The following is a 144,179-nucleotide window of genomic DNA, read 5'->3' on the forward strand; positions in this document are numbered from 1 at the left end:
TATTTTAAGTTAAAGAGAAATCTTTGTTTTAGCATTGATAATTAGGTAATTTAAATTGCCTAAATGCACCCCCTCCCCCAAAAAAGGAAAAGGCTTTTTACAGGTCTAGAAAATAATACTTTAAACTATTTAAAATTTGCTTCCAAAACCTTCACAGAGTTTTCAAGCTTCCATAAAATTCCAAGACATTCTAGAACAGACCAGATGACTGAAAAGGTTATTGAGATAAAACTATCTCATAACTTACAACATAACACACATATATATTATTTTTATTCTTTTAGAAAGTCAAGGCATATGAAATGATTGGCAGGAGTTCTTTATCAGAACAGATTCTCTTAGAACTAGAAATGAATGCCTTTCTCCACACACAACTTCTAGCTGCATAAAAGTATCCATGGAAACCCTTACCTGTTAGAAGTCCTAATATGCATATACAAGGTTATTTTATTTATTTCTTTTTACATTTATTTCAACAAAAACGTGAATAGAATGGAAAGCACTGAACTACTGAAAAACTCCAAGCCTTTGCATAACACTTTTAGACAAATGCTCATTATATTTTTATAGTTTCAATTTGGCACAAGTCCAAGTGACTTTTCAGAATATGTTCATCAATAAATATAACACGGATTATTAGATATCCTAGTATACTTACGGAAACAAATTTATAATTTTATTTCTTCACTTAGGAGTCACAATTGTTATGCCTCCAGTTTAAATAATATTTCATTATCTTTAACATATAGAAACTATGTCAAATTAAATAAAAACATATAGAAAAAAAAAGGCCGGTCCCTTTTTTTTTTTTTTTTAAAGATTTTATTTGACAGAGAGAGACGGCAAGAGAGGGAACACAAGCATAGGAGTCAGAGAGGGAGCAGGCTTCCCGCAGAGCAGGGAGGGGGCTTGATCCCAAGGTCCTGAGCCAAAGGCAGAAGCTTAACGACGGAGCCACCCAGACACCCTGTCTGGTCCCTCTCTAAAGCCTCCTAAAGGACAGTCTGTATCAGGCTCCAGTGGGGAATTAAAGGCAGGAGCTACAGAGCTGATGACTCCAGAAAAGCCAATGCCATGGTATTTATTCAAAAAAACTCTGCAGTTGTTAAGTTCACAGAATGAAAGAACCATGGAAATAAATGGAATCCACACAAATGCGAAAAGCAAAGGCTATTTATTTAGTCTTGCAATAGCCAAGGAGTCAGTCACTCTCACTTACATTTTGGCAGAGAGAAAAGGCAGGCAGAGGATTGGGAAAGCTTTCTAAGGGGGGGGAGGGAGGGGGAAGGCTTTGGGTGTGCCCTGATTGGAGGCTGCTGGTGTGGGAAAGCCAGAGGCCAGCTAACATAGGGCATCCTGTGAGATTGATTAGGGGAGCATATTTGGCTTTCTCCAGTTGGTCCTAAACTGGACACAGGGACAAATATTACAGAAGCTGTCAGTTATTAATCAAATCCTGACCATTGGGAGTCAAATGGTATAGGAATTATGGTCTGGCTTCCTGGACTGGTTGCTGCAGATCCGGGGTCAGAGTTCTATTTTTATAGATGGTCTAGCTGTGGTTTGTTTGTAGATTCAGGTTTTCAGAACCAAAGGCTAGTTAGTGATTTCACAAGCTAACAAAAAGCTGAGGTCTAAGTTAGAAAAGTGAAGTGAGGGATGCCTGGGTGACTCAGTCAGTTAGGCATTTGCCTTCAGCTCAGGTCATGATCCTAGAACCCTGGGAACAAGGCCCACAGTGGGCTCCTTGCTCATGGGGAGCTTGCTTCTCCCCTGCCTGCCCCTCCCCCTGCTGGTGCTTGCTCTCTCCGTCTCTCTCTCAAGAAATTAAAATATATATATATCTTTATTTAAAAAAAAAAAAAAGTTAAGTGAGCATAGGGAAATGAGCAATAGAGTGAAAGGCAGCAGAAAGAAGATAAAGTGGAAAGAACAAAGTGTGAATGTAGAGATGGGGCAAGATAAAAACCAAAACCAAACCGGTTAACAGGTTTCTCTGTGTGAGTCACTCTTCTCAAAGGCAGAATTCCTATGTGCAGCTATAGACTTAACACAGCAGGCCCATACGTTTCAAAGGAATTAAGAAATATTCCATTAAAAGGAAGCACCAAATACACAGGACAAAGAATTGAGTGAAAAATGAAAGCCCTTTAATATTTTGGCTGATATGTTTCAACATTGTGAGCCACTGTTTGTATAGTAATGCTCTTCTTTCAAAACTAGCTTAAATTATGTTTTTCAGGTTAGCCTTGGAGATCAAAATGTCTTTATTCAAGGGCATGTGGGCAAGGGAACAAGCACATCTATCACGGAGCATTCAATAGTCCTTTACTGTCTCATGCATCAGATCTTCTGCCCAAACTTCCCACAGATTGCTCCGGTCCTGCAGATCTGTATCATTCTCTGTTCCGAAGCCCATCTGTGCTGTGTTGGCAGCCGAGAATTTGCATACCGTAATCTCTCTCTGGTGTTATGTTCTTAACCCTCCACCCCCATTTAAAGACTAACATAGGTTTATTAATTTTACTTTGGCATGTGAAAAGTTGCCATGTTACAAGCAATTCTGGAGGGGTAGGAAATTGAACATTGTGAGGGGCCTCCAGTCAAAGGCTATGGTCCAGTATGACCCCAGCAACCTTTAGTAGAGAGAAAAGCGGCAGCACACTGTAACGACTCAGCTTTGTTGGGCACTCAGAGGAGCAGAAAATAATGATTTTCATTATCGTTTCATTTAGAAAGCACTCTTTACTGTTTTCAAGACTTTTGAGGAAAACCTAGGTCTGCTTTATAAATGTTACATGAGTCGCCTAGACAGGAAAATAACAGAGAAAATTTGCAGTGAGATATGCTCTTTGGTCAATCATTCACAACGTGATTTTTTTTCCCCTTCATTTACTCAATATTGGCAATTAGTAATGCTGTTTTTAACTTATAAAATACAGGTCTTGAATTTCAGGATAATACATGGCTCAAGGGGGCCCATTATATTTTTATAATTTCTATTTGGCATAAGACCAAATGACTTTTTAAAATACGTTCACTGACAGATAGGAGGATTATCAGATATCCTATTCTATTTATGGAAACAAACTCATGATTTTATTTTTTAGCTTGTGAGGCACAGTTGATACACATCCAATTTAAGCACTATTTCATCATTTTTCCATCTATGGGTCTCAGAGATTTTGAACACATAGTTTCAGTCTTGCTGTGCATTTTGCATACAATTCCTGATCAAGCCTATGAGTGTGGGTGAATATTCATTCTGACCAGTAGGTTTGTATTGAAAGTGGCCTGGCTCACAGAGTGCCTGAATTGCCCATTGCATACATTCACTAGCTATCCGTCTCCCTGCAAAGCCTTACCTCATAACCAGATTTTTATTCGGATTTCTTGATTATCATATGTGCTAAATACCAACAAGGTTTTGACTGGGGGCTATCCTTGCCTTTGTCATGTACTTTATTGTGGAATGCCAAGGAAAACTCTGTCCTTTCAAATTTCTGGTCACTGGATAGCATCATGTTCAGACAGAGCAGCCTAAAACCATAATTCAGGCCCTCTCTGAGAAATGGCTACCTAACTACCTCTCCCAGCCACTCAGACTTCAAGGCTAGGAAAGCCAGCCTCGCTTGAATTTGTAAGTGATTTTCAACCAGTCATAAATGTGGCTTCATAACTTCCCTTAGGCAGGGGACAGAGGTGGCCCCCAGCTTGGGTTGTCTGTTCATCCTGATCACACTCATTCTTTACTCATTACCGTTTACGCATTAACCTACTATAGATTATTAACATAGTATTTGTATCTATGGGGATGTCAAGGACATGTCCAAGAGAATGAGTGGAATTGGCATGCATCCTATATACATCATAAAGATAAGATTCATACAGACAAGAATTAAATGTGAATCATAATTCTTATCTTACTGATTTAATGAGATAATAAATGTAATGTAAGGTAAAGATATGTAATGTATATAAATTATCTGGCAGAGAACCAATAATGAGTCCTGTTAGCTCTCTACCCCTTTATATAGGAAAAAAGGCCTCCTGAAATGTTTTTATTACCATATGCACATTCTTTTTAAGATTCTGTAACTACATTGTTCATATATATTTGATTTTTGTTATTCACTCTAGTTATGACCTACAAAGTTTCTGTGAACATTTAAATAATGAACCTTTATTCTTAGGGGAAATGCAAGGTTAGGTCCCTGAAGGTCTATTCACAATATTTTTAACAATTGATCAAAACATAACCTTATTTCGTATGTATTTCTGCTTCAAAACTCCTCGTTTAATATATATTATCTGTTCATTAACATTGAACTCACAACCACAGCACTCTAAATTATGCCTGAATACAGCTTACCTAACACATGTATTTTCCTTGTAGGTATGTTACAGTCTTGTGCTTAGGAACACTAGACAGTACTTCCATATGCTTGAGGGGCATTTTAAATAATGAAATTACTAAAAAAAAAAAAAAAAAAAAAAGGAAAAAATACAAAAAAGTAACACTAAATAGACTGCAAAAGGGTTGCTTGTTTATGGTATGAGAACTGCAATAAAGAGGCAGAGAGTAGCCTTTTCGACTCTGCTGGGAACATGTGCATTGGACCACTCAAGTTTTTTACCATTCTGCACATGTCTGTAAATGACTGCAAACACCATCCATGCATACTGATTTTGTGGTTACAAAGTTTAGTGAGTAGGAATATTCACAAAGGCAGAATCCACAAATACTGTTATTTATAAAAACATGGATACGTATTGTAAGACAAGCAAGTTTTCCTTTTGCTGTTGAATAACATGAATATTATTGTTAAACAAAAGTGTCGGGGTGCCTGGAGGGCTCGGTTGGTTAAATATCTGACTCTAGATTTCAGCTCAGGTCATGATCTCAGGGCTGTGAGATCAAGCCCTAGGTGGGCTTCTCTCCCTTTCCCTTTGCCCCTCCCCACCCACTGTTTCATTCTCTCTCTCTCTAAAATAAATAAATATTTAAAAACAAAACAAAGAATGTTTATACTGAATGTCCACATTTTCATGATGGTATGCTTCTTTATGCCATTTTCTAGTGAGACTCTGATTTTCAGGAGAGCTAAAAGTATGCCATCAATGAAGCTACACAGGGCCCTATGCTAAGAAGGGCCCCATACTTGGATTAATGCTCAGCCGTCACCATCTTTAAATCCTGAGTATTTTTTAACATGGGCCTCCACATTTTCATTTTCCACTGGGTCTTGCATATTATCTATCCAGTCTTGCCTATGAAAGTCCGTGAAGGCCATTTTTACTTTTCTGTTTTCCAGTAGAGCCATGACAGCCTATGATGGCTACAGCATCAGGAAAAGGGGGCTCTGGGATCCAGAGACAATGAGAGAATTCACAGATAAGAGACAGTTGGGGAAAGGAATTCTTTATATCTGATTTGAATTGCTGAGCTCACTACTAAGCTGCATGTATATGGAATTAACTAGAATGAGCATAGCAAATGTTTTCAAGTGAGCTAATTTACAATACCAACCACTATCTAGGTTCCAGACTTGCTCCTGGGTAATACACATGAAAAGTCAACCAGAAGCATTGCATTCTTTGAAAACTAAAGTCATTTTGGAACCACAGCTTACAGAAGTTAGGTTGAAACTCACTGTTTGAATCTAACCGGGTTAACTGCTAAGACAAAACAAATATTCTTCCGAAGATTTCAGTAGGACCCATATTCTCATAACACAACAATGAAAATATGGAGGCTATAGTAGAAAATTACTTAACATATAAAAAAAATTTAACAATTTTCAGGGATTCTGATACTATAAAATTTAAATCATTCGATAACAAATATTTGCCAAATGCCTAGTCCACCAAGTCCCAAGTCCACCAAGAAATGCGTACATTTTATTCAGATTTACCATTTTTCTCAGTTTACTTGTTACTCTTTGAAAGTTGGTACAACTTTCCTAAATATCTAACTTTGTCTGAGAAATTCTGCCCTTAGAATCAAGTTCTAAACCTGTTAGCCTTGTCAGTGTTCAAGATATAGATCTACTTTTTAATTTGTAGCAGGATGCTGTACAAAAAGGCAGATGGCCTCAATTCCAAGACTGATCAAGTATGTTGCTTGCTTGTACTTCTTGGAGAAAAGTTCCTTGAGTTACACTTCATGCCACTGAAGTCAAAATGATTTGATGTACTACTTTACAACTGTATTTCTTCCTCATCTCCTTCTCCTACTCTTCAGACTCCACCCAAACAGGTACATACAGGTATTTAATAAATGTAGTGCCTTTGGTTTATTAGCAGCTTTTTTTTTTTTTAAAGATTTTTATTTATTTACTTGATAGACAGAGAGAGATCACAAGTAGGCAGAAAGGCAGGCAGAGAGAGAGGGAAGCAGGCTCCCTGCTGAGCAGAGAGCCCGATGTGGGGCTCGATCCCAGGACCCTGAGATCATGACCTGAGCTGAAGGCAGAGGCCTAAACCACTAAGCCACCCAGGCGCACCCTTATTAGCAGCTTCTTGGCCCGATACAAGCTAGTCTTCTTTTCTGTGCCTCCATCATAGTCTTCTTTTCTGTGCCTCTATCTCTGACATATCATCAGAGGTATAATGTCCTTCGACCCATTTTCTTTTAATCAACATCATTGCTTTTTCCTTTCTGTATCAACAAGTCTATTTCATCTTCTCTCATTTTTCTGCACTTTACTTCTTTCATTAGTTTTCCTTTTTCTATTTTCTAATTATGTTCAGAGGCTCAATTTTTGTAGTTCTTCACAGGCAATGAAATCACAGCTTTCCTATTAGAACTTGAATTGTCTACCAGGTTTATGCATTCAGTAAATACTGAGAACCTAGTACATGCCAGATATTGTTGGAGGACTTCTGTATATCAGTGTGTGAAACAAAGACCATGGAGCTTATCGTCTTGGAATCTTTGTGGTTTTCTTGGCTATTTAACTGATGGCCTCACCATGAAAAAGTGAGATATTTTTCTTCATATTATTTAATTCCAAGATTTTGTTTTTCTGGATGTTTGAGGTTGCAAAATGACATTGATATGATGAAAAGAAGACATCTCAAACTAAAGTTTTTAATAATGAAAACGTAATCTTTGTCTTATTGTAAAAATTCTAAACCTTTGCAAAGATTTTATTGGACTCAGATGTCTTTATGATAGAAATAGTTGTTTAAACGTTTTATCTTCTTTATGCAAATAAATGGAACACAGCAATGAGTCCAAAAAGTACTAATAACTCCTCAATATCAATTTACCTCTCTTAGATTTTCCTTCTCATTTGAAGGTAATTATATTGACCACTTGGATGAAAGTTAACTTATTTACAGAAGATTACTTCCTGCTGTGTTGAGTGTTTCTATTATTAGGAATTGCATTTTGTAGAAAAGTGTACAATATATGTACACTTGTAGAGAAGTGTAGGTAATATATGAGGCATAGGGACTTAATTTTGTTGTAAATTTTTTATTAGGTGAAACAATTATAAAAAAAAAAAGACACTCTAGGGGCACCTGGGTGGCTCAGTGGGTTAAGCCACTGCCTTCGGCTCAGGTCATGATCTCAGAGTCCTGGGATCGAGCCCCGCATTGGGCTCTCTGCTCAGCAGGGAGCCTGCTTCCTCCTCTCTCTCTGCCTGCCTCTCTGCCTGCTTGTGATCTCTCTCTGTCAAATAAATAAATAAAATCTTATAAAAAAAAAAGATCATGCAGTATTTGTTTAAAAAAAAAAAAGACACTCTAGTCATACAAAAGTAAAACCATAAAGTATCAGCAAAACCAAAATCTTCTGTAAAATTTTCATCCAACTGTTACAGATGAAAGTATTTTGTTAAAATATTTTGTTAGTTGATTATCTGAACTTCAAACATTACCCATACAATGAATTGATGTTATCTTAATTAAGATGCATGAGTGTTTAAGATTTTCTAGAATATCTAGCATCTCAGGCCATCAACATGATAAGTTCTGCAAGACTAGGCTCAATTTTAGTGAATTTTAATTGACACAAACCATGTGAGAAACCTGAATGCCACACTGCAGAGCAAATACTGTATTAGTGATCAATACAAAAAAATCACTACATTCTTTTTAAATTCCAAATTTTCTGTTCCATAAAATTATATTTGGTAATAGATTTCCAGTATCTTTCCATCAAATGACTCATACTGATAAAGAAGATATTATTCTGCATACAAAAAGTACATAGTATTTCCTTTAAACCAGAAGATAAACACCAAGTACAAGAATGTTAAACAAAAGATATTAAGAAACAAACAAAATGAAATAGATAGCTCCAGCTTTAAACTTATGCTTCAAGGCAGTAGTGGCCAAGTTTTAAAGTAAGAGCCAGCTGGGGTGTAACAGGAAAGAAAAATAAAATTCTGAAGTGTGAAAGACCTAGAATTCCCTCTGAGAAGAGCCAATGCTTTCCTAGACTCTTTTGTACAATTCTGCTAAATAGAATGTCCTCAAATAGCTTACATATTGATCAGGAAAAGTAGAACAGAGTCTACTAAGTTTTGATTTTCATAATTACTATAGTGAACTGAGGAGTTGGAAGGGGTTTACTAAATCAGAAGTGTATACGTTGGCTCAGATTGGCTTCTGGTTCACAGGACTGTTAGAATTCAATTTAATTTTAGTATAGCCCTAGAATCTCACACGCTTACTAGAGTCCAAGAAGGGGATGAAAGTTTTGACCTTCAGAATCACTGACAAAGCCCAGAGAGCCCCAGGTATAAGGTTAGTCCAGGCATGACTAATCACCTGAAAATGCTTTTACACATAAACACCATGAACTTGAGTGTTCTCATCATTCTCTTTTCAGTGTTCCCACTACAAAATTTCAGAGAGAGACTTCTCACAATGAGATGAGAAGTAACAAGAAAATGCTAATATGGGCAAATACCTAAGGAATCCTATCTGAAAAGATTGGTCATAGAGGGTAAGCTTCCATGGAGGTCTGATTAGACTAGAACAGCTAAAGTGGGTTGAATAGGACGGTGAAGATTACCAAGGGTTAAAATAAACTGAAAATGGATGTGTAAGAAAAAGCTTGTCTTTCAAAAGTGCTTCAGATTGGATCAGTAGTCAATTTTTCTTTTAGGGAAGTGTACGCTGGGAGAAATACAAGACTTAAATAAATGGAGATATATGCAATGTTCATATGTTGTTAAACTCCATATTTTTAAAATGTCAGTTCTCTGCAAACTCATCTATAGATTCAATGTGATTCCAGTTGAAGTCTCAGCAGTCTTTTTTTATTGCTGTAAATATGGCAAAATAATTCAAAATTTCCTATGGAAATCCAAAGGGCCTAGAATAGTTAAACCATTTCTGAAAATAAAAATTGGAGGACTCACTAATTTTAAGACTCGTTATGAACTTACAGTATTTAAGACAATGTGATATTGATGTCAAGGTAGACAAATAGGTCAATGGAAAATAATATATATATGAATATGTATGAAAAACTGATTTGACAAAGGTGGGTAGACAATTCAGTGGAGAAATTCTTTCGACAAATGGTGTGAGAGTAATTGGATATCCATATGCCAAAAAAAGAACTTTGAATTAACTTTGCAGCATTCGGATAAGTTAACTGAAAATTGATCACAGTCCTAAATGTAAAACCTAAAGTTATAAAGTTTATAGCAGAAAACCTAGTAAAATAATCTCTATGAATTTGTGAAGAGTCCTTAAGCAGAGTTCTTAGCTACAACACCGGAAGTACAGCACATAAAACAACACACTGATAAACTGGACCTTATCAAAATCAAAACTGCTTTTTGAGAGACACTGAAGAGAAAATGTACAGACTAAGAGATGATATCTTCAAGCCATATATTTAATAAAAGACCTGTACCCATTATATATTTTGAACTCTCAAAACTCAATAAAAAAACAACCATATGAAAATTTGGGCAAACAATCTGAAAATACACTTCCAAAAATAAAATCTATGGATAGTAAATAAACGCAAGAAAATAAGGTTAACATCATTTTTATTTAAAAAAATGAAAAGTTAAAACCATAATAAGATATCACAAAATTATCAAAGGGATGCTTAAAAAAAGAAGGGATGCTTAATTTCAAAAAGACTGTTGATAGCAGGTCTTGGCACGGAAGTGGAGGAACTGCAGCTCTCCCAAAATGCTCATGGGAATGCAAAATGGTACTTTCAACATTAAAATTATCTTGAAAATTTCAACATATGTAGGCCTATTATATGAACTAACCACTTCACTTCTAGGTATTTATCTAAGAGAAATGAAAGTATAGGTCTATTCAGAAACTTGTACCTGAATATTCATACCAACTTTATTTGAAAACAGGTCAAATTTCCATTCCATTCAGGAAGTGGATAAATAAATTATATAATATCCATACAAGATAATATTATTCAGCAACAAAAAGAATGACTTATTTATATTCAAATAACAGGGATGAATCTGAAAACAATTATGTAATGTGAAAGAAGTCAGCCCTAAAATTCATATAGTATGATTCTACCTACAGAAAACTCTAGAAAATGCTAACTAACCCACAATGACAAAAATGCACATTAATGGTTACTGTTCATGCAAAGACAGATGGGAAGGAGAGAATACAAAAGGGTACAAGGGAGTTGTGGAGGTGATGGATATGTACATTTTCTTGATTTTGGTAATAGTTTTCCAGGTATATACATATGTCTAAATGTATGACATCATATATTTTAAATGTACACAGTTTGTTTTATGTCACTTACAGTCAATATAGTTTAAAACAAAATCTGTGGTCTTTCAGTTTCTGATCTTTAAAATAAAAGAGTGGGGTTAGATTATCTTTAAAGACTGAAATTCTGCAAGTCTGTCAGTTAAACAAGAAGGCCAAATATAAGGCTCAAAAGGTAGAAGACTTTGCAGTTCTCTTGCTGCCTTGTTGAAGTCCTAGGGTAAGACCTAACTTTACTGAGTAATGCATCTGTTTTCTCCTAAAGAGAATGGATATTAGTCCTGAGTTCTTCTCTTTTGTTTTTCATCCTTACACTTCTAATGGGAGTGGTGAGCTGTTCCTGACTATATAGAAAGAAGCTGGAAGGAAACAGCAGAGTGCTGCGTTTTCTCAGCGACAATGACATCGGCAGCAGCAGCATGTGTGAAACTCTAAGATCCTGGGACACACAATAGTAAAGGTAGTAGTGTATATATGATCAATTAATTTATGATCAGTTTAATATCTGCAAATTAGTTGACATGATATGATATACCCATAGGAAAATGAGGCTAAAATTCATATGATCACCTTAATAGTGAAGAAAAAAAATTTGATGAAAGTCAATATACATTTATGATAAAAACTCTAGACAAAATGGGTATAAAGTCTCAATATAATAAATATATTGAGATAAAATAAATACATCTCAATATAATAAATACATCTCAATATAATAAAGGCCACATATGACAAGCCCATAGCTAACTTCACAGCAGAAGAGACAGAAGACCCAAAATGTTTCCTTTGACCTAGGGCATTCTACACTACTTCACACTCAGTTGTGAAAAGCTAAAAGCTTCCTCCCTAGGATTAAGAACAAGACACTTCTATTCAACATAGTATTGGAAATCTGGCCAGAGCAATTAGACTAAATAAATAAATAAATAAATATTTGGGGAAAAAATAAGTTGTGCAAATTGGAAAAGAAGAAGGAAACTCTCACTATTTGCAGATGGCAAATATATATGACTACATAAAAAACTGCTATTACTAACAAATTTGGTAAAGTTGCAGGATACAAAATCAATGCACAAAAATCTGTTGTGTAAAAAAAAAAATCTGTTGTGTTTCTATACATTAAAAATAGAATAGAATACTTAGGAATACATTTAGCCAAGTGGATAAAAGACCTGTATATTGAAAACTATAAGACATTAATGAAAGAAATTTTTAAAAACATACAAATAAATGGAGAGATGTTCTGTGCTCATGAATTTAAAAAAAAAATCAATATTGCTAAAATGTCTATACTACCCAAAGCAATCTACAGGTTTAAAGCAATCCCTATAAAAATCCCAATGACATTTTTCAAAGAAATAGAATAATTCTAAATTTGTATGAAACCACACACCAAAAAAACAAAACAAAACAAAACAAAAAGCCAAGGCAATCTTGAGAAAGAACAAAGCTGGAGGCATCACAGTCCTTGATTTCAAATTCTATTATAAAACTATAGTAATTAAAATAGTACAGTATTGGCATAAAAACAAATAGATCAGTGGAACAGAATAGAGATCTCAGAAATAAACCCATGTATATGTGATCACTTAATTTATGAGAAAAGAGGCAATATTATATAATGAGGAAAGGATAGTCCATCCCTTCAAAAAATGTTGCTGAGAAAACTGGAACATGCAAAAGAATGAAACTAGACTACCAACTCACACCACAATTAGCTCAAAATGGATTAAAGACTTGAATGTAAGACTCAAAGCCACAAAATTCCTAGAAGAAATCAAAGGCAGTAAGCTCCTTGACATGAGTCATAGCAATGATTTTTTTTAACCCGATGCTAGCAGCAAAGACAATAAAAGCAAAAATAAACAAGACAATATCAAACTAAAAAGTTTCTGCAGAACAAATAAAACCATCAACAAAATGAAAAGGCAGCTTACTTATGGGAGAAAATATTTGCAAATCATGTATCTGATAAGGGATTAATATCTGAAATATATAAGGAATTCATATAACTCAACAGCAAAAAAAAAAAAGTAATCAAAAAATGGACAGAGGACCTAAATAGATATTTTTCCACAGAAGACATAAAAATGGGTAAAAAGCCCATGAAAAGATGCTCAACATTGTTAATTATCAGGGAAATGCAAACTAAACCACAATGTGATACTACGTTACACATGTTAGAAAGGCTATTAACCAGAAGATAAAATATAACAAGTGTTACCAAGTGTGGATAAAAGGTACCCTCATGCACTGATGGGAACATAAACCGGTATAGCTACTAACCTCAAAAAAAATTGAAAAATAAGGCTACCATATGATCCAGCAATTCTTCTAGGTATTTATCCAAAGAACACAAAAACACTAATTCAAAAAGATATATGCACCCCTGTTGTTCATTGTATTTATTTATAATAGCCAAGATATGGAAACATAAATTGGTGGATGAATGTGTAAAGATGTGATACACACAGACAGAATGAAATGAATGTTCTCTGCCATAAAAAGAGAATGAAATCTTGCCATTTGAGACAACATGTACAGACATTGATGGATTGATACTAAGGGAAATAAGTCAGAGGAAGGCAAACACTGTATGATTTCACATATATATAGAATCTAAAAAAACAAATGAACAAAAAAACAAAACTCACAGATTCAGAGAACAGCAAGGTAGTTACTGATGTAAAGGGAAGGCATAGGGGGACCAAAATGGGTTAAGGAAGTCAAGAATACAAACTTCCAATATTAAAATACATAAGTCATGGGGATGTAATATACCTCACAGTGATCAAAGTCAGTAATACTGTAGTGCATATGTCATAGTTGCCAACAGAATAAATACTAGAAGTTCTCATTGCAAAAAAAAATTATAATTTTGGATAGTGACAGATGGTAAATAGACTTACTGTGGTGATCATCTCACAGTAAATACAAACATTGAATCATTATGTTATACACCTGAAAGATGTATAATAGGCCAATTATAGCTCAATAAAAAATAAGCTTCAGTATAAGGAAGCATGCTTTAATGCCCCCCAAAAGACTCAAACTTTTTAAAATTTTACATAATCTTTTTTTTCTAATCATAGAAGAATCTTTTAGAGACTAATGCATCTCACAGTATAAGAAGTTTTACTTATTTCTTTTAAGTTTCGTTAACATCAAAATAGATGCTTTTATTTTAAAATAAATGCAGGACTTTCAGTTTTGATCTGACATGAAAAGTACTTAAAAGCAGTCCCTATTGTGCCTACAATAAGAAAAAGCTAAAGAAACTAAAAACTATTAACTTTTCTTTGACCCACTAGAGAACTAAGGATGCAGAGTAAATCACCACCCTGAAATCTGGAGAAACAAGTGAACTGAGAAAATTGCAGCTGAAATCTGCTTGTTTGGAGAACAGCTGGAGTCAAAACTAGTAGAAACACGTAAATGATAATTCTGATAAATTTCCAGAGACTGAGTATGGTTTAACTTGAAAATAAGAAACTTCTGGGGGCCACAGTCTTACAGGAGAGTCTCCACACTTTCTTCAGCTTCACCTACAGAAGGTCTATGAGGTTATCACAGCCAAGATTTAAGAAAGGGCCTTCTGGCTTTCAGGGATGGGAAAAAATGAATCATCATGGAGAATGCTCTGGATGTATTTCAGAACAAAGGAAAGACTTTACCAGAGAGAATGCAATTTCTTCACCTCCAGCTCCCTCCAACTTCTGTCTCACCTATGGTTAGGATTTCTGTCTAATAGGGTCAGGTCTTCAATGAAATAGATGGGGAACCAACAGCCAGGGAAGAAGGCAGAGGGAGAGGGGGAAAAAGAGCTACAGTGTGGGAGAAACACTCGTACAAGTCAAAGCCCAAGACTCAGGCTAAAACACTTATGTTTAATTGAATGATTATAAAACACTTGTCTCCTCACACCTCACCAAGACAGCAGACTAGTAATAGGGGATTGTACCGCAAGATATACTCTCTTTGAGGAGGAGTCATTGGGAAGCCTAAAGCCAAAAGAAGAGAACCAAAGATGTCAGAGGAAGTTGGAGCCTCTGACACCTAGAGCTATAACAAACATTAACCACAGCCCAACTCTTAGTCACATTAACAGAAAGGTTCATACTAAAGATCTCTTTATCTCAGTTTCTATTACTTGATACAACATGTTTGACTTTCAAAAACTAATTACAAGGCATGCTAAATGAAAAAAAAAAGTCTAAAGAGAAAAGCAATTATCAGAATCAGACTCAGAGATGACAGAGACATTGAAATTATAAGACAGAAGATTTAAAATAACCATGACAAATATATTAAACATTCTCATGGAAAAAGTAGAGAATGTGCAAGATTACCTGGATAACGTAGGCAGAGATGGAAACTCAGAGACAGAATCAAAAGAAAATGTTAGACACGAAAAAGAGAAATGGAGAATATCTTTGAAGGGGTCATAAACGGACTTGACATAATTAACATAAGATTAAATGAGCTTGGAAAAGGTCCATAGAAACTTATCTGCAAACTGAAATGCAAAGAGAAAAAAAGATGGTAAAAAGAAACCCCCCAAAACAGAACACTCAGGAACTTTGGACAATACCAAAATGTGTAAGAAACTGCTAACCTGTCTTATAAAGTGCCTGGAACATTTCACATTGTCAGCCAGTGATGAGAATTCCTGTTGCTTTGTACCCTCACCAATAATTGTCAGGGCTTTTGGATTTTAGGTATTCTTATAAGTATACTATAATACAGTGGTAACTTCTTGTTGTTTTATTTGCAAGATGTTCCTTATCAAACCCAGTTTGTTAAGAGCTTTTAACATGGATGAGTATTAATTCTGTTTAATTGTTTTTCAGTGTCAGTTGATATTATCATGTGATTTTCTTTATCCTATTAATATGGCCAACTGCAATTTAAATGTTTGACTATCTTTATACACCTTAAATAAATCTCACTTTGTTATGGTGTTTAATTCTTAGTATATATTATATACTAATATATATTGCCAATTTTTTATTATACATTATTGATTATTGTTCACTAGATGTGTTTGTATTTTGTTAAGGATTTTTTTCAGTTACATTTATGAGAGATATTGGTTTATAGTTTTCCTTTCCTGTAATGTCTTTATTTCATTTTATTATTAGTGTAATGCTGACCTCAATAAATGAATCAGGAAGTGTTCCCTCTGTTACTCTACTCTGGAAGAGTTTCTGAAGCATTGGTACTATTTCTTTCTGAAATTTCTGGTAGAATTTTCCAGGGAAACTATTTAGATTTTGTGAGGCATATGAAAACACTCTGTATCATCTTTGCAAATAAAACTAAAATATTGGGACATCCAAAGTTCATTGAGAATACAGATTCAGGATGTCAGCCCATAAAACTATCTATGTACTTATTATTTGTATGTATGTGTGCAGTGATATGTAGAATCATATTCACATATTTAAAGATAATTATTTCAGGGTTGAGTATTTGCATATTTTTAAACTCTCCTTTTTTGTTGCATTATAAAGAACATGTGTATGTTTATTTAAAAAAAAAACAATGTTGCATTAAAATAGTGAAGGGTAGCTGCTAATTGCTAATTTGGAGGAACCATGTGCTGAAGTGTATTAAACTCTTGGTTTATAACTCACCATGTAACAGACTCTTGGGAATGATTACTACTATTATTTTGTTGCAAGTACTTTATGTTCTGACCCTTGCTAACCTCTCCAGTCAATTTATCACATTTTGCCACTTCAAAACTGATGCTTTAGTATACCATACCAAAGACACCAAATGTGGTGATTAAGCATTTCAACTATCTGCTCAATGTGCTTGGGATTATAGCTCAGCTCTGCTACTATGAGCCCGCAGGCAAGTTCTTTAACCTCTTGAGGCCTCCGACTCTTATTGGCACAATGGAAAAATTAATGCTATCTGCCTTATAGGGTTATTTAACCTCTTGAGGCCTCCGACTCTTATTGGCACAATGGAAAAATTAATGCTATCTGCCTTATAGGGTTATTTAGAGGAATGAGGACCGAATGAGACTCCACATCTAACAGAATGCAGCTACCACCACTGCTACCTCCATGGCTGCTCCTCCTGCAAAAAGTGCACCACCTTACCACCTCCCTCATCTTTATTTTTGAAGCCCTCTCTGCTGAGAATATGCATGTTTTCATCTTCCCAGTCCCAAGTTAGTCACTTGGCCAGCAGTATGTTGGTAAACATTTAAGAACAGAATCTAAGAAAAATTAAAAAACCCTCTGATTTTTAAAGATAGCCAACTCCCATGTGATAAATACTTTCATCGTGGTTGATTTCAAGTTACCAATACGGCATCATTAGGGTAAAGCTGGGAAAAGAAGCAGTAGTGCCATTATGCAGTATTTCTACCATTCATATTCCTAGGTATAAATAACCTCAAGAGTACAGAAAGTAGAAAAACATAGTGCAGTATTTAGGAAGTTATGAGTTTTGAATATTGCCTTTGTATATAATGTACTTAATTATCACCTTATATAATTAACAAAACCTGTGTTTAAGAACCTGTTTGAAAAATTTCTAAAAATAAATAAATAAATAATCAGCTCTCATAAGCCAGGACTACTCAGCTCTAATATACTGCTGGAGCCACTAATTTTGACTTTCTAATTGATTTTCACCTTACAATCTGAGTTCAGACTTTACTGTCTCTAGATAGCATTTATGACTTCACTGAATGCAAAAACCCTTAGTACAAAATACCTATGGCTTGTAATAATTTTCTGCCCAGACCATAAAATTAAAATTAGGATTGTTCTTGGAATTTGCTTACACTTTTCTCCCTCAAATCCCATTCTAAATTTTACACATTTTTTCCAGGGTAGTTAGCATATTTTATTTTGCTTTTCTTTCTTTTTTTTTTTTTTTAACCAAGATAAAGCTGGGTATAGTTTCTCTAAGTCAGCAGAATGGAATAATAATCAGACCTTTGACTTGAATGGATTTGTAGCAATAGCTAAAGAATCACAGGGATGACATCACTTTGGGATGGAATAATTTATATGGCATAACCATGTAAGCACATATGGTTATAGGTATAGTAGATGAATATGAATTGAGCTACCATAGTAAGAATTCTTTTTTTTTTTTTTTAAGATTTCATTTGTTTATTTGACAGAGATCACAAGTAGGCAGAGAGGGAAGACAGAGAGAGAGGGAGAAGCAGACTCCCTGCTGAGCAGAGAGCCCATTGTGGGGCTCACTCCCAGGACTGTGGCCAAAGGCAGAGGCTTTAACCCGATGAGCCACCCAGGTGCCCCAAGAATTCATTTTTTTTTTTACCTAAGGCTACTCAAAGGCCCAGAACTCATTGATTAAAGAAGAAACTGGGTCCTTTTGAGGGTAAGCCTATGAAAAACAAATCTTTAATAAGGCTGGCTGACAGTGAATTTTAGGAAGAAAAAATTGAAATATTTTAGAGTTACTAGTTATTGGCTTTGATACATTTGAATTCTTTATTTTTTATTCAAGTATAATAAAACTACAGTGTTATATTAGTTTCAAATATACAACATATTTCAAATGAAAATATATTTACATAAAATATATAAAAATTAAAATGATTAGAAACTACATCTACAGATTTCAGAAAATAACAACCTATTAGAAAGGGCGAACCAATTTTAGAATGGAGTATGTCCTTGATAAAATACTTTACGTTTTTCAAACAACCCTCAGTCCATGTCATCTAAATCTGGCATCTCGTATTGGTCTTTCTATTCCAAAATGTCTTAGTATTGGAGGAATGGTGGCAAAATTTTATTGACATCCACAGCTCCAAACAGCTACCTCACATTTCTGTAACCCTCCCTCTACTGGCTATTGAGGCCTAGGAAGTTATAGCTCCCAGCTGTTGCTAACCCCTGGATACTGACTGCGCTATCTTGTGTTGACTTCCCTGAACTCCACTCACATCTTCATAAGTCTTCTCAAGTTACCTAAACTTGGTTTGCCATCTCTTCCCTTCAGGGAGCTGATGACTACATTTTGTCAGGTGTTAAAAAAATATATTAATGATATATTACGCTTGTAAAATTAATTGGGGGAAATAGTGTTCAATATGAGAAATGAGATTATTATTTTTTTTATTTTTTTATTTTTTATAAACATATATTTTTATCCCCAGGGGTACAGGTCTGTGAATCGCCAGGTTTACACACTTCACAGCACTCACCAAAGCACCTACTCTCCCCAATGTCCATAACCCCACCCCCCTTCTCCTAACCCCCCTCCTCCCAGCAACCCTCAGTTTGTTTTGTGAGATTAAGAGTCACTTATGGTTTGTCTCCCTCCCAATCCCATCTTGTTTCATTGATTCTTCTCCTACCCACTTAAGCCCCCATGTAGCATCACCACTTCCTCATATCAGGGAGATCATATGTCCACAATAGCCAAACTATGGAAAGAACCTAGATGTCCATCAACAGATGAATGGATAAAGAAGATGTGGTATATATACACAATGGAATACTATGCAGCCATCAAAAGAAATGAAATCTTGCCATTTGCGACAACATGGATGGAACTAGAGCGTATCATGCTTAGCGAAATAAGTCAAGCGGAGAAATGAGATTATAAGCTCAACATTTTTTTCCATTTTATGTTCTTTTTATAATTTGATTTTTTTGAAAAAAACAGAATAGAAGGAAAGAAATTAAATGCACCTGAAAGCTTTTATCATTTACTTTCTCACCCATAAAACGTTTTGCTTCTTACCATTTGTTTTAATGTTTACTAAGCTTGGGAAAAAAGATGATAGTTGTTTTGATTTACATTTCTTTGATCATTGGTGAGATTCAACAGTTTGTATCACGTAAGATTTCTTTGGTTTCAAGAAGCAGATTGTGTCTACCTTAAATGAAGAGGGGACAATTTGAAGGAAACTGGATAGCCCATGGGATATGAGATAGAAAAGCAATATGCATTCAGTAGAAACTGTATTATGAATCTTTATCTTTTCCCAAGCTAGTGAAAATGTGGTAGGATACTCTCTCATGGTGCTGGAGAGCAGCCGTGAACCATAGCTTGCAGCTGGCCACACAATCAGGAAGGTAAACAAGGGTACACTGACAACTATTCTGTACCTATACAACCATTCTGTTTTCACTTTCAGTATTCAATAAATTATATGAGATTTTCAACACGTTATTATAGAACAGGCTTTGTGTTTGATTATTCAAGCAACTGCGGCAAATGTGAGTGTTCTGTGCATGTTTAAGGTAGGGTAGGCAAGGCTACAATGTTCAATACGTTAGGTGCATTAAATGCATTTTTGACTTAAAAATATTTCAACTTACAGTGGGTTTATCAGGATGTAACCTCATCTAAACTGAGAAAAATCTGTATTTTCATCTGTATGTTTCCACTAAGGACAAGGACTCTTGGGCAAGAGTTTGGTTGGAGGAGCATAGGTCACATGATACACGGAGGTGAGGCGTGCATGGTTCACTGTTGTTGGTGTCAAAAGAATCATATCTAGTGAGGGATACTGTTCCACAGTGAAAAGATGTGAGGGATGAAAAGACAATAGCAATTACTTCAGTTTTTCCTGTTTTTCACCATTTGGGTTATTTCTTTTGGAAATCGCTTATACAAGTTCTTGGACAATTTTTCTTTCTTTCATTCTTTCTTTCTTTCTTTCTTTTTTTTTTTAAGATTTTGTTTATTTATTTGACAGAAAGAGAGCTCACAACTAGGCAGAGAGAGAGAGAAGGAAGCGGGCTCCCTTCTGAGCAGAGAGCCCGATGTGGGACTCGATCTGAGGACCCTGAGATCATGACCTGAGCCGAAGGCAGAGGCTTAACCACTGAGCCACCCCGGCGCCCTTGGACTATTTTTCTTTTGGAATGTTGGATGTGGTTATGAGTGGTTAAGGTTTTTGTATCTTAAAATTAATAGTCTGGTATGTTTGTCGCAAATATTTTTTCCTATTGTGTCAATTTCTTTTAACTTAGCTTTTCATGTCTTTAACAAAGAATGTTTATCTACTGCTAAACACTCTTTGTTTTTCAATTTTTAAGTGTTTGTCCTAACTAGAATTAATTTTGGTTTTAATATAAAATAGGGATTTTATTTTTTACTAAATGGTAAGCTATCTCATTACCACTTATGAAATAATTTCTCACTGGTGTGAACTGTCACTTTTGATATATTAAATTTTATATTTACTTAGATTTGTTTATGAAAATTGTTTCAAATATGACTTTTTTTTTAAAGATTTTATTTATTTATTAGAGAGAGAGAGAGCATGAGAGGAGAGAGGTCAGCGGGAGAAGCAGACTCCCTACCGAGAAGGGAGCCCAATGTGGGACTCAATCCTATGACTCCAGGATCATGACCTGAGCCGAAGGCAGTAGCTCAACCAACTGAGCCACCCAGGCACCCTCAAATATGCCTTTTAGATTATGGCTTTTTTTTTTTAAGATTTTATTTATTTATTTGTCAGAGAGAGAGGGAGAGAGAGCGAACACAGGCGGACAGAATGGCAGGCAGAGGCAGAGGGAGAAGCAGACTCCCTGCCGAGCAAGGAGCCCGATGTGGGACTCGATCCCAGGATGCTGGGATCATGACCTGAGCCGAAGGCAGCTGCTTAACCAACTGAGCCACCCAGGCGTCCCTGATTATGGCTTTTTTAAAAAATGAGTTCCACAAAGCTTTATAATCTATTTTAAATATGTAACAGAAAAACTCCCCTCCTTTTACTCTCCTTTTATAAAATTTCCCCGGCTATTGTAATTTTTTCAGATGAACCTGAGTATCATTTGCTCAAGTTCTCCAAAATCTTACTTGGTTTTGCTAAATGTTATCAATTTGAAGAGAATAAAAATATAATATAGAGTCTTTCCATGCAGAAACATTGTTTTTCTATCTAAAAACATTGTTTCACAGAAAACTTTTGTATTTTCTTTGTAAACTTTCATACCTAATGTTGTTTATTACTAAAAAATATATTTATTGATTTTACAAATAAGTTTTCCATTACATTTCCAAAAAAGGTCATTATGATAGGTAGATTTTTTTCAACTCAATAATACTCTTTTATTAGTTGAAGTAGGTTTTAGTCATTCCCTTATTTTTCAAATATATTCTTTCTTGAATCAGTTGGTTAGAGAATCATCTATTTGATTGTTTTCCAATATATTTTTGTAGAGTTTAATGTACCAGTGCCATAATCTCCATCCTGAACCTCCTTTCTCTCATGATCTCTCATTTGTTGTCTCTGCCTCCATAGTGTATGTGTATTTTTTTAATTAGCCCTGATAAGATTTATTTCACTCTTTTATTTTTGTTTTATTAAAAAAAGTCTTTGGAGGGGGTGCGCCTGGGTGACTCATTGGGTTAAATCCTCTGCCTTCAGTTCAGGTCATGATCTTGGGTCCTGGGATCGAGCCCCGCATCGGGATCTCTGCTCAGCAGGAAGCCTGCTTCTCCCCCCACCTCTCTGATTCCCTCTTTGCCTGCTTGTGATCTCTGTCAAATAAATAAATAAAACTTAAAAAAAAGTCTTTGGATTTATTATGAATTCTCTTTCTTTGCTTTCCATTCATCAATTTCTGTTTTTATCTTTAGTTTCTTTATTCTACTGTATCATTGTATTAATGATATGTGCTAAATCTTTGAGTTTGTTTTCTAAATCACTCATTTTTATCCTCTTTAATATTTTTGTAAGACATTTAAATCTATGAATTTTCATTGAAGTAAATAACCCACTCTTTTTTTAATTTTTTAATTTTTTTTTTTACTGTTTCCTATGTGTTGTGATATGCTTAATACCATATAACATATGGCCAACATAGTTCTAAGATACTTTGTATTTTTATAGTGGCTGTTCTATTAGTGAATTTCAATACCAGGATGTTTCCAGGCATTGTTTCCTTTTCATTCCCTCTACCTTATATTAAATGAGGTATTTAATCTCAGCTCTTATTCCAACTCACTATTTTTTCAACTTTTGTTTTTTTTCACATTATGTTTTGATTACTTCTTGATGATACTGATGATTGGTATTTTGATAATCTCAGATATTTGTCATTAAACACGAATATGAAAGCTAAAGGCCGAAAATGTAGTCCTTATGTTTAAATTTCAAATCTAGAAAAAACTTCACAAGCTTTTCAGTGGTTAAAGAAAGAAGTTTTTCTTTCCTATTTTCTCATTAAGAAGATAGGGTTTTTGGTGTTTAACCTATGATTCTTATTTTTCTCCTCATGCAACATGATATCCAAGCCTGAATATTTAGTAGACTTTGACAACTTATAGTTGATTCCTAAATATACTTACTCCATGATTTTTCCTTAGGCAATTTTGAAAGTATTATGTTAATTTTCACTTAACTGGTAAAAAAAAATAAGATATATGAGTCACTGACAGATACACTCTTAATTTTCTGAGTTTACATGCATAAATAGAAAAAGAAGAACTTTATTAAAAAGTATGGAAAACATTACCTATTTCTATGTTAGAGTCACAATAATTAAAAATGTTTTATCATTTTTAATTATAAATAAGTGAATTTGCTTCTAGTTCTTTGTCTTGTCAATATTTTATGGCATTATCAAACCTGGTCACTTTTTAGGACATTGTTTATACGTTACCGACATTCTCCTTATCATGAACTTGAGAACAGAAAAAGCCAAATAGTGAATTGCATAATCTCACCGTTTTTGTTAACTTAATGTTAAAGCAAATAGATACATCATTCACAACTTTCCATGGATTGAGTTGACACTCTCAAAATAACATATATAAATTTACTGAATATATGCACTTCAAAATTTCAGTGATTCCAAGTGCAGTAAAGTAACTAATTGGGGGAAAAAAAAAGCCTTTAAATGGTTAAAGAGATTCAAGTATTTGTGAGGAATGCTAGATTCTGCTCTGGCTATGTATTTTATTAGCCACAGGTGGTAACTTCTGTTGAAAATTCATGAGGTTGTTTCTGATTTTTTTTTTTCTTGGAAGCTTGTAAGATTTCTGTTCATGCCCTTTAAATAATTAATGTGGAGAGGGTCTTTTATTTGTGTGCAAGAATATTTTCTCCTGCCTTGAGGGCCAGGAATGAAACACTGATTGTTTTAAAGATTTGGTTAAAAAATAATTTAAGTACATATATCTTATATGTATTATTTTAGCTTTGCAGTTTACATAATTAGCATATTATATGATCATGTAAATTGTCCATCAACTTCCTTTGAATTCTAGAAATAAATTTTTAAAATATCTAAAATTCAAAGAGCAGTTTTATTATTGAATTTATACTTTTATCCATTTGACAATCAAAAAACCTAATAATTGGTAGGTGTTTAAGATATCCTTGTGAGATAAGCCAGCATATTCCATGTTAACAAATTTCATGAGTATTAATTTAACTTGCTCATTACTATCAAAAATAATGATAGATGTCAGTACCTTAGATATTTTGTTTCATTTGCCTGCTCTATACTGGAAAACATACACATAATTTAATTCAACTTCATCTTACTTATTAGAATATAATAAATAAAAATATAAATATAAATAGCCCAGATAGCCCAATAAAAAATATAATAGCCCAGATAATAATCAGAATTAGCCCAAGGTTTATGGTCAGGTTTCTACTCTATTTCAAAGTTCTTATTCAAGATGAAGCTTATTATCATTACATTCTTACCAAGTTTTTATTTCTTTCCTTGAACTTAAATACATCAAAAAGGCTCATTTTCAGATTCAGAAAATCCCTTCAGAGATCACCTCTAGGATCAACAACAGATGTCTAAACATATAACATTTCCATGTATATTAACCATAGTTTGTCTGATCATTTTTGGGGAATTTTCAAGTTTTTTCTTCCTTAATTCAACTATAGTAGTGAGTGTTCTGTTGATTAAATGCATTCAGATGGATTTTGATAAATTTAAACGTTTTTTTTTTACCAAAAATATTAAGTTACTGGATTTTATTAAGAGTCTCTGCTTCCTGAACCAACTAGTTCCACACATTTATAGCACCGAGTAACTTCATAGAACTTAGCACAGCTTGTATTTATATAATTACTTAGTAATTATTTAATTGATGCATGCATATTCCAGTAGACCAAGGGCCACATGACAAGAGAGACTTTTGTTTTAATGCCCACTATTGCATATCTAGCATGTAGGGCTATGCCTAGATTCTAGTTGTCATTTGATAAACATCTGCTGAATCAGCGAATGAATCCCGTGTGTTATTTTTTTTAAAGGTTTTTAATTTATTTATTAGAAAGCAAGAAAGAGCCTGAGCAGCGTGAGGGGCAGTGGGAGCAAGAGAAGAAGATTCCCCAGTGAGCATGAAGCCTGATGTAGGGCTCCATCCTAAGACTCTTCAGATCATGATCTGAGCCAAAGGCAGATGCCTGGCTGACTCAGCCACCCAGGTCCCCCTCCCTTGTGTTCCTGTTCTTCCAAACTAACATTTACAGAGTTAATATGTATTATCCCTATACATTTTGACATACTCTTTCCCCATATTTTGGTACTCAATGTTTCAGGCAGTATCCCCTTTTTCTGAAGCACTCTTTTGATCTAGTTATGATGTTGAAAATTAATCTGAATTTCCCACCTTGCAATGCACCAGAAAATGTTTCCCAGCAAGATTTTATGAATCTCATAGAAAGGGTATAAATACATGCCTTTGCCTTACATTTTAAGTGAAATTTTAGATACTGATTTCTTAATTACATACTCTCAAAATGTTCTGCATTTCTATGGAAAAATTTCCAGCAATAAACAGAAGAGTTTTTTTTTTTTTTGGCTGCTTCTGTAATATGTAATTAAGAGTTAATAAATTAGATGTGTAGTTATGTCAAATAGATTATCACTAAAAGGGACTACACATTTCATGTAGAATTTAAATGCATGTTTCATAATGGGATTTAAAAAATCAGACAGCCACTTTTTTCATAGTGCTAATATAAACATGAAAGAATTATTTGTATTTAAATTTTTAAAATTGTATTTTGGTTTTCCTGATTTTAAGGTTAGGTGATTAAAATGGACTTGTATAAAAATTAGAATTTTAGTTTGTGGAAAATATAGTCTTAGATAGTGGGCTATAACAAAACTTTTAATTTAATGTATAAAGTTTTTATAAAATTTGAAAATATTTGATCTTTTAGTTTGTCAAGCTATTTGGAAGCACTTTACTTCCATATTGGTTAAAAATCACCAGAATGGAAAAAGATTCTTCAGTTACGTCCCAGAAAGCCTTCTGAAAAGAAGTCTTCGAACTTTTAAGTATATTCTAATTTTAGAGAAGCACTAAACTCAATTAGTTCAAGGATCTCTCTTCCATTTGACTTTGAGGAATCATATTCTCTGTGAAGAGTGACAAATTGGGTCCCTTCACTGATTTTTATATTGGAAAAAAAAGGCAAAATATAATGTTGCTCTTCAAATATGCAGGAATGACTACCCTATTTTCCTTTATGAGAATTATGTCTGTGATTGTCACTATTGTTTGACAAATCATTAATTTTGAAAAACTGTTTGGCTGCCTTTGAAAAATATGGAATCCCAAATGGACCACTGAAGTGTCCTAAGAAGATCAACCATTTGGTATTAAGTACTTCTGAGATGGGTCCAGTTGGGGATGACATGTAAGGTGCATATTCCATGTCAACTTCAATTGACTGCTGGTGAGTAGCTTTCTAGTTTACAACACCAAAGATTTTGAAGCTGTATCAAACTATCTTTATCTGTGATTGGTAAATATGAGGGTGAGGGCCTTCAAAATTACACAAAAATAAAGGCAGAAAGAGAGCTATTCAGAAATTGCTGAAAGAAATTTCAGGATTGAGGATATTTAACATGGAAGCAACAATCAGACGCCTACCTAACCAGCACCTTAGATAGGGAGCCCCAGAATCTCCTCTGGGTATTCTTTAAGACACTGAAGTTTGAGAATTCACTCCTCTACTTAAACATGGCCATATATTTGCTTAGAGAGTTGTTCTATAACTTGACTCCACACTGCAGTCATCTAGGGAGCTTTAAAAATCTCTTGATACCTGGGTTCCATTCCAGATTGTATAAATCATCATATCCAGGCCTGCAGCTCAGGCACTGGTATTTTTTAAAAACACTCTGAGGTGCAGTCAGGATTGAGAGTCATTAGAAATTTCATGTAATGGTAAAACCAGATGGTAATGAGCATATCTACTCTCTCGTCTCTCCCAAGTTCCCATTGGAATGTAGAAAATTATTTTAAAAAATGATTTTGAGGTAGTACACTAGATCTGGAAAAGAAGTGACATCAGAGTTGTCTAAGCATTATAAGATATTTTATAAGACAAAACAGATGTAACTAATTAGTGATGAAATCTAAGCAGTAGAAACCACAGTGCTAGATACAAGAGAGCTTCAAGTTCAGATTCAAGCAATACAATGATAAAAGAATTACACTCTTAACAAACGGTATGGCTGGGTCCTTCCCAGTTCCTGTTCATTACATCCAGGGGCTATGAAAAGAGACTTGAAGAAAAGACCAGAGTTATGACTATTACCACATCTGTACTAAACATACAAGAGAGGAGAATGGAGGGGATTGGGCAGGATAGAGAAAGGCACTTTTGCTTAGAAGTGAAATTGACTAAAACTTGCCACCCTTCAGTGCAAAGGATGTTCAATGCTCTCCTTACTATGCCAAATACAGGGCACCATGCTCCTCCCTCATATGGGAACCTGCCTCTCCGAACCTCTTGACATACACAAAAACTAAGGCATCCCTTTCCTAAATAGTCATTGGGAGAAAGGGGCCCATACAATTACCAGAATTGCACTTAAGAAAACTTCAGGCATACCTCATATTGTAGATTTAGTTTCAGACCACTACAAGCAAATATTACAATAGAGTCAAAGGAATTTTTTGGTTTTCCAATGGATATGAAATTTATGTCTACATGATACTGTAGTGTATCAAGTGTGCAATAACATCTCATCTAAAAAAGTATATGCCTTAATTTTAAAATATTTTATTGCTAAAAAATGCTAACCATCATCTGAGTTTTCAGTGAGTCATCATCTTTTGGTTCTTGCTTCAATGTTGATGCTGGTTATTGATCAGGGTGGTACTTGCTGAAGGCTGGCTGGCTGTGGCAATTTCTTAAAATAAGTCAACAGTGCAGTTTGCCATGTCAGTTGACTCTTCCTTTCATGAAGAAATTATCTGTAGCATGCATTGCTGTTTGATAGCATGTATCCACAGAACTTCTTTCAAACTGGAGTCAGTCCTCTCAAACCCTGACACTGCTTTATCAACTAGGCTGATGTAATATTCTAAATCCTTTGTTGTAATTTCAACAATCTTCACAGCATCTTCACCAGGAATAGATTCCATGGCAAGAAACCATTTTCTTTGCTCATCCTTAAGAAGCAACCCCTCATCCATTCAAGTTTGATCATGAGATTGTAGCAATTCAGTCATACCTTTAGGCTCCCCTTCTAATTCTAGTTCTTAATTCTCTTTGTTATTTATACTACATCTATAGTTACTTCCTCCCCTGAAGTCTGGAACCCCTGAAAGTTATGAGGGCTGGAATCAACTTCTTCCCAACTCCTGTTCATGTTGATATTTTAACTTCTTCCCATGAATTGTGATTATTCTTTTCTTTTTTTTTAAATTTTATTTACTTAAGAGAGAGAGAGAGGGAGAGAGAGAATGGAGGAAGGGGCAGAGGAAGAAGCAGACTCCTTGCTGAGCAGGGAGCCCAATGTGGGGCTCAATCCCTGAATCCTGGGATCATGACCTGAGCCACAGGCAGACGCTTAACCGCCTGAGCCACCCAGGCACCCAAATCATTATTATTCTTAATGGTATCTAGAATGGTGACTCTTTCCAGAGGTTCAATTTACTTTGCCCAGATCCATCAAAGGAATCACAATTTATAGCAGCTATAGTTTTAAAAAATTTCTAAATTAGAAAACTTGAAAGTCAAAATTACTCCTCAAATCATGGGGTGCAAAATGGATGTTACATTAACAGTCTTGGAAATAACATGACTCTTGTTGTTCATGTCCATCAGAGCTCTTGCGTAACCAGGCTCATTGTCGATGAGCAGTCATATCTTGAAGGAAATATTTTTTTTTTCTGAACAGGAGGTTTCAACATGGTTTGGTAAACCATGTTGTAAACAGATGTGCTGTCACCCAGGCTTTGTTTTTCATTTCTAGAACATAAGCAGAGTAGATTTAGTGTAATTCTTAAGGGCCCTAGGATTTTTAGAATGGTAAGTACTGGCTTCAAGTTCAAGGTACATTAACCCTAACAGTCAGCCTATCATTTAAAGCTTTTAAACCAGGCATTGACTAATCCTCTCTAATAATGAAAGTCTTAGAAGGCATCTTCTTCCAGTAAAAGACTATTTCATCTACATTGAAAATCTGTTGTTTAGCATAGCTACCTTCATTAAGTCTTAGCTAGATCTTCTGGATAATCTGCTGCAGCTTCTACACTAGCACTTCACTCCTTCACCTTGTACTTCTGTGTCGTGGAGATGTCTTCTTTCCTTTGAACCTTCTGAACCAACTTCTGTAAGTTTCAAACTTTTCTTCTGCAGCTTCCTAACCTATCTCACCTCGGGCTCCACAGAACTGAAGAGACTTAAAGCCCTGCTCTGGACTAGGCTTTGGCTTAAGGAAATGTAGTAGCTGGCCTGATCTTCTCTACAGACCACTGAACTTTCTCCACCTCAAGCAATAAGGCTGTTTTCTTTCTTAGCATTCACTGGAGTAGCATTTTAAATTTCCTTAAAGAAATTTAAATTGTTTGGTAACAGAAGCATAGCTTTTGGCCTATCTTGCTTTCAACATGTCTTCTTCAGTAAGCTTAATTATTTATAGCTTCTGACTTAAGGTGAGAGATGTGAAGCTCTTCCTTTCATCTGAACACGTAGAGGCCACTGTTGGGTTAGTAACTGGTCTAATTTCAATATGGTCATGCCTCAGGGGAAAGGGAGGCCCAAAGAGAAGGAGAAAGATGGGGGAGTGGCTGATCAATGGAGCAATATGAAAACAAATATTTATTAAGCTTCACTATCTTATATGAATGCACTTCATGGTACTCCCAAACAATTACAATAGTAACATCAAAGATCACCAATCACAGATCATTGTAACAAATATAATAATGAAAAAGTTTAAAGTATTGTGAGAATTACCAAAATATGACCTAAAGAAATGAAGTGAGCAAATGTTGTTGGATAATGGCCCCTGTAGGTTTGCTTACTGCAGGAGGTTTCCACCGATCTTCAATTTGTAAAAAGTGCAATCTCTGCAAAGCACAATTAAATGAGGTATGCCCATAGTCCTACACTTATTTCTGTGAAGGTCAATAAAGGATAACCAAACTTGTTAGAGTTCTTTCAGGCAATTAGTCCTTAAATAGTAGAAGATTTTGCTGAAAGGGTTTTAGCTAGCTTACAGAATCAATGGGAAGCCTGAGGCTCAGAGAATGGGCAAGAACCTCAGCATGCTGGGCATCAGGAAGTCAGTGTAGGATGCCACCTCTAGTTCCACCTCCATTCAACATGTACCATTCCACCACCAGAGTCAACCCTACTGACACTGGTGCAAATTATCACATATAAGATGACAGAGCAAGAGTGAGAATTTTCTTCTTCCTCCCATAATCTATTATGTCTATTAGGCATAATCTATTAGGTCTCTCTTCCTCCTGTTTTGAGATTTTTCTCAAGATTCAAAAAATGTTTTAAGACAGGGAAGCCTAGAACCAAACAATGACCACAATCAAAACCAAAACTCTTAAATGGGAAGAACAAAAACAGAGCATATGTAACAACTGACCTCAGAGGAGGAAAAAAAAAGTCAGTGAAGAGAATCTTCACATATTTCTAAATTAATGCATTTACAGAAAGTTGCTAGAATTTTCAACTATAATGCAAAAAAAACAATAATAATACTATAAGTAAGGAAAAATATAGAAGAATGTTCCCTGAAGATTAGAACAGAAATAATACCTAAAGTTTTTTAAAAAATGATAGCTGAACTAACAAATCTAATGGACCAACTAAATAGTAAACTGAATATGCTAATCGAGTTTGTGGTCTAGAAAATGAATGAAATCTCCCAGAACTTGAGAAATAAAACATTACTGAAAATTAAGGAAAAGTTAAGATACTCTAAAATTAGGCCCAGAGTTAGAGAAGAAATCTGAGTGAAGTTCCAGAAGAAGAATACAGAGAATACAGAGAAAAGAAAATGATAAATAAAATAAATAAGATTTCAAAAGCCAAAGAACAATTCCCAGTATGTAATAAATATATAATCTTGGACTGAAAGAGCTCACACCAAAAATGCTACAGATATGATGACAAAACCACCTATATCTCATCAATTCTGGAAAAAATCAGAACGCTAGGGAAAAGAAAAAATTTTCTAAGAGTATGCAGAAAAAGTAAAGTCTTCCCACAAAAGAAGAGAATCAGAGTATCACTTTTTTATAAGCAATGTTGGAACATATAGAAGACATTGAAGAAATATTTTCAAAATTTGGAACCCAGAGTTTTAATTAAGCGTTGAGGTAAACCAAAGACAATATTGAACATATAAAACTATAACCACTAAAATGCTATGTATGAAAAAAAAATTGCCTTAGAAGCACTCTAAAAAGTCAAGAAGGAATCAAAGAGAAAGTCATAAAGTAGAAGAAATGGTACATAATATGACCCGGAGAAGAGAACAAAAATATAAATGAGAGTAAATAACAAGTAAATAGAAAACTAAATAGAATAAAATAGAAAACTAAAGTGTAAATGAGAGAATAAATTAGAATAAATTATTCCATTGTACTTAGAAGACTGCTCTTTAAGTGGAAAACTTAAAAAAAAATAAAACCACATTTCTGTCACAAGGTGTCTTCCAGCTTATGTGATGTCTTCAAGGTCACAGATTCTTTCTTTAGTTGTGTTGACTGATGAACCCATTGAAGGCATTCTTCATTTCTGTTTTTGATTTCTGGCATTTCTATTTGATTTCTTTTATAATTTCCACTGTTCTCCTGAAATCACACATTTGATTTTGCATGCTGTATACTTTTGCCATTAGAGCTGTTAAGATATTAATTATAGTTCTTTTAAATCCTACCTGAAAGTTCCAACATCTGTGTCATACCTGAGTATGGCTCTGATGCCAGCTTTTGCCTCCAAAATGGTCCCTTCCTGCCCCCACCTTTATATATGCCTCATGATTTTTTTGAAAACTGAACATCTTATGTTGGACAATACATACTTAGGTAAATAGGCTTTATGCTTGCAAATAAGCATGCTTTTTCTTTTGTTAGGGCCCATGGTTGCTAATCTGGGATAATTTTGCTCCCCAGGGGACATTTGCCAACGTCTGGAGAGGTTTTTGATTGTCACAACTTGGGGGCTTGGCCGCTATTGGTACCTAGCAGGTAGAAACCACAGCTACTGCTAAATATTCTATAATGGATAGGACGACCCCAAACAAAGAATTACCCAGTCCAAATGCATAGAGTTGATGTTAAGAATCTCTCATTCAGAGGGAAAATCCATCACTGCACAGTCATAGAAAGATTTGGAGGAAAAGCACCTAGAACAGAGCACTGAAAGTGTCTGAAATTCTGTCAGCTTGGGTCCCAGCTCTATATGAATCTACCAAAGATCCAAGTATCTTGATCAACATTGCAGTTCAGATAGGATTTAGTATAGCCTACTTTCTAAATAAAAACCACTAATGAATTAGTCAGAGAGGGAAAGGGAGAGAAGGGCTATGGATATAGGTCAAATACCACTTAACATTTTCATAGAGACACATGATCACGAATACAACTACTCCAAAGATTTCCTTTAAGTCTGTGACTTCTTGTGAAGTTTATATTTGCAGTTTAATTTGACCGTTTCTTTTGGACTCAGATTAACTCCTTTAAAGAGTTTCCTCAGTTGTGTCAGAAACACCTGACCTTCAAGGAAAAAAAAAAAAAAAACGACCTCTACACAGACACCTTTTGAAAATTTAGATTCTGAACTGCCAGACCTCACTCAGTGTAAAGCAATTCCACTATGAAGTTATATATATATATATATATATATATATGCTCACTAATAGAAAATTCAAATGTTCAGCTTCCATTTATATCCCCTACTTACTTCTTCAGTAATATCCCTAACTCAAGATATCTATTTTACTTGGCCCTAGGGCCTTGTCCTGCCAATGAGTCACATTCCCATGAAACTTCAACTGGTAAAAATACTCCTATAGTTTGAACTGTTGCTAGGTGCTTTTCTTCCTTAAGTAGTTTTCATGAGCAGCATCCCCAGTATAAGGAGTCTGGCTTTATTTGTGGATCCAAATTCCCTAATGGTGAAGGGAAGGAGAGAAATTAACATTTAATAAGCATCTGCTGTCTCTCTGGTTTGGCTGGGTACCATATGTAGGATATCTCACTCAGTCTTGACCATAACTCTGGAAAGTAGAGATTGATACTCTCATTTATTTTATGTGTTTATGAAACTGAGGTCCTAAGGGGTTTAATGCTTTGTACAAACAACTCAGTCATGAGCAGGTGATTTGGAATTCAAAGCGAAAGTATATGTCCTTTAAAGGAGTTTGTTTTTTTGTGTGTGTGGGAATAAGAAAATGAGAAAAATATTTATTCTAGTTTTAAATTTGGGAGAAGATGACCCTAAAGAAGAGAGACATGGAAATTTCAGGGGCTAGTAAGCGGGGCTTTATAAAATAGAATATTTTGTTTGTTTTCTTCCATATAGAGCATAAGGACAATGTCTAGGTTACAGTTTTTGCTTAGTACTATGGCCCACAGTATACACTTAATAGACTCAGAAGAGTTTTAGTTGCAGTTAACCTTACTGATAGATTTGAATCACAGCATCATTAAGTATTTTAGTTGGATTGGTCTGTAACCATCATCTTGCCCAGTCCTTCTCATTTTGCAGATGAGGAGACTGAAATCCAAGATAAAAAAGAAAAGAATTATTGGAGATTTGGTATGTGTAGGATATAATTAGCCACTTTATAGGCACAAGTACTTAGAGATGGATACATAAGATTAAAATTCCAGTGTATCTATATTCTCAATTTTTCTCTTCTTTCTAATATATCATGTCACAAAAATTGTATGTTAGCAGTAATACCACCTTATACTTACAGAAAACTATCCATTTCAGATTTTCACATATTTTATCTCATTTAAACTTCACAATCACCATTGATAGTAGAGAGCAAGTTTTTTTAATGCATGTTTATTAATGGAAAATACTGAACATCACTATACTTAAGTGTCTTGCTAAAGATATTGCAACTCGTAAATAGCAAGAGCAAAAATAGAAGTTGAGTGTTTGAGATCCTAGTTCAGTAAATTCCAAAGACAACACACCCAGCTGGATTCTACTCAGGACAACAATGGAGATAGAAAAGAAGCACTAGTTGGAGAACTGGGTTCCTGGCTTTCAAGTCTAGTTGTACCATTAATTGTGTAACAAATACTCTCTCTTCCTTAATGTTTCTTTATCTGCAAAATGAAGAAACTGGACTAAATGGTAGCTAAACTCTATTCTAGTTCGAACATTAGTTGTACTCATATGCAGTCATGTGACTTCAAGAACATACTAAAAATCAGAATTAAGTGAAATAAAGTTTTGCCAAATGTGTATGTACTTTAAATCAGTCTACATTTTTAAAAAATCTCTTATGCTCAGCTTTAACATAGGAAAAGTATACAAATCCACTTGCAGTTTTGTTTAGTGCTCTAGTATTTTATCTTGGATTATCTTATGGCTCATTTCTACCTGAAGACTGTCAGATACTACAACAGAAACGTCTAAGAGGAGATAGAAACAAAGTTGGTTCCTACAACTCAACAACAAGAAAAAAAAAAAAAGCTTCAAAAATGGGCAGAGGATTTGAATAGACATTTCCTCAAAGTTAATATGCAAATGGCCAAGCATATGAAAACATCAACATTACTAATTATTAGGTAGATGTAAATCAATACTACTATAAAATGTCACCTCACATTAGGATGTTTACTATTAAAATAAACAGAAAATAACAAGCATTAGTGAGGATGTGGAGAAATAGAAGTCTTTGTGCATTACTGATGAGCATGTGAAATGGTACAGCTACTTTGGAAAACAAAATAGTGGTTCTTCAAAAAAATTAAAACTACAATTGCCATAGATTCTAGCAAGTCCACTTTTGGGCACTTATAGACAAAATATTGAAAGCAAGGTCTCGAAGAGATTTGTATTTCCATATGCATAGCAGCATTATTCACAATAGCCAAAATGTAGAAACAATCCAAGTGTCCATCAACAGATCTAGGGATAAGCAAAATGTGGTTTATACATACAATGGACTATTATTCAGCCTCAAAAAGTAAGGAAATTCTGGCACATGCTGCAATATGGTTGAAATATGGGGATATTAACCAATGGCTAAGTAAATGAGCCATCACACAAAAAATAAATACTATATAATTCCACTTATATGAAGTGCCTAGAGTAATCAAATTCATAGAGTAATCAAAATCAAATGTATTGAATCAAATTCAATACATTTAAATAAAATTAAGTTGAATTGTGGTTCCCAGGAGCTGGGGGGAGCAGGAATGAAGAGTTGTTTTGGAGTGGGTAAAAAGTTTTAGTTTTGAAAAATGAAAAAGTTCTAGAAATTGGTTGAACAATGTGAATATACTTCACACTGAACTGTACACTTAGAAATGAATAAGATGGTATGTTTTTTAGTATAATTACATGTTAAAAGGAGATGGTTATGCAGTCTCCTTTTCCAAATACCTATATGTAATATAGATATAAAATATTAACATGTAAATCTATTATTAAGTATATAAAATATATAAATAAAATATAAAATTCATAAATTTATACATTAATATAAAAAATACATTTAAATACCCATGGTCAGTTTTCTGTAATGATAGAAGCATGGCTCTCCTTAATGACAAAGAAATGCACTATATAATCCTATGGGTTCTTGATATCGAGACTGAGCACAATACTGAAATGTCTCTACAAATCAAATTATCTGTTATAATTTAAGTAGTGTTTTTCTGTATCCTTATTTTTAAAGTTTTTAGCTTTCATTTCCATGCTTACCCAAAGCTCTGTGTTTTCAAAATTAATATTGACCAGAGAATTGTAGGTCATCAGTCTATTGGAAATATTGGCACAGCAGGAAATAACAAAGCTCTGAAATCAAGGAGACTGGATTAAATCTTACTTCTGGGGGCGCCTGGGTGGCTCAGTGGGTTGGGCCGCTGCCTTCGGCTCAGGTCATGATCTCAGGGTCCTGGGATCGAGTCCCGCATCGGGCTCTCTGCTCAGCAGGGAGCCTGCTTCCTCCTCTCTCTCTCTGCCTGCCTCTCTGCCTACTTGTGATCTCTCTCTGTCAAATGAATAAATAAAATCTTTAAAAAAAAAAATCTTACTTCTGCCACTCTGTAGCTTTTCAAATGTGGGTAAGCCATCTATTCTAAGACTTAGTTTCCTCAAGTATAAAAGGTGGTATCATTACCTGATAGGGTTATTGTGAAGATTATATAAAATGGACCCTGCAAAGTGCTTCTTAGCACCCTCGTTAACACAGTATGTACCTGATAAGTGATTACAGTTATTAATATTAGACATGTCAGGTGCTAAAGTAAAGAGATGATTTTAAATTCCTCTCATGACTTCAGATCCAGGTAAAAATCGCCATCATCTTAATGTATTCTCTTCTAGACAGACTTGTAGCCCTGAAGGAATGAAATGGATAGAATAATCTAAATGAGTACCTCTGACTGGCTTTGTCACCAGGGAAATAATGATACCTAGCTTTAAGAACCACTGAGCAGGCACTTAATAAATGAAGTACTTGAATCACTGGACAATACTAGTAAGAGCACATGAGAATCACAACGTAAAATGTAATTCTTAGTAGAGCAGTTTGCGTTTTCAGCTCCATTTCACAAACTCTCAAGCTCTAGACTCTGATGGACTCTCTTTATGGATCTCCAGTTCACTGGAGTCCTGACTTGCAAACTCTGCGCTAGGTATTTGGGTTATAAAGTAAACAATACAAAACAGTACAAAATTCGTGAAACATACTGAAAGCTATGGGATCAAAGAAGTCAAATATTATCTAGGTTACTGATTAAAGAGAAATAAACAATGGACCAGGAAATACGTAATCATGAAAACTTGGAAAAGCAGAATTTTGAAGGAGAGAGGATATTTAAAAACTCAATTCATCTTGTAAGAGAAAATAGACCATTATTGCAACAAAATGCAGCATTCAACAAGAAATAAGGCCCTTCGTTTTAATATCTAAACACCAAAGTAAGTGGTGACACCTTCTTTTTTAAGAATAACATTAGCTATTTATCTGTTTTGATTGATATAGGGCATGTTTTTCCAAAAGTAAAGACCAAATGAATAGCTTCTTATAGATTTTTTTTCCAATCCTATGTTCTGTAAGTCTGAAAAAGGCATTGCTGACATTTGGCCAATAGTAACTCTAAATTCATGAATCTTTTAAATATAGGCAAGTTTTTAAGCAATAATATAGACATGGTTGAAAGCCTTAGGCCCTATGTACTCAAGAGAAAATTGTGTCCCATGAATTTTTAATAAATGAAACAGTGCTATTTCCATGAAGAAATAAGGTATGCTGAATAAGAGTGACAGGAATTCCAAGGGGAAAGGCTGAAAAAAGACAGTGTTTGGCATTTTCATCTTTCAATGGAACTGGGGGGAAAAAAAATCGTAGGAGTTTATAATAGCAGTACCAGATTTTATTACATCAAAACTATGAACATTCTGATTTGTGTTTTTTGCATAAATTTACATGATAATTTGGAAATCCTATTTGCAAATATTTAAAAGGGCTTTAATTAGTTAATATAAATTTTTGCTGTTGCATCTCATTCCAATATTCAGGATATGGTACGTGAAATAAAGATTATATTTAAAAATCAATCTTCTCGGGGCACCTGGGTGGCTCAGTGGGTTAAGCCGCTGCCTTCGGCTCAGGTCATGATCTCAGGGTCCTGGGATTGAGTCCCGCATCGGGCTCTCTGCTCAGCGGGGAGCCTGCTTCCTCCTCTCTCTCTCTGCCTGCCTCTCTGCCTACTTGTGATCTCTGTCTGTCAAATAAATAATAAAAAAAAATCAATCTTCTTACATATCAGATATGTTATATTGTTGGGGTCAAAGTACAAGTGAGAAGGTTTCAAATGGAGAAGTGGACACAGAATCAGGGACTTCTACCAAGACAGAGAAAGAACGTAAGGAAGATAAAGGTCATTTTCTTCTTCTCTAGTCTCCATCTCTATTTACCCCTTCTTCCTCCTCCTCAGTACTCTCTCCCTCCTTCTGATATAATTTATACTCATATTCTCTTTTTTTCAAATCCAATGTTAGAGCCAGTTTTTTAACTATTTTAAATTAGAAAAAGCAAAACCAATTTTTTCTTCTGTTCTCTCAGTTTAAATATGTTTTAAAATATTTGAAAAAGAGAGAGAGAATGAAAGACAACGAGGGAGAGAGGCACAAAACTGCACTGTAACATCAAAAGTAGCTTGGGGAGGGAAGGAGGGAGACAGGCAAAGCTGCAGGGATACCTTCGTTACATAGACACATACATAATTCATGAATACCTTAAATTCTGGAAACTTGACCAGCGCCAGCTCACCTAGTTGAGAAAAGTAACAAAATAAATTCTGAAACCAATTGGCTTTCTTTGAAAAAAAAAAAAATGGGTTTAGGGTCTGAGAGGAGGTTTCTGCATTAAGTAAGACCACCTTGAAGAGCAACAGCTGACAGGTTTTCACAGGGGAGAAACTGCCAGGGAAGCACACTTCTCAGAAGGACTGAGGAGGAAATGAGTTTCTTCCATTGAAACTGTTAATAGAACTTGAGGTACCCAAGGTCCTTTCTGAAGGCTGTGTCTCAAAAAATCGTATATATTACTAGTGTCAAAGGAAGTATAGTCATTCATTCTCAAGAAAAGATCATGATGAATACATTTCAGGATTAAGAAATGAACCTAAGCTATGATTAGTTCATGATTTATCACATTACAAGTTTCTTGAGAGAAGGTGGACAGATTTTACTTAGATGTTGTAATTATTTCTTCTTTTCAAATAAGACAGAATTTAGGTCGATTCATTAGGAAGATATAATAACCTTAAATGTATATGTAGCTCTTAGAGCTTAAAAGTGTATGAAATAAAAATTGAGGGAATTAAAGAGAGAAATACAAATTTCTCAGTTGGAGATTTTCTTTCTTTCAGCAATTAGTAGGCCAGTTAGACAAAAAAATTAAGATATGGAAGATCTGAACAACACTACCAACCTTTTTTTTTTTTTTTACTACCAACCTTTTAATCTTGTTGATATTTCTCAACCTGAAGGGGGATAAAATCTGTGTTTCTGCATTTGGCTACTTACATTATAAAAAATGATTTCAGGCTTTTAAAATTATCTACTTTCTGGAAAAAATAAATGTCAAAAATTGCATGCATAGTATTTTGCTTACTTCAGTGGTGTTGTGTGTTTCCATTTTGCCAATTTTTCAGTTTTTGCAGGTTTTAGGGGTCGACCTGTTGCTCCATTTATATATAGTAATCTTGAATTTACTTTTTCTTGTTGAACAAAGATTTTCACGGTTTAATTAACAGACAGTGATTAAAAGTAGTTATTGTGGGGGTGCATGGGTGGCTCAGTCGTTAAGCGTCTGCCTTCAGCTCGGGTCAGCATCCCAGGGTCCTGGGATCCAGCTCCAAAACGGGCTCCCTGCTCAGCCGGAAGCCTGCTTCTCCCTCTCCCACTCCCTCTGCTTCTGTTCCCTCTCTCATTGTGTCTCTCTCTGCCCAATAAATAAATAAAAATCTTAAAAAAAAAGTAGTTATTGTGTACTGGCATAAATTCTTTGTCTGAAAAAATAAAATGCATCATTTAAGAAAAAAAATTGCATGCATAAAATATGTTGGTTTCCTTTTCATTTGTTGTTTCATGGAAAGAAGATAGGATTCCTCAATTTTTGGTTATTTTCAGTTCTTCCTTATCCTGTCCCCCACTTATCCCAACCAAGGATTTAAAAATACATATTTTTGCATTATACTAAGATTTTCTCATTTTGCCACTACATGTGTATATACACACTCACATATACGCAAGTTATATATTTGAAGAAATAAGAAAATAAGTTTCTCTTAGTAATTTCATATATATGTATATACATTACATGTATGTATGTGTGTGTGTGCTATGTGTGTGTATACATGCCATGCCATATTGGAATGTTTATAGTTTACACTGGACTCGGGTGTTGCTCTCTTAACTGACAGTGATTTGGCTCACCCCAGAGTACACTCATTGATGTTTCTAACAACCGTGAAAATAACTTAAATTTTATTTTTGATTACTGAGTACCACACATGAACCAGAAGGTTTTATCCACCCACTGTCCCCTGCTGCTACTGGGTAACTGAGGTTATAGACGGAATTGAAGTTTAGTCTTTAGCTCCATTATTAGCATTTGATCCCACTGAAGCTGTCCTAACACTAAACATATTTGAGTCATATTAAAGTACATCCTCGGTAACTTTATATTAACCTTATATTTAAGCTATATATTTAAGTATATTTTCTTTAACCTTATATTAATTGAAATGACAATAAAACAGAAGTAAATAATGTGGCTCCTTTGCAGAATGAAAGCAAAAAGCAAAAATCTAACCCTAGGGTCATAGATTTTTAAAATTCAGATATGTCGTATCATTTATGGCTAATTTTTTCATGTAGACTAAAGCCCAGAATCTTGTTCTAGCTAACAAAGCACTTGCACACAAGGATTCTTAGGGGTAAACACCAACCTCCATATCTCCCCAAAAGTTGTCTCTGACCATTTTAGACCCATCCCTCCTTTCTCTAGATATTTGCTTCCTATAAATGTTAGAGCACAATAGGAGTAGCCCTCTAATTGACTCAGGTATATTTAGTTTTCTCTACATCTCTGTAAAAGCAAGGATCACGATTTCCACTATTCTCTCATCTTCTACATTGACATTTTTCAACAATTTTTCAATATATATATTGACTCTTGGATTGTTTAAAATGGTATTTCACCTCAGTGTTCTGTTAGTAATTGTGTTTGGAACTTCTAGTTCCATTTGAGAATGATGGGGGTGCCAGGGTGGCTCAATCGGTTAAACATCTGCCTTCAGCTCAGGTCATAATCCTGGGGTTCTGGGATCGAGCCCATGTCAGGCTCTCTGCTCAGTGGATTCTGCTTCTCCCTCTCTCTCTGCCTGCAGCTTCCCCTGCTTGTGTGCACTTTCTCTCTCTTTCTCATAAATGAATAAAATCATTTTTAAAAAAAAAGACATGAGTATGATGGTTTGTGAAGTGATTCTAGGTGGAAGAAATATGTGACTAGCTGTGTGTGGTTGTATCTGTGTTTGACGAGTAAACAAGCCAAGCCTTAAAATTCTTTGTTTGCATTTGTATGAATTTTACCACATTTTGAAAAAATATCAGTGGTTTGCATTTTTTTTTCTGAGTGGCTTGGGGATTTAAGGGTTTTCTTTCTCTAAAAACCCACAGTGATGGGATATTAATCCTGCTGAAATGCACATCTGAAATGAAGTTGAATAATTCAAGATTTATCATCATCAACTGCTTCAAATGACAAAGTACAACAAAATGAAATTTTTCTGTTATATTTCAAAGGTCTTTTTTTGGGCATAGGACTAAGAGTGTACTGAATATTAGCAAATGTGAATTCAGTGGAAATTATTGCAAATTTGAGACTATGTCAACATTAAAATCAAAATCATACCTTCACTGAGGTTATGAATGATTACATATCACATGGTTGAAATACTCAGTACATTACAGAACTGTTAAAGATGCTAAAAGCAATATGAAAAATTACATAGAAAGTGCATGATTAGGAAAATTTGATATAAATTACCAAAACTATGCATATAGCTAAGTAAACAATGCATCCTCGAGACTGTTTGAATGTCCTTGTTGAAATAGCGTACCTTTGCAATACTTCCTCTTAACCTGCACCAGGATATGCCTCATTATTTATCTTGAGTCGAAAGCTGAATTGTTTTGAAAAGAAGCATTGCTTCTGGAGTTGACATAAATATGATTAAGTGTGGGGGTGCCTGGTGGCTCAGTAGGTTGAGTGTCAGACTCTTGGTTTGGGCTCAGGTCGTGATCTCTGGGTTGTCGGATTGAGCCCTGCCTCAGGCTCTGTTCTCTCATGGAGTCTGCCTGAGATTCTCTCCCTCTTTCTGCACGCCCCTCTCCCCACACTCATGCCCTATCTCTAAAATAAGCAGATATAAAATCTTTGGGGGAAAAAAATGCTTACGTGTCCTATTTCTATAGAGTAGGACCACATTCCATGGGGTTTGTTTACATACTTCTGTGAGATCCTGGTCTTCTTACCTAAGGGTTCTCAGGGTGGCAGGTAAGAGGAGGAAGCCAAGGCATCAGAGCCTTTCAGAATTCTGGATTATTGTGCAGACTTCTCGTGGTTTCTCTTGTTCATGTCCCTTAGAGGGACTTTACTAAGGAACAATGGAAATTAACACTGCTCAAACATTTTTTTAAAAGATTTTTTTAAAGATTGAGACATTGTAGTGGAAAAGCACTGTCTTTAAACTATTTATCTAGAACAGTGGTTACTGATAGCCATTAAGCAAAATTTGCACGGTAGATGCTTTAAAAATATGAAAATTTCACTTCAACACCAGGATTTCTGATTTCTCATTAAAAACTCCAGAATACGAAGACAACAGGCCTATAATCCTACATGTCAACATTGGTTTGGAGGGGAATGGCATGTGCTTTTCCCAGGTCCCTGTTTTCTTTCATTTGCTTCATTTAAATGGTCTGGTCCCTCTACAGGCATTTGAGTATGTGACGTATTTAGTACATAACTCACCACAGTGTATAATATAGACTTAGCATTATGCCTTTTTTTTTTTATTATGATTACATATTTAATTCTCTAGCCAGTATTTGTGATGGTACAATAAGAGCCAATTCTTAAAGCATCAAGAACAGGCAAGTTTTTTAAAAATTAAAATTTACATGACTTTAGAAGCCAAGTTGTGTATCAATATATAGATATAGATATCTATGTATATATATAAAACAAATGGGTAAAACGTGGTATATATATTAAAAAAAAGCTAAGTTGCCGTTTATTTAAATTAAAATTATTCTTAATAGAGTCTACTCCATCAAATTTAATTTAAAACCTGTTTTGTATTTCCTTTCTATTAAAGTAAAATTGATGGTGTGGTCTAGGATCCTAAGGAATATGGTATTTGAAATATATAGGGTCTTGATTTTGAAAAATTGATAGTTATTCTTTAAAAAGCAAAGGTCGTACAATCAGTTGCTTGATTATGCAAAACGGACTTTTTTTTTTAAGTTTTTATTTATTTATTTGACAGACAGAGATCACAAGTAGGCAGAGAGGCAGGCAGAGAGAGAGGAGGAAGCAGGCTCCCTGCTAAGCAGAGAGCCCGATGCAGGACTCGATCCCAGGACCCTGGGATCATGACCTGAGCCAAAGGCGAGGCTTTAACCCACTGAGCCACCTAGGTGCCCCCGGACTTTATATTTTAAAAAGCCACAATAATAATACCTTACATTATCTTATCCTTTGAAAGTGATTTTACATATACCACTTACATTTTTTTTTCCACTTACATTTTTTTTTAGCTTAAAACTCCCTATTAGATAGGCAGATATATTTAGTTCATTTTGTAAATGCAAGCGTTAAAGCTCCTAGATGTTGAAAGACTGTAAAGGTTACATGGCAGGTGGTTTGCATTATTAGATGTTCAGATTTTAAATCCAACTAACAGAAAATTATTTTTAAAAATTCCAATGCAGTAATTATTTAAAAAAATATTTTGAAGCTCATTTAATATTACTGAGCCCCAAAGTAACAGTCATTTTAGGCAAGTTTCGAACTATGAAGAATCCTAAATCATGAATCCTGTAGCTGTGAAAGATGTGATGTTCCCGTTGAGTTGTGAACCCACACTCGAGCCCCTATTATAATATGGGGTTCTGCCTCTGGTTAGTACAAACTAAATGCAACATATATGACTTTAATGCAGGTTTTTTTTTTTTTTTTTTTTTTTAAAAGGTTTTATTTATTTATTTGACAGAGAGAGATCACAAATAGGCAGAGAGGCAGGCAGAGAGAGAGGAGGAAGCAGGCTCCCTGCTGAGCAGAGAGCCCGATGCGGGCCTCGATCCCAGGACCCTGAGATCATGACCTGAGCCGAAGGCAGCGGCTTAACCCACTGAGCCACCCAGGCGCCCAATGCAGGTTTTCCTAACAGCACTGTTGGCGTTTGAACCAGATCATTCTTGTGTGCAAGTTGTGGGCACTGTAAGAATTTGAGTAGCTAGCATTCCTAGTCTCTACCCACTACATGCCAGGAGTTTCTCCTCAGGTTTGACAAATAAAAATGCCTCTAGATACTGCCAAATGCCCCTGGATCCTCTTGATAAAAGTATTTTTGACTGGCCAAGTTAGTAAAATTATGGAAACCTGGAGCTTCATCACTTCCTCCATAATTTGACTATTGACTCTAGAGTCCAAAGAGATAAAGTTGTTGAAAAGAGGTTTGCAGATGTCCTCTGAACATGGAGTTAGTGCTAATAAACCCTTTCCATGACTTTTAAGGTAAAAACCCATCTTGACGAGAGATTCTCTGGGTAGGGCATCAAATTCTCTGTGTAGGGCATCAAAACACCCATGTGCTTTAGGAATGGCCAACACATGTGGAGATACGAGAGCTGCAACCAGGTGGGAGACTCTCAGAAGGAAAACCTATTTTTTTTCTGCTTTGAGTCAAAACCAAAACTTGGTTGATAGAACTAATCCACAGGAATTCTCATGACTTCTTGTGAAATAGCAAGTCTGTAAGTAAAAATAATATCAGGTACTCTGACATTTTTTTATCTCTACTCACTGGAAATTGATAAAAACTTTAAGCAAATAGGCTTAAGGAACTATCTCTTTCTTTTATTTATGACAGAACCTGTTGGTGTGGTCCAGGTTCTGCTGAACTTTCAATTAACGTCCCATTTAAACTGTGCCCTTGAGTCCCTGTAGATGAAAATTTCATTACTAATAAGACAAGATCTCTAGCCTCTGCTCAAAGTTGTTTAGGAGCTGCAACCCTGAGAAGAAGTTGCCTTCAATATGGTCTGCTAAATGCCTGTTCTCAGCAAGTCACTCCTCTAAAATACCTATCCTCTGCATTTTTATTCTTCTTATCAATGTGGAAGAGGCTAGTAAGCCTCCTCCTTCAAGGGGACAATTCACTGCGAGATTTAGGATTGATCCATAAATAAGGTTTTGATAACACTTTCTTGAGGAGACATATTAATAGTCCCATTTTTATAGATAAGGAAGTTGAGGCACAGATGTTAAGTAATTTGCCCACGTTACAGATTGAGTAAGGGATGTAGTTGGGATTCAAGCCCAGAGCGGTCTGACCCTGAACACACACTTGTGTGTTCCTTTATATTCTAGCGAATCCTTACTCCCCTCCCACCCACTAAAGGAGATGGCAGCACTTATTGTCATATATATAAATATGACATATGTCATACTTATAACACTTGATTATATACAATTAACCCTGGAACATGGGCCCACCTATATGTAGAATTTTTTTTAAAACAAATACAGTACAATACTTAAATGTATTTTCTCCTTCTGTTTTCTTAATAACATTTTCCTCCTCTTATTATAAGAACACAGTATATAATACATATACTAAATGTGTTAGTTGATTTTTCAAGTTATCAGTAAATGTTCTGGTCAACAGCAGGCTATTAAGTTTTGGGAGAGTCAAAAGTTATATACAGATTTTTGACTGTGTGGGTGGTTGGCACCACTAACCCCCCGTTGTGCAAGGATCAAAAGGATCAAGTGTCTGTGTGTGTGTATTACACACACACACACACACACACACATATATATCTTATTATATATACATATATTATATATATATATATTTTAAAGATTTTATTTATTTATTTGACAGAGATCACAAGTAGGCAGAGAGGCAGGCAGAGAGAGAGGAGGAAGCAGGCTCCCCACAGAGCAGAGAGCCCGATGTGGGGCTCCATCCCAGGACCCTGGGATCATGACCTGAGCTGAAGGCAGAGGTTTTAACCCACTGAGCCACCCAGGTGCCCCCATATATTATATATATTATTACACACACACACACACACACACACACACACACACATCTTCTCCAGTTATAGTGTAATTGGGGTTGAGTGGGCAGAATAATTTTGGATACTAATGCAGAGAGGAAAGCTGGTAAAGAAAAGGACCCCAATTATGAGATGATGTTTGGGAAGGAAGTCTATTCATAATTCATTCATACATATATGTTTATTCAATCATTTATTCATTCAATACATGTACATTGAGCTACATTCATGCTGGCCAACGTGCTTCTGAACTGCTGCACTCCCTGCTCTCAAGGTGGAAACCACAGAGTGAGTTGATGTGAAAATGCAGATAGAGTCCCAAGCAGGGTCAGCAGCAGATATAGGTATTGCTCTCTCTGTAGGGTACAGTGAAAGATTCCAAAACCCTGATGGAGAAGTCACTGAAGGAAAAAAAAAAGAGAGAGAGAGAGAGAGAGAGAGAGAGAGATATTTTTCCTACTTTATAGATGTGCTTGGGGTAATAATGTCTGGATGAGTGTAATGACCCTACAGGTAGTTATATGGGTATTAATTTACTTGTGTTGTTATAATGTCAAATATCCTCTTAAGTAGCAAGTACTTGTATGGTGTGAAAAGAAAAATAAGAACTAGACCAAGATTCAATCAGAAATACCACTTAACCATAATTGGCCTTCATTTGACAGTGTTGGTCCCTGTACTGAGGCCGATCTATGCATCTTTATAAGGAAATCTGAGTTAAAAATTTAGCTCCTTAATTATAATTATTAAAAACTTAGAGATAAAATTCATTTAAATCTTGATATGTTATTTTAGGAACTTTTAAGCCAAATGAGAAGAATTTATAGCACAATAGAACAGTCACAGTTTTGATGTGTTATTAAAATGGGCTGCATAAAAAACCATACATAAGGGACTTTTATCATAATTGTATATAAAATAGTCCGCATGACTAATATGCAATTTTTTTCTCAATCTCCTTAATAATTTGGGGCACTTACAATACTGCTCATGTCAAGTGATTGCAATTATATGGGCTACTGTGGTCTGAGAATTCACAACAAAGTATGAGTAGTAATTCAAGATATTTTCTCTACACAGTGGCAATGTTCATTAAATTACCAATAAGTCGGATCAAGTGATGGGGAGTTTGCAAAGTTAGGAAATTTGAAAGTACTACTACACTCATGAGTACAATTTTACCCTTGCAAGTGATGGCATGTCTGTTTATAGTACCGAGGTATTGAAGAGAACACTGAGTCAGAGGGAGTTCTCCTGGGAAGATGCTAGTTTTCTAACTTCTCCTCAGTTGCTGTTATCATTGGGAACAAGAGCCATAATTATCAGTGACAACACGGGGCCAGACCCTTCCCCTTACCCTCATCTATGTTAAATCCATATAACCGATTCCAGTTGCCAGATATGCAGTTCTCACTCGGAATGAGGGCCTCATAATTTCAGTTCTCCAGTGGCATTTCTTTGGTTATGCAATACCTCCAGAAACCCACCTGCTTTCCCTTCAATGAGGCATCGGTTTTGACTGTACTTGAGCTTTTCAGGCTTCATTTATCCTACAGGATAAGTGAATAGCTGTAGATGGCAGATCATAGGGCGGAGAGGAAAGAATGGAAGGCCTCAGCGATGACACACTGTTTCTGTGGAGACCAGGTAAACTCTTCAAGTCAAAGCTGATGAAAAACTTAGGCTTCTTGGAAAGTCATGTCTGTGTGAATCATTCTGTAACTGCAAAAACTCCCCAAGTTTCACTGGTCCATATGTACAAATAAGGCCAGATCTAATTCCTATTCTCCTGAAACTGTTCCAAAAAATAGAAATGGAAGGAAAACTTCCAAACTCATTTTATGAGGCCAGCATCACCTTGATCCCCAAACCAGACAAGGATCCCATCAAAAAAGAGAGCTATAGACCAATATCCTTGATGAACACAGATGCAAAAATTCTCACCAAAATACTAGCCAATAGGATTCAACAGTACATTAAAAGGATTATTCACCACGACCAAGTGGGATTTATCCCAGGGCTGCAAGGTTGGTTCAACATCCGCAAATCAGTCAATGTGATACAACACATCAATAAAAGAAAGAACAAGAACCATATGATACTCTCAATAGATGCTGAAAAAGCATTTGACAAAGTACAGCATCCCTTCCTGATCAAAACTCTTCAAAGTGTAGGGATAGAGGGCACATACCTCAATATCATCAAAGCCATCTATGAAAAACCCACCGCAAATATCATTCTCAATGGAGAAAAACTGAAAGCTTTAATAACATTCTAATCCTGATGGCTCCCTGCCCCCAAACACAACACAGAGTCTCCAACCTCTACAAGGTCTCTCCACACCAAGATTTGGGGAGGCCCCTGGGTATGTCTCACATGTGCTCACATGTGCTCTCTTACAGGGTACTACTGCTCTCCCACCAAGGCTCCAGTGGGTATTTCCAAGTCTGCTGACCACTACCCACATGTGTCTGTCATTACAAGCTCTAATGCTTTAATTTCCTTCTGCTGCCTTTTAAAAGTTGTCATCAACCTGGTGGTTTAAAACAATGCAAAATGATAATTGTGGAGGTCAGAAATACCAAATGGGCTTTATGAAATTAAAATCAAGATGTTAGTAGATCTGGGTTCCTTCTGGGGGCTTGAGGAAGAATCTACTTCCTCAACTTTTCCACTTCTAGAAGTTGCCTGCATTCTTTCCTCATGGCCCCTTCCTCCATCTTCATAGTACATCATGCAATCTCTCCTTCCATTGTCACGTCTTTCTCTCATTCTGCTCTTTTGGATTTCCTCCTCATAAGGACCTTTGTAATTATAGTAGCCCCACCTGGAAAATTCAGGATACTTTCTTTCTACCTAAAGATACTCAACTAAATCGCACCTGTGAACTTCCTTTACCATGAAAGGTAAGTTGTCTTAGCCAGTTTGAGCTACTACAATACAGTTCCTGCTTCCAATAGTTTGACTTATAATTTTTCAACTTTATTTTGGTGTGGAAGAGATACCCACTTGGTAGAAACCATACTTCAAGTTTTAAATTTTGATCTTTTCCTGGGCTACCGATATGCTGTAGGATACTCTCTTGTGATGCTGGGGCAGTGATCCTGAGGGTAAATAACCAACACACTTAACCATTCTGTACCCATACACAACCATTCTGTTTTTCACTTTCAGTACAGTATTCAATAAAGTACATGAGACACCTGATACTTTACTATAAAATAGGCTTTGTGATTTTACCCAACTGCAGGCTAATAAAAGCATTCAGAGAATGTTTAAGGCACACTAGGCTAAACTATCATGTTTAGTATGTTAAGCTTATTAAATGTTTTTGACTTAATATTTTCTTCCTTTTTTATTATTTTTCAAAATTAAAAAAAAATTAAGATTTTATTTATTTGTCAGAGATAGAGCACAAGCAGGGGGAGTGACAGGCAAAGAGAGAAGCAGGCTCCCCTCTGAGCATGGAGCTTGATGCGGGGCTTAATTCCAGGACCCTGGGATCATCACCTGAGCTGAAGGCAGACGCTTAACCTACTGAGCCACCCAGGCGCCCTTGACTTAATATTTTCAACTTACAGTGGTTTTATTGGGACATGGCCCTCTCATAAGTCTGGGAAGATCAGACTGGGTAGCTTAAACACCAAACACTTATTTCTCACAGTTCTAGATGCTGGAAAGTCCCCAGTCAAGGTGCCAGCAGATTTACTTCTTGGTGAGGGTCCTCTCCTGACTTATAGACAGCTGATTTTCACTAATCCTCACGTGGAAAAGAGAGAGAGAGAGAGAGTGCATGTTGTCCTCTTTCTTTTCTTATAATGCATTAATTACAACAAGCAGGCTCTGCCCTCAGGACCTAATCTAAGTCCCCAAAGGCCCCACCTCAAAATATCATTGGGAATTAGAGGGTCAATGTATAAAGTTTGGGAGGACAAGAACATTCAGTCCATAACAGTCAAGTATGCATGCTATAGGAATCAAGCTGTTGACATCTTTGAGGACCATGATTCCAGCCTACTACACAAGCTATCTGCCCATACACTGATGCTGTCCTTTCGTGTACCACCACCATTGCCCTAGAACTATCACAGTGCAGGGATAGTGCTGGGTATCAAACAAAAGGAGCAAGGGCCAGTGGGAGCAGGCATCAACCCACTCTGTGTCACAGTCCTTTAGTTTCTGCTTTTGCTCTCCTCCACCAAGAGTGTTAATGTACTCTAGAGGCCTGAACTGGGGTCATTCATCATACTCTCTTCTCCATTCGCAGTATTTCAACTCTACAAGTGGATAATCTTACAGAGACAAGATTCTCTTTCCGCTATGAAAATCAACTCAGGGGCACCTGGGTGGCCCAGTGGGTTAAACCGCTGCCTTCGGCTCAGGTCATGATCTCAGGGTCCTGGGATCGAGTCCCGCATCGGGCTCTCTGCTCAGCAGGGAGCCTGCTTCCCTCTCTCTCTCTCTGCCTGCCTCTCCATCTACTTGTGATTTCTCTCTGTCAAATAAATAAATAAAATCTTTAAAAAAAAAAAAAAATCAACTCAGACACATAGGTGCTGGAGTAAAGTCAACCCCTTAGTACCAATATATCTAACTCAGCTCAGGCCAGGGTCAACCCTAATACAATTAACTAAGAAATTCAGCAATCCACTTTAACTCATTCCTAAAAATTCTGCCCCTCCATTAAAAGCCATTGAATTATAAAATATTCTTAATCAATTTAATGGAAAAAATCATGATGCATTCCATTCCAACTAGCCAATTCTAAGACATTAGGAGCACATGATACTTGTGTCCCTTTTTTGGTATTCATGCAGATGAATTCATTCGCTCACAGTATGTAATGACATGGACCAGTAGTGGAACTAGAATTTGAATATATAAAGGAATTCACTGTAAAGTGTGGATAACATTATAATATTTAACACCCCTCCCTCAAAAGAGCACACTTCACTCCAGCTTAAAAGCATGTTTTTCATATAATTTGTGGTGTAATAATTATGCCTATCAATGCTATGATTATTTTGATAGTTTCCCTGCCACATCTGAAAGGAGCATGTAATCAACACGATTCTAACTAAAATTCAATTTGCAATCAATTCTGAACTTCCCTGTACAGATAAAGTCAAATATGTTATGTTTTACTTAGTGTGATTTTAGGTAAAAATAGCTGTATCAAGATAAAAAGTTGTTGTTGGAAAATTGGTAGAACTTTTCAAAAACCAATATTTACTGTTGCTACAGGAGAAAAATCCATATTTATAAAACATTTATGCCAACCTCAGGAATATCAAGATTAAAGAAACAAAATCCCAGTAACAAGGAGGTTTAGGATTTACTCCTAGAGATCAGAAAGTATCAAAACTGTACAGAGACATATCAAAACATTAATATGGTTGTTAGAGGATACTGCTGAGCAATTTATATTTTTTATTCATATATTCATCTTTAAATATCATACAGTGAACCTGCTAGCTCTTGTCAGTGTTTGCAATTTACCTTTATGCTACCTAGTTGGTGCAAATTAACAAGCTAGTTAAGCCACTAAGCATATCCAATACTCCTCTCAAACTGAAAGCTTGTCTCTTAATCCTCAGAATCAGTAGCTTTTAAGTTATGTAACTTAAGTTGTTATATCTTCTCCAGTCTAGGCCTAACTTCAAATCTTCAGACTTTCAAGAAGGGGAGATTGTTCTCATCTGCCTGTGGATTGTGATAAATTCTTTACTAGTCCTAAGGGAATCATAAAAATTTTGACTACAAATAGCTTAAAATAACTTACTTATAACACAACCTACATCCATGACATGAGCTAAGCAGTAATGTGAATTAATGGCACTGTAACTCCAGACACAGAATATTTATGTGTTTCTCCCAAATAAGGACCCAAACTCAGGCCTCACAGGACCCACTGCAAGAGATCCTGAGACTCCTTGAGCCACCTAACTTGGACTCGGCATTAATGCACGTAAAACCTAATGACTTCTTTATGTACTTTCCACATCTGTTGCAAACTACCTCAAAGGCCAGCTGGGTCCAACGGGTTAGGGTATACAACCTAACCAGTAGGTATCCTCCAGATTTGACCTTTCTGGGTTTGTTTTGTTTTGTTTTTCTGGGTAGGCCAGCTATATTTGAGAGTGAGCAAAGGTTTTGATATAAGATTGATCAGGAGTCTTATATCTGGTTGCTCCATTTATATTTTCTCTGCACAGATGGTGTTGGTCTGTGGCTTAAAAGGAGGGTCCTGATCAATGATTCTGCATTTCTCTCCAGCCCAAACTTGTTTCTAGGCCTGGAGCCTCCTGGTTAGAGAATAATCCTACTGAAGAACAAAAACAGCTCTCACACTGTTTTTTCTTCTCTGCCTTGCTTCTATACTTGTCCAAGCTGTTGTATCCCTCTCTGTCCCATACCCTTTGCTTTTGGGGTGCTTTTTCTTCCATAGCATATCACACTTACATCTCTTCTCCTGCCGAGTTCAGGGTTACAAGCAGGCATTCAAGAACTTCCTCCTTGGCAGACTGCATTTCTTAGTCACTTGAGAGAAGTTTTTTTTTTTTTTTTTTTTTTTTTTTTTTTTTTTTTAAAGATTTTATTTGTTTATTTGACAGACAGAGATTACAAGTAGACAGAGAGGCAGGCAGAGAGAGAGGGAAGCAGGCTCCCTGCTGAGCAGAGAGCCTGATGCGGGGCTCGATCCCAGGACCCTGAGATCATGACCTGAGCTGAAGGCAGCGGCTTAACCCACTGAGCCACCCAGGCTTTGAAGTCAAAGAAGCCTGCACTAAAATCCCCCGTCACCCAAATACTCACATAGCAACATAGCTATGTGACCACGTGCAAAAACCCAAGTCTCACCATCAAAAAAGGGAAGATAATAGCACCAACTTATTGAGAAGAGTCATTGAAATGACACAGGTAAAGTCCTTAGCACTGTGCTTGGTATGTACTCAAGAACTGGTAACCCTGGGCCTTGCTTGCCCTCATGAACTCCCTAAACACTGACTGGATTCTCATGCATCCGACCTGTGTGCTGACACTCAACATCCTCACACAATCTGCTCCAAATATGTTGTCACTGTCATTTTCATGTTGACATTTATGGTCTAGCATTGGTACCACTATCTAGTTTTAATATTGATGGAATTCTTTTTGCTATTTTCAGTTATTATTTTTTTTTTCATTTTGCTGGGCTTCAAAGAAGACAGTGACTTAAATAGGCATTCTCTCCACCATCTTTCCTAACTTCCTCCCAAATTAGTTTTCTATTATTAAAATGTTATTTTCAACCTTTTCCCTGAATGTAACTGCCAAGTTTGCTTTAATAAAAACATGATAATAAAACTATGTAGAAGCAAGAATAAAAGGTATTTTGCACCTTACTTAATATCGATGGTCAAAGTGATCTTTTTTAATCTTTAAAATCCCATACCAGTCAAATCCCATAAATCAATCAAATGTTTCTTTCTTGGCTTTCTGGCTGCAAGGCAACCATTTGATTTCTACTCAGCTAGTACTTATTTCTCTTATTAATTCTTGCACTGTTTCACAGGTGACAAAACAAAACTCTGATGTGATTTTTCTTCCTCCCTTTTCCCCGAACAGGTTAGAGTCAATTGCCCGATTTTAGTACTTTTGCCTCTACCAGCATGTCCTAGTGAAAGACATCCCATTACGAAGCTCAGAATGTCAGAGGAAGATGAACAATTTTGAGTATTTTGAGCAATGTGAAATGAACAGAATATAGAATATCTGACATTTTAAACCAAACTCTCTCTCTTCTGGGAAATAAGTGATCGTTAAAATGTTTCAGATAGAAAATCAACCTTGATTCTCTCAAAAATCACTAAAAGACTTTTATATGTGCTGATGACAACAAATTCTTTGCTTTTAAAGGACACCAAATCGGAGTAACTCAGGGCCTTATTTCAAGATTACTAGTCAATCTATGCTTTTTACTGACATTAAACCTACTATAAAATGAGATCATTTAAACTGGTCTTTTAGGTGACTGGCTGACATTAGAAGTCACTTATTCTGAGACTTAAATATAAACTGAAAGTCTTCTCTTTGGGCCAAGTTACCTATTCCGTAAACTGTTTGGAACAGGGCCCTTAATGCTGATCTGATGGTTGAGCTCATACTGCCCTGGGTTCACAGTTTGCTTAACTCCTTGTTTCCTGAAATCTGTGTTTGCTTCATTTTTCTTTGTGTCTGTTATTCCCAATAACCTTGTGCAAGGAAGGTAAGAGCTAACTCTATTGTGTGCTTTTGTTGCCATGGTGAAGAAAATAGTACAATTCTATAGTTAATAACGAGTATCAGGGTGAGGAGATATTTCTTCCAAGCTCGCATGATTTTCATTTCATTATAGTGGAACTAAGGAGCATTGACAGGCCTGTCGAAGCAAAATCTTATGTTAGATGTAGTTCATAATGTCATGCTATTCATTCAAAATATAGTACTTTCCTTTGAGAAATTATTTAAAATGCTTGCACTAGAGGAACATTTTAAAAGGAGCTTCATGTGGTCATATTTTTTTTTCCAACTAAAAAGGAACTGACATTCTACAGATTTCCATTTTGAAAACTGAACAGTCACAGAGAAACATTGTTGCAAAGGGCCTCATTAACTCAAGCTTTGAAAAAGTGATTTGTGGCTTTTCTAAAGGGAGATGTCTTCATTTAGTTATATGGTCCAAACTTGAGTGTAGAAAGCATAAAGGATCCTTCATTTCACTACAAGTACAAAGGGTAGAATGTTTTTAGTAATTTATTTGGTTCATCAGAAAATCTCTCTTCCCATCCCTTCTGTGTACCTCTTCCCTTACTCAACTAGCTCCTCCCAAATCCCCAACCCCCCTTCGTATGCACACCTCATTCAGAAGAACCAAACACATCAAGAATTTGTACTAGATGAGAGAGAGAAGGCCAACTAAAGTCCAAGAGAGGAGTTGAAAGCCTCCGGCACATGAATTTTTCAGTTGTTAGGAGGCAGTGAGCTGAAACTGGGCGATGTACTTCAAATTACCACAGCTGAACGTTCTCTAAGAGCTCCTATCAACTTCACAATCTTTCATAAAAATGAAAGAAAATGGAGAGCTTTTTCTTTTTTTTAAAGATTTTATTTATTTATTTGACAGCGATCACAAGCAGGCAGAGAGAGAGGAGGAAGCAGGCTCCCTGCTGAGCAGAGAGCCTGATGCGGGGCTTGATCCCAGGACCCTGGGATCATGACCTGAGCTGAAGGCAGAGGCTTTAACCCACTGAGCCACCCAGGTGCCCCAGTGGAGAGCTTTCTTAATTGCCATTTTTTTCCTGTTAGATATATATGGGTCTAATCCACTATAACAAAATGCACTTTGGTGAACATTGAGTTCTCTCAACCAAGAAAGTCTAGAAAAATAATTAAAAAAAAAAAAAAACTAATTGAAGGCAAGCAAGAGTATTTGAAAATACCAAATTTCTATCTTTTAACCCCATTGTTAGGATGCCAAATCCTCTGAAATTGTTAGAACTGCAAATAAAGGGGCACCTGGGTAGCTCAGTCATTAAGCATCTGCCTTTGGGTCAGGTCATGAGCTCAGGGTCCTGGGATGAAGCCCTGCATCAGCTCCCTGCTCTCCCGCCCCCTCTCCCTCTCCTGCTCCCCCTGCTTGTGCTCTTTTGCTGTCAAATAAATACATACAATTTTTTTAAAAAAAAGATTGCATGGGGACGCCTGGGTGGCTCAGTGGGTTGGGCCGCTGCCTTCGGCTCGGGTCATGATCTCAGGGTCCTGGGATCGAGTCCCGCGTCGGGCTCTCTGCTCGGCGGGGAGCCTGCTTCCCTCTCCCTCTCTCTCTGCCTGCCTCTCTACTTGTGATCTCTCTCTCTGTCAAAAGAATAAATAAAAAAAAAAGATTGCATGTATTTATTTGGCAGAAAGAAACACAGTGAGAGAGGGAACACAAGCAGAGGGAGTGGGAGAGGGAAAAGCAGACCTCCAGCTGAGTAGAGAGTCAGATGAGGGACTCAATCCCAGGATCTGAGGATCAGAACCGAAGCCTGAGCTGAAGGCAGAGGCTTGAGGGAACCACCCAGCCAGGCATTCCTAAATAAATAAAATCTTTACAAAACAAAAAGTAGATGAAAAGGGTGAAGTGACTCACAGTATGGTCTGCTGATAAGAGATAACAAAGGTAGGTTTATGTTATGAAGGTTTAAATAATAGAAAAAAGTGGAAAACCGAGGTTTAACGCATGTAAAAATTTCTTCACTGGAAGGGAAGTAACCTCTTAACAGCAATAGCAAACATTTTGTCACTTTTTTAGAATAGGCACTATCAAGATAAGCATGTGGGAGGGGCCCTTGGGGGGCTCAGTCAGTTAAGCTTCTGACTTGGTTTGGCTCACGTCCTGATCTCTGGGCCATGAGATGGAGCCCTGAGTCTAACTCTGCTCTTCCCCCACTCACATGCACACGCTTGTTCTCTAAAATAATCTTTAAAAAACAAATAAATAAAAAGACAGACATGGGAAAATGGGAGAATTAATCCTTGTAGAGCACTCACACAGGGTTATGCACTCTGCTTTATCTCATGTAACCCTATGTCTGTCAGCCCAAGGAGGTGCACAGCAGTGTTCACGGTTTTGCAGATGAAGAGACAGAAGTCATTTTCTCAAGCTTTCTATAAAGCTTGAAGTCAGTTCTGTAGGACCCCGTACCTACTCTCTGCTTCTTGCTGATAAGGAAAACAAAAGTTTATCGTATTTTGGAAAAGGGGGCAGAGGAACAGAAATTACTGAGAGAGGAAATTCATTAATTTTACCTGATTAGCTTAATGTTGTCAGTATGTTTTACAAAACAAAACAGGTATCTGGATGGTCACAGAACCAGGGAATTAGAGTTCTGCAGTTAAATGTTGTAGGTAGTTGCTCTAATCACCCTCTAAATCTCAAAACATTCCTTCCATCTTATCACAATCTATTGACTGTCCTTTTCCATTTTGAATCAGTTATTTATATGCTAGTGAATACAAATCCATTACAAATCTGAGCAATTTTAAAGATCACAGCAAACTTCAGTAAAAACTTGTATGTACATCAAGATAGAGAGGAAACGTAAAATATGGACATTGACCCTTGGGAACATAAAATCTAAACCTCTAGCGTGGTAGAACTAATAAATATATAAGCATTTGAGGTTCATACAAGAAGCACAAGACAAATGTAAATCAATATGGATAATTTTGCAAATAAGGCCCAAGGATCTAGACCTGGCCCAAGGCCCAGGATAGCCTGAAGCTGGTTAAAGACAATGACCATTGGAGTCTGCATCAGCGAACTGCATACACAGAGGAGGATTCTGACTACATTTGCGGGAAGAACTTTCTGTGAATTTTGTTTCACAGATGGTACATCATGCAATTACAAGTAGGCTAATATTTTTGTTTTCTTTGGAAGCTGTCAGTTTGAAATTGTGTTCCAGAATAGCTTATCATGGATTTCTCATTCAACTTCTAAAGCATTTTTATAATAATGAATTCGTTCCCTTATTCTTTTATTAAATAGATATTTATTGTATATATACTGTTTACTAGGTATTGGGTGGGGAACAGAGCACGGAGTTTATATGTTTTGATACTGAAAAACAGATATCACAGAGCGAAAGACAAGGACACAAAATTCCAGAACAGTCTTACAACTGTTTACAGTTTACAACCTTTAATGCACCAATCCTGCAAGATACTCCCTATTCCCTAAAGGGCTGTGTGGCTAAACTCATTTGGTTAACACTGCATTGCATATATTATTCCCTCGTTAGAGGGAGATGCAATGCATGCTAATGTAGCGATGCCTGAGAAATTCCATAAAAAAGAAGTCCCTTTAGTTTTGTCAACCTCAAAACACGGTTTTTTTTTGATGTCCCATTAAATAGTCATTAAATATTGTATAATATTACACTATTGACTATAATAAATAACAGTCATTAAAGATGTCACATTAAATACTTAATTGAATAGTCACATCCTATTTTGTGGAACATCCTAGGAAGTATGTCAGTTCAGAGTAAGACCTATTCAGAAATACTGACTGATTCCGCAGGTCAAAAATGTGAGAAGGATAAACAAGGAGATGCCACATTCTGGAATAGTTAGAAGAACGGCAAAATCTTTAAATTAGGCCATATCTCCATCACTGAGAGACCAAGCATATTTGGAATAAAACTAACTATGGACCTTGCTGTCTGTGCTCTGAAACTAGAGAAACTCCCTCCCTCCTTTGGGTCCAAAAAGGATTCAAAGCAAGGGCCAGGGAGGGGCTGGGCCCACGAGAACAGAGTCCTCTCCACACTGGGACCTATGAGTTACTTAACTTATAAGTACTTTTTTAGAGGAAATCTGTGAAGAGTCAACTTTTTCAGGTTTTTCACATCTGAAAATGTCTTTCTTTCACCTTCATGACTGAAGGATAATTAGACTGAGTACAGAATTCTAGATGCAAAGTAATTTTCCATCAAAACAATGAATATGTTGCTACATTTTCTTCTAGCATCTGGTGTTGGTGATGAGAAATCTGAAATGGATTTTTTCTTTCTTTTTTTTTTTTTGTAATTATCTTTTTTTCTCTCCAGAAACTTAGAATTTCCTGTTTTGTTTTCTTTTTCCCTGTGATTGATTACATCTTTTTTCCTCTGTATGTTGCTTATTTTAGTTATTTACCTTGATTAATTGCACTAGAGTTTTTTCTACTGACTTAAAAGAACTTGGAATATCCAAAAACGAACAAACATTAAAGAGGTACTCAACATCATTAATAATCATAGGAATGCAAATTAATTTAATAATGAAGTACTATTATACAGCAATTAGACTAACAAATCTGGGCCATGCCAAGTGTTGATCATATGAGGAGACAGAAAACCTTATATACTGATGGGAGCTCAGGCTGGAGTGCCCCTTCTGGAGACCAAAATGGCACTTATTACGCAACCTCGCCATATATGTACCTGTGATCCATTAAACTATTCCTGGATATATAACCCCTCACCCCCAGCCCTTTTATAAATAGTTGAGAAAGAGAAAAAGTCATCGGGGGACGTGTACATTGCACTGATATTTGTGAAGGAGGAGAAGGAGTTAGAGGTAACTTGAAGAAAACCTGAAAGAATGTGAACACACATTCAGAAGAATACATTTAAACAAAAAAGTAGACATTGAGAGAATGGTTACCATGGTTGTCAGGGTAAAAGAATCAGGAAATAAGTGAAGGAGAATGCATTAAGACAAACAAAATTTCAATTTTAGTCAATCTTCCCCTCTTTTCATTGTCTGTCTCTGTCACAGAGCTTATTGACACTGAATTCTCCAGTTACCACCACCATTTTTTCTTGATTGTTATTTGGACTTATTAGCTTACATTTTCTAACTTCATGAGATAAAAGCTCATTTATTTTCAATATTTGTTTTTTCATAGAGGTTTTCAAAGCTTACTTCCCCTCCAACTCTCCCTCATTGCTTATATGAAGACCATCTGGCTTGTAATTCCAGATTACTATTTAACATTTTATTTATTATGCATCAAAAATAGGCAAAGCTGTAAGGCTTCACCAGATCTTTATGCAAAAGAATCTCTGAGTAGCAGAAAAGACACAAATGTAAGGTGAATTACTAGGCTTGGATATCAAGAAGAGAACTTCTTCTTGTGCTAATGTGCTAATGAAGAGATATGTGCTAATGAAGAGATAAACAATAGGAGAGAAAATGTGATAAAATCCAGAAGTTCCATTTTTTCAGAGAATCTTTAAGGAAAAATAAAATTATGAGTCCTGAACCTTTATGCACAAGTAGTGGGAGACTCCATAAACCTATGGTAGCCAGTCTGAAGCAAGTAATACGGAAATAATTTTTGAAACTGTGCTCAGGTACAAATTAGTATGGTTGTTAGCCTCCACAATGAGTCCCAGTGATTCCCTTCCTCCCGGTATTTACACCCTTGTATAACTGCCACCCATACTGTACCAGATAAGGTGATCAACTTTCTAGGTTTGCTTGGAATGTACTCATTTTTAAAACCAGGGAGTTACATTTTATACCTCAGAAATCCCTTCGTCCAAGGCAAACCAGGACAGCTGGTTAACCTAGTATCATAGTTGGTCTGAATGACCCACAGACTGCAGCAAAAGTTGATGGTAGCCCCCTTCTGAGATTAGTTTACAAAAGACTGTGGTCTCTGTCTTGAACACACTCTCGTAGCTAGTGGAGCAACTACTCATTCTCAGGGAACATAGCCACCATTGTAAGCGGTTCTGTGGAGAGGCTCCCAAGGTGAGAAATCAGTCTCTGGAAATGAGTGAACTTAGAAATGAAATCTTTCTGCAGTTGCACATTAAGACGCTCGGAGCTGAACTGCAACCTTAGAGAGATCCCAAGCCCAAACCACCCGGCTAATCTGCTATTACGAGATTCAGTTCCCACAGACACTCTCAGATTAAAAATAAATTTGTTGTTTTAAGCTACTAAATTTGGGGTGATCTGTCACACACCAACAGCATATAAATAATACACCTGGGAAATCAACTCCTAGGAATAAATCCTAAGGACACAATTTGAATAGGTATGATAGTATTGTTCATTGAAGCGCTGTTTATGATATAAACTGATGGAGGTAGTATATATTTTCATCAGTATTAGAAGAAAACGCAAATAATGTAATAATATGAAACAGTAGAAGAAATTAATCAGTGCTGGATGGGCAGATCCTGAAAAAAAAAAACAGTAAATTATGCCCAAAACATCCAAATAATTATCATTCATAAAGTATTTAATGAGATATCAAAAAGACATAGAAAACACTCAAGTTTTAAAAACATTCTGTTTACTCTTCATTTTATACATTGTCACAGATACACAAAAAATACATTTCTGACTGTGGGAGAGGAGAGCAAATATATTTTCAAATAGATATATTCTCAACTAAAATTGAGAAGTGAAATATGGGCTGTGTAAAGACCCTTTCCAATACCATCTAATCAACTAAAAAGTATCTAAACTCCCTTCTACATAAATGAAGTCCAAAAATATTTCCACAAAATAACTGAAAATGGAAAACAATGTTATAATCTCACTTATAAACATAAATGCAAAAAATTCTAAACAAAAAATGAGGACTCAATCTAGCTATTATAATAATAATGCACTAGGTGTTATTACTCAACTAATGAGCAGTTGAACACTACATCAAAAACTAATGATGTACTACATGTTGGCTAACTGAACATAATAAAAAAAATATAAAGAGAGCACTGGTTGTGATGAAAAATTAAAGTGTGCCACACTACATAGAAATCAAAATAAAATAAAAATAAAATAAAATAAAAATGCATTATTGTAAAGAAATGTTTATCCCAAGAATGGATACAATTCAACATCAGGAAATATACTATGATTTATACATTAAGAAATTAAAAAATATATAGGGTAATCAGATTTGATGCCGAATAGGCTTTTGATGAAAACAAACACTTTCAGGGCGCCTGGGTGGCTCAGTGGGTTAAAGCCTCTGCCTTCGGCTCAGGTCATGATCCCAGGGTCCTGGGATCCAGCCCCACATTGGGCTCTCTGCTCAGCAGGGAACCTGCCTCCTCCTCTCTCTCTGCCAGCTTCTCTGACTAATTGTGATCTCTGTATGTCAAATAAGTAAATAAAATCCAAAAAAAAAAAGAAAGAAAAGAAAACAAGCACTTTAATACATATACTTCAATTAGTCTATATATATATGAAACTTCTTGCATTTGATGAGGAGTATTTTCTATAGGAAACAACTGGTTTAATTTTGATACACTATATAACGTGTACATTGAAATTTGGTTTCTAGTGACTTGATATCTTAGATCTATTCCTGTTAAGGTTAGGAATGTGACAAGGACATTTATTATCAATGACAGAATAGAGATTCTAGTTAACACAATAAAACTATGATAAAGCAGTACTGCATAAAATTTTGAAAGGGAGAGAGACTATTATTTTATGCAGCAATTTTTCCAGAAAATCCAAGAAAATTAAGTCAAAAGTTCCTAGTACTAATAAGGTAGACAAACAAAATGTTTTTTTCAAATACCAACAAAATCCAGTTTGAAGGTATTACAAAAATGAGAGTCTCATCATAAGAAAAAAATCAATTACAAAAACAAAACCAAACATGCTACGGAATAAAATAAATTTGAAAAACCTACAATATGGGGCGCCTGGGTGGCTCAGTGGGTTAAAGCCTCTGCCTTCAGCTCGGGTCATGATCCCTGGGTCCTGGGATCAAGCCCCGCATCGGGCTCTCTGCTCTGCGGGGAGCCTGCTTCCTCACCTTTCTCTCTCTGCTTGCTTCTCTGCCTACTTGTGATTTCTCTCTCTCTGTCAAATAAATAAAATCTTTAAAAAAAAAACCCTACAATATATTTTATCAGTTTTCCTGAAGGATAACAGGTGCAAAAGAAGAAATACCAAGTTCTTGATTTGAAAGACTGAATATAATAGCTCTCTCCAAGTTAGTCTATGTGGTCAATGTATTCTTCCTCCAAAAATCAGAATGGGATATTTCATAAAAAAAAATGTAGGGGCGCCTGGGTGGCTCAGTGGGTTAAGCCGCTGCCTTCGGCTCAGGTCATGATCTCGGGGTCCTGGGATCGAGTCCCACATCGGGCTCTCTGCTCAGCAGGGGGCCTGCTTCCCTCTACCTCTCTCTCTGCCTGCCTCTCTGTCTACTTGTGATCTCTCTCTGTCAAATAAATAAATAAAATATTAAAAAAAAATGTAAGGAACTGCATTGATAGTTCACTTGAAAGGAGAAGAAGAGGGGCATAAGGATGGCTAAGAAAACCTTAAAGAAATTATTACAGTAAGGGGTCTTCCCGTAGAAGCTATCTAGCATACCATCAACGATAGTAATAAAAACAGTAAAGTTCTAATGCAGGAATAGGCAAATAAACCAAAAGTACAGAATAGGGTATCTAAGTAGATCCATGTTAGATAACTTCTTAGTTTATAATAAAGACAATTACAAATGGAAAGAAAAAAGATAGCTACTCAAATTGTTTAGAACAATTAACAATCTACTTGGAAAAAATAATGTTATCTCCAGACTTGACATTCAATTCACCAAATTCTAGGTAAGTTAAATGGCTAAGCACGAGATAACCCAAAATTATAAAAAGCATTTGTGAAAATAGGTTTATAATTTTTGTGTGGTGAAGGACTTATTAGGGATAAAAAAAAACAGATGCTATAAAGGAAAAAAAATTATTTTATACACAGTTTTTGAATTTTCTAACAGATAACATGAGAATGACTTAGTGCTTAAAAGCTCACTTTCGATTTAGAGCTCCAAAAGAGTTCTACCACTTGGTTATGTGGCCTACATAAAGCCTGTAAGATACTAGTGAGTATGTGAAGGCCTTACGACAGGGCTTAGCTCATAGTAAATATAACACAGCTGTTTGTTCGTATTAAAAACACAAATTGAAAAATATATATATTTGCATTAAATGTATAGGAAAAAAGTTCTAAAATACATAAAGAACCCTAACACGTCATTCAGAAAAATTCCTAGTAGAGATCCAGGTAAAAATATGAGCAGACGGTTCACAAAATAAACAGGTACATGACCATATACACACACTGGAAACACATGAAATGTGAATATTCTCAAACTGGTAGTAACACGGGTTTATGTTATCAACGTTGCCAAAGATAGGGAAAAATGTTAGTAGGATTTAAAGTTGATGAAACATTTCAAAAGGGAACTTCACAGTATGTGTAAAATGCAAATGATCTTCTATTATTTCTAACAATTCCATGCGTAGGAATAGATCTTGTAGAAATATGCCCACATCTGTGCAAAGATATATATGCAAAGGTGTTTTCTGCAACACTTTTATTACAGAGAAATATTGTAAAAGCCCTCGGCGTCCATTCCATGGAGGGAATATAACAAAGTATCTTTCATTCATCCTATGAAAATGATGCAACTCTTGCAAAAGAATGAAATAGTCCTATATAAACTGATACAGAAAAATCAAGTCATCAAGTTCTATTATTAAAAAGGCATGTTACATGCTAGCATATTCTTCTTTATAAATTTAATAGTAGTATTTACATATACTATGTAAATGCACGGGAAATTAACTGGGTATTTATCACCCCAAAGTTGTCACTACTTATTCCTGGAAATTGGAGGAGGAGTATCAAAAAAGGGTGGTTTAATGTGCATGGTAGGGGTTGAGATTAAAGTAAAAAAAAGAATGAAAGAAAGGGAAAGCACACACAGCAATACATGATAACTTCTCTGAATGGACAATAAAACAAGCCATAAAAATGTATTTCTCAAGCATCTATCTACATTGAGATCTATAGCTATCAATTTAGGATTAATAGGATGTTCAAATGAAATAATACATGCAAAGTGTTAATAAAATTTTTAGCACAAGGTAAACTCTAAAATGTTTGCAATATATATTTAATATATAAAATGTATATATTTAATAATATATTTATATAAATGCAAAAATTTATCCTTTACTATTATATCATTTATATATTGGTTTTATTTATATTTTTATATATTAGTCATATGTGTGTGTGTATATATGTATATATTCATTTTATTGTGAAGGATAAACAAATACATTATATGCTATTGACTAAGAACTGACATTTTTCTCTTGGGCATCAGTACAATTCCAGAGCACTTAACACCATTTGACATCTTCCTTGCTCATATGCTTACCTCTATATATGGTCTGTTTCTCTTCACTAAAATAAGGCTCAACACCTGTTGGAGATTTGTCCCATAGTATTTGGAAGATAACTTGGCACATAGTGTGAACTCAATAAATGTTTGTTGAATTATAATTTCTTCTTGCCTGTGCTTATCTCTTGCACAGACTAAAGTACCTCCCACTATAGTAAATGCTTGAGTAGTAATCTCTACTTCCAGCAAACCTTTCAAAATGCGTCATTAAGAAAAATTCTGAATAGAAATCTAGGGTTTTGAGTTCTATGTTTTCACTGATATGTGGACTTGCTAAGAAGAACATTTGACCAAATTTACCAGTCATCAAAAGCAAGCTTCATGAACTATTTTGCCAAAACAAAAAAGACATTAATGTTCTGAACAGGGAGCAACTTGGTTTTTTTCAGTGAAATGTCTATCTAAATGGGAATGAGTAAAATGAAAATTTACTGGCCCCCAGAATCCCAGAGCAGCATCTGTGCTTGCCAAATACAGGAGCTCATCAGTGAGGAAAACATGTCTGTCTTCAACTTTCCAATATAAGCTATCTGCAGCAACCAGAGGAAATATGAAAATAGCAATTGGCAGTGTTTGTTTAAGTTAATGCCAGGTTTTACTTCTCTCTTCTCTTGGAACAAATTCAGTTGCTAAGGTAAGCTTTGTGTAGGAAGGGCAAATAACTGTTAAGCAAAAGGCTTCTAAAGTTTAATTTCCTCTTGGAAAAGTATGAAAATCTACTGTGAATTGAATTCTAGACAACATTATTGGTGTTTTATGTGTCACAGGCTTTTTGTAATCAACTATGCTGAATCTTGTAATTTGTAATTTCAAAGACATGAAAGATAGTATGATGTACACACATGCTATTTGCCCTTTCTCTTTGGCACATTTATCTTTCTTTTACTCATTAATTGGTAAGAACTCTTTGCATATGAGATGTTAATTCTTTATTACTCATGTTGCAAATATTTTTTAAAGACTTTATTTATTTGAGAGAGAGGGAGAAAGAACAGAGGGAGAGATGGAGAAGCAAAATCCCCACTGAGCAGAGAGCCCAAGGTGGGGCTCAATCCCAGGACCCTGAGATCATGACCTGAGCTGAAGGCAGACACAACAAACCGAACCACACATGTACCCACATGTTGTAGATATTTTTACGTTTTGCTTCTTACAATCTATACATGGTATGCTTACTTTCCATGCGAAATGTTTTAATTTTAATTTAGTCAAACTGTATAATATTTCTTGTTGTTCTGGTTTTTGGCTGGAGTTCCATGTTGAGAAAGACCCTTCCAAACTCCAAATAATTAAACTAATAAGTTGTAGTTCTTTCTATTGATTTTCTAGGTAGTGGACAAGTCTTCTACAAATGATCTCTTTGTCACGCATACTACTTTAATATCTATAAGGATATATCCTTTCCAACCTATTGCTCTTCCTTTTTAGAATTCTCCTGGCTAGGGATGCCTGGGTGGCTCAGTGGAGCATTTGACTGTTGATTTCACCTCAGATCATGATTTTAGGCTCTTGGGACTGAGCCCTTCACAGAGCTCTCTGCTCAGCAGGGAGTCTGCTGAAGGATCCTCTCCCTCTGCCTCCTCCCCCTACCCTGCTCATTCTCTCTCCTCTCACCCTCTCTCAAATAAAATAAATCTTTAAAAATAACCCCAAAAAACAAAAAGTAGAATTCTCCTGGCTATTTTTTTCTATTTATTTTTTCAGATGGGTGTTAAAAATCACTTTTTAAAAATATTTCTATGAATATATTCTCATTGTAAACACTTAAGAATGTGTAATTAAATACTATTTTCTAGTTGAAAAGAAACTCCATGTATCTATCATCTAGATCCAATAATCTTTAATATTTTGCCAATCTTGTTTTATCTATTCCCTTAATTACACACACATACCCCTGTTTTAAAATTGGAATAAAATATACACAATATAAAATTTACCATTGTAACTATTTTTTAGTTATATAATTCAGTGGTATTAAGTGCATTTACAATGTTGTGGAACGATCACTACTATCCATTTCCAGAACTTCTTCATCTTCCCAAACAGAAACTCTATACTGATTAACATAGGCCCCCATTCCCAATTCCTCTCAGCTGCTAATAACCTCTATTTTATTTTCTGTTTCTATGAATTTGCCTATTTTCAATGCCTCATATAAGTGGAATCATAAAAAAACTATTATTTTCTCTTACTACTTTATTTCTTTCTCCTCCTTTCGCCAAAACTAATGATGGACAACACTTTTTTTTTTTTTAAGACTTATTTATTTATTTGAGAGAGACAGAGAGAGGGAGAGAGAGAGCACAAGCGCACAGGAGAGAAGTTCAGAGTGAGAAGCAGACTCCCCATGGAGATGGGAGCCCGATGCGGGACACAATCCTTGGACTCCGAGATCATGACCTGAGCCGAAGGCAGTGGTTTAACCAACTGAGCCAGCCAGGAGCCCTGGATAACACTTTTGAGTATATATTTCTAAAAAATTCTCTATTCGTTTAGCTATATATGCTTTTGTATTTCATTTAACATAAATGAAATCATACATTACTGGTTTTGGCTGTAACTTTATCTCAGAAACGTCTATGTCAACACACAGTGGTTTTCCTCATTGTTTTAAGATTTATATTTTTATCAAGATATATATATATTTTAACATAATTATATAAATTATATATTACATGTAATTATATATATAATCCTCAAGTAGGTATATAGTTATATTGTTTCTATATTTTTTTAATGACACACAAGGCTTTTCAGAATGGAATCCCCATTGTACAAACATCTTTTTTCATTTTAGCATTTCTTTTATATTCCTAGAAAAGGAAATGTTGAACCACTGAGTATGAATTCTTCATCAATTGTCCAATTGCCTTCCAAAATGCTTTGGACATTTACACTCCTATAAAATTCAGTAACCAGTTTGAGAATCATTTGCTCATATCTGACTTCTATATTGAATTTCCGTAGAAAATCAATGTACTATTTGTTGAATCAGAAGCCAATAAATTAAGAAAATTAGATCAAAGCATGTCATTATGATGTATAAAAGCAACTAATAGTAAAACAAACAATAGAATTAATATAATCCAAATTACTAAGGGTCAGGTGTACCTTAGCAAATACAGATCATATGACAAACAGTATAAAGAAAATATTTCAGTATCATAAAAAGAAAAAATGGCACCTTAACAGCTTTTTCTGAATTCTTCAGAGATCAGGAGATCAAAATTGATTTGGAGGAATCAAAACTGATTTGGAGGAACCAAATTTCACATTATGAAATTTTATGTATGCACTCTATAACATATATAATTTATGTTATTATATATTACATGTAATCACATAAACTATGTAATATGTAATAAGATTAAATGTGATTATATATAATAGAGATCAAATCTACTGGTATCTTGTTTGTTATCTGTAAGGCAGATATTGTCAGTTGTCTACTCACCTAGCAATAAACCACCCTTCCTGCTGGGCAACTGAAAGTCAATTTGAGCATCTTTAATATCATGGTATAAACCAGGATGGGTCTAAGTCAAAGATGATAATCCAACTTCCATTTGTTAATAATTGATGGGTGTTGTGAGATCAGAGGGATAACACACTTGGGGCCCCTGAACTTCTTAGGTGAGATAATAAACTGTTAATGTTTAAGCTACTTTCCACCAGCTCTTCTAATTAACTGCAGTGGACACAAATAGAGACTACATTCTCAGACCACAAACCCATGCATGTGGGAATAAATAAAAGAGGAAAGAAGAACAATCATTTGGAATTTAAAAACTTCTATCCTAATTAATTATCGAATCAAAGGCAATTAATACTGCTATTGCAAATTATAGTAAATAACAATAAAACATTCCATATCAAAACCTAGGACGTGAGACTAAAGGTGTACATTGAAGAAACGAGATTAAAAAAGTGAATGCTTAAGAAGTTTGAAAAAAATAACAAGATAAACCTAAGAACAGCAGAATAGAGTCAATTATGGTGAATTGGGAAAAAAAAGTGGTAAGTAAAATAGTTAATTACTTTGATTTTTTAAAAAAGTAGAAATACTCATTAGCATAATAAAGATTATGCAAAATTTTCTTATTTTTCTGATTATATAACTTACTTTAATTATAATCATGTATTGCTTTCCTTCTTCAGATAGATTACATCTTAAAAATAATTTTTACAAAAAAGCACCTGGGTGAGATTATATGAACATAGTATACTAGTAGTATATATTAATATATGCCATTAATATAAACGTGAAAATAAAATTTCTAGATTCATTTTTTAAATTTTTCTTAAGATTATTTATTTATTTATTTGACAAAGAGACACACAGCAAGAGCGGGAACACAAGCAGGGGGAGTGCAAAGAGAGAGGGAGAAGAAGGCTCCCCGCCAAGCAGGGAGCCAGATGCGACGGGGGGCTCAATCCCAGGACCCCGGGATCATGACCTGAGCCAAAGGCAGATGTTCAACAACTGAGCCACCCAGGTGCCCCAAATTTCTAGATTTATGTATGACATTTTCTTTTACTAATGGTGGAAAATGCATCATTATCTTAAATGGCCTAATGTTGTTATTTTAATAAAAGATTTAACAAAATAGCTACAAAAATTATAGATATTTGTTACAAGGTATCATCCTCGCTGAATGAAAAGAGAGAAAAATACGCATAAGCTGTGAGAGTTTTTGTTTTTTGGTTGTCTTTGAAATATAGTAAACTCACAGGGATGGGATACGTTATTCACAATTTTTGAAATCATGTATTTTTTTTTTTTTTGAGAGATGGTAGGCCAGTTAAACCTGAAGGTTCAAGCTTGCTGTCATTTCATGAAATCAAGCACTACCTTATTGGACAGCTTAGATACAGAACATTTCTATCATCACAGAAATGTCTATTGGATGGTGCCAATGAAGTATCAGAACATAAGTCATGTATTTGTAGTTACATACACCTGTTGACTATTATCTGAACCCAAGTTTTAGGCATTTCGAGTAGGTGGTGGTCGTTTTTCATACTCCATTAAGTCCCTATGGTCAAATGTTAACAATATGCGTAACTTCCCAATGAAATGGGACCACTTCTCTGGTGTTTGCGTTCTACCTCTGTAATTACAACGTAAACAAATGGTAATGTATTCACTCCTGGCCTGGGTTGCCTCCTTCATATTATGTCAATCCTTATTCATGCGGATTTCAAGTTTCTAGTACTTTTATCACCCGTATTTGTATTTGTTGTTCTTGCCCAAATCCAGGTCAATAAACCTTTTCCTAACACTTCCACTGTTGCTGCTTTCCTCAAGATTCTTCAGGGGTTTCCTTTCCCTCGTGAATCTGCTAAATGTCTGTCTTTTTATTTTCAAATACTTGCACATCAGAAAGCTTTCCCCAAGGTATCTGAGCTCTCCTTTTGACAGGCACTGTGACATGAATAGAAAAATAGTATGCACTCCTCCATGCATGTCTGAAAATGAATTTGACAAAGCTTATTAATACCAGTAGCCTTCTGGCCATTTTTAAATCCAAGCATTCTGTTCATTGGCAGTAAAGCTTATTTCTTTTTGATTTGCTTTTTAATAAATAACCTATTGAACATTTGAAGTGCTCGCTGGTTATCAAATTTAGAATTAATTGCACTGCATTTCTCCGGGCAGATTAATAAAGCTGCCTATTGCAGCAGAATTCTATTCTAATGGACAGTTTGTGGGACTATTGGAAATAATACTGAACATAAATGAAATAAAGATTGAGTTTCAAGCATGACTAAGTTTACAGTCACATTAACTAATGGATGATGTGAGATTTTAATCTTTGAATCTTTAAAATTCTTTGTATTTCTATTAAAATGCTATCATCTACTTGCTTTTAAATATAAAATGCAAACACAGGTTGTTTTCAAAATGCTTTCTAAATGATTTTATTATGCAAATTTTATACATATTCTACCAACTTTTGCTCTATGTAATTTTTAATTTTTGATAGAAGATATAAGATTCTGTATTATAGCAAAGTGTATAAGGCATTGCTATTCAAGTACAGGAGGTAATGTTAATCTTGGGTTTTACCATGCTCTGTTATTTTGGTATCATTGCTAAGTTGTTTCATTGGTAATGGTGCTTCCGTAACAGAGAGCTCAATTAAGGTTAATTAGCAGAAAGGACTTGACACTCGTGATTAATAACCTAACTGCTAAGCTAATGCACTAAAGTTCTTGAACCATGCATCTAGCACCAGGTGTGATCTTGCTGGAGTAATTGAAGTAATAAAGTGTCTTTTCCATGTGCTTAGTCAGCAGAAATAATCTTTAAGTGAACCTTAGTTATATATAAGATGGTTTTGTCATTTATTTTTGAATAATGCATGCCTATTATATTATCGGTGAAATGACAAGGATGTATCCAGAATCACTGTTGCAAAAGATGGTTGTGTGTGTGTGTGTGTGTGCGCGCGCGCATATGTGTACAGAAGGCTCCTTTCTTAAGTTTTTATATTCTTAATTCACAGTCTTCTTTATTCTTGCAGTACACCCTTCTGCAACCTATTGCTCCCAAATTAAAGAGAGGGAGAAATGCATCTGAGTATATAGTTCTTTGGTCGCACAACCATGAAAACAAAATAAGATCCACTCTTGGCAGCTGCAATTGCCCTAAGCATTTACTCCTGTCATAAACATCTCGGCAATTTCACTTATATTCAACACATATTTCAGAGATCTCATTTTACTCTAGGAACACTTGTTTTTTACCCACCCTGGATCACAGTGAATCCTGAACTACTGATAAAAATATTCAACCAAAAACATATGTGGATATAGTTGATATAGTGGAAAGAGCACAGCCTGGAAATCAGAGAATCTGGGTCCTAGATTGGTAAACTATGGGAAAACTACCTTTGTAGAATGTAGAAACGAATAACCTCGTTTGCCTTATTTATTATCTGTGCTCAGAAAGTAGTACAGTGCCCTAGCACATGGTGGGTGCTCTATAAATAGTTCTTAAATCAATGTCATGACAGTCATAGACTATGAGATCTTCCAGTTCTAATGTTGTTGCCTTCTACCATGTGCCATAATGGTGTTAATCATACTCGATAGACATGGAAATGGCTTCTCTTTTGAATCTCTTAAAAATATTTTCTTTATTGTAAAATGAAGAATAATGCAATGTATGCTGTGGGATTCTTGAAAGAAATGTTAAAACATACGTGAAAATGCTTATACATTTCAAAGCACAACACCAGTGTTTGTCATTATTAGGCCATCTATCTGGATACACCTTGCCACATCATCCCACATTTCCTAGCATTTGGTAACAATGGTGAAAGATATTTTGCTGAACAAAAAGATTATAACTAGGGACAACGATGTAGAGAAAAAAGATGCTTAGTAGGATAAAAATGCAAATACAAAGGGGATAAATTTATTTTGTTGTGATCAAATGAACATGTTTATTCACCAAGTAAGTCTGTGCAAAAGTTTCTAGCCTTAACCTTGAAATGTACATACCACAACCAAATGTTTAGCTAATATCACAATGCATCAGAAACACTCAGAGTCTATGTATCAATTTTACAACTCACTTTCCCAACAGGAATCTTCTACTCACCAAAAAACAAGAAACAGAAAGATTCCTTAACAGTGCTTATAGCCGGATTCCTCAACTTCAGCTCCTGGCTTGGGCCGTCACACCATGCTGTCCTGGTTCAGGATCCTACATCTGAATCTTGAATTTAAGCTTTACCTCCTCAGTGGTCTTTCCTTAGTGCCTCTTGCTAGAGGATATTTCCATTCTGCAAGTGTCTACAGCAAGTGGGGACAACACACCCAAGGTTTTCTGAGAGGAGGCAAGGCTATTTTTTGTTAAATAATTAGAAAGCTTTCCTCATGTCACTTGAAGAACTAGCCTCTTCATTTCCTCGACCTCTTTCTTTCTTTAGCTAAATTATGTGCTTCAAAAGCAGAAACCGTAATTCACAGTTTGATGTCGTCCCTCTCAAGTCCTAACAAAGTTTTATACTTTAGGTACCCAATAAATACATGTTGATTCTGAGAATCCAACACAAAAGAATGTTAGAGGCTAAAAGAGATACTACAGTTCTCCACCATGTTTCAGTATTTTTAATTTAATGCCTTCGGCCAGGGGAGGTGGGCTCTAGTTCACGAGAGTCCACATCACTTTTGCCTAATCCTGGCCAGTTTCCCAGTTACTCTGCCTCTGAGGCACGCACACATCTGTCATCCTGTACTGACACCTACCAGGAAGCGCACTACGGAAGCCTTCCCTCCAAGCCTTCACCCAGTTTCCCGACTCAACAGTGAATTACTTTTTTTCTTTCTAAAGATTTTATTTATTTATTTGACAGAAATCACAAGTAGGCAAAGAGGTAGGCAGAGAGAGAGGAGGAAGCAGGCTCCCCGCCAAGCAGAGAGTCCGATGCAGAGCTCGATCCCAGGACTCGGGGATCATGACCTGAGCCAAAGACAGAGGCTTTAACCCACTGAGGCACCCAGGCAACCCTTGACAGTGAATTACCTTAATGACACTGCCAGACCTAACCTGAAGGCCTTATTTTTTATTTTGCTTTATCTATTTTATTTTTTCAGAGTTCTTTCATCTCAATATATTGCCTCAAGTGCCTTTAAACCTGTATATTCTTTTTATATGTCAACTGCTTTCTGCACCTGAATTCACTTACAAAAAAGATGCAGAATGACACAGGGATATTTGTGAGTGCATCATACACTCTGTAAGTTGTAACATAAATATTGTTTATTATATATATATTTTTTCAAGTGTTAAACTTACAAAGATATTTCCATAGTTATGCAAAGGAATGAATCTGGAATCATAAAATGTTTAGCCATAAGCTAACAACAACAGAATACATTTTATAAGACTGTTACAAATTATAACCAAATGGGATCTTTAAAATATTATCAAAGGCCCTCTAGTCCCTAAGAAAAGGCTTCCATGTCATCACATTGTCCCTTCACCTTTTCCAGATGCTTAAAAATCAAAATAACTTATGCTTGCAGGATAGAGACACTGGAGACACAAACACTTAATATAATGGGGGGTAAGAAAGAGAGTTAGTATAGGTTCATCTGATAAAAATTTATAAAGTTATATGTAAGACTATGGGATAGACACCAAAGTTAATACAAATCTTGTCAAGAATCTATTTTATGGTTTAAGCAATGCTACTATAGTTTGTTTTTTTTTACACAATGGTATCCCAATGATATCACTCTTTATAGAATTTCATATTTGATAAAATTTAACATTTATTTGAAGAGTTCACTTGAAAAATCCAAACTAATATATTTGTTTGTCTACAGTAAACAGAGCATTTCTTGGATATTTCATTTAAAGAAATTAGTTCAAATATGAAAACACAAATGTGACCTCCAGCCCTTTCTTGACGAAGCAGATGCTTTTTTTTTTTAAATATGATATGTGTGTTTTATTTATTTATTTATTTGACAGAGAGAGAGAGGTCACAAGTAGGCAGACAGGCAGGCAGAGAGAGAGGGGGAACCAGGCTCCCACTGAGCAGAAAGCCAGATGTGAGGCTCAATCCCCAGGACCCTGAGATCATGACCTGAGCTAAAGGCAGAGGCTTAACCCACTGAGCCACCCAGGTGCTCTGCAGATGCTATCTTTATCTGTTTGTTATTATAATACTATGCAGAGGAAAAAATATCCTGGAGAGAGAGAAAAGATAGAGTCATATGCCAGTGACACAGTTGATGTGCTTATAAAAAAATGAAAATAGGAGAATAAATGTACTTAAGTAGAAAAATGTATATACATTAGAAAACAATTTAAGAAAAAGTACATTTGGGGGCACCTGGGTGGCTCAGTGGGTTAAAGCTTCTGCCCTCCACTCAGGTCATGATCTTAGGGTCCTGGGATTGAGCCCCGCATCGGGCTCTCTGCTCAGCGGGGAGCCTGCTTCCTCCTCTCTCTCTGCCTGCCTCTCTGTCTGCTTGTCATCTCTCTTTGTCAAATAAATAAATAAAATCTTAAAAAAAAAAAAGAAAGAAAAAGAAATAGTACATTTGTGGGCCAAAAAAATAGAAGTGACATTACTTTAGAACTCTCTATTTTTAGCAGATCAGTCAAGGGGAGGAAAGTTGCAAGTAACACAATCCTGCAGAACCCTGGTCATTTTGAGGAAGTTAAAAGGATACCAAAGTACTAAGCAGGAGATACGTAATAAGGGTAGAGAGGAGCTAGAGCAGGCAGAGGATACCTGCTCTACACAAAACCTTTGAAACATCAACATTATGAAAACGGGCCACCTAATTTTTCTTTATGAGCATCCAGACTGATGCTCAAGCTTTGTTGCATAAACTTTATATTTTCATACATCTATCGAAAGTAGAAGCCCCCACTATTCTCTATCCATTGACCCTACTCTATCTTTAATGGCATTTATCACCACCTAACAGGTTTATCTGCATATTATCTGTTTCCCTACTAGAATATAACCTTCACAAGATCAAGGTTGGCTATTGTGTCCTTTGTGCTTAAAACCATGCCTGACACATTGAAGGTACTCAATAAATACTTGTAGAAAGAATGAATTTAGGTATTCTTCACTTAATTGGTTCTATTTTTTATAATCCTATGTATAACTGATTTCTTCCATTACTGAATTACAGAATGTTACAACACATATACTTAAATATGGTATTTAACTTTGAAACACAGAAATGTGTAGACACATGCTGTCTTGACCTAAAAGAGTTTTTCAGAGCTCTCGGTTCACTTGAGACCCTCTTTACGTAGATGCCACATCTAATGACCTGCAACCACATGGAACATCGAAAAAAAGAAGCTTTCCTCATTTCCCTGAAAGGATACCTGGGTATTGGATATTTACCTTAATTGTATGTAAGGTGCGTTTATGTCTTTGAATCACCTGAGAGAATATTTTTACTAGTTTTTAAAAGATTTATTTAAATAAAGGACTGAGCGAGGAGCCTGATGTGGGGCTTGAGCTCAAGACCCCGAGGTCATGACTGGAGCTAAAACCAAGACTCGGATACTCAACCAGCTGAGCCTCCCAGGGTCCTCTATGTTTACTATGCTTTTAAACTAGCAGGAAGATCAGAGTCGTGAGTGTTGCGCATATGGGACAAATCAGCGAACGATATCCACAGCTTAGCACTAAGAGAGTTCTTAAAATGCATATTTATGTATCAGAGAGGGCAGGAGAATGCACACAAGAATGCTGGACGCGCACATGCCTGCACAAACTTGGGAACACACTTTTTTGAAACTCTCGAAGGAGGAAGTATCTTTTTCAGATATTTTTAACACATTTCAACATCTCACTTGTTGCAATAATATAAAATCCTACATCTACAGACTTAAATTATCGTCTCTTGTCTTTTTTTTTTTTTTTTAATTTCCTTTCCTCTTTATTTTTTTTCTTTGATTTTTGGCCGCAGAAGCTTTAGCTTAGAAGTTGTTACGAGGAACCCAAATCCAAACAAATAGAACTGGTTTGTAAACCCCAGGCTATACCCAACCAGCAACTCCTATCCTACATCACCTCCCAAGGTACACCCTGAAGCAGAGTGCTCTAGAGTCTGCTTTAAAATCCAAGGTTCTAATCAGGAGCCTTATTTGATGTGAAGCTTCAGTACCACTGTCTCTACCATTTTGAGTTCAATCTTTGCTTGATCTCCTTTACCCGCTCTGTTCAGAAACATTGAATCATTTAAAAACTTTACCTTCTGTTGAATTGGGAACTACCCTATTGCCCTCCCCCTTAAACCCAAGTCCTGTCCACTTCTAGAGCATATTCAGAACAGCCCAAATCCACATTTTTGGTATTACACTGAATCACTTCCACTTAAGCACCCTCATTTCCTTCAAGCATTCATAGTGTGAAACCGTTTTTTACCTATAACCTTGTATAATCTTACTTGATATACTCAGGTTTGATACCTGCTTCCCAGCACTGACTGAAGTATAGTAAATTAGGTTCTAAAGCAATTCAGTATAACTAGGCAATCAACTCCCTTATGCTTTTACTAATGCAGCCTAGGACTACATTACCTTTTATGAAACCATACAGCAAAACTTCACTGCCCTTTGTGCACATTGTGCTAGTAAATGACACCTACATCCTACTCTTTAGGTGAATTTTGGCTTCAAGTCATTTTTATACATATCTTGTCAGTTTCCAGTTATCCTGTTTATTGTTTCTCACTATTAAAATTGTTGGCCTCAGATTCTGTCAATGGATGGATAAGATACCTATTCCCATTTTCTGTAACTTACTAATCAGATAATTAGATTTTTCTGGAAAGAGCCAGAGGCATGGTCCCCTAGGCCATTTCTAGAGCCTCCTTTCCAAATGACATTGACTGAGTAGTTGGCATTTACACATTTTGTGTTCAGTTATGAATCTATCCAGTTCCGCTATTACTAGCGCACAATCTTGTCATGTTCATATGAATGAGTATTAAATGTTTTCAAGATACCCTTTAGCTATCGTCCATCCTTTATTACAACTGTAGTAATACAGGCAACAAAAACAAAGCCAAAAGATGGCAGTCCTGTGAGCTCTCTGCTGCCTTCTACTGAGCAAGTTTTCCTTACGGAACAAGCAAAATATCATATTTTGAAAAATCTCCTGTGGAATTTTGCTTAGAATTAGTGTCAACTACACTATCTTAATTCTCATGGAATTTTCATATATATTATTATGATGATGATTGTTAATTAAAAACATAGCTCAACTAATGAATTCCTGAACATTGTATCAAAAACTAATGATATACTATACCTTGGCTAATTGAATTTAAATTAAAAAAATTAAAACTTAAAATTAAAAAAAATAGCTTAGAATTAATTCTTATGTCTTTTTTTTTCCCTGAAGAACTCAAAACTGAGTTTGATTTCACCCATTCCCACATTCCTTGAGCATAGCTTTTATATTAATGAAACATAAGCTGTGAGTTATGACAAATTTCAGTGTAGTCTAAGGTTATAAAAATTCCCTACATTATCTTAAATGCCCAGGATGAATATAAAGAGCAGTTTTCAGAAGCGATGAGTGACAATCAGCAATATCAGAACAGTATCAGCAACAATATCAGACCATGATTGACTTTTTAAAAGATTTCATGTATTTATTTGACAGAGAGATAGAGATTACAGGTAGGCAGAGTGGTAGGGAGAGGAAGAGGGAGAAGCAGGCTCTCCACTGCGCAGAGAATGTGATGCAGAGCTCAATCCCAGGACCCTGGGTCATGACTGGAGAAGGCAGCCGCTTAACTGACTGAGCCATCCAGGTGCCCCAACCATGACTGATTTTGACACAAGTGTGTTTCTACCTCAAAGCAGATAATATATATTCTTAAGATCCTTTTAATAACAATCCCCACAGTATTCATATATGACATTTATTGGCATGCAAATTTGGCCAAAAGAACTCAACGATCAAAGGAAATATCATTCCAGACAATATACAGGTTGATCTCTGATTATGTGTCCCCAATAAGAATGTTACTGCCTGCTTTGCGGATTTGACATTCAGGAAAATTCACTTCGATTTTGTGACCACATAAGCCCAAGGTTTCTCCCTCTGAGGCTCTTGTGTTTTCTCAAGAGACTGTTTGTCAGGTTTCATTTTTAATATCCTGACTTTAGAGGTCAATTGTCTTTGACAGCCGTTTTAATGGTAACTATAATACAAGTTTTTCTTAGTATAATTAATCCTGCATTTGTACATTTTTCTAAAACCAAACAGCTAACAATGAGTTCTTAAAGCTTTAATTGTACTGTTGTCAAGGAAGAGCATTTTAGAGAGCGAGATTTGATGCTACAAAATGGCAAAGAGAAAGGAATAAAGCACTTCATATAACGGTTACCTCCTTAAATAAATGTGTATTAGATCATGTATTTTAAATATATTAAGGACAGAATAACTACACTGGAGTCCCGGGGTGTTTATTAAAAATGCAGATACAGGATTCTTCCCAGGCTTACTCTGACAGACTTGGTATTCTTATTTACATATCCTCACATCAGAAAAATTTATTTTTAAATGAATCATCTGGAAAATAGTCTTGGAAAATAATTATTTTTCACACACACCCACAATTTATCTATTATTTTAAAACGTGGGATTTTGATACATTGGAGTTTCCTGAAAGAGAATGTTTACAGACTTCTTATTCTGACAGCAGCCTAGAGTTTCTTCTGTTTCCTCTGAAAGAAACTGACTGGTGGCAAAATGAGGACAGCCTGAAAGCACCCCACGGAGATTTTACACCCATGGCCTCTGCAACAAGGCTTTTTCTAGGGCAAAGGCCAAAGGGCAAATGTGAGAGTTGAAGATATAACCCAGCCCCCTAATAAACAGCTGTGGTATTACCATTTGTTGGGACAACTTCCAACACAGGCCACCTCAGTGGTAGAGGCAATGGCTGGCCATTTCTTTAATCCATAAATTGTTATTAGGTGCTGTGGGGGAAAATATCATGCTAGGCCTTGAGGTTTCGAAAATAAATCCCACAGTGCCTTTCCACAGAGACTCACAGATTAAAGAGGCTACACAAAGCATTTGATTCTATTTGGACAATCTTTAAATAGCAAGAAGTTAACCCTTTCTGTTCTGAACCTTCTCATTCTCCACGGGGCCAGCATCTTGAAATCTTTCACCTTCAGGTAAATTCTGAAACATCAGTCCCTGCTTTTTCTGTGTCCTCTAAACTTTGAATATCTTATCTGTGCTTGCCAGAGCCAAGTTGTGTTTCTAGGGCATTTCCAAGTCCTTACTGTAAATTTCTCTTTTTTCCTTTCCCCTAAAATGCGAAAGGGTCTTATTTGGTATTTCAGAAGTTGATGTTGTTCATTACACATTTCTCCTGTTGTCCTTAGTCAATTACACATCTTCCTTGAGCCCAAGAAGTCTAGGTTTAAGTTTTATTGAGAAATGTTGCAGGGAAAGCTTCATCGTTGCAGGGAAGCAAACAAGAGTGGATTCTGTTCTACTGCTTACTGATTGGATGGCCTTTCGAAAGACAATTCAGTTCTCTGGACCTAATGTTCTCATCTATAAAATGAGGAGTCTGGACCATATCATTTCAAAGCTACTGGAGGAACAAACACTTGAACATTTTGAGAAACTTAAAATCTGAGAATTGGCACCACCTTCATACTATACCTACTTTCATCATCAGAAGACAGAAAAATATTGCATTTAAAGTAATGTGAATTGAATCTAAATGTTTCTTATATACAAGCAGATTTTCAGCTATTCTGTTTTTCACATTGACTGAAGCCATTTCTCTAGACTTCTGATTCTTTTCCAGAATGGACAAAACACTATCACACCTATTTACAAATAATTCAGTGAGGTTGTTTGTTTGTTTGTTTGTTTTTTACATAACATCAGCATTTTTTACTATTATATTCAGTTAGCCACTGTATAGTACATCATTAGTATTTGATGTAGTGTTCCATGACTAATTAATTGCATATAAGACACCCAGTGCTCATTGCAACATGTGACCTCCTTAATACTCATGATCCCATTCCTCCATCCCCTTCCTTCTCAAACCCTCAGATTCTTTCCCAAATTCAGAGTCTCTCATGGTTCCTCTCCCCTTTGATTTCTGCCCCCGCACGCCTCCCCCACCCCCTTGCACTTTTCCTTTCCTTGAGTTTTCTAATCACTTTCAGTCTAGAAGATATCTTAAGTACAGTGATGTATAATTTCCAAATCTGCTGAGCTGGAGATAAAAGCACCCAAAATGCAAAGTAACCTACCTATGTAATGAGGAAGACATAAATTGAAAAGCTCAAGTAATAAACATTACGAACACAAAATGCACAGTGACCTAAACTAAAACAAAACAGAATATTTGTGGATTGGATTTCTATTAGTTTTTCTTGAGAGCAGGGGAGAGAGGCAAGATGGCAGAGGAGTAGCAGACTAGAATGACATGAGGTCGCAGGAGTTCAGCTATAGTTATCAAACCATTCCAAACACCTACAAACTCAACAGGAGATCAAAGAGAAGAAGAGCAGCAATTCTAGGAACAGAAAATCAACCACTTTCTGAAAGATAGGACATGTGGAGAAGTGAATCTGAGGTGACAGGAAGATAGACCATGGGGGGAGGGGCTGGCTCCTGGCAAGCAGCAGAGCAGCAGAGCACAAAATCAGAACTTTTAGAAGTCTGTTCCACTGAGGAATATCACTCCAGAGGCTAAGAGGGGATGGAGCCCTCATAGGGACAGGGTGGTCTCAGGACCCCCGGGATCACTGAACAATCAGGGTCTCTGAGTGTGGCAGAGATCCCAGGTATTGGAGCGGGGAAGCCGACTACAGAGACAGAGCTGAGGAGTGAGCTCTCAGCTCAGGGTTACCTTAAACCATGATCCATGGCACAGTCGGGCCACTGCTTTTTGAGCAGGGACCCCCCACAAGTAGCAGATACAGGGAGACTCACATTCCTCCTCTGGAGGCAGGAATCTGCTGGATTTGGAGATTCCAAATAGGGCTGTGTATCAGAGACAGAAACACTTTGTCACAGGCCAGGTTAGCTCAGAGCACGGCCAGAGACCAGGAAGATGGGAGTGATTGCCCCTTTTCTGTGAGGGTGCACTGAGGATTTGGGTCCTGAGCTCTCGGCTCCTCTGGGCTGGAGATTGGGGTCACCATTTTCATTCCCGTCCTCCAGAGCTCAACAAAAAGCACTCAGGGAACAAAAACTCCCCAGAGTGAACTCAAGCAGATTCTTAGGCTGGCCATGGCAAGGGTGGTACAATTCCACCTCAGGCAAAGACATCTGAAAATCACTACAACAGGCATCACCCCCAGAAGATCAGCAAGAACATCCAGCCAAGACCAAGCTCATCGATCGAGGAGAACAGCAGAACTCCAGAGAAAAGCACTGCATGGAATTAATGGCTTTCTCCCCATGATCCTTTAGTCTTGCAAAGTTAAATTTTTTTAATTTTATTTTTTTTCTTATTTTAATTTTTTAAACTTTTCCTCTTTCAACATTTTTAACTTGTTTATCTTAACAAGGCCTTTCTAACAAAAAATCTTTTTAAACCTTCATTATTATAGTCATATTTTATCCTTTATTGCATTTAACCTTATTTTTTCACATATAGGGTTTTTTTTTTTTTAAATTTTGGGATACAATTTCTTCTAATAGATCAAAATATACTCTAAATCTATGCACAAAGCACAGGGCTTGTTCTAGTCTCCAGCCTGAGCATAGTCTCTCCCCATTCTCTCTTTTTTTTTTCTTCTTCTTTCTTTTTCCAACCAACTTATCAATTCCTTCTTTAGAATTTCTTAAATTTTCATATTTACAGTCATATCCATCCCTTCATCATGTTTATCCTTATATTTTTCTTTCTTTAAAATTTTGTGAGATAGTTTCTTCTAAGAGCCCAAAATACACCCAAAATCAAGTGGGTGGCTCTGTTATATTCATCAGTCGTTAAAAAAAAAAATATATATATATATACACACACACATATATATGTACGTATGTATACACATATAAATCCACACACATATATATGATTTATTTATTTTTAAATTTCTTTTTACCTCCTTTCTTCTCCCCCTGATTTAGGGTCTCCTCTGATTTGGTTAGCATGCATTTTTCTGGGGTCTTGCCACTCTTTTAGCATTTTATTCTCTCATTCATATATTCTTATCTAGATAAAATGACAAGGCTGAAAAACTCACCACAAAAAAAAAGAACAAGATGCAGTACTGATAGCTAGGGACATAATCAATACAGACATTGGTAATATGTCAGATCTAGAGTTCAGAATGATGATTCTCAAGGTGTTAGCCAGGCTTGAAAAAGGCATGGAAGACATTAGAGAAACACTGTCCAGAGAAATAAAAGCCCTTTCTAGAGAAATAAAAGAACTAAAATCTAACAAAAATGAAATCAAAAAAGGAATTAATGAGGTGCAATCAAGAATGGAGGCTCTTACTGCTAGGATAAAGAAGCAGAAGAGAGAATTAGTGATATAGAAGACCAAATGACGGGGAATAAAGAAGCTGAGGAAAAGAGAGACAAACAACGACTGGCCCATGAGGGGTGAATTCAAGAGATAAGTGATACCATAAGAAAAACAATATTAGAATAATTGGGATTCCAGAAGAAGAAAGGGAGAGAGGAGAAGAAAGTATATTGGAGAGAATTAGTGTAGAGAATTTGCCTAATATGGCAAAGAGAACAAGCATCAAAATCCAGAAGAAGCAGAGAATCCCCCTCAAAATCAATAAAAATAGGTTCACACCCCATCATCTAATAGAAAACTTACTAGTCTTAGTGACAAAGAGAAAATCCTGAAAGCAGCTTGGGACAAGAAGTCTGTAGCATACAATGGTAGAAATATTAGATTGGCAGCAGACTTACCCACAGAGACCTGGCAGGCCAGAAAGAACTGGCATGATATATTCAGAACACTAAATGAGAAAAATATGAAGCCAAGAATACCACATCCAGCTAGGCTATCACTGAAAATGGAAGGAGAAATAAAAAGCTTCCAGGACAACCAAAAATTAAAAGAATTTGCAAACACCAAAACAGCCATATAGGAAATATTGAAAGGGGTCTCCAAAGCAAAGACGGAGCCTAAAAGTAGTATACCAGAAAGAAATGGACACAATATACAGTAACAGTCACTTTAAAGGCAATATAATGGCACTAAATTCATATCTTTCAATAGTTACCTTGAATGTAGATGGGCTAAATGGCCCACTCAAAAGACATAGGGTATCAGACTGGATAAAAAAATAAAACCCATCAATATGCTGTTTACAAGAAACTCATTTTAGACCCAAAATACACCTCTAGATTTTAAGTGAGGGGGTGGAAAATAATTTACCATGCTAGTGGACATCAAAAGTAAGCTGGGGTAGCAATCCTTACATCAGATAAATTAGACAAGCCAAAGATTATAAGAGATGAGGAAGGAAACTATATCATACTCAAAGGGTCTGTCCAACAAGAAGATCTAAAAACGGTAAATATCTATGCCCCTAAATGGGAGCAGCCAACTATATAAACCAATTAATAACAAAATCAAAGAAACACACTGACAATAATACAATAATAGTAGGGGACTTTAAATCCTCCTCACTGAAAGGGACAGATCATTCAAGCAAAAGATGAACAAGGAAATAAAGGCCTTAAATGACACACTAGACCAGATGGACATCACACATTTATTCAGAACATTCCATCCCAAAGCAATAGAATACACATTCTTCTCTAGTGCACATGGAACATTCTCCAAAACAGATCACATCCTGGGTCACAAATCAGGTCTCAACCGGTACCAAAAGATTGGGATCATTCCCTGTGTATTTTCAACCACAGTGCTCTGAAACTAGACCTCAATCACAAGAGTAAAGTTAGAAAGAACTCAATAGAAGAACTCAAATACACAGAGGCTAAAGAGCATCCTACTAAAGAATGAATAGGTCAACCAGGAAATTAAAGAAGAATTGAAAAAAATTTATGGAAACAAATGAAAATGAAAACAGAGCTGTTCAAAATCTGTGGGACACAGCAAAAGCAGTCCTGAGAGGAAAGTATATACCGATACAAATCTTTCTCAAGAAATGAGAAAAGTCTCAAGTACACAACCTAACCCTACAACTAAAGGAGCTGGAGAAAAAACAGCAAAGAAGCATAAAAAGCAAAGAGAAATCATAAAGATCAGAGCAGAAATCAATGAAATAGAAACCAAAAGAAGAGTAGAACAAATCAATGAAACTAGGAGGTGGTTCTTTGAAATAATTAATAAGATTGATAAACCCCTGGCCAGACTTATCAAAAAGAAAAGAGAAAGTTCCAAATAAATAAAATCATGAATGATAGAGGAGAGATCACAACCAACACCAAAGAAATACAAACAATTATAAGAACATATTATGAGCAACTATACGCCAGCAAATTTGACAATCTGGAAGAAATGGATGCATTCCTAGAGACATATAAACTACCAAAACTGAGCCAGGAAGAAATAAAAAACATGAACAAACCCATAACCAGTAAGGAGATTGAAAGAGTCATCAAAAATCTCCCAACAAACAGGAGCCCAGGTCCAGATGGCTTCCCAGGGGAATTCTAACAAACATTTAAAGAAGAATTAAATTAAAGAATTAATTAATTAAAGAATTAACACCCATTGTTCTGAAACTGTTCGAAAAATAGAAACAGAAGGAAAACTGCCAAACTCATTTTATCAGGCCAGCATTACCTTGATCCCAAAACCAGACAAAGACCCCATCAAAAAAGAGAATTACAGACCAATATCCTTGATGAACACAGATGTGAAAATTCTCCCAAAATACTAGCCAATAGATCCAAGAGTACATTAAAAGGATTATTCACCATGACCAAGTGGGATTTATTCCAGGGCTGCAAGGTTGGTTCAATATCTGCAAATCAATGGGATACAATACATTAATAAAAGAAAGAGCAAGAACCATATGATACTGTAAATAGATGCTGAAAAAGCATTTGACAAGGTATAGCATACTTTCTTGATCGAAAGTCTTCAAAATGTAGGGATAGAGGATACATTCCTCGATATCATCAAAGCCATCTATGAAAACCCACAGCCAATATCATTCTCAGTGGGGAAAAAAACTGAGAGCTTTTCCGCTAAGATCAGGAACACAGCAGGGATGTCCATTATCACCACTGCTATTCAACATAGTACTAGAAGTCCTAGCCTCAGCAATCAGACAACAAAAAGAAATAAAAGGCATCTGAATTGGCAAAGAAGTTGTCAAATTCTCACTCTTTGCAGGTGATGTTTTGTGTGTGTTTTGTGTTTTGATGTGTTTTCCATGCAAAACACAAAAGACTCCACTCCAAAACTGATAGAACTTGTACAGGAATTCAGTAAAGTGTCAGGATATAAAATCAATGCACAGAAATCAGTTGCATTTCTTTACACCAACAACAAGACAGAACAAAGTGAAATTAAGGAGTCAATTTCATTTATAATTGCACCCAAAACAATAAGATATCCAGGAATGAACCTAACCAAAGAGACAAAGAATCTGTACTCAGAAAACTACAAAGTAGTCATGAAAGAAATCGAGGAAGACACAAAGAAATGGAAAAATGTTCCATGCTCCTGGATTGGAAGAACAAATATTGTGAAAATATCTATGCTACCTAAAGCAATCTATACATTTAATGCAATCCCTATCAAAATCCCATCCATTTTTTTCAAAGAAACGGAACAAATAATCCTAAAATTTATATGGAACAAGAGAAGACCCTGAATAGCCAGAGGAAATGTTGAAAAAGAAAGCCAAAGTTGGTGGCATCACAATTACAGACTTCAAGCTCTATTACAAAGCTGTCATCATCAAGACAGTATGGTACTGGCACAAAAACAGACACACAGATCAGTGGAACAGAATAGTGAGCCCAGAAATAGACCCTCAGCTTTATGGTCAACTAATCTTTGACAAAGCAAGAAAGAATGTCCAATGGAAAAAAGATAGTCTCTTCAAGAAATGGTGATGGGGGAAACCTGGGTGTCAGTGGGTTAAATCCTCTGCCTTTGCCTCAGGTCATGATCCCAGAGTCCTGGGATTGAGCCCCACATCGGGCTTTCTGCTCAGCAGGAAGCCTGCTTCCTCCTCTCCCTCTCTCTGCCTACCTCTCTGCCTACTTGTGATCTCTGTCAAATAACTTAAAAAAAAAATGGTGTTTGGAAAATTGGACAGCCACATACAGAAAAATGAAATTGGACCATTTCCTTACACCACACACAAAAATAGCTCCAAATGGATGAAAGACCTCAATGTGAGACAGGAATCCATCAAAATTCTTGAGAAAAATACAGGCAGCAAACTCTTTGACCTCAGCCACAGCAACTTCTTCCCAGAAACATCACCAAAGGCAAGGGAAGCAAGGGCAAAAATGAACTATTGGGACTTCATCAAGATCAAAAGCTTTTGCAAAGCAAACAGTCAACAAAACCAAAAGACAATGGGAGTAATGACAGAATGGGAGAAGATCTTTACAAATGACATATTAGATAATGGGCTAGTATCCAAAGTCGATAAAGAACTTCTCAAACTCAACACCCAAAGAACAAATAATCCAATCAAGAAATGGGCAGAGGACATGAACAGACATTTCTGCAAAGAAGACATCTAGATGGCCAACAGACACATGAAAAAATGCTCCACATCACTTGGCATCAGGGGAATACAAATCAAAACCACAATGAGATATTACCTCACACCAGTCAGAATGGCTAAAATTAACAAGTCAAGAAATGACAGATGTGGGTGAGGATGCAGAGAAAGGGGACTCCTCCTACACTGTTGGTGGGAATGCAAGCTGGTGCAACCACTCTGGAAAACAGCATAGAGGTTTCTCATAAAACTGAAAATAGAGCTACTCTATGAGCCAGCAATCGCACGACTGGGTATTTACCCTAAAGATACAAACATAGTGATCCAAAGGGGCACGTGCACCCGAATGTTTATAGCAGCAAAGTCCACAATAGCCAACCTATGGAAAGAACCTAGATGTCCATCAAGAGATGAATGGACAAAGAAGATTTGGTGTATATATACAATGGAATACTGTGCAACCATCAAAAGAAATGAAATCTCGTCATTTGCGACAACGTGGATGGAACTAGAGGGTATTACGCTGAGCGAAATAAGTCAATTAGAGAAAGACAATTACCATATGATCTCCCTGAGATGAGGAAATTGAGAGGCAGAGTTGGGGCTTTGTGGGGGAGGAAAGGAAAAATGAAACAAGATGGGATCAGGAGGGAGACAAACCATAAGAGACTCTTAATCTCACAAAACAAACTGAGGGTTTCTGGGGGGCAGGTCGGATATGAAGAGGGTGGTTGGGTTATGGACATTGGGGAGAGTATGTGAAGTGGTGAGTGCTATGACGTGTGAAAGCCTGATGATTCACATACCTGTACCCCTGGGGTACATAATATATGTTAATAAAAATAATTAATAAGAAAATTTTCTTAACAGCTTTCTTCAATTTTATTTTTCATTAAAGAAAAATATAGGCACAGTGATAGGCTCTTCTTAGTAGTACTGCTGAAGCTAATGAAAATCAAATATATATTTAAAAAAAAAATTGAGGGTAAGGGCAAAGTGAATCAGCCCTTGTTTTCCTCAGCCTCCCTAAACTCCAATTCCCCTATATGCAAGATAAAAATAATACTGCTACTTAACTTGTGGGGTTATTATAAAAACTGAGCATGATAATACAAGCAAAGCTCTCTACCCAATACCTGGTAGGTATTAATGGCTTACTTATGAGTTTCCTGAGCTAACCATGATGTTTGTTACCTACGTGCACTTTCTTTCTTTCCATTCTGCCAATGATTTTTATTGTGGAATGGGAATTCTAATGGTTATATTACTATTGAAAAAAACTGAGACTCCTCTGAGTGTGACTTAAGGTCGTTATCCAACATCATATAACATAAAGTGGTTAACTGGAAAATGACCTCAGGTCTATACGGCTTTAAACGGTGCTTTTTCTGCTATATTACACTCTATCTCTTCGGGCTCCAATCCAAATGTGTACACCTTAAAATGTTTATTACCAACTTAAGAGTGGATTAATCTGCATGATAGAATTATACCATTGGTTTTTATGTAAATTAATAAACACTCATTGAGACTTTGAAACCTTACTGACTCTTACATATCAGAGTAATCTTTTTGTTATGCTACCAGTGAGTATCCTCCTTCCATTGTCCAGAGCATTTTGAAACTGTTGGTTCCCTAGTGACTCAAGACAATTGGTCTCATTATTTGAGTCACATCTTTCCTTCCTCCCTTATTTCCTTTCTAAAAATGTTATTTTAACCAATTTATTTATTTACCATATTCACACTGTTTCCAAAGAATGAAATCATCCCATGATGAATACTCACTAACTTGAAAGATGCTTAAAAGAATAAATGTAGGCTTAAGCAGCATCTAGATGAATAGATCCTAATGTAATTTGGTATAGTGACACACTTTGGAATAAATGTATTAAAGTTCCTTTCTTTCTTCCGTGCTCCAGTTTATTTTGAAAAGAACCTATCATTGAATTTAAACACTCTGACTTAGCATAAATTAAACATATTTACTGAGTACCTACTAAGTGTCAGGCATTTTTCTGTGTTTCTGAGATATACCCATAAACAAAACAAGTCCCTTCTCTTATGCACCTTACATCCTGGTGGAAGAATGACACAAGTAGAAAATATAACAAATATATAAGTTATATTTTATGCTGGAAAGTGCTAAGTATTTTGGGAAAAGAGAAAAAATAGAGCAGTCAGGTAGGCCTCATTAAAGGTGGTATTTTGGGTGCCTGGGTGGCTCAGTGGGTTAAAGCCTCTGCTTTCGGATTGGGTCATGAACCCAGAGTCCTGGGATCAAGCCCAACATCGGGTTCTTTGCTCGACAGGGAGCCTGCTTCCTCCTCCTCTATCTCTCTGCCTGACTCTCTGCCTACTTGCGATCTCTGTCAAATAAATAAAATAAAATCTATTAAAAAAGTGGTATTTTTGCAAAAATTTGAAAAAGGTTAAGGACATTAGTCATATGGATTTCGAGGAAGAGAGATTAGCTAGTGCCCAGGCCCTGAGCTGAGAGATTGCCTGGTGGACCTGAGACATAGCAAGGAAACCACAAGGGCTGGGACAGAGTAAGTGAGAAGATGCAGGAGAAGAGGTCAGAGAAGAATGGGCAGTTCATGCTAGACCTTGCAAACCTCTTTAAGGAATTCAGCTTTTACTCTGTGTGAAATGGAAACCTCTGCTGCTGTGTTTTGACTAGAGAAATGATATAATCAGACTAACCTTTTAAAAAGATTCTTCCAGGCTGCTACAATTAGAGTAGATTGAAGGGGCAATAGAAGTGGCCTGTGGGGGGGGGGGGCGGTCAGTTTGGAGGCCAGAGATGATGGAACAGGGCTGTAGCAATCATAGCAGTGCAAAGTGGTTAGGGATACAGTTTTGTACCATTTATACTGTACTAAAATTCAGTCAGCTTTTCTGAAAGTATGTAGACCATGTCTATCATGACCACAGTTGTATCTCCGAGTGCCTAATACAATATTGGATACACAATAAGGATCCGATATTATATTTCAGAAAAAAATTGGTTTTTGGAAATAATACTACTTATTGCCTAGTACACATATTTTTTGTAAAGCTCAACACATCTATATGAGGTTAGTGCTATTATCATGTGTATTTCACTGGGGAAACTGAGGCACTAGGTAGTTACCTAATTTATCCAATCCTGGTAGGTGGCAGAGTTGAGATGAGTCTTTCAACAATCTGGTTCCAAGATACTGACTCTTAACACTATGCAACACTACTTCTGCGAACAGTTAGTCATAATTCAATATAATTTGTGGATTCAAAAATATGAATTTTTAGGCTTGGCATCTGTTCATTTTCATAACTGCAGAAATATGATAGGTAAGGAACACCCAGACACTGAGATGAAACATTCTTTGTGAAATTAAATCACCCACATTAAGAAAAATCTAAAATGTGCCATAAAAAGAAGCAAATTGTTAGTGATAACAGTCAGAATTGTACCTTTTATTTTTATTCAGTTCTGGAATATATTGGAGTAGAAAATGTACCAAGAGCAATTTGTTGTCTGAAACACTAAAGTGGCTTTCTGGCAGACTAAGATAATACATCTTCTTGGTGTATATTATATTTGAATGCACAGAATTGTTGCATTTAAATTTAGTAATGCTACATTTTCCCAACTCAGTTGGTGGTGTATACTTTGAGATATATGACTGGAGAAGCCAATTATACACCTCAGGAAAAGGGCACAATGAACAGCCCAAGGAAAAAAAAAAAGTGGGGGACTTTATTTAGAAATACAGAATACCATATTTTTACCTCTAACAAGAAAAAAAAATTAAGGCATACAGGTGAGGATTAATGAACCCTATGCACAATTTATTGAATAATTTTTTGGCAAAATAAAGGGAGCACATAAAAGAGGGATGTGAAAAATTAGCATTCCTATTTCTGCAGTGTTTAATATTATAGTAAAATTGAAATACAAAGGGGATACAGAGTGGTTAAGATAGACAATTTTATCAGTAAAGAATAATGATCCAGACATGCCGATGTGTTTCTGCTAGCAAGGGTCTGTCACCGGCAGCTCCAGGTCTCTAGAATACGAAGAAATCCCTAGAAAAAAGATTTCTTTTGTCAAGAGACCAGTTAAAAATATGCGCATGGCTCAAAAGAGGCACGTAGGAGCCCTAATTTCAGTTATCTTATTTTTAAAAATATACTTCTTTTCTCCAGTACATTATATAGTCTGGAATATAAATGTGACTTGCCTTTGCCTTACCAATAAGATGAGATGCTGAAAATGTGTCTCAAGAAATACATTTCCCCCCCCATTGTTCTATTACAACTCAGATTTGCATCTAAAAATGTAAGAAATGATTCACTCAGAAGAATACTTCTATGCATGGCTCATATATCTTCCCAGATGACTGCAAAAAAGTAATCAAAGATACTCAAATATCACAATTTTTGCACACTTATCAGAACAAATAAAATAAACCTTACCCCAGGAGCCTGCCAGAAATAGGAACATCAAATATTCAGACTTGCTGGACACTTAGGAAGACAGAAACCAGAACCTTTGTGACCCAGAAATTATGGAAATTTGCTTTCACAAACTACCTGATTAAAGACTTTAATCAAAAGAAGACTGCTTCAGAAGTTGTTATGAATCACTTCCAGACTTAATTCTAGCATGTTCACAAATAACCCTTGACTATCTAATTTGTATCAAGAAATATTCAAGGCAGTGGGTGGAAGAATTCAGAAGTGAATAAAATAGTTTCTCATCTCCAGGAGCTTCCTCAGTCAATCAATATGTAGCATCCCCGGGCACTATTCTAGTGGGGATATAGGAGTAAACAAGATAAAGTACCTGGCCTCAAAGAGTTTATATAATAATGGTGCTGGCATCAACAAGCAAATAAATAAATCCTAGCAACGTGTAATTGCAGGTGGTGAAAATTGCACGCATGAAAAATAAAGCAGCTCAAGGGAGAGCGGGGCTCTTATTGTAGATGTGACTGCCAGGGAGAACCGTCTGAGGATGTGACACGCTCACCACGACGTGAATGAATTTCAGGAGAGAGCCATGGGGAAAACCCAAGAAAAAGGAGAGTTGCAACCCTGTGGTAGGAATCCTTTCAGGATGCCGGAGACCAACAAGAAGGCCAGGGTGCTGAACAAAGTGAGTAAGGAAGGGGATGGAAAGGCTGTGAGATTGGAGAAGTCACCTGGAACTAGATTATACAGGGTCATGGTAAGGGTTTTAGATTTTGCTGCAAGCATGATGAAGAGCCACTGGCAGACTGAACAGGAAACTACATGATCTCATTAATGTTTTATAATATCCCTCAGCTTGGAAAAGATTTTTAAGGTAGAGCTCACAGTGTTTACTCATGGTATGAAGTGAGGTGTGGGAGAAAACGAAAATAAAAGAGAAGCTCTATGAGGTTTATTTGAGAAATATATTGACCCAGATGGGAATCACAGTCTTAGAAAGACTGTGTTGGTGAAGATCAGAACTTAAGTTGGAATGTGCTAAGTTTGAGAAGCTTATTAGACATTAAAATGGAGATATCAAGGACACCACTAAGTATTCTGTAAGAGCTAAAGATACAAATCAGAGACATGATTTCTCCAGGAAATGAGTGCAGATAGACAAAGGTTGGAGGTCTGAGGCCCCAGTGTTTAAATGATGGGAAAATATGACAGTACAGCAACTGATCAAGTAGGAGCAGAATCAAGGTAATGCCCATAAATGTTGAAAGTTGTTTTAATTATCTATCACTGCATAACAAACACCCAAAAATTTAGTAGCAAAAAAGCACCACCACTTAATAAATTCATAAGTCTATGGGTCAGGAATTTAAAAAAACAAGACAAAGTAGAAATGGGTTGTTATGTCTGGGACCCCAGCTGGTATGGCTCAAAAAAGTGAAACTGACACATCTGGGGTCTCAGTTCTTCTCTACTCAACCTCTCTAAATGCTAGTTTTGATTGTCTCATAACAGAGGGGTCTCAGGGTGGTCAAACATCTTATATAGCAATTTGAACCTCAAGAGACCAAACTGGAAGAAGCTGCCACTCCCTTAATGGCTGGGCTCCAAACTTGCATTAGTGTTCCTTCTACCACTATCTGTTGGTTGAATAGGTGTTCGTATTCAATTTAAAAAGGTATAAACCCACCTGGCTATCTTTAATCTACCATGCTAATGTCTTCCCCATTTCTTAAGTATTAAAAAAATACCCAGTTCCTGAATAATCAATGGATCAAAAAAGAAATTAAAGGGGAAATTTTAAGATTTTTTTTTTAATTTGACAGAGAGAGAGAGGTCACAAGTAGGCATAAGGCAGGCAGAGAGAGGAGGGGAAGCAGGCTCCCTGCTGAGCAGAGAGCCTGATGAGGGGCTCGATCCCAGGACCCTGAGATCATGACCTGAACTGAAGGCAAAGGCTTAACCCACTGAGCCACCCAGGTGCCCCTAAAGGGGAAAATTTTAAAGTATCTTGAGACAAACAAATATGGAAACACAACATACTAACATTGTGGGATGCAGCAAAAGCAGATTTAAAAGGAAATTTTATAGTTATCAGCCCATACATCAAGAAAATGGAAAGATCTCAAAGAGGCAACCTAACTATTAATCTCAGAAACTAGGAAAAGAAGAACAGCCCAAAGTCAGCAGAAGGAAAGAACTAATAAAGATTAGGGCAGAAGTAAATGAAAGCAGCAACAGGAAAATAAAAAAGATTAACAAAATTAAAAGCTGTTTCTTTGAAAAGATAAACAAAAATGATAAGCCTTTATCTAGACTATCCCAGAAAAAAGTGAGAGAATACCCAAATCAACAAAATTATAAAGGACAAAGGAGACATTACAAATGATTACACAGAAATAAAAAATATATATATCGTAATAGCACTATGAGCAATTATATGCCAACAAACTGGACTGTCTAGAAGAAACACATTAATCTTTAGAAATAACTTACTGAGAGTGAATCAGGAAGATGAAGAAAATATGAAGAGACAAATTATTAGTAGGGAGACTGAATCAGTAATCAAAAATCTCCCAATGAAGAATTTCTTTGGTCCAAATGTTTAAGGAAAAATTAATACCAATCTTTCTTAAACTCTTCTAAAAAGTAGAGGAGAGGGAGTAGTTTCACCCTTATTTCAGGAGACTAGCATTACTCTGATACAAAAGCCAGAAAATGACACTATAAGAAAACTAAAGGCCAGTATCCCTGAGGAATATACATACAAATATTCTCAATAAAACATAGCAAACTGAATTCAGCAGCACATTAAAAAGGATAATTCACTGTGATCAAGTTGGATTTATTCCTCCAATTTTTGGATGGTTCAACATAACAAATCAATAAATGTGATATAATATATTAATCGATGACAGAAAAAATCCCACAATTATCTCAATAAATGCAGAAAAAACAAGTGACTAAATCCAACATCTGTTCATGATAAAAACTCTCAACAAATTAAGTGAAGAAGAAATGTACCTCAGCATTATAAAGGCCATATACCACAAGCCCACAGCTGACATCAGCTGTGGTAGAAGTTTGAAAGCTTTTCCTCTAAGATCAAAACAAGTCAGAAGTGCCCTTCTCACTGCACCTATTCAACACAGAATAGAACACCCAGCCAGAACAATCAGGTAAGAAAAAAAAAATTAGAATTGGCGAGGAAGGAGTAAAATCATCTCCATCTGCAGATGACATTAATTTATCTGGGGGAAACTGTAAAGACTCCACCAAAAAGCTGTTAGATCTAATCAAATCATTCAGTAAAGCTGCAGGATACAAAATTAACATACAAAAATCAGTAATGTTTCTGTACACTAAACAAGTTATCTGAAAAAGAAAAATGATCCCATTTATAATAGCACCAAAACCAAAATATTTAGGAATAAATTTAACCAATGGGGTAAAATATATCTCCAGACTGAAGAGTACAAGATATTGATGAAAGAAATCAAGTAAGACTGGAAATCAAATAAATGGAAAAGCTCCATTCTGCACTCTCAGATTAGAAGAATACTGTTAAAACATTTGTACTGCCCAGAGTCATCTATAAAGTCAGATCAAACTTGATAGAGATTCCAATGCCATTTTTTTACAGTTGAAACTTAGAGTATATACAATTCTTATTTGTAACAGAAATTTTACGCCTGTAGAAAAACAAGCCTAAAATTTATACAGAACCATAAAAAACCTTGAATAGCCACAGCAATCCTGAGAAAGAAGGACGAAGAAGAGGCATCACACTTCCTGATTTCAAGCTCTATTACAAAGGAATAGTAATCAAAACTGTATGGTGATGGCATAAAAACAGGCACATGGACCAAAGGATCAGAGCTGGAAACCTAGAGGGTCGCCTGGGTGGCTCAGTGGGTTAAGCCGCTGCCTTCGGCTCAGGTCATGATCTCATGGTCCTGGGATTGAGTCCCCGCATCGGGCTCTCTGCTCAGTGGGAAGCCTGCTTCCCCCTCTCCCTCTGCCTGCCTCTCTGCCTACTTGTGATCTATCAAATAAATAAAATCTTAAAAAAAAAAAAAAAGAATTGGAAAGCTAGAAAACCTAGAAATAAACCCTCACCTGTACAGTCAACTGTTACCCGATCAGGGAGTAAAGAATACTCAATGAAGAAAAGATAAGCAGTCTGCAAGTTTGGAAGCTGAAATAAACTTGGCTTTGGGCCTGTTTATCCACTCAGTCACTTGTCCAGCACTTACCAGAGCCCTTGCCTTGATGGAGGCTTTCGGGGGACAAAGGTTGATTGGTGTGGTTTCTGCCCTAAAGAGACTCACAGTCCTCCCAGTTTGACTTATCCTTGGTGGATTAGAGAGGCCTACAAAATGTCTCAAGCCTCTGCAGGAGCAGACAAACCACTGGGGAGTAGGACCACAGGTCTGTGATCTGCAGAAGCAAAGCAGAATCCAACCTGTATTCACTCTCTTTCCCTGGATGTTCAGTTGTCAGCTCTAGGCTATCCTGAGCTTTTTGCCAAGAGAAACACTCTGTTTGCTTTTTGCAAGGTAAAACAGGGATTCAGCCTCTAGCCTGGATGCTCTCTGCTCACGGAGACCCACAGGCACCTTCACATTTGCACTCTCACCCCTGCCTCTTTCAGCTGTATTTCTGTGCAGAGAAGTTTCCTATTAAACATTGTTTCTCTGAGCAATCTCCGCCATTCTACGTTTAAATGGTTTAAAACCATTTAAAAATACCTGCCATTTCTTACAGTCTTTTGATGATTTTCACTCGTAGGAAATTTTACTGAACAAATCTTACCTTTAGACTTACTTAGGTTCAGCAAATTATCGGGGAAAATTTTAAATTGATGCTCTAGCTGGCCACCTTGTGATAGATGAAGATAATGTGGAAGGGACAAGAGCTAAATTCTGCTCCTTGAAGCTGCTTATGTTAGGTTTTTTTGTTTTTTTGTTTTTTTTAAATCATACAGGCATGAGTTTGATTCCCAGTTTGAACCTTGAGCAAGTTCATTAATCAGAGTCCTGAATGTCCTCATCTTTAGAATGGAGCAAATGGGGTGGGGTGCTGTTTACCTATGCTATGCAAGACTGCTTGCATGGAGCACTGGGTGTGGTGAAAAAATAATGAATACTGTTTTTCTGAAAATAAATAAATTGAAAAAAAAAGATACCAGATGTATAATAGAGTGCAAAAGAGTTTCTGACTCAGTTTATAATCTGTTACAGACTGAATAGCACCCACACCTAAATTCATTTGTTGAAGTCCTAATCTCCAATGTGATTATATATGGATATAGGGTCTTTAATTAGTTTCCACAGTTGGGACAAATTTTCCCATCCTTCTTACCCCCAAATAAAATGACTAAATTCCTTCTAAAAGGATATGTTTGCCAGAGAGGAACAACATCAAGTACTTATCTAATGGACTAAAATGTGGCTTGCAGTTAATTATTTCCTTGGGTTTTCATGTTCAAACAATTCTACCTTTTCTGACTTTGCTTGAAGTAGCTGGAACCTGGCTGAATGAGTCCCATGGGAAAGTTCTTTGAGTTAGGACCCAGTCTAGACCATTCTTAGGTACTACAGTGATCTTAAATACATGGCAGGGAGTAATGATGCAAGGTCCCACGCATTCAGGTTTGCTAGGTAGCAGGCAACCCGGTTAAGTATTTCACACACGCAACACAATGTCATCTAAGCTCTGAGCCGCCTCCCCATTTTACAAATGGGAAAACTTGCATGAGAAAGATGCACTTGTTTAAGGTTACAGAAATATGTGGAAGAAGTGGAAATTTACACCTACTTCTACATAACTTTAGCATGCTCCGTAATTTTACCATGGACATATCTATAAATACTATACAGAACGGTTATGTAGGTTTTCAAACTTCGAATCAATAAATTTTATTGATTTTTATATGTATATATAATTATATACTATATATTACCCTGTCACTTAAGTGACTCTTAATCAATGTTTTTGAAATTTAATGTTACCACATATCACATCTATTTCACTCATTTTGACAATTACCAAGTATTTGACTTCATAGACATGGGATATGCAATCCTTTGTTTAACTAGTCTTCTAATGATAGATATCAGTATGTTTCCATTTTTATTAAAAATCCTTCAATAAATCACTTCATATATTTCCATGTGCACACATAAGATGATCTCTAGAGTATACATGTAGACATGAACTTATCTCCAGATATATACATATATAGAGGTAGCTTATGGAATAAGCTTATCTTCACCTTTATTAACCATTGTTCAACAACTGTCAGAACATTTGCACAAAGTTAAACTCTCAATAGGACATAAATCTCTTTCCTCATAGCTTTACTAACAGAAGAAGATGTGAATTTAGGCCAAATTGTGATGGGTTTGAAATGTTAATATTGTTTCATTTGCCCTTTTTTGATTAGTAGGGAAAGAAAACATGTTTTCATAGAGTTCTCTCTGGAAAATTGCTCACAACCTGTTCAAAAACATTTTACTACTAGATTGATTGCCATTTTCCTATAGATTTGTAGTTATCATGTATACCGTAAGCTAGACATAAGACACTTACAATGTCCATAATATTGCTCATCTTTTAACTTTGCAATGGTCTCCTCATACCTAAGCTTTAAAGCCACAGTGTAGTCCAATTTATCAACTTTTTTTCCTTCATGGCTAGTGCTTTGTGTGTCATTAATAAGTTTTCCCATGTCCTTATATATGATAGCCTAAGTTTTTTCCCTAAAACTTCAGGATTTTAAAATTTTATATTTTTTATCCATTGCACATATAGTGTGAGGTATATGACGGTTTTGCTTTTACTGTTTGGATAATCACTTGCCCCTGCATCATTTGTTAATTGATTTGTAACATGAGCTATGTTATATTCCACAATTCAATCTGTGTAATGGTCTGTTTCTGGGCTGCTATTCATTACTAATTCAGTGTATCCTTTACACAAGGTTTTAATACTATAATAATTCTTGATACCTAGTAGGCAAATACCACTCTATTTTCTTCAACTTTTTCTTGGGTATTCTTTGCCATTCATTCTTCCGAATGAAGTTTAAGACTTGATTTGTCAATTTTCATGAAAACACTGGAAACACTGTTGAGACTTTTATTGGATTTGTTTCAAATTTGTCAATAAATTTAAGGGAAATTGACTTCTTCATAATGAAGTTTCTTATTCATGAAAATATATTACCATCTTATTTTTAATACTTCAAAATTTATAGTTTTCCACAAAATTATATATCTCAATAGTTATTTCTAGATGTAGTATACTTTGTCTTCATGAATGTTATCTGTTTTAACTCTTCTTATCACTTATATAGCAATTGATCCCATGTTGATCCTATGTATAGCAACCTTGATGAAATCTCTTCTTCACTTTGAAAGTACATCAGAGTACCTCCGCAATTCTCTGTGTAGATAATCATAACATCTGGAAAGAATGGAACATTTTTCTCCCTTTCTCTTCTCTGCCAGAGATTTCTTGCCATCTAATCCAAATGACAAGTTTTCAGCTGGGCACATTGCCACTCCTAAAAAACTACATTTCCCAGGCAATTTTGCAACTATACATATGCAGATATGACTTTGTTCTGGCCAATGAGATTTAAGCAAAGCCTTGTGTGGGATCTCAGGGAAAGCTCGTTAAGTGGGAATTGGTAAGTACCTTGTTCCACTTTGTCCTTCCTGCTGCCTGAAATAAAGATGCCATCGCTGGAAATTCAACAATTATATCTTGAACTACAAAGCAATATGCAAAACTGGTGAAGTTAAAGATGGATTCTGGGCCTCTGATCACTATAAGCTGCTACCCTAGTCCTCATTGATGACCTCTGACTGCCTCTGACTTTCTCTTATTTTTTTTTTAAGATTTTTTATTATTTATTTGACAGAGAGAGATCACAAATAGGCAGAGAGGCAGGCAGAGAGAGAGAGGAGGAGGAAGCAGGCTCCCTGCTGAGCAGAGAGCCCGATGCGGGACTCAATCCCAGGACCCTGAGATCATGACCTGAGCATAAGGCAGCGGCCCAACCCACTGAGCCACCCAGGCGCCCCCTTTCTCTTATTTTTTAAGAAACTATCTTTATAAAGGTATTGAGGTTTTTCCATATATACAGCTGAAGCTAATCTTAACGGATAAACTTTGCATTTCTTGTTATTTGCTTTCCTTGGGCTATTACATTGTCTCTGACCTCCAGGACAATATTAAATAATAGTGCTCATAGCAGCCCTCTTGTTCTTGTCCTTAACTGTAATAGAAATGAATCAAAATATTCTCCATTAAGTGTGATATTTGCTACAGAGCTTCTGTAGCTATCCTTTCTTATTAAGGGAAGAGAAAGTCATCATTAGACTTCACCCTAGTTAAGTCAGAGAAGTAGCCATAAGCTGCTAAGTAAAGACCTCTCTAAATTAAAACAGGCCATGCCTAAGCTTTTAAAGGTTACTTGTTTTTTAAAAAAATTGTAATATGTAACAGGAACATTTACAGTACAAACGAAATCTGTAAATACATGTAACAAAATCTTGCTATATTAATGAAATAACCACAATTAAAACATATCTGAGAATTCATAGAATTACTATGCAATTGACATTTAAAAAAAAAATTTTACTTATTTTCAGCATAAGAGTATTCATTGTTTTTGCACCACACCCAGTGCTCTATGCAATCCATAGCCTCTTCAATACCCACCACCTGGTTCCCCCAACCTCCCACCCCCCACCACTTAAAAACCCTCAGATTGTTTTTCAGAGTCCATAGTCTCTCATGGTTCACCTCCCCTTCCAATTTCCCTCAACTCCCTTCTCCTCTCCAGCTCCCCTTGTCCTCCATACACTATGGAGTATTACCCCTCCATCAGAAAGGACGAATACCCAACTTTTGTAGCAACATGGATGGGACTGGAAGAGATTATGCTGAGTGAAATAAGTCGAGCAGAGAGAGTCAATTATCATATGGTTTCACTTATTTGCAATTGACATTTTAATCTCTACCTGGCATTACTATGACAAAAAACAGTATTTTTTGCCTCTTATGAAAGAGATTTTTTTTCAATTCATCATTTTTAATTATAGATTTCTGTACTTTGCTTTTAAAAAAGGTAGATAATTTAACACAAATAAATCACAAAAATAAATTTCAAATCACATGGTAAATAAAAAGAAGCCACCACATTTAAAGGAAAAGAACCATTCATTAAAGACTATTAAGAAATGAAGAACAAGAGGGATCAGAATCAGCAAATCCTCAAAGGATGAGTCAGTAGGAAAATATGTTATTTTTCCAAAACATTCTTTTGTTATGTTCACTGCTAAGTAACATCTTTGATTCCTTTTCAGAAACCAACTATCTTTAAATATCACATACACATTATAATGTTTACTTTTCATGTTGTGTGCAAATACTTTGTAATCCCCATCCCATAAAACCAGGAAAAGTGCCTGGCCACACAGGTCTTTTTTGTGGTATTTTAAACACACATCGGAATTTGTTGGCTACTTGAGCCTGAATTCCAACTGCCACATTTATCTGATGACACAGACAGGATTTGTATTGGCTTCCCAATTTCAATTTTGAAATTTATATGATCTCTGCCCTGAAGAGGACCACAAACCTCAGTTTCATGACACAAAGAATTTGGGATGATTTCATCACAATATTCAGATTTATAGTTATACCAGCAGGACATTGCCCTTGAGTATAATAGCAGTGTAATGCATACTGTTTCAAGACAGCTTGATCTTTCCATGTCGGGTTCATGTTTTTCATCTTTTGATTCAATTACTTAGAATATAGCCTCAAGGAAGCAGATGGTAAGTGGGTGAATAAAGACCTGAATTGCCATTCCATAATTATTTAGTTTTCTAAGTCCCAGAGATTAGTTGGTAAAGTGGGTTTGTTCCCTCCCCCCACAACCCCCCGCCCAGTGACAGCATATCTGAATCCTCTCCAAAAGGTGCTGATACTAATTATTACCTTCACTGTACAACTGTACTTAAACAAAACACATATTTCAGTCATGATTGTCAGGTTTTTGTTGTTATTTCTTAGTGGAAATAAATAAGACATCATTCTGCTTCTACCACTGGAGAAAAATGGGAGATTATAGGAAAAGTCAGACATAAGTTTTCAATTTTTTTCCAAGAGTTATAGTAAATCAGTCCTATTCCCAGATGACTTGTGATTTGTTTACATCAAAGGTAGATTACATAGATTTACTTCAAGTGAGGCTAAACTAGGGAAGCAGAAAAAGACTAGATTCATGCTTTGACATATGTAAAATTAAGTCATATACAATGGCTAATACTTGATTTTCAAAAAGGCCATTTCATGTTGTTCAGCATTAGTAGCTAATATTTATCAAGCACTAAGAATTTTATATGTATTCAATCACTTAATTCTCACAGCCAAGCAGTATAGTAGGTATTGCAGTAATTTTTGTTTTGCAGATGACCAAAATAATCCGCAGAGGGATTCCTTCAGTCTCAGCTAGTAAGTCTTGGAGCTTAGAGGGTTTAGAACCCCGCAGTTCTGGTCTGATGCCCAGGCTCCTGCACCCTGGGATACACTCGTTCTATAGGTAGTCCACAGAATAGGATTAAATTCACACTCCAACTTTGAGGTGCAAAACACTCCCCAAATTACTACCTATTGGCCAAAATGTACAGCTGAATTCCAAACCCATATATATGACCTGGACAGCTTCATCTTGATGTCCTGCAGACTCGTCCTCAACAGCTCTAAAAGAAACCTTACCATCTTCCTCCACAATGCACCGTGGCCCTTGCCAAAATCCTATGTATTTTCTTGGGCTCCCTTTCAAGTTAAGGCAATTTCCAGGGTCAGGTATTGCCACTTCTTGACTCATTCTTATATCTAGCCTCTTCCTTCACTGCCACTACCAAAGTCTTTCACGGGGCAACTACTGGTTTCCTTCAAGTTCAATACAACATCAATTTTAAGTGAATTTCTGAACACGCATATCTGATCTTAATCATTCTTCCCTCTTTTTCTGGAGCACACTTGTAGAAGACATTTATCATAGTCTTTTGCAACTCTTCGTTTTTTTCCTGCCACTACTAGTCTCAAGTTTCACAAGAGTGTCCGCTTATCTCTTACTGCAGGGACATCAATATGCCATCCTGTTAGGCTGTACATGGGGGTGAAGTTTAAATTCAGTAATATTCCTTTATGTAACTGAGGTGTTTGCATCTATATAAATGTATTCACCTCCATTTCGTAGATTATATGCTTTGTCCATTTCTTTACTTCAAATCTATTCTAGGTCGTTAGGAGGCACAGAAACAGAAACAAAACACTGAGCACCTAATGGCTGCACAGGACTTGTAATTGGTCTAAGATATCAGGAGGCTGACCTTCTAGGACTTATAACTCTCTATTCCTAAATTAGTAAAAACTGATATTTTAAGGCAAATGACAACATCTTTATATCAGTCCCAATTCTTGTGAACTACCTGAGAGAACGTAGGCTTTTATTTCTTCAAAATGGATTCAATAAAATTACTTCATGACATCCTTTCTCTACCTATATAACATCATCTGTATAGTAAGCATCCTGCTCGTGTTCAGACACACACATCCACAACTGTATTTGTCATCTACCCACTCCTCGATTGTTATAAATAACCCACTTGATTGGAGATGCCAGTATGTTGTGATTTGTCATGTAAAATCTGATTTTTAATTTAATGCAATTTTACTTTTTCAGTGTGTTCATTTGTAACATTCTCTGTGGCAGAAAAGGTGCGTGCTTTCATGCAGCTATAAATACATGTCTCAAATCTTAAGGGTCTACAGGGTGTCTGCAATCTTCAGGTCCCTTATGTTAACTCTCAATAGAATTTGAATTCTGAGAACATTGCAAGGATGTGGGAGATAGTGTTGGTGGCAGGGGCTTAATAAGCAAGAAAGGAGACCGATCTGACTTCTTGGGAAAATGTAGAGAACCAGAGCTTTTACCAGTGGGTAGCTGGGTTCTCCCAGAGAAGGAGTACAAACAGGACACTTCTTCCCCCATCATAACATGGAACAGTTTCACAGACATCACATTGCACCCTCCTTGTCCTTACTGGTCGCCAAAACTTGACCTACGCTACCCATGACCATGCAGGAAAAGGGTCTGTTATTCTTCCCACCACGCTGGGCTTCACACAGTGACTCCTGATCCTGCTTCAGGCTATGCTGGAACACACCACATTCATTTCTCCTTTGACTCTGTTTGGCTGAGCTAAGGGAGTGCTGTAAGGTTTACCCTTACGCTGGCATGTTCTTGATGGAGGAGACCAAGGGTCCAACCCATCCAAAGTTTCTATTACCTTCTACATCACCAGTCCTGCATTCTGCCCAAAGACAGGGACATGGAACAGTATGCTTGCTGACAAACATTTAATTCCTATGTTTTTCCTCTCTCTTCATGTTTCGTTTAGCAAACTTTAGTCTCAGGGATAGCAAAAACAGGCCTGGACTGGTCCTATGTCCTTCTAGGCTATTTTATGTCTAGTCCTTGGTTTTTCGTCTCAAAAGTCGAGAATTCACCTCACCTGCTGTTTTGGCTATGTAATCCCTTTCCAGAGGAAAGTAAGTACTAAACATCCTTAATGCTTATTACTGCTTGAAAGAGGAGATAGCTAAAATTACTGAGAAAATAATAGCAGTTACTATATCAAAAGATTGTTACCCTACATGCAATTTCATTGATTGTTTTTAGTATAATTGTAACCTTAATCACTACTATAGTGAAAACTCAATTCTAGTTAATTATAGCTAAAACTTTTAGTATTAGTACAGCATTGAAAGAATAAATTTTTAAACATTCAGCCTTTCTCCCAGTCCTACTGTTCGAATCACACTGTACCTAGAATAGGTTTATTAGAATAGGTTTCCTACATGGGACTCAGCTGATTTTATATTTTTTCCTAATAAGTAAAAGTCATTTTTTATTAGCATACCAATGAATCAGGCTGTATAGATGCCAAATATGACATATGTATTAAATTATACTTTCTTACTCATGTGGTTCAACAAGTTAAAACTAGTTTTAACCAGTGTAGCATTTAAATTAATGAGAACTTATTTTACTATACTGTAGAATAATATGTTAAATAAAGAGGGATCACAGATATTTTTTCATGGGTCATTATTTTGAACCTTTAGACTTTTCAAAAACTGTATCTGAAAATTGAAAAAGTTGAAATTTCAAAAACTGAGCAAAAAGACCTAAAAAATCCTAAATCCTTTCAGTTGGTTTCTGAAATCAGTTAACCAGGAAATTTGGTGTAATTTTACTCTGGTCAGTTTTAGCCACAATTACCAAAAAACAAATTATTTGTAAACGTTGATAATAGTACTTCCTTGGAGAATTATTGTGAGGATTAATGGAAACAGAACAGATACTGGTAACATGATAAATTCTTGATATAGGCATAAAAGACATGTTCCTGGTGGCATCTGAGGAAGAAACTATATAAATAAAGGATGAAACTGTATAGCGATTGAGACCTCCTTGATGTGATGTCCTTGGACTGGAGGCTTCATGACAAGAGACAGACATGCATACAGCTTTAATGGGAAGAAGGGCAGGTAGTTTGGGGTGCCGATGAGGAAGTATGCACAGGTATTGAGACCATGCATAGGAGACCTTCATGTTGCCAGAGAGTGGCCTAGACATGCAAAGCATGTCTTCGCGAAAGTGGAGATGCACAGGCGGGATAATTTACTATGGAAAGAAAAAGGATAAAGGGCAAGTAAATTTAGAGGAAGTTGCGTGGAGGGCAGCAAGGTCTTAGTAATGACAGTAAGACACCAAACCAATGAGTTCCTAGCTGCATACTTTCTTCTGCAAAGCCAGAAGCAGATCAAAAGCAGGACCCAGACACTGTCAAGGACATATTTGGCTGCTAGAATTTACGGAGGGTAAGTCGTCAAAATTAAATAGATATAGCACTTCAAACAATGCATACTGTATAAGTATTACTTTTCTTAAATAAATGTGTACCTGATTCAAAGTTTCAGTTAAGAATTCTGAGAACTGGTGTAAGACTATGGACTCTGAAAAACAATCTGAGGGTTTTGAAGGGGTGGGGGGTGGAAGGTCGGGGTACCAGGTGGTGGGTATTATAGAGGGCACGGGTTGCATGGAACACTGGGTGTGGTGCAAAAATAATGAATACTGTTATGCTGAAAATAAAAAATAAATAATAAAAAAAAAGAATTCTGAGAACTATTTGGTGAGGTTGGTAAGTACTGTATCTTTAAAAAAGAAACATGTTCCAAAGGCAGAAGAAATTTTAAGCATTAAAACAGAAAAAATATTCTGAGAACCAGTTACATTTTTATAAACCATCTGGTAACAGGCAAAGTAGGGGGAAAGTGTATCTGATGAGGTTAATTTGTCATTTCTGAATTCAGAATAAAATTGAGCAGGAGGGATGTGCAGAACTGAAATAATAGGAACAGCAGTTCCATAAAAATATGTAAATATTTGTATGTGAAATTTTTGACATTTTAGAAGTTATTTCAGACCAATTTATCTTCCTCAAGACTGTTAAACCTTCCAAGTCATTTGATAAATTAGATAAAATATGTTATTAAGTCATTATTCTGGGGTCATTAGTCAGTGCATTTAAGACCACAATCAGTTTGGGGGCTAACAGTGGGGGCTTTATAAACCAAGGTCCTTAAACTGTGTTTCCATGGAGCATGTGGAAAACAGAGTTGAAGACCCTTCCACCCATACACAAGGGCGAGTCCTCCCCACTCAAGCTCTGCCTCCCAGTCTTCACAAACCCCCCACCTCGACTCCTCTTTGTGCTTAGGATTCTTACCATTTCTCCCTTGACAGCATCACTGTACATTGATCCCTTTCCTTCCTAAAAGAGAACGCTGAAGAGAAAAATGGCAAATGTTAGAGAAAAATCAGTCTGCTTTGTTTAAATATATCCTTGAAATTTAAAGGGAGAGCTTAATTTAGGTTCAATTTAAATTGTTTGCTTTCCTTGGAGTCTTACTAGCTTACACATGTAATTGGTTGTGATTATTTAACCTTTTATTTCATGCCTGGCTCTAACACAGTGAGCACTTTGAAGGCCGTTTCTGTCTTATTTTTAGATCCCTGGTAGCCATCACAGTGCCTAGGGCACAGTAGGCCTTGTGAACTTGTGTGGACAGGAGGTTTTCTTAGAAATGCACTGATCTCTCATTCATCCATTCAGTGTTGTATATAAAAGACACAACTCCAGCAGTGGAGTTACAGATGGATGCAAAACAATGTTCCTACCCTAAAGGAGCTCACATGCTAGGAGGGGACACAGATAAAGATTAAATACATAAATGGAAGACATAACTTCAGGTACTGATAAATATGATGAAGAAATGAGTAGAGTATGGACTGAGAGAATGATGATGGAATGATGGGCACGGGGAGCTGCTTTAGACAGAGCTCACTGTGAAAGCAAAAGAGAGAGAGGGGACAGCCAAGTCCACAGGAAGCAGCACATGGAAGGTCTTAGAATTCTTGGTGAGGACTTCTTCTGAGTTTGATGAGAAGCCATTGGAGGGTTATGGTCAGAGAAATGAGGTAATATTGGTTTACCTTTTAAAAGAAGCACTTGGGCTATTATATAGTAGAGCAAATGAGTGTCAAGGAGAACGGTTCAAGTTTTGTAGCCATCTAGAAGGGCTGCCGAGTGGTCAGATCTGAGCTGGGTCTACAAGTGAAGATGACAGTTTTTCATGATGGTGTTTGCATGCGAGATTATCAGTTAGCACTTATAACTGTACAACTCTTAATACAAGCTTTTGTGAAAAGGAGGTCATAATTCTTATCCTGTCACATAAAGGTGCTCTGTTTGGTCCATCTCCTACACAGGAGCACATCTGAGGAAATAAAATAGATCATTCTAAAAACTGCCTGGTAAGAAATTCAAACTGTCATTAAATACTGTTGGAAAAATACGACAGGAGATCATTTGTGTGACACAACCAACTCTCATCAAGCCCCCTTTCACCATCTTCTTTTCCTGTTTCTTATGGGGCTCAATGGACACTCTACCTTCTGTCTCTTCCCTCCTCTTAGTTCTCAGCTGCTGAACCAGGCAGCAGCTCATCACCCTCTCTTTCCATAGGTTTGTCAGTTTGGAGATCTCTCTCTCTGTCTCAACATTCTTGGCTTCTGTGAAGTAGATCGGGGTACCGGTCTGGATGTCTTTGACTTCTCCTCTCTGCCCAATTATATCGCTCAGCACAGTGAAGGCTTTGAGACCTCTACACCAATACATGCTGGCCTCTTCCATTTGCTGCATCTCATGAACCAGAAAATATAGGTCTAAAACATCTAGAAATCAGCCTAACTAAAATTTAAATTAGAAATGTAAATAGGTTACTTTGAAGAACGATATCTAAAAGTAATCATTTTGCTGTTTGTTGAACAGAATTGAAATACTTGTTCTCATAAATAATTGTCTTGAAAATCAAAGGATCGTTCTTCTGCCATCAAATACACCACACATTATTTAGGGCTGAGAATGCTTTAAACTTTCAACTGATTAAGGAATCATTTTGAAAACAAATTTTGGGCCCTCGACTTATCCTTATCTTGATGATCCTACTTCTCGATTTTTATTGTCTTTTTAGGTTACAGGTTTTTCTATTAATTATTCTAGATTTATGTATTTACATTTATTTATTTTTAGAGGGGGAGAGAGAGAGAGAGAGCAAGCTGGGGGAGGGGCAGAGAGAAAGAAAGAGAGAGAGGATCTCAGTAAGACTCTATGCTGATCATGGAGCCCAATGCAGGGCTCGATCTCATGACCCTGACATCATGACCTGAGCCAAAACCAATACTTGGATTCTCAATGGACTGAGCCACCCAGGTGCCCCTCTAAATTTATTTTTTATTCATTTAATTATTAAGTATTATTATACCAGTTAATTAGTATTTAAAATACGATAATACTCTTTGGTTATAAAATTATGGAGACTTGCACTTCAGTAAAACATATATGCTTACCAACAGAGAAAAAGAATTGTTAGATAGCTCTGCAAATATTTTAATGATTTATGTAATTACAATTTTCAATTCCCTCTAATATACTCAAAATTGCTCAAGTATTAAATATGACACTATAATTGTGTCTTTTAAACCTCTTACCTTGAAAAAAATTAACCATATCAAATCTTTCTCAAATATATATATTTTTAAGATTTTATTTATTTATTTGACAGAGAGAGAGAGAGAGCGTACAAATAGGCAGAGCAGCAGGCAGAGGGAGAGAGAGAAGCAGGCGTTCTGCTGAGCATGGAGCCCAATGAAGGGTTCAATCCCAGGACGCTGGGATCATGACTTGAGCCAAAGGCAGATACTTAACCAACTGTGCCACCTAGGCATCCCTTATATTTCTTTTTTTTTTTTTTCACCTATGATCAACTGCTTATTATGAGCTTGCTGAACATTACTCTATATAAATACATATGTAAGAAAGGTCATTTCAGAGACACAAATGAAACATAAACCAGGCACCTTTTAAAAAATAACTTATTTTCTGTTAATAATCATTTAATATAAATGGAAAACATAGAAAAATGTATAAAAATAAGAACAAAATCACCCAAAATATGACCATAAAGATAAAACACTCCTTTTGATAGGTTTTCTTTCAGTCTTTTTTTTCTCTAAATACATAAAATGACTACCATTTACCATTTTAAGTATCTTTTCTACAGTTTCGTATCTTGTTCTTCCTACTTAACATTGTGTCATTAGAATTTTCTGTATCAATTTTTTTTAATACAACTCACTTTGAAACAGAATAATTTAAGTAAGAGATCTGAAGGATACAAAGCAGGATAATGTTCTCCTAAGCATCTCAAGGGAAGATGATGGACTGTATTTGGCCTATAGAGGTAGGGAGGGCTTCACAGAGGAGGTGTCTGAACACCTGATGGTTAAACATGTGTCAGTTTCACTGGGCCCTAGGGTCCCAGACTTTTGGTTAAACATTATTCTACAAGGGCCTTTCCAGAGGAGATCAAAATTTCAGTTAGATTATAACTTCTAGTTGTAAGTTCTGGTAACATAATGTATAGCATAATGACCATAGTTAATGAAACCATGTTGTATATTGGAAAGTTGCCAGAAGAGTAGATTTTAAATTTTCATTCACATGACAAAAATTATAACCAGACATGGGTATGGCTGGTAACTAAACTTATTGTGGTAATCATTTCATGGACACATATGTATCAAATTTCTGTTATATACCTAAAACTAACGATACAATGTCATGTCAGTTATGGGTCACTTATATCTCAATTTAAAAATATGAATGTGAATGGTACCAAAAAAAAAAAAAATCCCACAAGTATATGAGTTGCTGAGCAAAGCAGATGGTGCTCCTTAATGTGGGCGGGCCTCATCCAGTCATCTGCAGTCCTGATAGAATGAAAAGGCTAAGAGGGAACGTCTTCTGCCTGTTTCAGCTGAGACACCAGTCTTTTCCTGCCTTTGAACTTGAACTGAACATTGGCTTTTCTAGGGTTTTGAAACCCTTAGTTTTTTTAATTGGAATTCATACCACTGGCTTTCCTGGTTCTCAGGCCTTTATTCTCAATCACACCATCAGCTCTCATGGGTCTCCAGCTTGCCAAGTGCCTTATCTTCGGACTTCTCAACCTCCATGATCATGTGAGCCAATCCCTTATAATAAATCTCTTCCATCTATCTTTATATCTCTATACACATATATACATATATATGTAGATTCTGAAAAAATACATTGTATGAAAATATATGCATGTGTGTGCATGTATGTGTATATGTGTGTGTATGGTTTCCATGGAGATCCCTTGAAGTGTAAAAAAAAAAAAAAAGAAAGAAAGAAAAAGGAAAGAAAAAGAAAAAGAGCTAATCAAGCAGCAGAACACCAAGAACAAAGACCAGGAAAGGAAAATAAACCCTATCTGCTTGAAGAAAAGGGGCGAAAAGGCCAGAGGTCTATATAACAGATGCAGTTGGTAGGAGGTGGAAGTGGAGAGGGGGGCAGAGACCAAAGCCCACTGATAAACTCCTCTCCTGAAAGTTGTACCTGTATCTGTTTCCCCACCACGACTATATGGTAGTTATACTACAAAGTCTAGTAGACTACATTGGCTAGGTTAAAGGGTACAGGTACAGTTAACTGGACAGAAACAAAAAACTGAGAATGGTGTGTAAAAACAGGGAATGCTAGGATGATAAGCTTTCATGAGAAAACAGAGACATCAAGAATAGAACATGTGATCTTTAAAGTAAGCTGTGTTTTGGAAAACACTGCACTTGGGTATCAGGCAGAGTAGTAATACTTCGGGATCACAGATTTTATTTTTTGCAAGACTATATCTACAGTTTGAGATTTACAAGTTAAGCTACAATTAATCTCAAATTAAGTATATATTCATACATTATTCAAACTATACCAGGCAAAAACATTTTATTCACTTGGAACATGCAAGAAGGAATTTGAAATGGAGGAATTTCAACTGATATATCCATACTCTCGACCTGATTAAAACTGATCAATATTTGTTTCCTAATTTCGGGGTCAGAGCCCCTTCGAATATGATCAAGAAAGCTAAACAACATCAAGAACTCTGGATAGATCTATTAAGATTTAAAAAGTATAAGACAGCAAGAAATAGCCGAATTAGGAGTATCAGACAGCAAAACTCAAACTCACAAGAATTTGGCATCTTGAGAGCATGTACTTACTAAGACACGGGTAGCCCATGTCTTGCACTTTGTCTTGCATAGAAGGCTTGTCATTCTCAGGTCATCTCAAGTTTAAGGTCGGTCTGAGAAGTGATCTGTGCCTGTTGTTGGTCTGGCCACAAGTGGGTGAGAAATGTAGTTGAGGCTCTTAAAGTTTCAGCCCACATCCATCCAGAATTTTAAGAGGCTTAAAAAATCACACACGCTTTTATATAATTCATCGAATTCTAACAATGTTTAACAGTTTTCACAGAAGCTAAAAAATTTACTCAACCTACAACTAACAAATAATGGAGCCGAAGCTAAACCCAGGTTGCTTTTGTGACTCAGCTCATTTATAATGCCATCAAGTCTGATGATGGGAAGAAAGATTAGATTTAGGGACAGTGGGAAAATCATCTCTCTCATTTTTTTGCCCCATGAAAGATGAAAACTGAAGATTTAAAAAACCCTCTCTTACCCAAGATAAGAAAACAAAAGAGAGCTGGAAATAAAATCCAGATTTTCAACTCCAGAGTCCCTAGGAAGGATTGTAATTTGATTTTCTATATTTGACATTTAGTTACTAGTGAGTTAGGTCTTTTAAAAGTTTTGTAATATTCAAGTGCCTGAGATTTTTAGAAAAATAGAAACTTTTGTAGGAAACCATTTCAAACCTTATATGCATTTCTGAAAATTTTCTAAGTTCAGTCAGATTCTCAAGGAATTGTGTTTATTTAGGTGTAAGTTTCAAATACCAGTCCATTCACCTCCACTATTTATTAAGAACCCATTATATGTAGATTACGGTGCTGAATTAGATATATTGTATCCAAATTATCCTGTGATTTCTCATGCTCATTTCTAGAGCTTTATTCTCCAGAGAATGCTTTCTGATCAGTGAAATGGCAATGTGTATAAAGGTTCTAGAGATTCCTACAAGAAGTGAAAAAATATTAACTCTACTATAAATGCTAGCGGAATGGATAAAAGAAATTAAGTATGTTCTAATTCTGACTAACTTAGAAACAAGTACTCAGTACAAATGATATGCTGAATGATTTCAGAAATAGCTACATTGTTTTCCACTCCCGAATTATAGAGTGGAAGATACAAGCCAGAATATGTTTATTTCTTCTTACCCTGGGAAAAAGTTAGACAAGTCTACAAATTAAATGATTTGTACACATTGGCAATAACTTACATGATTTTTAAATAAAAGGACTGAAAACTTACACATTATGCAGTCATAGAGGAATTTGAAACCATATCCTTTCCCTGTTCACAGGCTAGCCTGCTAAAAAACCTAACAAAATGAAAGACTACCAAATGACATTAACAGCCAAAAGATACACATTTATAAAACATAGTATGTTCTAAAAAAATTATTCTCACTTGTTTGTAACTGTTCACATGTATTATACCACAAAAGTAAACAGTATCTAAAGCCCTTCTATTCATGCTTAAAGTTCACAAATAGTGTCAAATTAATTTTTTTATGTTTCATATTGCTCTAACTAGATTTTTTTTTTACTTATTGTGAGTTACAGACTATATTCCTAGGAATATAAATTATAGGTACAGTTTAAAGGATATAATGGAATAAATATCCAGGTATTTAACCCCTAAAAAATAGGCCATTTTTAGAATCAGAGGAGCCTTCTGCTTGCCCTTTCCTGATCTAATTCTCCTTTTGCCTTCCTAGGGAGCGACTGTCTCAAATATATGCTAATCATTCTCTTGCTTTTTTCTTCTTCATTTTTTTAAAGATTTTATTTATTTATTTGACAGACAGAGAGAGATCACAAGTAGGCAGAGAGACAGGCAGAGGGAGAGGGGGAAGCAAGCTCCCTGCTGAGCAGAGAGCCCGATATGGGGCTCAATCCTAGGACCCTGAGACTATGACCTGAGCCCAAGGCAGAGGCTTAACCCACTGAGCCACCCAGGCACCCCAGTCTTACTTTTCTTTATAGTGTTATCTCTTTGTGTATTTTTAGGCAATAGATAGATAAAACTAAATATTATTATATACAATATATATAACACTCATCAGAAAAATTTTATATAATTATATAAATTGTAAATATTGTTTAGTTTTATATATCTTTGCACTTTACCCATATGATTTTATCTATCTTCTGTGACTTTTTCTCCAAAATTTATGGATGAGCTGTGTTTCATTGTCACTGATATAGAGTATCCAAATTATTTGAATAAATCATAATTGACTCATCTGTTCTACAGATGGTGAATGTTTGAGTTTTGTAGCGGGGGAGGGTTGCTGTCATGAACAAACCCCTAGGAACATTTCTTTGCTTTCAGGAAAATGGGCACAGAGTGATACCAATGTTTTCAAACATGATTATATCTATATCATTAAGAAATGGTGTTTTATTATTATAAACAACTTTACAGAATAGGGGTAACTATCCTGGAAACTTACATGAATATAATCTTGTTTTATAATGTTGGTGTGTGTCTACTTTAAAAATAAACCAGAAAACGTTTCTATATAATGTTTTACATAATTGTTCCTGGAAAGAAAAAAAAAACCATGTATAATAAATAGTCCAAACTGAGCTTATAAGCTTTATTTGTTATACTGAAGGAACTTAAAAATTGGTATTTTCTTGTGAAGTAGCGGTAATTGCTCCACGCCTATAACTTCCCTTAATTTATCCTGGTAATGTCACAATACCCCCAAGCCATGTGTGCTTGGCATATCTTTTAGATCCTGGGCTCTCTAACAGCTGTGTGGCCGCATGCAGCTTGACAGTGCTTTACCAAGGGCACACCTGTGAAGGCTCATCCTTCTGAGCTTGCCATTTACTCCGGCACAAATGGTCAGGAGAGCCCACGGCTGTGTTTAATACGAACACCCAGAGTAAGGATCTAATGTCATTGAGCAGTAGCCAAGCATTTGCAAGTGGATCTTTCTTCGTGTATGTTTTTCTAGTTGTCTATTTCACATCTAAAATATATGTTCCGTACAAAAAGCAAAACAGAGCTATGACTCATTCCTTATTTTTGTGTCCTTATTTATATTGAGGTACACTGATCCAACAGCTTCAAGCTGCTTTTACAATGAAAACATAATCTGATGAATATAAAAGTTGTTTTTAAAAACTGGATAAAAAATTTTAAAGGGAGATTTGATGTGTTTTATGCAGTATTTAAACACAAGCAATTACTTTTACCAAAAGATCCTGTATCAGTACCAACTGATCTATAGGACTGCTTAAGTATAGGAGACAGTCATTTACTCAGGCAGATGCCTGTGAACTTTTTGTATACTGTGTCACAAGAAAAAAATAACTTGAACTGAGCATTTAATGTTTGATACATGTCCAGTGAAGTAGACACATAGTAGAAATCTGACAGGATAGCTTCTTTTATTATAATTTGCCTATTGAAAAAATATCCACTAAACACTGCCAAGCCCTGTTCTTCATGATGGAAATACAAAGGAGAACAAGAGAGCCAATGTCCCTGCCTTTGAGAAGTGAATACTCCAATACAGTGACAATCAGTAGGTAAGCAATGCAAAACATTAACAACAAATGTTATATGTATGTAACACATATAGTATACACATACATAAGTGATCAGATAGATTAGATATTGTGCTTAGCATCCTGATTGAAACAGAGTGCTATGATAGAAAATGCACGTCAACTGCTTTAGAAACTTGGCTAGAAAAGGCCCCTCTGAGGAAGCAATATTTATAATCATGATGGGCTTTTCTAACAGTGCAATGTGTACAGTTTTCACCTCATGCCTTGTGTTGATATTTCCTAAGCCTGTTATTGATCTGAGAAGAAATTTAATAATACTTTTCATATGTATTCTATTTGAATATCTGTTTATCAACTCATCATTTTAAGTCACAGTTTATTTTAAACTCCTTTTCATTCAGAATTTGTTATCAAATAAGTTTGACAACATAATTTATTGGTGAAGCTAATGTTTACCTCTGCACATCTTAATGGGATTTATTTCAATTTAAATCCATTATGGGCATAACTATGTTTCTTGCCTCCCCTTCTAGACTGTTGGCTTCATGAGGCAGGAAGCTGATCTCATGCCTAGCATAAGGCATGGTGTATGGTGAGGAATCAATCTCCTTTTGAAGAATTACTCAAAAGAAGTTTCTAGGGGCGCCTGGGTGGCTCAGTGGGTTAAGCCACTGCCTTCGGCTCAGGTCATGATCTCAGGGTCCTGGGATCGAGTCCCGCATCGGGCTCTCTGCTCAGCAGGGAGCCTGCTTCCCTCTCTCTCTCTCTCTCTCTGCCTGCCTCTCCATCTACTTGTGATTTCTCTCTGTCAAATAAATAAATAAAATCTTAAAAAAAAAAAGAAGTTTCTAAGATAGATATTACAGGTATGATCTCTTGCCATTATTATACTTATTTTCTCCTCAATAGTACCTAACTTTGCAGATATTATTTCTACTATTGATTGCACAACCTCCACTCACTCTTCACAATGGTGAAGGATAGACACCTTAAAAAGAATACATGAAAAATGTGTCTTGATTTTCCCTTGCCAAAGAGCTGGTGGTGATGGGGAAAGCTATTTCTTAGCATTAAGTAGATACCATTTGTGCTTGGTTTCTCTATTCACTTAAGTATTCTGCTGAAGGTCCCTTTTTATTTTATAGGAAAGCAAAGTCTAAGAGAAACTGAAATAGAGATTTCTTTGCAGAGCTGTATCAGATTCCAGCCACTCAAAGCATCCATGCTGCTGTTGGAATTGGGGTGGGGAGGAGAACAACAAGAGGCTTAGGCACCCCAGAGGAGCAATATGACAATGGTAGTAGGTAAAAATCATCAGTAACTGATAGGAACACTGCTGAATTTTGAAAAGTATTATGTGCTTCAATTTTTCCATGCTTTAATTAAATTTAATTGTGAGAGTTGTGTGTGCATACCCTATTAATCCTTGGTCAACATAAAAACGAACCCATTTCATATATTTTTCTGAATTCCTTGCTCTCATCCAAAGAATTGCTTTCTGTGGTGAATCATTTTTCATGGTTGATAAAAAAAATACCCAAAAATACCCCCACAAGCTCTTGGGGAGGACTTTGTAACATGGGCCCTCTCATATACTGGTAATTGGAAATATAAATTCAGTATAACAAATGTTATGTGTCAGGCATAGTTCTGGGTGCTGGGACTATGACAGGGTGACAAAATCTTTGTCATCATGGAGTTTGCATTTTAACTGGGAAGATACAAGTGCATATATAATAGAAAAGCTGCTATTTTATGCAAGGAAAAATAAAGCAGGTTAAAGAGAATGGGAAGTGTTGGAGTTTGAGGAAGGGGTTTCATATCTTAGTGTGTTGGAGAAGATCTGACTTGTGAGCAGAGTTGTAAAGCAATAAGAAAAACTAGCCATACAGGTATTTGGAGAAAGATTACTCAAGACTGAAGAATGAAATGTTGAACTCTGACATCTGAGCAGGCCTACTGTGTCAGGAAGCTGAGTAGAATGAGTAAATCATAGACTAGGATGCCAGGGTCCAGGTCTGAATGAGATGGAAAGACTCTGATTTTTGTTTCGAAGGTGTTTTTAAATAGCAGTAAGAAGACCCATTTTAGAGATTCCCTCTAGCATCTGTATACCATATTTGGGCAACATTGATAGGAAAGAATAGGAATAGGAGGTCATTATCATGAGCCAAGCAAAAGACAGTAGTGATAGGGAACAGTGGGGATAGAAATGGAGGTGTGGAAGTGGTCAAATTCTAGATATATTTGGAAATATGATTTGGTGGTATATTAAAAAAAGACTTAGTCTTTTCTATGGATGGATGGTTCTAATATTTTTGGCCTGAACAATTCTATGGAGAGACTTGCTATTTTATCAGGTAAGAAAAACTGCAGAAGAAGCTGGTTTGAGGGGAAAACATCTAAAGTTTGTGTTTTTTTATATGATCAGTTTGAAATGCCTATTAGAATTCCAATTAGAATTGTTAGTACAGCAGCTAGAGCTCAAAGGGAGGGATCCAGGCTGGAGATTTGATCTTGGGATTGTCAAGGAACAGATGGAATTCAAATGCATAAGACTGGGTAAGATTTTTTCAGAAGCCCAACTACATGGAGACTGTAAAATAAACAGAGTTAGAGTACAGGTACTGGATTCCATTTCCTATGAGAGAACAATTTGGCAAAGAAGAGCATGAACTCAGTGGTCAACGTTTGGGTTCAAACCATAGTTTCAACATGGACGGGCATAGGGCATTGGCCATGAAGCATAGGTCAATGGCAGGTTTATAGTTACCCATCTCTTAGAATTATTGTGAAGATTAAATGAGGACCTAAACACAAATTACTTAACACAGAAGTGGCCAATAAGGGTTAATCATCAACACTGTTATCAATACATGACAACTTCTATGGAAAAACACATAATACATATATTAATGATCATCCAAGGATAAAAGAAAGTGTAGACAGGAATTCAAGTTATTATACCCAATGCAGCACCAAGTTTCCTTCTGCCCCTTCATACACTCTTTTATATAGACCTCCATATAGTCCTTATAGATGTCAGCCATATAGTCCATATCTCTTTCCCATGTTTAAATTTCTTGATTTTTTAATTTCAATGTTGCTGTGTTTATGGTAATATCATAAGAAGATCTGGGCTTTTAAATGGTTTGTACTACATGTACAAGCCCAAAGTTATATATATATCTCAGTCATTCACTGGCCAAGGGATTTTGATTGGAAGGAACAAATCAGGAGAACTAATCCATAGACTATACCAAGTAAGTGACCAGGAAGTCAAAGATCTGCTTTAAGTGAAAGGGAAACCAGGAAAGCATGTAGAAAGGGGTGGAGGGATGCAGGGCCGCCATGGAGAAGCTAGAGAATAATTGAGATGTTCTCCAGAAGATGAAGAGTGAGAAGAGAATACTAATGATACTGAAGTCTGACCTGGGAAGGGTTGTTTGCTTCTAATATTAAGAGTGACCAATAGATTTGCACAAACTAGGGACCCCAACAAAGGAACCTGTAGCTTTATTATTAAAATACAGTTATTTGGAGGACACCTGAGTGCTAAGTTAGTTAAGCATCAAACTCTTGGTTTCAGCTCAGGTCGTGAATTCATGGGTCATGGGATCAAGGCCCACATTGTGCTTGGGCTGCCTGAAGATTCTCTCCCTCTGCCCTTGCACCATCCCCTTCACTCACACATGCACACTCATTCTGTTGCTCTAAAAATGAATAAATCTTTTTTAATTTCTTTTCAGCATAACAGTATTCATTTGTTTTTGCAATATACCAAGTGCTCCATACAATCTGTGCCCTCTCTAATGCCCACCACCTAGTTCCCCCAACCTCCCACCCCCCCACCCTTCAAAACCCTCAGATTGTTTTTCAGAGTCCATAGTCTCTCATGGTTCAACTCCCCTTCCATTTTCCTCAACTCCCTTCTCCTCTCCATCTCCCCTTGTCCTCCATGTTATTTGTTATGCTCCACAAATAAGTGAAACCATATGATAATTGACTCTCTCTGATTGACTTATTTCACTCAGCATAATCTCTTCCAGTCCCGTCCATGTTGCTACAAAGGTTGGGTATTCATCCTTTCTGATGGAGGCATAATACTCCATAGTGTATATGGACCACATCTTCCTTATCCATTTGTTCATTGAAGGGCATCTTGGTTCTTTACACAGTTTGGCGACCGTGGCCATTGCTGCTATAAACATTGGGGTTCAAATGGCCCTTCTTTTCACTACATGTGTATCTTTGGGGTAAATACCCAGTAGTGCAATTGCAAGGTCATAGGGAGGCTCTATTTTTAATTTCTTGAGGAATCTCCACACTGTTTTCCAAAGTGGCTGCACCAACTTGCATTCCCACCAACAGTGTAAGAGGGTTCCCCTTTCTCCACATCCTCTCCAACACATGTCATTTCCTATCTTGCTAATTTTTGCCATTCTAACTGGTGTAAGGTGGTATCTGAATGTGGTTTTAATTTGAATCTCCTTGATGGCTAGTGATGATGAACATTTTTTCATGTGTCTGATAGCCATTGTATGTCTTCATTGGAGAAGTGTCTGTTCCAAAATTGAACCAGGAAGAAACTGACAACCTGAATAGACTGATATCTAATAACGAGATTGAAGCAGTGATCAAAAACCTCTCAGAAAACAAGAGCCCAGGACCTGATGGATTCCCTGGAGAATTCTACCAAACTTTCAAAGAAGAAATAACACCTATTCTCCTGAAGCTGTTTCAAAAAATTGAAGAAAACATCCAGACTCTTTCTGTGAAGCCAGCATTACCCTGATCCCCAAACTAGGCAAAGACCCTAGCAAAAAGGAGAATTTCAGACCAATATCACCAATGAGTATGGATGCTAAGATTCTCAACAAGATCCTAGCAAACAGGATCCAACAGCACATTAAAAAGATTATCCATCATGACCAGGTGGAATTCATCCCTGGGCTACATGGATGGTTCAACATTAGCAAATCAATCAATGTGGTAGAACAAATTAATAAGAGAAGAAACACATGGTCCTCTCAACTGATGCAGAAAAAGCATCTGACAAAATCCAGCATCTGTTCCTGATTAAAACACTTCAAAGATAGAGGGAACATTCCTGAACTTCATCAAATCTATCTATGAAAGGTCCACAGCAAATATCATCCTCAATGGGAAAAAGCTTACAGCTTTCCCTTTGAGATCAGGAACACGACAAGGATGCCCACTCTCACCACTCTTGTTCAACATAGTATTAGAAGTCCTAGCAACAGCAATCATACAACAAAGAGAAATAAAAGGTATCCAATTTGTCAAGATAGAAGTCAAACTCTCTCTCTTCGCAGATGACATGATTCTTTATATGGAAAACCCAAAAGACTCCACCTCCAAACTACTAGAACTCATACAGCAATTCAGCAACGTGGCAGGATACAAAGTCAATGTACAGAAATCAGTGGCTTTCTTATACACTAACAATGAAAATACAGAAAGGGAAATTAGAGAATCGATTCCATTTACTATAGCACCAAGAACCATAAGATACCTGGGAATAAACCTAACCAAAGAGGTAAAGGAACTGTACTCGAGGAACTACAGAACACTCATGAAAGAAATTGAAAAAGACACGAAAAGATGGAAGACCATTCCATGCTCTTGGATCAGAAGAATAAACATTGTTAAAATGTCTATACTGCCTAGAGCAATCTATACTTTTAATGCCATTCCGATCAAAATTCCACTGGTATTTTTCAAAGAACTGGAGCAAATAATCCTAAAATTTGTATGGAATCAGAAGAGACCCCAAATCGCTAAGGAAATGTTGAAAAACAAAAATAAAACTGGTGGCATCACGTTACCTGATTTCAAGCTTTACTACAAAGCTGTGATCACAAAGACAGCATGGTACTGGCATAAAAACAGACACATAGACCAGTGGAACAGAGTAGAGAGCCCAGATATGGACCCTCAACTCTATGGTCAAATAATCTTCGACAAAACAGGACAAAAATATACAGTGGAAAAAAACAGTCTCTTCAATAAATGGTGCTGGGAAAACTGGACAGCTATATGTAGAAGAATGAAACTTGACCATTCTCTTACACCGTACACAAAGATAAACTCAAAATGGATAAAAGACCTCAACGTGAGACAGGAATCCATCAGAATCCTAGAGGAGAACATAGGCAGTAACCTCTTCGATATCAGCCACAGCAGCTTTTTTCAAGATATGTCTCCAAAGGGAAAGGAAATAAAAGCGAAGATGAACTTTTGGGACTTCATCAAAATCAAAAGCTTCTGCACAGCAAACTAAACAGTCAAGAAAACAAAGAGGCAACCCACAGAATGGGAGAAGATATTTGCAAATGACAATACAGACAAAAGGTTGATATCCAGGATTTATAAAGAACTCCTCAAACTCAACACACACAAAAGAGATAATCATATAAAAAAATGGGCAGAAGATATGAATAAATCTTTTCTAAAAAAGTTATTTTCTTCTATGTTTGCTTCATTCAAATTTAATATTGCTAATTATCATGCATCCCAAGTAAAATCAAGCAATGAACCTAATAGAATTCAATACACTATGTTTCCACCTGGGCATAATGGTCTTTAGTAAATAGAAATGAAGTTCAAAGATGATAAATCTAGTTGAAAGAATATAAGTTTTGTTGAATTACCTGTAGAATTTTATTTCTAGCAACTTTTATAATTTAATTCAAGACAATTTGAAAAACTGATGATGTCTCTTCATCTTTTCCAATTAATGACCAACAATTCAATAATACATTCGGGTTATTATTAGGCAGGTACTTACCTAGGTTAGGAAATGTTTTGAACAAGTACACTAAATTGGAGTCAACAGAATCATAGGAGGTCTATTGATAAACTTCAGCTTGTCTATAGCCCCCCTAAAACTGCATGAAAATCTGTATTATTGTTTCCCTGTGAGTTTTTCTGGGAATGGGGTCCAGCAACACCATAGCATTCTTAAATTGATTCTTACTCTCCCCCAAAGTTTTCAGACTGTTTCACAGAAAACAATGCATTGACTATTTACATTAAAATGGAGGTGCCTGGGTGGCTCAGCAGGTTAAAGCCTCTGCCTTCAGCTCAGGTCATGATCCCAGGGTCCTGGGATCAAGCCCCACATCAGGCTCTCTGCTCTGCAGGGAGCCTGCTTCCTCCTCTCTCTCTGTCTGCCTCTCTGCCTACTTGTGTTCTCTGTCAAATAAATAAATAATATCTTTAAAAAAAAATAAAATAAAATGTAGACTTCAGAACACTGATGGATTATAAATTGGAAGATTTGACAATTTACCAGCAAGATGATATTCCATGCAGACAATTCTGACTTTCTTCTAGTCATTTTTCTCAAAAATTACTATTGTAGATAGTCCTCAAAGTTGTTTAGTTTCTACACTTACATAGTGAAATGCTTAATTTGGGGTATTTTCTAACCATCCCCTCCTTCTGGCAAAAATATCTAATCAGGGATCCGACATGCTTCTGGGTCAACACCAACATTTATGGATTTCCTTTATTCTCATCCCAAGAGTTTTGACTTATTAAGCTGGAGGTGGAACAGAGAGGTTTTTGAAAATGTAATAACTCATCTTTGTAATGAAACCCTGATTTAGTTGATTTTGATGCATCTGGAAGAATGTTGTGAGGGACAGAAGGAGAAAGTGTTGAGGGAGGGAGAAAAAGCAAGGATAGGATAAAAAAGGAAAGTTAAAAAGAAACTACAGAAACATATTGCCTTCTTTGGAAATACTAATTTGTTTAGCATATGAGGATTTCCAGCTTAATTAATATATTTTGTATAATTAGATAATTATTATATAGACACAAGATGCTTCCTGCACATCAACATTCACTGAAGAGGACAGAAGGGAAATAGAAATCACACCCTCAACCATAAAGGATGTATAATTTCATGACAAAATTAATCTAGAAAACCCAAATTGAAAAGAAGAAATTGTAAAGTCTCACTGACATACACAGATATTTATAGAGATTTATAGAGATCTGCCTAGAAACATATATCTATACAGATATCTGTGTGTGTGTATGTATATACACAAAGAAGATTGTCTTCTTTGACCTAGCATGCAGCATGTATATACATACATACACACATACACACACACACACACACATACACACACAGATCCATACACAGATCTGTGTGTGTGTGTGCCTACGTGTCTGTGTGTGTGTGTGGATATAATGAACTAAATTTATTTGGACTGGTTTTAGATTTCTATCATTCAAAAAATGTTTAACTGAAACACTACATATATATATATATAGCTATAGAATAATGTACCAGTAAGATACTCAAAAAGGTTAAACAGATATTAACTATGAATATTTTTTTATTTCTTTACAAAAGTAGAAAAGATGAAATGTCTTAGCTTCAGTTAATATCCAAGTCTTTCTTACTCCCTTCCACCCCAGAGATAAACATTATTACAAAGGTACTATGTATTATTCCCATGCATGGTTATGCATAGGTTTTACAGTACTAAAAAAAAAAAAATACATTTGGGGAGTTTTAAAACTTTGCATCAATAGTATCGTGTAGTACATACAATTTTGAGTCTTTCCCATTTTTCTCTGTTTTGGTATTTATAGATGTAGATACACTTGGATCTATTTCATACATTTCAAGGGTTATAGAGTTTTATGTTAATTTATTCCTATGCTTAAAGAATAGTGCAGTTGTATACAATTCTGCTAAAGGAACATCTTTTTGTACAGGTATAAAATGTTCTCAAGAATAGAAAACTAAAAGTGAAACTGTTATTGTCCACATCTCCAACTTTACCAGCTGTAAAATTGTTCTCCAACCTGTTTTCACTGATAGGGAAAACTTTCCCTTTCTTCACGTCCTTAGCCACTTTGGGGATGATCAGTTTTGCCAACGGTATATCATGAACTGGAATCTCACTGTTATTTTAATTTATTTAGTAAAGTTAAAGCACCTTTTAGATGCTTCTATTTCCTATTCTGTGAACTACCTGTTCCTTTCCCTTGTCCATTTTTTATTAGTTTTTCTTTTCTCGTGGATTTTTCCCAGCCTAAGGCATATCTTTTCACTTTGTTTTTACTGTCCTTCTTTGAACAGAAGTTTTAAGTTATATCATTCAGTTAACAGTCTTTTCCCTTATGGTTCATGTTTCTTATATCTAAGAAATGCAGGGACACCTGGGCAGCTCAGTTGGTCAAGTGTCAGACTCTTGGTTTTGGCTCAGGTCATGACCTCAAGGTTGTGAGATTGAGCACCCCCTTCCCTGTCAGGCTTCACAACAGGCAGGGGACTCTACTTGGGATTCTCTCTCCTTCTGCTTCTCTGCACCCCCACCCCCACAAGCATTGCTCGTACTCTTTCTTCCAAATAAAGAAAACCTAAAAACAAAAACAAAAACAAAAACAAAAAAGAGAGAAAGAGAGAGAGAAAAGAAATACTCAGTGCATAGTTTGGAGAGGAGAAGAGGAGGACTTTCTAGACATACAAGTCATAAACTAGAAGCTGATTAGCATGGCAGGAGAAAGCAGGTAGACTGGCTTGACTTCAAGAAAAGGGACCTCAAGGAGTCACCTTGACTATTCTTATTTATTTATTTTTTTTCAAGAAAAGCAATCTACCTCACGTAGCACCTCATTTGCCGGTGTCTAGGGTTTTGGGAGCTTGATTATGCTATATTATCCTACAAAGAGCTTGTTTGGAAGTTCGAGCAGGGGAGTGAAGCTACTGGTATACCTTTGACTAAACCACAGTTCTCCTCTATCAGGGAAGATTGTCTTCTTTGACCTAGCATGCAGCTTCAGGAGGGACATACGTAGAGTGTTGAGAGAGGAAGGAGAGGAAGGGGACACCTGCCTAGAGAGCCAGACCAGATGAATCAACCTTGGCAACCAAATGGGTGATAGATGCCAGTTAGCCTTCATAACCTTGTCTACCTTTTATATATGTATATAGAGTATGTATACATATATATGTGTACACATATTAAATATATATGTATATAAAATACGTAACTGTGTTTATAGGTGTATCTGACATAGAAAAAGGTAATAATTTAGGCAACTTGAGATCATGACAAGGCTAACTCAAGAATGGAGTTAGCTTTTGAGTTCAGCTGTCCCAGGTCTACACACGCACTGCTAAGATGGAAGGGATCACTCCAGGCTGGTACATCTGTAACCATCTGAGGCACTGCAGTATGCCAAGCCACAGAAGTTGGGAAGCTCTGTCATCTTGCCGCCAGAGCAAACCAACACTAAATTATCCTTGGCAGTCCTTTGCTAAACTTATAAAATCTCAGAGGTACATTTTTCATAGCCTTACCATGCAAAATCCAACAAACCTCTCTCAAGAAATGTTTCCTCCTATCTATCTGGACTCCTTATATCTTACTGCCCCATTCTATTTCTGAGGCCATCACTTTATCTAATGGAAAGGCAGGGATGTGTCCCCCACAACCCCTTGATCACTGCTCTCAGGTTATAAAGTCCCTACTAATTGATACACTTTCTCGGATTCTTCTAGAAATATTTCTAATCAGTGTACCAGAGTAACTTTAAGCTGAAGTATGAAGGAAATATAGTTTACATGTACACACCATGCAAGACTTTGCAATTCATTGTTTTCAATTTTATTCTCATTAGTCTTGTTCAGCTCTTTCCATCATGTTATAGTCAACCTGTTACAAGCAAAGGACAGCAGGTTTTTATAAAGCTAATCACATTTTTTTAAATGACAGTTGGTACTGATAATTTTAAAAATTGTCTTAATATTTTGAAAACTTATGTATGTGTTTAGTCTGCCATACTTTTCCCTCAAAAGAAAGAGAAAAAGAACATTATCAGAAATATCTAAAGGATACATTACTGCTAAAAAGAAATGTATTAGAAAGGATTTGAAAGAATGAGGCCAATGAGGAAGTAGTTCACTGACACAGCCATCAGTTTGTCAATTCAAAGTCATTCCCCCATGTTCATACAAGTACCAAGTCAGTCAAAATGGAGCGGAAGGAAAACATTTCTCAAAATTCATCAGAACTTAACAGTGACAAGTGCCTGCTCCTCAAGTAAAACCACACACGTCAGTGGAAAAGACATCTACTACTCACTACTAGATCTGTGTAATTACTACACCTTACAGAATAAATTCTGACTCCCTGGCATATATAATCTTGGATTTTCATTAGCATATGATTTCCATTTTACACAGACGATTCTGAAATTTCACACAAGTATGTTTGCCATACCTTTTGCACATAAAATTTGGCTAAAATAATACTCTGTAAACAATCTGTTACAAGCCCTTCAGATGATCCTCGTGCAGGCTAAAAGTCAGAATGAAGAACATGGCTTAGTCTAATGGCTCTGGAAAGACTGTTTCACCAAACATGAATTACTAGCTTTAGTATTTATATATTTTTTGAATATATATGAAGAACATGATTATATACTATATTAAAGCATTGCATCAGCCAAAGAAATTGGAATGCATTAGCATCTATTCAGTCGCTGATGAGTCACTGATCTTTCCTTGAAGTATAATACATAGTGATCGATTATTTTAACAATCTAATAGAAATAAAAAGGTAAATCAAAGAATATTCTGTAGTGGCTGGAAAACAAGGGGGGGGAGGAGAAGTATGTTCCACATCAAATTTTACAGAATCTTCATTAAGCATATTTATCTAAGGCATCATACAGTTCTTACTGATGCCATTCTCAAATACATATAGACTAAACTATTGCCTAATGCCTCAGTTATATGTATCTGTTTTATTTAGAGATCTGCTGGGCCTAAACTAAAATTGAATACACATAAAAACAGTAGTAACAAATGTTATCAAGTTTAAAGAAAAACATCATCCTGCAGATAAAACTATTGAGAAAGCATCCAGGCCTTATACCAAAATCCAGTATTACGTCTGAATACGTAAGTCAAACCAAGAAACATCAGGCATACCTGATTTGTAACTAAAGCTAATGGACTGTTTATATAGTACTAACAACCAATCAAATCTTTCAACAAAATTACACAATTACATAATTCCCAAGAGAAAAATAGAAACACAGGTAAGCTGCTACACTTTTTTTTTTCCAATTTATTTATTTTCAGAAAAACAGTATTCATTATTTTTTCACCACACCCAGTGCTCCATGCAAGCCGTGCCCACTATAATACCCACCACCTGGTACCCTAACCTCCCACCCCTCCACCACTTCACTCCCCTCAGATTGTTTTTCAGAGTCCATAGTCTCTCATGGTTCACCACCCCTTCCAATTTACTCAAAAGCACATACCCTCCCCAATGTCCATATCGCTACCCCCCTTCTCCCAACCCCCCTCCCCCCAGCAACCCACAGTTTGTTTCGTGAGATTAAGAGTCACTTATGGTTTGTCTCCCTCCCTATCCCATCTTGTTTCATGGATTCTTCTCTTACCCACTTAAGCCCCCATGTTGCATCACCACTTCCTCATATCAGGGAGATCATATGATAGTTGTCTTTCTCCGCTTGACTTATTTCACTAAGCATGATACGCTCTAGTTCCATCCATGTTGTCGCAAATGGCAAGATTTCATTTCTTTTGATGGCTGCATAGTATTCCATTGTGTATATATACCACATCTTCTTGATCCATTCATCTGTTGATCGACATCTAGGTTCTTTCCATAGTTTGGCTATTGTGGACATTGCTGCTATAAACATTCGGGTGCACGTGCCCGTTTGGATCACTACGTTTGTATCTTTAGGGTAAATACCCAATAGTGCAATTGCTGGGTCATAGGGCAGGGGGAGGGGCTGGCTCCCGGCAAGCGGCAGAGCAATAGGAGCTGTTCGCTGCTACACTTCTTAAAGTATAGTTGAGGACACCTGGGTGGCTCAATTGGTTAAGCATCTGCCTTTGGCTAAGGTCACAATCTCGGGTCTTGGGATTGAGTCCCACGCGTTCGCACATCAGGCTCCCTGCTCCAGGGGGAGCCTGCTTCTCCCTCCGCCTGCTTCTCCCTCTGCCTGCTGCTCCCTCCACTCGTCCTCTCTCTCTCGAATAAATAAAATAATTTTAAAAACAGTATAATTGAATCCTCCTTTAGTTAAAAAATGAACATTAAAAATCCTGATGTTAAACTATTTTAGCTATTTGTTTCATGAATACATACTAGACAAAGCTAAAACTTTAATACCCAAATTGTCTTTTAAATTTTTAAAAAATAGTATAAAATGGGATTTTAAAAAATCCAGTTGGATGGATCACTTAGAGTTATACCTGTGTTGCTTGGAATGTTATAAAATTGGAGGTTTTTTGGGCATCTTTATTGTGATTATCATGAAATGCTGATTAGGAAAGAAATTCCACTTTGTCCTAATGTAATAAAATGGTGTTTGGTTGCTTATTATTGTTTTCAGAATTTTTTTTATGTTTATTCACGAGTTGTAGCTTCATTGTCTTGATCTTGATTCACTGAACACTCCTGATCTGATTGTCTAAATTTATGCCTTTGAATTCAGTTTCTATTGAGTTTGCATTTATTGTCTTATCCACAGATGAAAAAAATACATGGTAAAAGATATCATTAAAAGAAATGCTAATGTAAAATCTGGCTTTACCAATTTAAATATTTAAACAGTTCATTTATTTAGCTGTGCATAAAGCCAGTTGAATCACTGAACTTTGTTTTTATTTTTCAAGGTTCTAATTACAACCTAAACTCTTAAGATATTTTAGCAGGAAATGGTGTAAGTGGAAATAGAGTGGGGAGAGCATGGACTCATTGCTTTCAAAGTATAAAGGGAGGCCTTCACCCCAACTGTCTCACACGCCACAGCCATTGTGAACAGAATAGAGGCTAAAAGGATGACAAACTGTGGAGTATTGGGGAGTAAGAGATCAATTCTAAACCTCCAAACTGACTGTGGGTGAGGTCCCCAGGCAATACCCCTATTCAACAATTATCAGCAACTTATCATCGGAGCTACTTCAGGTTGCCAGGACAGGTATGAACAAAGGACAGAGTTTCTCTGCTGGGAAAGTAATATTCCCATATTTCCATATGGTTAGAGTTTCTGAGCAAATATTATTTATAATATTATAACATATATTATTTATATGGTGAGTGAATAGAAACAAGTCTTAACGACAGTGAAATATCCAGGAAATATTTATAAATTTCTTCTTCCTGGAGCCATTTGTTCATGTTACAAAGGGTTATAACAACCTAGGGACCTCCACCTCATTTCCCTTCCCAAACATGATTTGCAATTAGAGAACAAAGGTTTTTCTCTCTTTCAGGAGCAAAGTCATCTGTACAGCAGTCCCATATAAGCTCGAAGATTCATAATTTTCTAGTTCTTTTGTAAAAAGCCCCTACAGTATATAATATACACCATATTGCCCCAACAGGGAAATGAGGCAGGGAACTAGCACTAAGATTGCTACCTAAGTAAATAATCCATCTGTCCTATTCAGAAAACTCACAGTTATAGTCAGGATAAAATTAATATAAAGTTTTCACTCTGTCCAAAGGAACTAATCATCTTTTACAGTTCTATTTTAAGTAACACAGAATTTTGTTTCTAATAACTGGAGAATAAACATTTTCAATTAAGTATGGAATACCTATGGAAAGTGACTATGTAATAGGTTCTAAAATAATTGTCAATATCAAAAATTAAAGAAAGCAGAGCATGTTCTCTAACCACATTGGAGTTCAGATGGAATCTGAGTCAAAAAAAACAACTATAGATATATACATAGGTATTTCCAAATAATCTATGCAACAGAGACCATAATAATTTAATACGGAATAATGATAAATAATGTCTATATCCGTAGGCCTAAAATTGAAGAGATATTTAAGACAGAAATTAATAGCTTTAAGGGCTGTGAGCTGAATAAAGGGAACCTCATTTAAAATGGAGTCAATAAGGCGCCTGGATGGCTCAGTGGGTTAAGCTGCTGCCTTTGGCTCAGGTCATGATCTCAGGAGTCCTGGGATCGAGTCCCACATCCGGCTCTCTGCTTAGCAGGGAGCCTGCTTCCCTCTCTCTCTCTCTGCCTACTTGTGATCTCTCCCTATCAAATAAATAAATAAATAAAATCTTAAAAAATGGAGTCAATAAAGGAGCCTGGGTGGCTCAGTTGGTTAAGCATCTGCCTTCAGCTCAGGTCACGATCCCAGGGTCCTAGGATTGAGCCCTATATCGTCAAGCTCAGCAGGGAGCCTACTTTTTCCTTTACCCCCAGCTTGACACTCTCTCTCTTTCTCTCAAATAAATAAATAAAATCTTTAAAATAAATACATAAATAAAAAGGAGTCAGGAGGCCAGAAGGGGGAGCTCTCACAATGTACCCCTTGTCGCAGCCCTTTGTATCCCTACCAGGAAGACCTAACTTGCACTCCCAACAGGAAGAAGCCTACTTTACTATCCCTGAAGGATTAAGGAAGATTTTTCCCTTGGCCTGCAACACCCCATCTAATGAGAGACCGTCACAACTTAGCCAATGGAAAGCCATTACCCTTCAAATTCCAATTTACTCCAATAGACTTCCATTCAAAAGGGACCCTCATATTCCCATCCTTTTCTCCATTAAGTAACATTCCCTCTCCTTTGTTTTCCAGACTTTCTCTTCTATTCCTGAATAAATCCATTTTGCTGTTAAAATAACTGGCTATTTTCAAGGCTGACAAGACTTATGTTTGCAAAACAAAGACTAAAATTTAATGACTAAGAATCCAACTTAATGTTGAGAAAAAGAATAATCACAAAGTTAGTTTAAACCATTATCAGAAGTTATTGAAATAGAAAATGAAGAAAGTGACTGCATGTACTTAACCCACTGCCCCAAATAGTCGTTTGTTGGTTCATTTTTTTATCACATATTTTCACACTTGAAGGCGGTAACAAGATTACATATGGAGATAGCCACTTATTAAAATAACAAGCTGGGGTTGGCAGGCAAAATTACCATCAATTATCATCTGATCAAAGATTCAGAACCATGATGGATTCAGTGATACTTTAAATTCAGTTGAGTGGAACCAGGGATGCTTGGGGGAATCTTTTAGGATTGTTTGACTTGAGTTGGCACTAATTGAGCTGGATCTCTCGTTTCAGAAATACAAATCTTCAAATGCCGTATGCTCCATTTTTTTTTGTCATCTGGTATGTTATTCACTACCCTCATCTATTCATTGAACCATAATATCTTTTACAGAGGAAAACAGAAAGTTAGTAGTTCAAAAACAATTGATAGTGTCAACTGGAAATACTAAAGAAGAGACAACAATTGTCAATATTAAAATGTAAAGAAACATTTAAAGATGCAGAAAATCCAAATTGATTTTTTAAAAAAAATATTAAAGGAAGTGACTCAGTGATTTATCATCTTCCTATAAAGAAGGTCTAGAAAGTTGTACAAGTGACTTCTACCAAGCATTCAAAAAACCCAGAATTTTATTATTACATAAAGTCTCTTAAGGAATACAAAGAGATTATCTTCCTGCCTGGCTTTTATGAAGTAAGCATCATCTTTTTTTTTTTTTTTTTTAAGATTTTATTTATTTATTTCACAGACAGAGAAAACAAGTAAGCAGAGAGGCAGGCAGAGAGAGAGGAGGAAGCAGGCTCCCCACTGAGCAGAGAGCCTGATGCGGGGCTCGATCCCAGGACCCTGAGACTGTGACCTGAGCTGAAGGCAGAGTCTTTAACCCACTGAGCCACCCAGGCACCCAAGGTAAGCATCATCTTAATGCAAAAAAAAGACATGGAAATATGAATGAAAGAAAATAATCTTTATCACTGGTTTTAGTGTAATCTCAACCAGTTTCCCTATGGTTTAAATCTTCTTTAATTCCTGAATAATTCATAATTAATAAATTTAGGTAAATTAAAACTATTATTAATATTTTTATATGAAGAACTTTTATATATTTTATATTTTATGCATTGTGCTTTTAAAAACCTGGTCTATCAGAGCAAGCAAGTCAACACTGATTCCAATGCAATTGTGTTAGTGAGCATGTGATTTAGACTCATGGTTTTAATTTGAAGTGAGTATATGTAACACCGAGGCAAATAATTACATTTGTTAAATTTATAAGAATCATTTAAGTATTCAGCATGTTTTTCATTTTTAAACAGTAAAAACACTTGGACTATATAAAGTCCATATACATACTTAGAATGTTTATACGACTTTGGTTAATTTAAAGGAAAAGCCACACAATAATCAAAGAAAATCACTTAGACATTTCTTGGGTGTATATATATACAGAATCATATTTATAAGATGTAGATACAGAATAAAGAACGGAGTTTTTAAATAAATTGAAAATCAATGTGATGACCTAAGTAAACCTGGGCACACAAAAAGCTATTTTCAAAGACACTAAAAACTCATTGTCTATGGACAGGAACATGGGTCAATATTCATCCAGTATGCCTTCATGACAGTTCCATACAGGCAGTACCAATCCTGATTGTTCTGGCACCAATAAATGTGTTGAGATCTATGACTTGATACTTGCTTTGAGTATCACCTAGACAGAAAGATCCCATACTATTGTGAAGCCAATTGTCCACCAAAGATCTAGAGAGGCAATTTCAAAAAAAAATGCCAACACTATGTTATGGTAATGTGACAAAGTAATTTAAAAATTTACATTTAAAAATAAAGATCAAGAATATTCAAGATATTCCTATAAAAGAATGAGGTGAGGAGCTTGCACTAGTACACACTGAAACATAAAACTGTAAAATTTAAGACTATGTCATACAGGCAAAGGATCAAAAAAGTGAACAGTAGAACACAGTCAAGAAATAGTTTTATTCTCATAATAGCTTGTTGTAGGAGAAAATAACTCCTCCTGCTATACCTACCCCTCTACAGGGATCTGCACTCCCACCTCTTTATTTTCAGCCAATTATCTCAAATAAAGCAATAGTACCTGCATCTAGCATCAAGTTTTGGGTATGTGCACTGTGTCCATCCTTCTCACCTGCTTAAGGACATCAGATGGCCAGAACTATGCCTCTGCGACAATATTGGGGTTTTGAGGGTAAAGAATGTAACTTCTCGGGCACCTGGGTGGCTCAGTGGGTTAAGCCTCTGCTTTCGGCTCAGGTCATGATCTCTGTGTCCCAGGACTGAGCCCCGCATTGGGCTCTCTGCTCGGCGGGGAGACTGCTCCCCACCCCGCCTGCCTCTCTGCCTACTTGTGATCTCTGTCAAATAAATAAAAAAAATAAAATAAAAAGACTATAACTTCTCAATTCTTCTGTCCCCAATTTCATGCAAAAATTAAAGAGTATTTGTTAAACAAATAAATGATTGAAGACTGAATAATACCCAAAGCATTACTGGATTTGCAAAATAGTGTTCAAGACCACTGCTGTACCTGAAAGAAGGGAAATAAAACTTTTGTCTTCCACCTCTTCCCTCCTCTAACCCAGTGGCTCAGGACACAGTCTCATGATATCCATGCTACAAATGAGCAGCACTGTGAGTTTAGTAGTCGCTCATGGAGTACTGGGAATCTAACCATTTATAAAGGTGTTTCTTGGAGAAATATGTTTTAAGTTAAAAACCAATGACTTAGAAACCCTTTGTTTTAATTATCTTGTCAATATCATGCCTACAAAAGGATGCTTGAGTCACATAAGAGTTATAAGAGAAAACAGAGTGATTGCTGCTATAGTGAGGCTTTCATGATCAGGACATTTCAAAGGGGGGCTACAGAACATTTGAAATCAACATATAGTGTCATGTGTCATTTAAGTAACATATGTTAAAGTTGGTAAAAGAACACATAGAAAAGATTCTAGCTCAAAAGGGAAAAAAAAATTTAAAACAGGATTTGAATAAAGCTTGTAAAAGCTCCTGTAGACTTAAATTATAAAATACTTACTTTCTTTAGCTCTGCTACTAACATGGAGTATCCTTGGCATCAAAGTCTAGCATCTTCCCTCACTGGGTACTCCCCTTTAGCACCCATATGTTGGCTTCTAATGTTAATCCTAACTAAAATCAATCAGAGCTCCTTAGAGATGAACAGATTGCATGGCTCCCTGCGATGAAAATGAAAATAATTCCAAGACATTTTGCTGCCATAAAACAATGAAGGGGTGAGTTTTAAAGGATGTTTATTGGTCAAGTTATGATAATCTGAGCAGTCATTTTGTGCAAGATCATGGCAAATACTATGAGATAGGCTAAAGAAAGGTAGAAATGAGTTTCTAAATACCTGTAAAGAAACATCTAAGCTGCAAGTACCTTCAGGGTAAAATCTCACAAAACACTGATTTTTAAAGAATTACAATACTGTTAGATAGTATATAATCTCAATTCAAGTTATGTAATAAAATCTGTAAAAGGTATTATGTATGGTTCAATGAGTAGATGAGGGTAGTGAATAATGTGTTTCTAAAATGAGAGGTCCAGCTGAATTAGTGCCAACTCAGGTCAAACAATCCTAAAAAATTCCCCCAAGCATCCCCGGTTCCAGTCACTAATTTTTAAGGATCACTGAATCCATCAGGGTTCCAAATCTTCGATCAAGTGTTCTCAGTCCTGCCAAGACGGTAATTTTGCCTACCAACCCCAGCTTGTTATTTTAATAAGTGGCTATCTCCATATATAATCTTGTTACCTCCTTCAAGTGTGAAAATATGTGATTAAAAAATGAACTAATGAACTGACAAATGAATATTTGGGGCAGTGGGATACACACACACACACACACACACACGTGTATATATATTTATGTAGGTTATGTATGAAATCATTATGCATATATATATATATAAAGAACACTTTGTTTACTCCTTTAAACATGTTTAGATACACACTCAGAAGAATATGAGTTACTGAATTTTGAGATTTGCTTCATTAGATTTTTAAGAGTTACTCACATGCTTTGAAGAACATTTTGGCAATTATGGACATTGCTGCTGTGAACACTGGGGTACATATGGCCCTTCTTTTCACTACATCTGTATCTTTGGGGTAAATACCCAGTAATGCAATTATAGGGTCATAGGGTAGCTCTATTTTTAATTTTTTTCTACTTTTAATTTTTTGAGGACTCTCCACACATTTTCCAAAGTGGCTGCACCAACTTGCATTCCCACCAACAGTGTAAGAGGGTTCCCCTTCCTCCACATCCTCTCCAACACTTGTCTCCTGTCCTGTTCATTTTGGTCATTCTAACGGTGTAAGTTGGTATCTCAATGTGGTTTTGATTTGAATTTCCCTGATGGCTAATGATGATGAACATTTTTTCATTTGTCTGTTAGCCATTTGTATGTCTTCCTTGGAGAAGTGTCTGTTCATGTCTTTTGCCCACTTTTCGACATGATTATCTGTTTTTGGGGTGCTAAGTTTAAGGAGTTCTTTATAGATCTTGGATATCAGCCCTTTCTCTGTAGTGTCATTTGTGAAGATTTTCTCCCATTCTGTGTGTTGCCAAGATACAGATGTAGTGAAAAGAAAGGCCATACGTACCCCAATGTTCATAGCATCAATATCTACAAACACCAAACCGCGGAGAGAACCAAGATGCCCTTCAACAGACAAATGGATAAAGAAGATATGGTCCATATATACAATGGAATATTATGCAGCCATCAGAAAGGATGAATGATACTTGAATTTCTCTGCTTGACTTATTTCACTCAGCATAATCCCCAGTCCCATCAGTGTTGATACAAAAGTTCAATAAGTCAAGCAGAGAAATTCAAGTATCATATGGTTTCACTTACTTGTGGAGCATAAGGAATAACATGGAGGATATTAGGAGAAGGAAAGGAAAAATGAATTGAAGTAAATTGGAGGGGGAGATGAACCATGAGAGATTAGACTATGAAACAAACTGAAGGTTTTGGAAGGGAGGGGAGGTGGGGGGGATGGGTGAAGCTTGTGGTGGGTATTAAGGAGGGTATGTATTACATGGAGCACTGGGTGTGGTGCATAAAAAATCTTAGAACACTGAAAAACTTAAATTTAAAAAAAATGTAGCTATCTATCTCCACCAATATATCCTATTGTTGAAGGTTTTAAAATCAGATAAATTCTTCAGAAGATACTTGCAGAATTTATCTGACTTTAAAACCTTCAACAATAGGATAGATTGGTGGAGATAGATAGCTACATTTTTTTTAAATTTAAGTTTTTCAGTGTTCCAAGATTCATTGTTTATGCACCACACCCAGTGCTCCATGTAATGCAACCACTCTGGAAAACAGCATGGAGGTTCCTCAAAATGTTGAAAATAGAACTGCCCTATGACCCAGCAATTGCACTACTGGGTATTTACCCTAAAGATACAAACGTAGTGATCCGAAGGGGCACGTGCACCCGAATGTTTATAGCAGCAATGTCCACAATAGCCAAACTATGGAAAGAACCTAGATGTCCATCAACAGATGAATGGATCAAGAAGATGTGGTATATATACACAATGGAATACTATGCAGCCATCAAAAGAAATGAAATCTTGCCATTTGCGACAACATGGATGGAACTAGAGCGTATCATGCTTAGCAAAATAAGTCAAGCGGAGAAAGACAGCTATCATATGATCTCCCTGATATGAGGAAGTGGTGATGCAACATGGGGTCTTAAGTGGGTAGGAGAAGAATCCATGAAACAAGATGGGATTGGGAGGGAGACAAACCATAAGTGACTCTTAATCTCACAAAACAAACTGAGGGTTGCTGGGGGTAGGGGGTTGGGAGAAGGGGGGTGGGGTTATGGACATTGGGGAGGGTATGTGCTTTGGTGAGTGCTGTGAAGTGTGTAAACCTGGCGATTCACAGACCTGTACCCCTGGGGATAAAAATATATGTTTATAATAAAAAAGAAATTTAAAAAATCAGATAAATTCTGGGACTACAGTTTGAAAGAACTAAGGAAATTTAGTTAAACCTCATTGTAAATGTTATCATCTTCAGGAATTTAATCTACCCAATTTATTAATTAGGCATTCATCAAAGAGTCAATTTTAATATAAAATTGCTAGATTCATAAACGAGAGAATTATTTGAGATTTAAGAAATACAGACCTCTTTTAAATTTTTTCAAAGATTTTATTTATTTGACTCAGAGAGAGATCACAAGTAGGCAGAGAGGCAGGCAGAGAGTGGAGGGGGGAAGTAGGCTCCTCGCCAAGCAGAGAGCCCCATGTGGGGCTTGATCCCAGGACCCTGAGATCATGACCTGAGCTGAAGGCAAAGGCTTAACCCACTGAGCCACCTAGGCGCCTACAGACATCTTTTAAATATAATACTTTAATACCCTGAATTCCAACCAAAGCACAAGTAATTGATATCTATTTTTCTACATACTAAAATACTCCTTGCATGTTAAAAAAATGTAATATCCCATTTTTAATTTGGAGGCTGTCATGCAGTGTTAGATAATGGTTGGTTATATGTACTATTTGACTTCGCAAGATACAGAAATCTGGAATGGAATCTCAGGTTTGCTACTCAACAGCCCCTTGACTGGGGGAAGCTGCTTTGCCTCTCTGAGCTTGAATTTTCAATATTAACATAGGTATGGTAATTGTATCTACACATCCTTTTGATGATTATGGTAGGTAAATGACTTGTGTTAGGTCCGGTAAATAGTAATAATGCAAATGGTAGTGATTCATTGTTAGCATGGCAAAATCAGCTAAAATTGTGTGTCCAACATTGAGTGTCCAAGGAGACCACATTTAGTAAGGACTTTGCAGAAGAAGAGATATAGGATGTATTTGACAAGAGGGAAAAGCAGGGAATTTAAGATAAAGGCTCAGAAGAAAGAAAACACAAATCTTGAGGTTTGTAAATAAATCTTGCAAAGGTTCATACTGAGTAAATAAATATGAGCAAATGGATTAAGTCCAGATTGTAGAGAAACTGGGATAACAGAAGAGTTTCTATGTTAGTAATGGCTTACATATTAAGAGCTGTGAAGTGAAACAGTTAAGCACTAAATATTGAACCCTGGAACTACATGTAAATAGAATGATTGTCAAAATGATATTTAGACTAAAATAGGTAGAATGCAAAATTGCTTCCCAGTATCATTTTCTAAAAATAAAATTAAGTTTTGTTCAGTGGAAACGCATTTAAAAATGCAAAACACTACAACTTTCCTGAATTCAATTTTTGAAAACGACAGGTTTATTCTCTTGATGTGCTTTAGATATTTAATTGGTTTTACCACAGCACTATTAAACTAACACAAAAACCTCAATTTCAAGTGACAGAGTGACGAAGTCCAGAAGCAAAGTGTTTTTAGTCTTGGTTATGAACTGAAATTTTTTTTTCTTTTTTCCTTTAGGAAATTTAATCCCTTCACATGATGATAAAATCATGTATTTTCTCAACATAGGGTATTTAAAACTAATTTTGCTCCATGTAGTGAAGAATTATTCTGGAATCCTTTTTATGTTAGAAATAAGAAGCAGCTTTTTAAAAATAAGTTGATTGTTAATAAAAAGTATATATACTTCATTTTGAAAGATGAATTCCTTAAGTAATGATTTTCTTAGGGTAATAATGTATAGTTTTAGAATGGACATTTGTTCATATAATTTTTCTATTATTTTTATGTGAATTTGTAAAAATCAGTCAATTAGAAGGCAAACTTTTTAGTGATATGCTTTTGGATCACTGAGGACAAAAATCAGCCCAGTAGTTCTCAAAATGTGTTGGGAGAGACAAACCATAAGAGACCGTTAATCATAGGAAACAAACTGGAGTTGCTGGAGGGGAGGGGAGTGGAAGGATGGGGTGGTTGGGTGATGGACATTAAAGAGGGCACGTGATGTGACGAGCACTGGGTATTATATAAGATTGATGAATCACAGACCTGTACCTAGGAAACCAATAATACATTATATGTTAATTAACTGAATTTAAGTTTAAAAAAAAAAATTTGGCTGCCAAACTCACAGAAGCAGGAAGATCACCTGGGAAATTTAAAAGTATATTCTGAGGCCCCATCCTAGATCTATGAATCAGAACTGGACATGGGGCCCAGCAGCCAGTGTTTTAATAAACTCTCCAGATATTTCTCATGTACACTAAACCTTGAGAACTACTGATTTAAGATTCCCCACTGGATTAGAGATTTTCAATAAACTTTAATTACTGTGTATAGATAATCAGAGAAATGTAAATTTCTTATGTCTAACATTTTTCCATTCAGCTCAATTAGCATTTTCTAATTCCCTGAAATTTGTTGGTGTTCATATATGCCAAAGAACTTAAGTAGGTAATTACTAACTTAAAAATGGTTTCTAAGTAATTCCTCATCAAGCAAGTAATTCATACTTAATTATAAATTTATGAAGGATGCATGCATTTTTTAAATATTAAGGGGAAGAGATATAGTAGAATTCTACCAGATCTTATCCCATGGGATCCACCCATCGCTTCCATCTTTGATTTGACAGTGGTTGCAAAATGGGGGTGTAAAGACTTGCTTTGTTATAAATACTACAGAGAAGTAGAAACTACCTTGTTCTTAATCTATTCACTTATTACTTGTCTAGTCATGCCTAACACACAGGCATGATCACACACAGGCACATACCTACATGTGTGGACAACTCCACTGCCAAAACACTTCCAACCCAGGAAGAGGAGTGTCACTGCTGTCCCTGCTAGAATTAGTAATTTGTTTTTCTCTTATGGGAATTTATCAATTGTTGTTCTATGGTAGCGACATGAATAGGATACTGGAGATATAGTAAGAGCTAAGCAGGTTATGCCAACTTTCTTAGGAACCCCATAAAGTTATCTAACATGGTTGCTAAGAAAAAAAAAACTAACCTTGCAACACATAATTCCTTATTTAAGGAGCTCTATGATCTAGGTTAGCATGGCTCAGTACAAATAAAATGTGAGCCACAGATGTTTTTCTACTTTTTTTTTTAAGATTTTATTTATTTATTAGATAGAGAAATCACAAACAGGCAGAGAGGCAGGCAGAGAGAGAGAAGGGGGAAGCAGGCTCCCTGCTGAGCAGAGAGCCCGATGCGGGACTCGATCCCAGGACTCCGAGATCATGACCTGAGCCGAAGGTCAGGTAATGAAGCTACTTTTAAGTAGCTACATTAAAAAGGTAAAAAGATACTGATAAATGTGGATAAGTTATTCAATCCAATAGAGCCAAAATATTATCAAGTCAAAATGCAATCAGTATAAAAATTGAGATATTTTTTATTTTATTTTTTCACTAGTATATCTTTTGATTTGGCACAAAGCTTGCATTTACAGGATGTCTCAATTCACACAAGGACTGTAAATAGTGGCTATTGTATACACGCCCCTGTTCTGGCCTCAGAAGCAAGCAGATTTTCCTTAGACATGAAAAAAAAAAAGAAATATAACTTTATTAACATATCCATTCACCAAATTAAACTCTTCCTCTAAAAGGCTATACTTCTCTGTATAAATCCAAAATATATGAGGACTTTAGATTATATGTTAATAGATTTTTTGGTTTGGGTTTCAAACATCAAGTTGCTGCAAGAGGTGCTTCTTTTTTTTTTCCTGTAACTTTTTCATTTCTCGGGTAGATAGATGGTCCTGCATCTAAACTTTGTTTTAGAATGTTCCTGCTGAGCAGTGGGCCTAAATGTCACTTGTAGTGTCTCCGCAGCTCTCGAACTATTTTAAGCAATAGAATATTTATGTAAGTATTTCCATGTTACACTAGTACACAGAAACATTCTTAAGCCATGATTATAGTGGCTGTTTACAGTTGGGCTTACTTTAAAAGAGGGATAATCAAATGGAACTTTGTTGAGCTGTACTGGGAATCCACCTTAAGAAGCTAACGTCTATTGCTGTGAATAGTCCAAACCTATCTTGGCCAAGTTCTTCTCCTTTTCTCTTCCTCAATAATTCTTCTGCCGGTCTCTAACATACTGAGTGTTTTTATCATTAACATGAAAGGTATATGAAATCATCCAGGAAACAAACTGAGGGTTTCAGAAGGAAAGGGGGTGAGGGGAAGGGGTAAACCGGGTGATGAAATGATCCTTATTTGAATGTATCCTCCCCCTTAGTTTCTTAAATATAATTCTGACAATTTGACACTTTGATCCTTCATTCACTTCTGCACTAGAAAATCTATAGTCTCCTTTTTAAGTGTGATATTCGATCATTTTAGTTTTTCTTTTATTATGAAAGGTAGGATAAAATTCCAAGGAGCTAAATATTCCCAAACTTTTTTCTGCTTTTTAAAGTGATAGTATATTTTGACTTTTGTAAACTATTTTTTTACATTTTCTTATTCATAAGTATGCTAAGTATCATAAAGTTGCAACAACATAAATAGCGATTTTGAAGGATTAAATACATTTTACTCAAGTGTTATTTAAATGTCCTTGAATCACACACTTGAGAAAATAGACTCAAAGAATAAACCCTGGTTCAATTAATTGCAATTCTCCTTAACTGTTTAATATTTCTCTGTATTTGCATTGTGTTAAGTCATTTCTCAATCACAAATGTCCCCTCTACTACCCTCTAGCATTGCGAAGTGAGAAAGAGCTGTTTGGTTAGATACAGACACAAAACTCATTAAAAAGGAACTATAGTGTCAGGGAGCAGGAGCTTCCTGTTCTGTTTAAGGTCCTTCTATAGCCAGACTAAGAATCAAATTGTCTTGAGACAGATTAACAGGAGAAAATAAAATTTAATGGCTTACCTACAGAGAAGCTACACAGACACAGAAATTCCAAATACAGTCAGTCAAAATGAGGTGTATATGTATCATTCTGAACTGAGGAGAAGAGGGTAGGGGTTTGAGACTTCAAAGGGAAGGAATGCAATTCACAGGAAAGTAAAAAAGAGTAAATGATACCCAAGTGTTTGCTGGGCCACTCAATGGGGTGTAAAGGACTTTGATCTGGCAGGTCTTGCTAGGTTCCTCCCTGTCTACCAAACCTAGTTCATCGGCCATAATGTAGTTATCTACGGTGATAAGCTCCTTCCTAGGGCAGGTTCTCCATCTAAATTCTTTTCAGGCAGTTCCGTGGGGGAGGTAAAGAGCTTTTCCTGAATCTGCTGGGTTTTCAATTGCTTTTTTAATTCATAATTACTTTCATGCCAAGTGGCCCATCTTGGGGTAGCCTCCCCTTGGCGCCTACAACAGCAACCTCTAGGTCACTTCCCACTCACTTCTGCAAAAGAAAGAATGACACAGTGTGTCAAGATAAAGCAAAAGAAAAATCAGTCACTATTTTCCATTGTTCCAAGCTTTGAGCTATTGTGTGAAACTGAATCATCAACTACATATTCTCTTGGCCCCAATGTCCCATTTTCTTTTTAATCAGATTTATTGTGAGTTTCTTTTTTTCCTTTGTGACCATATATTTTTAACAAATCTTCTAGACTTTTTGGGGGAGTATTCCTTTCTGAAACATTGATCCCTAAAAGCACCCACATGCTCATTTCTTTGATTTTAGGCTAATATGTCTTATTAACCAACCTGTAGTGTATCTCTTCTGCCTTACTTAAAACGAAAGAAACTGTTAATGTTCTAGAGGGGTAGTTATAAAATATAAGCCTTTAGCCTAATTCCATACCTTATCCTTTCAAACAACAAAGCATCCAGACAGTAGATGGTTTTTCTTTTATACGAGTCAACGGATAATTTTTCCATCTTATTCAAGGACTTAGAATTTCAGTCTTGTCAAAGGCCTCAATCTAACAAAAGGCTTGTATTTCAGTAATACTGTAAAAATTCTAAGTGAATCTGCCGACATACCCAAGCTTCTTTTATACATGTACTCATTAAGAACCCAATTTTACTATTTCCCCAGACCTCCAAGTCCATCATATTATAAAACTTTAGAAAAGGTACCCTACATGTGTGTGTGTTTCCATTACGCCAGTAATTCCAGATTTCCTAGAAGAAGACATCCATTCTCTGAGAGAGTGTCGAGCTCCTAGAGTATTGCTTTCTTATTTCAGACTGCATTTCCTTTGAGATAACGAAGGGTATCAATTTTGTCCTCCCATCCCTACACTCACATCATACCTAAGCCCAACCACATTCAATCATACATGGGTATAGGCAGCTTTTACAACTTAGTAGGCCATCTCAGACAATTTGTGAATATTTAGTTATGAAAACCACTGGTAATGTTAAATGAAGAATTAAAATTGCCATCTCCTAAAACATGTAGGTTACCATGTTCCACGTCCCTGCTTTGTAAAGCTTTTTACAGGTGTGCTGTTATCTGGGACGCCATGTGCCTACAGGCAGGCGGAGATCAGAGGCTCTCCGGAAGAACTTTATGCCTCTTTAATTGTGTTTTACCCTAGAGGGCACTGCCCTCTTGTACCTGATATACTATCAGTAGATAGTCATTCATAGGTTAAGACTTTTCATCTTTGGAAGTTCTCTATAAAAATGCAAATTTCCCTCCAAAGGCTCTGAAACGGACATGCTAAGAGGCTATTAATCAGGAAGAATCCCAGGGAAGCTGAAAACTCTCAGCTAGGATTCCATTACCTTCTAAGAGTGTTTTGATGCCAATTTGAAACCTGAGGCAAGCAAAGAAGGACAGTGTTCTCTAGGGCCAGGGCAAAGAAGGAAGGAACAGGACCCAGAGCAAAACAGAGAGGCAGATCTAAAGTTCCGATAATTGCATTCTGAATCAGATAACGTTGGTCAGCTGAAAATGCACTTTTCATTTATGGTTGGAGAGAAGGGAGTTTGGTGAAAAAACAGAGGGCTTACATTCAAAAGACCTACATTTTTTAAAATTTTATTTTTTCAGTGTTTCAAGATTCATTGTTTATGCACCACATCCAGTGCTCCATGCAATACGTGACCTCCTTAATACCCACCACCAGGCTCACCTACCCCTATCCCCTCCAAAACTCTCAATTTGTTTCTCAGAGTCCACAGTCTCTCATGGTTCGTCTCCCCGTCCGATTTCACCCACTCAAAGACCAGCATTATATATAACCATGTCTGGGGGTTTCAATGCCACCATCATATTCATCCGTCGTGTGACTTCAGGCAAAACTACTTCTTGGACCCTCCACCACAGGGTGTAGAAGACAGTAAGGTATTTTGGAGGATTGAATCAAATGAAACATGATAAGTACTGGTAAAAAAAAAAAAATGTTACTATTACAATTACCATGATTCCTACCATCACACTGTCTAACATATACAGAGTTTGTACTACATGCTGGGTATTATTCTAAGCAATTTATTTAAATTTATGCATTTAATCCCTCCTCCTCAACACCATGAGGTATGTTCTTTTAAATCCCCTACTCTATTGTCATGCAAATGAAACGGATATATTGAGCAATTTTAAGATTTGATACTTACGAGAGTCAGTATTTGAACCT

The sequence above is a fragment of the Neovison vison genome, chromosome 6, assembly GCF_020171115.1.
Source record: "Neovison vison isolate M4711 chromosome 6, ASM_NN_V1, whole genome shotgun sequence".
Classification (NCBI taxonomy): Eukaryota; Metazoa; Chordata; class Mammalia; order Carnivora; family Mustelidae; genus Neogale; species Neogale vison.